Source organism: Boleophthalmus pectinirostris, unplaced genomic scaffold, assembly GCF_026225935.1.
Source record: "Boleophthalmus pectinirostris isolate CB_2022bp ecotype Guang Dong unplaced genomic scaffold, ASM2622593v1 HiC_scaffold_1, whole genome shotgun sequence".
In the NCBI taxonomy this organism is placed as follows: domain Eukaryota; kingdom Metazoa; phylum Chordata; class Actinopteri; order Gobiiformes; family Gobiidae; genus Boleophthalmus; species Boleophthalmus pectinirostris.
Genome location: NW_026570970.1, coordinates 33,537,030 through 33,681,208, shown reverse-complemented (window position 1 = coordinate 33,681,208; position 144,179 = coordinate 33,537,030). Strand labels below are relative to the sequence as shown.

General features: G+C 41.3%; 3 protein-coding genes across 3 annotated transcripts in view; 2 read left to right on the top strand and 1 right to left on the bottom strand.

Annotated features, from left to right (window-relative positions):
* The window catches only part of LOC110170667 (NACHT, LRR and PYD domains-containing protein 3-like), an 18,219-nt gene extending 11,656 nt beyond the window's left edge, over window positions 1-6,563 (top strand). The window contains 4 exon segments of the mRNA XM_055151184.1: window positions 2,681-2,848; window positions 5,363-5,533; window positions 5,756-5,802; window positions 5,890-6,563. Of these exon segments, the coding sequence (XP_055007159.1) occupies window positions 2,681-2,848; window positions 5,363-5,533; window positions 5,756-5,802; window positions 5,890-6,428 (925 nt within the window). The 3' untranslated portion in view covers window positions 6,429-6,563.
* A 679-nt stretch (window positions 6,564-7,242) lies between these two features.
* On the bottom strand, window positions 7,243-18,528 carry lacc1 (laccase (multicopper oxidoreductase) domain containing 1). Its single transcript, XM_055150387.1, has 5 exons — window positions 17,920-18,528; window positions 12,500-12,678; window positions 10,131-10,296; window positions 8,650-8,875; window positions 7,243-8,158 (listed from the first exon to the last, which is right to left on the bottom strand). The coding sequence occupies exons 1-5, from the start codon at window positions 18,413-18,415 to the stop codon at window positions 7,948-7,950; spliced, it is 1,278 nt and encodes a 425-aa protein (XP_055006362.1). The 5' UTR covers window positions 18,416-18,528; the 3' UTR covers window positions 7,243-7,947.
* Window positions 18,529-66,469: 47,941 nt separating this feature from the next.
* On the top strand, window positions 66,470-143,783 carry enox1 (ecto-NOX disulfide-thiol exchanger 1). Its single transcript, XM_055151130.1, has 14 exons — window positions 66,470-66,557; window positions 102,383-102,562; window positions 109,796-109,960; window positions 110,805-111,011; window positions 112,086-112,319; window positions 117,302-117,514; window positions 119,282-119,388; window positions 125,381-125,498; window positions 125,721-125,953; window positions 127,938-128,015; window positions 134,057-134,113; window positions 136,283-136,382; window positions 142,067-142,152; window positions 143,652-143,783. Exons 1-14 carry the CDS (start codon window positions 66,470-66,472, stop codon window positions 143,781-143,783), a joined length of 1,998 nt encoding a protein of 665 aa, XP_055007105.1.
* Window positions 143,784-144,179: the final 396 nt, after the last annotated feature.

Genomic DNA, 144,179 nt, shown 5'->3' with positions numbered 1-144,179 from the left:
GATTTAGTTGTATGGGTACAGGAGTGCTGTAGGCCTAGATGTTTTCACAACTTGTTGCTCTGATGATCTGGCTTCAGTGCAGAGGAGTTGCATCATGTGGAATCAGCCCGAAATGTTACTTCAGAGGGAATCAGCTCACCTTTTGTATTTCCAACTAATTGTAACACAGTAATAGGCTTGTGTATATGCAGAGCAAGATTATTAGAAGAGAAGAAGTGATCTCAAGAGAGACAGGACAACAGCATGATTAAGAGAAAAGGTTTAAGCTAACAGACAGAAAAAACAAGAAGACTGAAGAAACCAAAATGAATCTCTCTCGGTACTCAGCCAACGAGGTTAATTTTTGTCTGTTTTTATTTCCTACTATTTAATGTAATTGTCAATTGTCTATTTTTATTATTATTATTTTATTATATAACGGTGATCACAATTATGAGTTAATCTGGTTATTTTTTTTATTATTTCAACATTTCATCTTGTCTCATTCTCGTGGACCCTGTCTCCTGTCTCATGTTGTGAAAATTCTGTGTTGTCCCACCCCTAGTCAGAAGGTGTTAAAATAAAGATCAGATTAGAGTAATAGAGCTTCAGACAGAGCAGTGCCTCTAGTTAGCTTTACTCCAAGGAATGTTGATGATGATATGTGACTGACAGTCTGCAGATAACCTGTTGTATTTTGAACAATTTATCCTGGAGACAGAAAGATGCCCCTCATATTTGAACAGTTAGATCACAAGTTATATCAGTGGTACTGACAATAATAATGGAAAAGGCAATCATTTTAAGATAATAAATTAGATGCTATGTGACTAAAGTTACTTCTCAGCTTTCCATCAGACCCTACTGGTCCTCTCACAGTACAAATTCCATGAAAATACATTTCTTAAAGATTTAATAAATAACAATTCATGAGATTTTTCTCGTGAAATTATCCCTCAGTGATCCAGGTATGTTTCATAGCAAAAGAAAATTCAGTTGTGTTAACAACACAGACTGGGTAAGGATTACAGCTTGTACAGATCCCTCTCTCTTGCTGCCATGATGGCCCCGCTTCATAGCATAACATCAGGTTAAGATCACAGTTTTACTCAAGATGTTTGACCTCATTATTTTCTCAAAACATTTTCATTCATTAATTGCAGGCAACTAACCTTAAGTAATTTTAAGTTTTAGGAGCACTAGATTTGGGAATGGGAACAACCAGTACCTCTTTCCATATTTGTGGAACGTGCTGTTGAAGAGGCTCAATGGTTTTGTACAAGTTATAAGCAACTGGGCACAGATAATATCAGGGCCCTGGCTCTTTTTAACGTTTGACCCCTTCAGAGCCTTTTTTACCACTCTTAACGGTGTATTAAAGTAGTCCTGTCCATCTTTGATTCAACTTCCCTGAATTTCATGATTGAAATCACATGTCTCAAAGCATGTTGTTTCATACAGTATATAAGTTGACAATGATAGGAGAAACCAGTGAGCCCATGGAACAGGCGTGGATTTGCCTGTAGAACTTTCCTCTGAATTTTCTCTGGTATTTAAACAAATTTCCAGCAGCTGGCAGATTTGGTTGTGTGAAAGTTTAGTTCTCTCTTCTAACTTAGTATCCTGCAGTAGTCTCCTTCTTGCTGCCTCCACTGCTACTGATGTAGGGATACAAGTGAAAAGAGAGGTCATATCAAAGGAAACCACCCAGACACCCAAACAATTTCTCTAACATCTAACCGTATCCCCACGATGGACTACATCACAACAGCAGAAACCACCATTAGGAACATAAAGCTCAAAAAGACAGAAGCTGTCCAAAGAAATTTGTTTAAATACCACCTATTTTCAGTTCAGAGAAAATTTGTACAAGCAAATCCACAGCTGTTCCATGGGCTCACCGGTCTCTCCAATCATTGCTACTCCATTCAGTGTAGTGAAGACTACAGTGAGTGCTACACTGGAGAAACAAAACAGCCACTTCCCAGGAGGATGTACCAACACAGATGAGAGAGCAATAGTGGACCTCAGTCTGCGGTACACCTCCATCTAAAAGCCTCGGGCCAGTCCTTTGAGGATAGTGAGGTACAAATCTGAGCCAGAGAAAAGAACTGGTTTGAGAGTGGAGTTAAAGAAACTTATTTTTGTTAGGAAAGACAGTCCATCCTTGAACAGAAATGGAGGCCTCAGACATCATCTGTCTCCCATTTAAAACTCCTTCCTCAGATCTAAAACAAAACAAATGAAACAGCAGGGATAGCCAGGTCAGGCCTAGAGATGTGAAAGTACCATTATGGGCCTGAATGATTATGTTAATAAGACCCCATACTCAGTGCAAGTTCAATAGACTTAACAAACAGAAACTGTAAACAAGTGCCCAGAAGTGCTACCCACTCACCACAGTGGACACAGCAGACGGCACAGCAAATTAAGTGAAACTCATGAACCAGTGGTTTAAATCACGTGCATAGGTGGGGGAACCTCACCAATGCGACTAGTCCAACCACCAGGAGGCACCCAGTGATGTAGTCACAAAAAACAAGAAAACACAAAAAGACTCATCATTCCATGGAGAGCAGTAGTCTATGGTTTGTTAAGATAATACTATGTGTAAAGGTAAAAATGAAATACGTAATAGGCTCATAAGTAAAATACTGAATAAACAGTGTCTAGATGTTTAAGATGCTTGTCTTTGTTACAGGGTGGGTTTTTGTAACCTGTCCAAAGACAGCTGTGGTGCTCTCTCCACTCTCCTCAGCTCCTCCAGTCTGACACATCTGGATCTCAGTGACAATCACCTCCAGGACTCAGGAGTAGAACAGTTGTGTTCAGGACTAAAGAGCGCCACCTGCAGACTGAAGACACTCAGGTCAGACTTTTTCCATGACTGACTCCCATCTGTGTTATGTCCTAAAAAATGTTAAAGATGGGTATTATGCAAAATTAACTTTTTGGAGCATTCCATTATTTCTATAATTTGTATCAATTCTTACCAACAGCATGCCTGAACTGTGCTTTTGTGTGTGTGTGTGTGTGTGTGTGTATCATCCGTGCATTTTGGAGTACTTAGCGATCTCCCCCAGGTCCTATTCAGTATAATCCTGTAATGTGCTCAGCCCACATGTAACACTAGCAATACCTTTTGAGTAATAAATTGCTATAATTTATGTATAACATGATACAGGATCGGAAAAAGAAACATTGCTAAATAAAACAAGACAAAATTATGGTGCCACCAAAAAAGTGTTATCGACACATATATACAATATTTACCATTTCCAGTGCACTTGAGTCATAGTTAGAGAGAGCTGACACATCAACTGTGGTAAAAGAGTTCATGAAGGGTGGCGTTAGAATCCACATCCAGTTCTGGGGGCGGGGCCTAAATTATTAGGCAAGTTGCAATTATGAGGATAAATTTTATAATTGCACAACTACAGTTCTCTCAGTCAATCCAAAATGTAAGTAAACCAAACCTGAAAGTATAAGTAAGTAAAAGTGACATTCTGCTTTTCTTAGCAGAAAATCTATGTGTGCAGAATTATTACGCAACAAAATGAAAAATGGACATTTTCCATTCTCACTTATTTATTTTCATCTTTCAGAATATTAAACAACTCAAAATGTTCAAATAAACATATCTGGTATTAATATAAAAAATCAGTGACCAATATAGCCACCCTTCTTCTCAATAATGGTTAAGCACCTTCCATTCATGGAGTCTGTCAGTTTCTTGATCTGCTTGTGCAGTAGCACCACAGCCTCCCAGACATTGTTCAGAGGTGTACTGTTTTCCTTCAGTGTAAATTCCCTGTTTAAGAAGAGCCCACAAGTTCACAGTAGTGTTTAGGTCAGGTGAGGAAGGGGGCCTTGTCATTATTTTTTCATCTTTGAGGCACGCAGTGGAGGATTTCGATGCATGAGATGGAGCATTGTCCTGTATAAAAGTCATGGTCCTCTTGAAAGATGCAGACTTTTTTCCGTACCACTGCTTGAGGAAAGTGTTTTTTAAAAACTGGCAGTAGGTTTGGGAGTTAATTTCGAGTCCATCTTCAACCCGAAAAGGTCCAACAAGCTCATCTTTAACCAGATGGTTCTGTGATTACATCCCAATATCTTTGCAATATCAAAAGTGCTGACTTTTTACAATTTTTAACTTTTCAGAGTCAGTTAAATTTCCATTTTGGCCCATTTTGCCTGAGGAAAAAAAGCTGTTTAATAATTCTGCACACCTTCATATAGGGTGTTGATCTCCTTAGGCCACACCTTCCCTCATTAGACAGATACACATCACCTAATATGCTTAAATCCCATACAAATTCAAGTTTACACACCTTAGAGTAGGAGAATAGGCTATAGAAATAGAAATACTGTAACTCCATAAAATGAAAAGAAATGTGACTTTTCATGATACCTTTGTGAATGACTCGTCCAAATGAATAATCAGTGGGAAGGTTGTTGCATTTTGTTTTGTTTTACTGTCAGTTTGAGTAAAGTTTTTCTCTCGTGTCTCATGCTGATTTCTCCCATAGAATTTCATCCATTGTAAAGTTGTATTCATTTGTATTATTATTATTATGTTTATGAATTAGCATGCAACATAAAAACAAATGTGCAAATCAGTACAAAGTGTGTCGCATAGTCAACCTGTGACAACTGTATTACTTTCTTGGTCAGTTCTTTCATTTATTGAATACCAATATCAGATTGCATCCAGCACAATTTAGCATTCACTTCTCTGAGTGAATGAGCCCTGTGTTGTGCCAACTCTTCTGCATAGGAAGTTCATTTCATCATTCACCAGATGGCACTATAGAACACACCAACACAAGCTGTTTCCAAATGTAAGGTTACTTGTGTCTTGCCTTGCTTCAAAAGTCAGGTCCTTCCAATCCAGGGCCAGTATCATGTCACAGCTCAGACAGCTAATGGCTCCAGAGGCACTGAGCAGAATATCAGGATTTGTGATATATATGTTACAAACACATCTGCCCATCACTAGCAGTGAGCATTACATCTGTGAAACTAAACCACCATTATAACAAAGAAAATATCAACACAAAATACATTTACATTTGGGTTCACATTCCATTGTTCACCTTCATCATAAAGCCACAGATCATTCATTTGTGACAGTGAGGTCTGGATTTTAACCAGGTGGAAAGGTTCCTTTGAAAGTGGGGTGAGAAAAGCTATTGTGTCTAGATGACTACTTCTAAAACCTTTTGTACCTCTTTAAGATATGGCTACTGCTAGAAGGTTTGAATCCATCATTTATGTCAAAATGAAAGCCACCTCTGCAATAGGTTAACTACCTATACCAGAAGATAATGAGTTTTGTTGATAGAGAATTGTCTTAAATAACAAATGCATGTGTCTTTAGCCTGTCTGGATGTCTGGTAACAGAAAGGGGCGGGGCTGCTCTGGCCTCAGCTCTCGGCTCCTCCCACTCTCGTCTGGCAGAGTTAGACCTGAGCTACAACCATCCAGGACCGTCAAAGCAGCTGCTGACTCAACTACGATTAGACACCCACTTTCCCCTGGAAACTCTAAGGTGAGGACCTCACAAACCACAAAAACAATACATAATTTAATTATTTTTCTGATAGTGTGCTTCACTTTCATTCAATGTGTGTAATATTGATATGGCAGTAAATACACAGTGAAAACCAGAGTGACTGTGAAACATAAAGGTTTAGATGCATGTCATTTTCCATGATGGCAAACTTGATCTTGCGTTTGACTCATTCTTCAACTGTGCTTCATTGTACTGTAGGCTGAATCCCTCTGGTGCCCAGTGGTTAACTCCTGGTCTGAGAAAGTGTGAGTTAATAGTGACATTTAATTAGACACCACTGAAATGTATGGTAATGACATCACTTCCTTATTTATCCTTGTTTCCTTCTACAGACTTGTGTGACCTGAGTCTGGATGTGAACACCGCTCACAGAGCTCTGCACCTGTCTAAGGACCAGAGAACAGTGACACATGTGGAGGAGGAGCTGCACTATCCAGATCACCAAAAACGCTTCGACTCCAGGCCCCAGGTCCTTAGCTACACTGAGCTGACTCAACGGAGCTACTGGGAGGTACTGTGGGAGGGCTGTGAAGAGGACCAGCCTGGATGGGTGGATATTTCTGTCTGTTACAAAACTCTGAAACGAAAAGGAAAAGGTAAAGAGTGTCTGTTTGGACTAAACCATGAGTCCTGGACTCTACGTGTGTTCAAGGGACAGTACGTTTTCTGCCACAATGGGAGAGAGTTTTTTGTAACCTCTTCATCCTCACATTGTGTGGCTGTGTACCTGGACCCAAAGGCTGGATTTCTGGCCTTCTATGAAGTCTCCCCTGATGGTTCTCCACACATTCTGCACTGTTTGAACGCCACCTTCACAGAGACTCTTGTGGCTGGGTTTGGGTCCTACCACAGTTCACTCAGCCTCATCTGAAGCTTGCTCCGCAAATTCAACATCTACAACACAACTACAGACACATAACAAGAAGTATTGTACATATTTATTTTAACCATTTCTCCTTTGGACATTGGAGAGATGGGGAACAAAACATTGAAACAAAAATTTGTAAATGGCACTGTAAATCTTAATCCTAAATTATCATCTGTTAGAACATAATATATTTATAATTTAATAATGAAACCTACAGAGCTGTGCTGTGTTTCTGCAAAATTATATAAATGAATAAATACTACAAAAAATACATTATCAGTTGTATACATTTTTATTGCATATAGAATGTTACCAGAGACATAACTGCAGATATAGAAGTGTGAAGTGTATGAAACATCCTTCTTGCATTATGGTTAGTAAATGTGATATGTTCAAATAAAAAAAAAAGCACTTTGTCCTAAAAGGTGTTGACAAATCATGATGAGTCAGAGTATCTCCCAAACTATAGCCAATGTGGTGTACTTTGCACTGGTCTGCATCTATCAGAGGAGCTTTAGACTGGTATAGTCCTTCGACTTGGTTTTGTCTTAATTCAGATCCAGTTTAGTCCTGATGTTTAGACTGGATTTAGTCCTTCTATAGACCTGGCTTAGTCCAGAGACAAGTGATGCATGTGGACAGTGTTATTCTGAGTGTGGCTCTTCTTATAGCTGAGCCTCTGTAGTTATAATGTTGTGGCCACACCAGCTTGTCAAAGTCTGATCCTGTCAGATCTCAGAAGCTCAGCAGTGCTGGGTCTGGTTAGTACTTGGATGTGAGACCACTGGGAAAATCAGGTGCCACAGGGGGGCGCCAGTCGTAAAAAACTGTTGTTGTGTCCTTAGGCAAGACACTTCACCCTCATTGCCTAGTATGAAAGTGGTCTGTGATGGTGGTGCTCGGTGGTGGTCGGAGGGGCCGATGGTGCAGATTGGCAGCCTAGCTTCTGTCAGTCTGCCCCAGGGCAGCTGTGGCTACAGTAATAGTTTACCATCACTGGGTGTGGAGTGAATGAATAATGCTCTGTAAAGTGTCTAAAAACGCTATATAAAACTGATGCATTATTATTAATGAGCATAAAAAGGTATTAAATGTTAAATGAGTTAAATGTAAAACATTACACAGTTTTAACGAGAGGGTATGTAGAATTTTTATTTAGACTTTCATGACCCATCTTTGTCCCCAGATACATACATATTCAAACCAACTAATGCTCTTAATGATAACAATTGTAATGCTGATGTACTCCATAGACCAAGTTCTGACATTGTGTCCTTAGGCAACACTCCACCCCCACATTGCCTATGTCTAGTATAAATGTAGTGTGCACACGTGTGAGGGGCTGATGGTGCCAACAGCCTCAGTTTTGTCCTCACAATAACAACTTTACCACCACCGAGTGTGGAGTGAATAATGCACTGTAAAACACTTTCAGTGTCTTTAGCTTTGAGTTAAAGCCGCCACACTGTGGCACCAGGGGGCGCTGTTTTTAAAGGGTTTTAGACCTCCTCTCCCTGGTTGATCACACCAAAGCAGCTGCCTCAGTTTTAGTCTCTAGTTCGGACTCTCTGATCCACATGAAGCCGACTTGAGTCCCAAAGTTTATTCCATCTCGAACATGGGAGAAGTATTTCTGAGGGTTACAGGAAGTGCAGGGCGTCACCAGAGGTCTGTCACAAACTGTGTCATCATGGATGTGCTCAGGCAGGACCCCCCCATTCTGCAGCAGCACCCTGCAACACACACGTACACTTTAATACACGGGTACACTTTAATACACACCTGCACTTTAATATATGGTATAAGTTGCCATTTTGAGGATGGCGAGCATTCAAAAGATAAAATATTCAGTTCAGATTTCTCAATTTCTGTGGTAACGCCTTTAACTGTTCATCACTCATGGGTAAACTGACTTCACATGACCATAGTTTAAACTGAGCTGGAGGACAGGTGAATAATAATTCTATTGTGAACTTTGCTGTTCTGTCAAAATGCAGACATGTTGTCCTTTATGGTTATCGCTCCCTGCAGTGCTCTTCATGCTCCTACCACACGCAACATGTTTTAAAAAGCACTGTTTTTGGCAAAAAAAAAAAAAAAAAGAAGCATTTTCAAACCAACAAAAGTGAACATCTGTTGTTTTAAATATGTAATAACTCAAAACAATCATGATAAAAGTTTTGGACCGTAGGTTGCATTGCGTATAGTAGGACTGGGTCAGTACCTGTTTGCGAGGCGTATGTTGACGTGTGGGCGGGCAGACTCAGGATCAGGGACACAGTCTGTGTGGATCTTGGTAAAGTCTGAGACCTGTTTCTGGTCCATAGTGTAACAGCAGACTCCCACAGAGGGACCCAGGGCCACACAGATGTCCTGAATGTTGCTCCCAAACTCACGCACCATAGAGTTCACTGTCTCCATGGCAGCTCCCATCAGCGTACCCCTCCAACCTGCACAAACACAGAAGTGACATCATCATTACGTAAAGCTGAGGTACCCAACTTTTGTTTATTATATGTGATATATCTGATATGTACATTGTAAAAACAGATCTTTATAGAGGAGAGGGATGGGTCATGCCATAAAATCTCACAGTTCCTCTGTGCATTTGTCTGAAAATTCATGCATGTGAATGCTATGGCCATACCTGCTTGTCACTGCTTGATTTTGTCAGATCTGGAAAGCTTAAGTCCTGGTTAGTGCTTGGATCAGAGATACGAGGTGCTGCTAGACTAGTGGATACTATTGTTGTGTCCTTAAGCAAGACAATTCACCCACCTTGCCTAGTATAAATGTGGTGTATGAGTGTTGGTGTAAATCGCAGGGGTTAATGGCACAGATTGGCAACCTTGCTTCCATCAGTCTGCCCCAGGGCTATTGTGGAAATAAATGTGGAGTAAAAATCAATTGCCTTTAAGTTAAAAGCTGCATCGTCTGCAATTCTACGTGTGTTTTACATGAGGAGGCTGTGTGTATGAAGCTCAAAATAACAGTTCAAAACTAGCATCTTCCTCGGTGCATGAGATGTGTCTTGGAGGATTTCAGCAGATTTCAGGCTCTCTCGGGGGGAAGGGCTAGTTGTGTCAGGTATGAGTGGATGTCCGGGTACTGAAGTTTGAGACATTTCTTTCGGTCATTTACGCACTCACCTGCATTTAACGTATATAGGTTATTAAGACGTATCCCCCTCACTAATGTTCAATTAGCATCATAACTTACAGTTTGAGAGAGCTGACAATATTACTAGCAAGTGTTGCAACTTCATGTTAACCCTAGATCCAAGTGTAACCGCAGAGACAGCAGTGTTTTCTGCACTCAGGCTGCGCGCATCTGCTGTGTTGTCAAACCATAGACCATCTATATGAATGGAAAATGTGTCAAACAAATAATCTGTCCATATGTTAGCCGCAGGGTTCAAAGTGTGAGGAAAAAAAGTAGTGGCTTATAGTCCAGAAATTATGGTAGTTAAGACCTTTGAGTTTGAAAATCAGATAACCCAGGTTAATGTGAGTTTTTAAAAGAAAGGAAAACAGCTGTTATAGTCTCAGAATGGACAAATTGGCAAATGCAGTTTATAATGCAGTAATGTATAGATAGAAATGAGTAATCCACACATCCAAAAGAAAATGCTAAGATTATCCTGTGTCCAGCCTCACAGTTTTAAAGCCCTGCAGCAGTATAATGAGCCATATTGATCTGTGATACCTGCGTGAGTGGCTCCTATGACCCTGTGCACCGGGTCACAGAACAGCAGGGGGATACAGTCTGCGCCCGGAGCAGCCAGGACCACTCCAGTCCGGTCTGTCACTATCCCGTCGTAAACATCCGGCTCGGGTTTTCCAAGCACCCACACGTCACTGCCATGGTTCACCTGCAAAGATCACATTCACAGAAATACATGTTACACTTATAATCGTGTGTGGTCAATAAAGGTTTGTAGTTTTGATTCATTTAAAGATAGAACTAAAATACCCTATGTGTTATTACTCGCTAATACATGTTTAGATCACCACACTATCTTTTATTGTTTGGAAAATGCTACACTTGCCGAAAACAACATATTAACATGTTTTATATGTTTAGTTTTTGATTTTGATTTTGACTCTCCCTTACCCTTTACTCCCCCTACAGAGCACTATCACAATCAATGTGCATCCCGCTAATGAAACTACTGCACATCGCATCAGGTTTGTCGAGTTGTTGTGTACAGTTTTATATCCTGCTTTTTGTATATTTATGGAGAATTATCGTGTGGGAGCATGACTGATGTAGGTTGAATCCAGGGTATCCTCAGGTTTGACTACGCCAAATTTAAGATTTTTTAAGACCTTTTAAGACCACTTAAATAAAAATTAAGACCAACATCATACCCATTAAGTGGGCGAAAAACTCCAGATCCAATTCTAATAATGACCAAACAGCTACTACATCTAGAATCTAAGAGCCACTGTGGATTAAACCTACACTTCCCCATGATCCATCCAACGTCATTCTCCATTGTACTGATTATTTACTCATTGCTGCCGGCGCCAGAAACCAAAGTATTGTTTACGCATACTCCAAATTAGACGCTCATTCACGTTACATGATTTTACGTAGTTTTTTTCCTCCGTCCATTTAACATTGCACTGCAGGCCAGTTGAGTATACAAAGAACAGGCTAATGAAATTTAAGACCTTTGTGAAAAAAATAAGACTTGGACAACATAATAATAAGACTTTTTAAGGCCCACGCCTACCCTGGAATCTTAAGCAGGGTTAGAATAGGACCGAGGAGAGATCTCTAAATTACTCAAACATGCATGGATCTAAAACCTCTTGTAGCATGTTTTTGATGAGGGAACAACATTACAACACAAGCTCAAAGAAGTCAGTTTAGCATAATAATTTAGCTTTGCCCAAATGTTCCACAGTACGGCAAAACACTTATCTATTTTCACTGAGACCAGCAGGAGGCGCCAACAGGCCTCATTACAAGTGCAAGATGAGGAGAGGCGATGCACTCACAGTAAGAAAGCATTATTATCAATGCTTTGAGCAATTCAACAAATACCATATTTTTTGGACTATAAGTTGCACTTCTTTCATGGTTTGGGAGTTTCCTGTGATTTATACTGCGATGTGACTTATATATTAAATGTTCACACTGGGAGGGCGGTGGGAGGGTGCTTTAGACTTGTGTGTCAGTATCTAGTACTACTATTATGCCTGTACCTCTGTCACTTTGCATTCTACTGCGCATGCCTCCTGTAGAGGCTGCAAATAATGAAATATTCAGCCAAAAAATGGTAATTGAGCAGCAGAAAAAAAGTTTAGAGTGAGTGAGAAACTTGTGAGGGGCTGGCAGAAAGTGGAGAACACAGCTTCACGACAACCAGGAGGGTGCACCATATAACTTTCCTGGAAGTCACTGGATGGATGGACAAAGTCTGGACTTCAGTGACACCGAAACCATCCTGTCAGGATTCAGAAAGGCCGGAATAATTCTAACTGGAATTGATGCTGAGTCTGATGACAGCTACACAGAAGAGGAAGCAGCGCTCTGTTTACCTCATGGATCTATGGTTTATCTCCGAAGGTCGCGCAGAAGTGACACCGAGGATGAACAATTCAATAGATTTAGTGATTTGGAGTGAGATTGTGAGTTTGGTAAACTTATGTTCTGTTGTTTATGCTATAATTATCTCAATAACTCTTAATATGTTACGTTAACATATTAACGTCTATTCAGTCTGTTGTTCTCTGTTCTGTTGTTATTATTAGAACTTGACTTTCCACATGAAATGTCGGTTGTTTTTTCTTCTTCACTGCATATTTTTTGGCTGGTGCAACTTATACTCCGGAGCGACTTATTGTCCAGAAAATACAGACGTTTAATGTCATACTATTGAACATTCCAGTAATGAAAAGTCTGATCTCCCTGTCTGTTTGGTTCATCTTCCTGTTATATGCAACATTTTGAGGAATTTTCACATTCAAAAAGCTATAATATGTAGCTTTAAACTGTTTATCACTATTGCAGTGGTCCTTCTTTCTCATCATTCTGAAAGTCACGCATAGGGCCGCGTACAGTACCTTGGGAAAGTGCATCGTTTTGTGGTCAAATCCAACGACCAGACCCAGTCTCCTGCGGTTCTCGTCCACCACAGCGCGCGGGTCTCTCCTCTTACTGCTACAGAACAGATTCAGAGAGGAGACAGTGGAGATGTAGGAAACCCCACCACAACGCGAGCTGAAGCCGTGCCCGAAGCAATCTGAAAGGAGGAACCAGGACAAACATGCGTCATTATAGCTCTTTATTTAGGAGTAACTATGTATACCTATGTAAAACAGACTTGGTGGTGTTAATCTGTGGTAGACTCATGAAAGAGAGGCTGCAAATCTGTGCCACTGGCCTCTCCGACCACCACTATCAACTCGCTAGGGATGATCTCCAAACCTCTCGATCTCATGGTCTGATATTTATTGCAATATTTTGTAGAGGTTAACACAATTGTGAATATGCCACTTTTTCCTTTTAAAATGCAGTGACAAGACTTTGGTTCTGTCACAATTCAAAGAATTCATGTAGTCTGTTCTAAAAAAGCAAAGCTTCATGGTCTGTAGTTCCCTTTTTTTCCTGCACCAAAACTATTAATATAAGTAAAGAGACTTGATATATTGTGATGGCCCACGATATTAATGACACTTTTGGCGATTATTATTACAGGATATTTCAGTTATTGTTACATCCCTGTTACATAAACAAAAAGTCTATCTCAGTTCAAGATGCTTGATTATGGAAAAAATCATTACCACGATTAGTTTGTTCAATATTCAAATCACAATTATTCAAATATTATTTTTTAGTTACACAATGCATTTATTCAGCATTTCTCTCTTAAAAAACCCCAAAACAAAACACTTTGTTATTGATAATTAACACAAAACTTTCAAATTGAAAATAAATATAGGCTACAAATATGAACCTTAGAACAGTTTTGCGATGTATAAATCATAAAATGAATAAAATCTACTTTGAACATGATATAAGGCAGAAAAACATAAATGTATCTAAAATAAACTATATATCCATCTGTTCTACAATCTCTATATTTAAAAAATAAAATAAATATACTTATGTATATAAAAAATATCCTGGATTATATGAGTTTGGAGATTGTTTGACACACATCGAAACTGTGATCAAAATTCAATTACAGTTTTTCTTCATTGGTTTGGCTCATTTCTTGAAACAGAAATGACATTCTCAAAACAACATGGAGAAATCTCCAAACCACCTTACAGTCGTTCACAACAGAATGACATTTCTCATTGATTTCATCAAATTGCAAATGTCTTAGTGCATGTCTTAAGTGTCTCAGTGCATCTTTGCACATGGTTCTGTAGAAGTCACCTACAGTTAACACAATGAACCCATGTTTAGCACAGTTTCCAAATAAATCAATCTTGCTGATCTAAACTGATGAGTTCATTTTCAGTCTAATGGTTGTGCTCTCCAAACATGTCAGCATGATTTCATTGTCTGAGTCATCATATGCACAACAGTCTGTTCAGTTGTCAGAATTAGTGAGGAACATGATACCACGAACACCATATATGGAATATTTGATAAATTCATGACAGTAATTGTCAGTGCTGCTCTTACTGTGAAATTATTATTATTTTTTTCAGTTTTATCCATAATTGTATTGTGTTAGTTAGACCTCTGCTTCTGTGACAAAACATCTAAGCATTTTGAGCTGCAGTGCTGACACAAGGCCAAAGGGACGATGCATTTTGGGGACAATGACTCTTTATATGAGTAAGGAGTTTAGTTTTGACACATGGATAAACTGTTTTGGCACAGATCTGAGTTTTTGCAGGTGATCCATAGTGTTGTGCTGAACCATCCAGGTTATTTTGAGAAAAGCACTAAGTGAATGCAAAAGAGCCAAAACAATTGAGAAGGATCTTTGCAATTTTGATGGTCCTGACTCTTTATATGGGAAAGGAATCTGTTTTGAAGCATGTGTGAACAGTTTTGGGAAAGATCTGAGCTTTTGCTGGTGAGCTGTAATGTTGTACAGAACTAATAGACTGTTTGGCCAAATGATCTTATAGTTTTAAGAATGTCATTTCTGTTTCAAGAAATGAGCCAAACCAATGGAGAAAAACTGTAATTGCACAACCTTAATATCAGTCTATGTAACGCTATCATATTAACTCTTACTTTTAATTTATTCAATTTAATTATACAGCTTTTTATTTGTCCTCCTGAGGAATTAGGTTTGCAGTAGGGATCGGGAATTGCCACAAGATCGTGCACACAGAACGATAAATGATCTTGTGAGATTTTTTCCCCCTGAATTTAAGTTTTACCTCAGACAAAAATGAGTTAAGAGCTGGTGACAACAATCTGAGAAGCTGTAGTTCCAAGAAGCAGTACTACAATGACCATTAAAGTATTACATAAAATAAATAAGAGTAGTGAAGCCAGGATTGTGAAATGGTTGCACTACTTATTTACTGCAAATGATGTCAAAATCTCATCTTGTCTCATTCTTGTGGTGGTGTCTCATCTTGTGAAAATTGTGTCTCGTCCCACCGCAGCAGTTTCACAAACCTCTGTGAGTTTGGTAAAAAGCTCGGGCTACATCCAGGTCAGATCTCAGCCAATTTTGAAGAACGATATATTGACTGTGATTATACCATGATAAATTATAATATTAAAATTAATTTATAACACTTTCACAATGACCTTAAAACAGGATAATCACAGTAGACTCTTTTCTAAGTGAATCATCATACATAAACAGTACAATGAAACACTAAAGTAGTTAGTTCTAGTATCTACAATGTGTCATGTAAGTGATTTATTGGACCATCTACATCACATAGGCCTAATACTAGAATACTACTACTACAACAAAAAAAAACACTCTCCACTAGTATGAACAAAAGGTACATGTGAGAAATATTGAGCCTAAAAAATACTGTTCATGTAGTTGTTTTATATCGAACGATTAGTCAATATTGGGGGTGTAACAATAACCGAAATACTGTGATATCGTATCATCAAAGTTCTTACAATAATATCATGGACCATCAAAATATATCGAATTACAAGTCTCTTCACTTAAATTAAGAGTTATCATGCAGCAATAGCTAAAAAAGACTACATAGACCATGATCCTTTGCTCCATTTCAGTGACTACATGAAGAAATAACAGTTATAAGCATTTTTAAATCTTAGTTCTTTGGTTTAAGCCTTGTCAAGACATTTTAAGAGGAAAAGTAAAAATAATTTTTTTAAAAAAATTATCGCAATAAATATCGTACCATGAGATGTATGTCGTGAAAATATCGTACCAAAAGATCTGGATATAGTTACATCTCTAATCGTGAGCTTTCCCACGACATCGCAATAAATATCATATCATGAGGTTCATACCGTGACAATATCGTATCGTGAGACTTGGGTATCGTTACACTCCTAGTCAATTATGGTGACAGGCCAAGTAAGGTCTGTGCTGCTCCCAGTAAGAGTGCATTTTTTTTCAAGGTTTAGCAATAAAACAACTGTAATTGAATAAACGCACAATGGATACATTTAAAGCCATACTGTGGAATATTCCAGAAAGCAATAGTATCCTCACAGACATGCAGGAGCTCTCAGACCAGAAAAATGACATAGAACACCTATAATCAACTTTGCGTTCAATATATGAATTTATTTTTTATTTTTTACATTTATCAGGGGACATTTTCTTTGTACCAGTGGAAAATTTGTGGTTATTTATTTTATAGAAGATTGAGAACTTCACACATTCATTACTTGAGACGAGTGCGTTGGAGGAGAGGAAGCAGCCCAAGAACATAAAGAAAAATCCTGCACACTGTTTTACTTGTGAAATGTGAAATTTATTAGGATAGACAAGTCAAACTCAGGCCCGGGGGCCAAATTTGGCCTGTGATATAATTATATTTGGCCTGCAAGATCATAACAAATATGTATTAGACTACAGATAGACTATAGAGACATTATTTATTTAAAACTGTGTTATTATTTTATATTATGCATGTTCTGGATTCAGTGTTTAAGCAAAACTATTATTAAACATTTATTTTAATAAGAAAAGGTTTAACATTGCATATCTCGAAAGAAAAGAAAACATGCAAATGTTGTTGAAATTTTTCAGTAAATATTTAGTTTGGCCCACAACTTCGTCCCAGTTTTTGATTTTGGCCTCTGTCAATTTGAGTTTGACACTCCTTGTATTAGGACATACAGTGCAACATTTCAGCACTAGGCCTTGATCAGGCAAAAAAGGCCTAGTGCCGAAACATTGCACTGTATGTCCTAATAAATCTCACATTTTGCAAGTAAGACAGTGTGCGGGATTTTTCTCTGCGGATATTTATTTGAGCAATAATCAGATTTGAGCTGTAGACGGTTGAAATATGAACTTCTTTAGTTACAAAATGACTACTTAAGTGTTTAATTCTGCTAATTATTTACTGCAATTATGAAGTATCCAAGTAAGTAACTTTTATCTTAATGTACTAATGCCAAAGTTAAGGCGGGTGAATACTACTAATGCGCACATAGAAAATACATTGTTGCGTTGACAGTGACATTCTCGTGACCCTCCCGTATATGGCTCGGCTTACATACGAAACGCTCGGCTGACCACAAGATCCTCCTTCATACACACACTGATCCGCAATAAAAACTCTAAACACACATACTTCAGGGCCCGTCCTTCCTGCAAAGTCCGTAGCTACACTGTCACTTTGTCTAAGACTCAATAAACTCTTCTGACTTTACATTTCAGGAACATGGTCCTGTTTGACTTTGTTTTTACAGTACTGTACATTTAAAATACTTTTTGGGGATAATTCAGTTTTACGGATTCATTTCAATATAATAGTTACTTCAAAATGTGTTATCGTGACTAGGGGTGTGCAAAAATACCGATACATCGTCATAAATTTGCTGATACAGTATCGTTATTGTGGGTTGCTGTATTGATATCGGTTCTTTTTTTCTTGCATTGCGTAACTTTTCCGGTGGAGGGTCTGTCAAATGCTTTTCCCCATGGAGATGTTATTGCTTTGTCTGAAATGTTTCACAGTATGGCATTAAACTTTTCTACCTGTTTTTCAAGGTATTTTCTGAGCCATAAAACCGCCTGTAATTGAATAAATGTAAAGTCAAGCTGTTTAATGTCATACTGTGGAATATTCCAAGCAGAACAATGACGTATCCATAGAAACAAGCAGGTGACGACCCGTACTAAAAACTTACATAATGCACGTTCAAGCAATTTTTTGTGACGGCAATATAGTATCACCGCTTATTTAGTGGAAGGAAACTTACAATATATCAATCATCGCAAGTATCGCCGTATTGTGATAATATCGTATATTGAGTATCGCATCGGATCGTGAGGGACCCTGTGATTCCATGCTTAAATGAACCTTTAAATTACAATATAAAAATCGAAACCAACCTGGTATTAGCGTGGACTTGCTGACCGTAATCTCGCCTTTTAACGCAGGAAGCCGCCGTACGAACTCCTCCACGTCTTTGCGCACCTTTTCTCCAGGTGAGTCCAAGGGGGCGTGGCTCGGACACTCTGCGCAGGTGCATTTATCTGACGCTATAAGGTCAAACTCAAAGCTGTACACCGCCGTAAACAGCCGCTCTCTGTACAAATCTATCATCTGTTTTCCATTTGGAGACGTGACGACTTTTATCACGCTGACATCGAGTTCGTCCAGGATTTGTTTGAAGCGATATAAGCCACTGGCAGTGCTGACATCCTCCAGAATGTTTACGCTTTTAGATGTCGCCTTTAGCTTTTCAATTACGCAGTTGTTGGCTTCGTTTTGCGTCGCGTAAAGCAAAAAAACGTGATAATCTCTGACCAGCCTCTCCAAATGTGACGCTCCGACGCACGCACTGCAGCCCCCGTTTGCAAAATCGATCAACAGAGCTTCGTGCATTTTGAAAAACGTAAAAATACGTGTTTGCAGCGGGTTTTCGCGCTCCTCCGGCTCGATGCTCCTCTCTTATCAGCGAGCAGAAACATGTTGAGCTGCTGAAATGACTGTAAACCGGTGCTACTTCCTGGAGTTCTGGCACGTGTGGTTTGACTCCGCCCCTTTCGGAAACTCCGATCTGCAAAGTGGAATTTCTCATGTTTGTTTTTTTGTGCTGAGTGCTAGAAGTTTAATGACAAAGGAAACGGCTTTCAAACTCAGACTCATTTGCGTGTGTTTCCTGCAGGATTAGCCAAGATGCAAAACGCTGAATGTGTGAAAACCTCCGCAAGTGCGACGCTGAGGTCAACGGCTCCTCTGCTCCGGAGCCGAGTCCAGATTCTGAGATCTGTCCGCAGCAATAAGAGCCTCATGCAGGCTGCGGCTCATGCAGTCTGCGGCTCATGCAGTCTAGGGCTCATACAGTCTGTGGCTCATGCAGACTGTGGCTCATACAGTCTGTGGCTCATGCAGACTGTGGCTCATACAGACTGTGGCTCATGCAGTCTGTCGCTCATGCAGTCTGTGGCTCATGTAGTCTGTGGCTCATGCAGTCTGTCGCTCATGCAGTCTGTGGCTCATGCAAACTGTGGCTCATGTAGTCTGTGGCTCATGCAGTCTAGGGCTCATGCAGACTGTGGCTCATGTAGTCTGTGGCTCATGCAAACTGTGGCTCATGTAGTCTGTGGCTCATGCAGTCTAGGGCTCATGCAGACTGTGGCTCATGTAGACTGTGGATCATGCAGACTGTGGCTCATGCAGGCTGTGGCTCATGTAGGCTGTGGCTCATGCAGACTGTGGCTCATACAGTCTGTGGTTCATGTAGACTGGATCATGCAGACTGTGGCTCATGTAGTCTGGCTCATGCAGACTGTGGCTCATGCAGTCTGTGGCTCATGCAGTCTGTGGCTCATGTAGACTGTGGATCATGCAGACTGTGGCTCATGCAGGCTGTGGCTCATGCAGACTGTGGCTCATGCAGTCTGTGGCTCATGTAGACTGTGGATCATGCAGACTGTGGCTCATGCAGACTGTGGCTCATTCAGTCTGTGGCTCATGCAGTCTGTGGCTCATGTAGTCTGGATCATGCAGACTGTGGCTCATGTAGTCTGTGGCTCATGCAGTCTGTGGCTCATACAGTCTGTGGCTCATACAGTCTGTGGCTCATGCAGTCTGTGGCTCATGCAGACTGTGGCTCATGTAGTCTGTGGCTCATGCAGTCTGTGGCTCATACAGTCTGTGGCTCATACAGTTTGTGGCTCATACAGTCTGTGGCTCATGTACGGTCTGGCTCATACAGTCTGTGGCTCATGTAGTCTGTGGCTCATGCATCTACTACTACTACTACTACTACTCAAGAAACTAGTACTGTTATTACTTCTTAAGATACTACTACTATTAGGCCTACTACTCAAACTACAACAACAACTACTACTACTACTACTCAAACTACTCCTACTACTACCTACTACTCAATCTACTACTACTTACTACTCAATCTACTCCTACTACTACCTACTACTCAACTACTACTACTACTACTACTACTACTACTACTACTACTACTCCTCAAGATACTGTTACTGTTATTACTTCTTAAAATACCACTACTACTACTAGGCCTGCTACTCAAACAACAGCTACTACTACTGCTTAAGCTACTGCTGCTACTACTACCACTAACACTACTATTATTACTACTACTACTACTACTACTACTACCCAAGCTACTGCTGCTACTACCACTAACACTACTATTACTACTACTACTACTACTACTACTACTACTACTACTACTACTACTACCCAAGCTACTGCTCACTTTGTTATCAAATGATTATCATGAGATAGTGGTTAATTTGTACTTACAGTAAAAAAGTCAGTGGTTCAATTCAAATCACATGTTACTTAAATAAAAGTACAGAAATAAAAGAAAAAACAAAACAAATAAAAGTAAAAATATTGCATGAAAACATATACTTAACTTAACTATATATACGTACTTAAAATATACTCAGTAAAAGTATTAAACAATTTTTATTGAAAGAACCTGTTTTAAAATGTCCTCAACAGTTCTCTTTTACCTTTAGTTCAGTAGAGATGAGCAAACAGTGGAGCACTTCCTGTATTACCACATGACATCACAAGTTGAAACAGAGTGTTTTCTGTTTGAGAGAAGAGCTCAGCCTAAATATGTAGGGTTTGTGTGTTTAACATGTGTGTTTCTTCTTTTTGCATCTATACCTTCAATAAGTTACTTCAGGTTTAGTCTCCTATTCTTCCCATCTCTATACTGTGTAAAAGGTCCTATAGGATCTTACACAAAATGGACTCTTGTGAGCTTTATGTCACGTTATAATGTTGTTACCTCCTCATAAACAGACCTGGAGTTGTGTTAATCCTAGTTTATTAAAGAGTAAAAAATATTTCGGATAGATTTTGAAATGTAATAAACGTTCAGATGTAGTGATTTTGATACACATTTTTTTCTAAATTTTAGAATAGAAACAACTGAGCTGATATTATTATTTTGTTTTTATTTGTTTATTTGTTGTTATATATTAATATCAGCCTTTTCAGCAGCTCTCAAACCACAATGAAATATACTTTTACTTTTCAGTCCTTTTCAAAAATGTAGTGGAGTAGAAAGTACAGATATCTGCTGTCAAATGTAGTGAAGTAAAAGTAAAAAAGTAAAAATCCAGATGCCTAAAAATGTTACTTTAGTATAGTACTTGAAGAAGAAGGAGCAATATATAATAAAATTCATTTAGGCATCTCATTAAAGATAATGGGTTTGAAGAATGAGGAAACTCAAATGCTGAAGTGTCTCACCTGGACAGAACTGGAAACTCCTGTGGTGTTGTAATAAAACAATAAAACAAAAAAAACCCTCTTTAAACCTGTGTCATAAACAAACCGCAGCGGACATTTCGGCAAACTATTTTTCAAGGAGTACAATTTAAAGGGCCCATGTTACACTATTTCCTTTTTGTTTCTTTCACATGTTTCACATACAAACCCTGCAGATTTAGGCTGATTTCTTCTCTCAAACAGAAAACACTCTGTTCCAACTTGTGATGTCATGTGGTAATACAGGAAGTGCTCAGATGTGTTGTTAAATTCCATACACCTTCACTAGAACCATTTAGATGATTTCAGACCTGGAAATGCACATCTCTACAGAACTAAAGGTAAAAGGAGCTGTTCACTTGAAAACTATCACTTCATGACATCACAAGGTGGAAGAGAACATTTTGAGCACTGGAGATGTGGACAGACTAATAAACTGGGTTTAACATAACCCCAGGTCTGTTTTTGAGGAGATAACAACATTATAACATGACTTAAAGCCAATTTTGTGTAAGATCCTATAGGACATTTTACACAATATAGAGATGGGAAGAATAGGAGACTAAACCTGAAGTAATTTATTGAAAGTATAGATGCAAAAAGAAGAAACACACATGTTAAACACACAAACTCTGCATATTTAAGATGAGCTCTTGTCTCAAACAGAAAACACTCTGTTTCAACTTGTGACATCATGTGGTAATATGGGAAGTGCTCCACTGTTTGCTCATTTCTACTGAACTAAAGGTAAAAGGTAAAAGGTAACTGTTAACTTACACAGTACATGACATAACAAGGTGGAGCAGAGCATATTGAGCTTTATAACTTTATAACTTTATAACATAGCTAAAAGCTCACATGGGTTCAACAGATTTGTATTTTTTTGCTATGAGATTTGAACCCTCAACTTTGGTAACAAGCAAGAAGGAATAGGCTATATGTTTACATAAAGAAAGAAAATGATTAATGTTATGAGTAGGAGTAGCCTATAAACTCCTGCTCGAAAATGTAGTGAAGTAAAAATACTAATTAAAAAACTAAAATAAAATATTACTCCACTCCATCCACTGACTACTCCATAAAAATCCTTTTTTGATTTTGGTTTTAATGTAATTGCATGAAATGTCCAGCAGATGACGCCCCACACCACATTCCCCAAGTGTTTGCATTAACCTGTGTCAGGTGTCACTGTCCTCTCTGTCATCTGTCACTCCTCGTGATGTCACTGTCCTCCTCGTGATGTCACTGTCCTCCTCATGTCATGTCACTGTCATGTCACTGTCCTCCTCGTCATGTCACTGTCCTCCTCGTCATGTCACTGTCATGTCACTGTCCTCCTCGTGATGTCACTGTCCTCCTCGTCATGTCACTGTCCTCCTCGTGATGTCACTGTCCTCCTCGTCATGTCACTGTCTGTCATGTCATGTCACTGTCCTCCATGTCAGTGATGTCACTGTCCTCCTGTCATGTCACTGTCCTCCTGTCATGTCACTGTCCTCTCATGATGTCACTGTCCTCTCGTCATGTCACTGTCCTCCTCTGATGTCATGTGATGTCACTGTCCTCCTCATGTCACTGTCATGTCACTGTCCTCCTCGTGATGTCATGATGTCACTGTCCTCCTCTCTGTCATGTCATCTCATGTCACTGTCCTCCTCTGTGTCATGTCACATGTCACTGTCCTCCTCGTCATGTCACTGTCCTCTCTCGTGATGTCACTGTCCTCCTCGTGATGTCACTGTCCTCCTCGTCATGTCACTGTCCTCCTCGTCATGTCACTGTCCTCCTCGTGATGTCACTGTCCTCCTCGTCATGTCACTGTCCTCCTCGTCATGTCACTGTCCTCCTCGTCATGTCACTGTCCTCCTCGTCATGTCACTGCAGCCTGCACGAACCTCATGTCAAGGTCACACTATTGGAGCTTTTGCACTGTTGTTCTCCCATACTGCCATGGGTGGCGTAGGGCCTATTGTGATTGTTCAACAGTGCAAAGCACACGCAAACAGAGCATGAAGCGCTCTCACCTTTCCAAACACACTGGCACTCATGTCAGTGACTGGTGCCCGCTGACATGGCATGGTGGCATTGCCTGTGGTAATTGTAGCTGTTCACTCCAAAACATAGGAGGCACTTGACATCGTGCACAAAGTCACTTAATATCTTGTAAAGCGTTCATCACAGAGGCTCAGTTTTAAAATACAAAGTACACTGCATGTGTGGGAAGGTTTATGTTCAATATCAAACCTCTGTTTTTGAAATTGCACTTTCCACAATTCTTCAAAGATTCCCTCAAATTTGAAAATGAGAATTTTGAGTAAATTCAAGCCCCCAGAAATCTGTGATAAACCAAAAGCACATGTGTAAAAGTCCAGATTCTACAAGTACATTTGCCAAATTTTAACCCTTGAAAATTTGAAGGACCGACCTTAAATATTTTTTTAGATACAGCAGTCTGAAAGTGGCTCCTCGGAAAACTCTGCTCAAAACAGATCGGGGGAGTTGACAAAATATTTTTTAATGACAAAACTGTAAGGAGTTGGGAGTTAAAATTTGGAACTTTTGCTATTGGAAAGTGTGTGAACCTGAAGGGAGTTTTTTTTTTTTTTTTTTTTTTTTTTAGCAAACCACGATCCGTGCTGTGTGGATGTAAACAGACACACGTGAGGAACTACTCTTGCCTTTTTACTTTTAAAGAATGCCTTAAACTGGATTAACAGCGCTGTTTTGTGGCCTGGATGTCAGTATTTGCGGAGGACAATTTCTATGGATAAAATGGATTAGGTGCTGCACTTTAAATGTACCACTTTACGAGAGGTGAGGAATAAAGCCTTCTGATTATTTTCGCTATTTCCTGAGTTTCTATGTTACGTCTCTGTGTCCGTCACTCCTCTGCCACTGATGATTTGTTTTATCGGCTGTTACCATTTGGTTATGATTTGACAGAGCAGCTCAGAGTCACACAAACACCACACACACAAGGCTTCAAAATCACAAACCAAGACACAAACTCGGGTTACACCTCCCCGAAATCTGGCAAATTCTGCTGTAGTGTTTGGTAGGGGTGTGCAAAAATATCACAGTATCAATATATCGTATTGTTTAATGTGATGATACAGTATCGATATTGTGGGCTGCTGTATCGATATGTCGCCAAGAGAAAATTATTGTGTTACAGACAGTGTTGGGAATATTACTTTTAAAATGTATTTCCCTACAGATTACAGATTACATACACCAAAATGTAGTTTGTAACGTAATCCATTAAGTTACTTAAAGTGAGTAACGTAATCTGAATACTTTGTATTACTTGATTTGCTGTAGAGAAACAAAGACTAGAATATCTTCACATAAGATGTATTGGGTGCTTAAAGAAAATAAAAAGCCCAGACTTTACTTAACAATATTAAAAAATGTATTGATAGAAGACGAGAAGACACAGTCCACGCAGCATGATTTAGTCCTGTTAAATCCTGTTTGAGACATAGTCCTGGTTTAGTCCTGGTTTAATCTTGGTTTAGATGTGGTTTAGTCTTGGTTTAGTCCTTGTTTAGATCTGGTTTTAGTCCTGGTTTAGACCTGGTTTGGACCTGGTTTAGTCCTAGTTTTAGACCTGGTTTAGACCTGGTTTTAGTCCTGGTTTAGACCTGGTTTTAGACCTGATTTAGTGTCCAGCAATGAGTGGAATTACCGGAAAAAAAGAAAAAAAAAGGGACATAGCCCAAAATGTGAAAACAGGAAAATACCTCTGTGTAATCCATTTATTTCAACAAAGTAACTGTAATCTAATTACCGCTCACTTAAACAGTAACTGTAACCGAATACAGTTACTCATAATTTGTACTCTGATTACGTAACTCTGGTACATGTAATCTGTTACTCCCCAACACTGGTTACAGCTCTAGTTTTGTTGCTTGTTTAAAGGAAAGAAACTCACAGCCATGTTTTAGTCTTTTTTTTTTTTATTGAACCGTATCAAATAGATTTGAAAGATATCGTATCGAACTGAATGTGCACTGTATGCATGTATCGTATCGGCAAATTCTTAATGATACCCAGCCCTAGTGTGTGGCGGCTTTTAACCCACTTCTTTATACAGTCTATGCATAGAAGTTAATTCTGTACTGTGGAACATTCCAAGCAAAGCAATAAGATAAAAACGACACACCTTCTGGCAGAAAAGTTACATAGTGCACCGAGCCAAACCGACTTGTCAGATCTCAGAAGTTAAGCAGGTCTGGGCCTTAGTATTTGGATGGGAGATACCAGGTGCCACAGGGGGGCGCCAGTGACAAAAACTGCTGTTGTGTCTTGGACTAAACTAGGGTTACCTCAGGACTAAAACAGGACTAAAACAGGACTAAAACAGGACTAAAATAGGGCTGTATCAGGACTAAAACAACTTTGAACCAGGCTAAGACTAACCCAAGACTAACCTAGGACTAAACCAGGAATAAACCAGGACTAAACCAGGACTATATCAGGACTAAACCAGGACTATATCAGGACTAAACCAAGACTAAACCAGGACTATATCAGGACTAAACCAGGAATAAACCAGGACTAAACCAGGACTATATCAGGACTAAACCAGGACTATATCAGGACTAAACCAGGAATAAACCAGGACTAAACCAGGACTATATCAGGACTAAACCAGGAATAAACCAGGACTATATCAGGACTAAACCAGGACTATATCAGGACTAAACCAGGACTAAACCAGGACTATATCAGGACTAAACCAGGACTATATTAGGACTAAACCAGGACTATATCAGGACTAAACCAGGACTATATCAGACTAAACCAGGACTATATCAGGACTAAACCAGGACTATATCAGGACTAACGTAGGACTATATCAGGACTAAACCAGGACTAAACCAGGACTAAACCTGGACTAGGTGCCACAGGGGGGCGCCAGTGGCAAAAAATTTCGATGTGTCCTTAGGCAAGACACTTCACCCACATTGCCCAGGACTAAACCAGCACTAAACTAGGACTATATCAGGACTAAACCAGGACTATATCAGGACTAAACCAGGACTAAACCAGGACTATATCAGGACTAAACCAGGACTATATCAGGACTAAACCAGGACTAAACCAGACTATATCAGACTAAACCAGGACTAAACCAGGACTATATCAGGACTAAACCAGACTAACCAGGACTATATCAGGACAAACCAGGACTAAACAGGACTAAACAGGACTCAGGACTAACATCAGGACTAAACCAGACTAACAGGACTATATCAGGACTAAACCAGGACTATATCAGGACTAAACCAGGACTATATCAGGACTAAACCAGGACTAAACCAGGACTATATCAGACTAAACCAGGACTAAACCAGGACTATATCAGGACTAAACCAGGACTATATCAGGACTAACCAGGACTATATCAGGACTAAACCAGGACTAAACCAGGACTATATCAGGACTAAACCAGGACTAAACCAGGACTATATCAGGACTAAACCAGGACTATATCAGGACTAAACCAGGACTAAACCAGGACTATATCAGGACTAAACCAGGACTATATCAGGACTAAACCAGGACTATATGAGGAGTAACGTAGGACTATATCAGGACTAAACCAGGACTAAACCAGGACTAAACCAGGACTAAACCTGGACTAGGTGCCACAGGGGGGCGCCAGTGGCAAAAAATTTTGATGTGTCCTTAGGCAAGACACTTCACCCAGGACTATATCAGGACTAAACCAGGACTAAACCACAGGACTAAACTCAGGACTATACTAAACCAGGACTAAACCAGGACTATATCAGGACTAAACCAGGACTAAACCAGGACTATATCAGGACTAAACCAGGACTAAACCAGGACTATATCAGGACTAACCTAGGACTAAACCAGGACTAAACCAGGACTAACCTAGGACTAAACCAGGACTATATCAGGACTAACCTTGAAGTAAACTAGGGCTATCTCACGACTATATCAGGACTAAACCTGGACTAGGTGCCACAGGGGGGCGCCAGTGGCAAAAAATGTTGATGTGTCCTTAGGCAAGACACTTCACCCACATTGCCCAATAAGAAAGTCGCATGTGCATGAGCGTTGTTGCTGCTCGAAGAGGTCGATGGTGCAGATTGGCAGCCTCGTTTCCGTCAGTCTGTCCCAGGGCAGCTGTGGCTACTATAGTATCTTACCACCACTGTGTAGAGAATAAACAATGAACTGTAAAGTGTCTTTGAGTGTCTTGAAAGGCGGTGTAGAAATGCAATGGTTTATTAATTAATGAATAACCTTTCATTTTCATCACCATAAATAACAACACATTTCGAATAACCTCATGGCTGTATTATCATTCTGAAAACACACATCCATATTACAACAAACGGTTTATAGTGTTTATCTTTGCTTCTAGCTGAATGCAGTGTTGGGAAGGTTACTTTTAAAATGTAATGCATGAATGTACCAACCACATCCTGAAAATTCTTCAAATTGTCTGTTGAGCCCAAATCTCCATGAACAGACTTTTGTTTACTGTAGAGAAGCAAAGACTAGAATATCTTAACATAAGATATTTTGTCTGTTTAAAGACAATAAAAACCCCAGTCCTTCCTTAACCATATTCAAAATATTATTGACAGAGAAATGATTTTTATATGAGATCACTGCTGCCTTAAATTATGTCCACGTACTGTTAGGTGTCATATTGTTTAGTCCTGGTTTAGTCCTAGTTTAGACCTGGTTTTAGTCCTAGTTTAGTCCTTGTTTAGTCCTGGTTTAGTCCTAGTTTAGACCTGGTTTTAGTCCTAGTTTAGTCCTGATTTAGTCCTGGTTTAGTCCTTGTTTAGACCTGGTTTAGTCCTGGTTTTAGTCCTGGTTTATTCCTGGTTTTAGACCTGGTTTAGTCCTAGTTTAGACCTGGTTTTACTCCTGGTTTAGTCCTGGTTTTAGTCCTGATTTAGTCCTGGTTTTAGTTCTAGTTTAGACCTGGTTTAGACCTGGTTTAGTCCTAGTTTAGACCTGGTTTAGACCTGGTTTAGTCCTAGTTTAGACCTGGTTTAGACCTAGTTTAGTCCTAGTTTAGACCTGGTTTAGACCTGGTTTAGTCCTGGTTTTAGTCCTGGTTTTAGTCCTGGTTTAGTCCTAGTTTAGTCCTAGTTTAGACCTGGTTTAGACCTGGTTTAGTCCTAGTTTAGTCCTGGTTTTAGTCCTGGTTTAGTCCTGGTTTAGTACTGGTTTAGACCTGGTTTAGACCTGGTTTAGTCCTGGTTTTAGTCCTGGTTTTAGTTCTGGTTTAGTCCTAGTTTAGTCCTAGTTTAGACCTGGTTTAGACCTGGTTTAGTCCTAGTTTAGACCTAGTTTAGACCTGGTTTTAGTCCTGGTTTAGTCCTGGTTTAGTCCTGGTTTAGTCCTGGTTTAGACCTGGTTTAGTCCTAGTTTAGTCCTGGTTTAGACCTGGTTTAGTCCTGATTTAGTCCTGGTTTAGTCCTTGTTTAGACCTGGTTTAGACCTGGTTTAGTCCTGGTTTTAGTTCTGGTTTAGCCCAAAATGTGAAAACAGGAACATGCCGCCGTGTAATCCATTTATTTCAACAAAGTAACTGTAATCCAATTACCTCTCATTGAAACAGTAACTGTAACTGAATAAGAGTTACTCATAATTTGTACTCTGATTACGTAACTCCGGTACATGTAATCCTTTACATCCCAACACTGGCTGAATGTATTTTGGCATCTCATCTTTTATGAATCCCATGAAGTCATTCATTTGATTTTATCCAGAGTCATTGTTGAAGTTGAAATCCAAAAGTCTAACCTCCTCTTCTCTCCTTCCATCAGAAACCCGCGTCCCAAACCCCGCTGCTCACGCGCCTTTTGTGCTTTTTAATCACATCATCCACGTTACACTTTCCTCCTCGTGAACGCGCATTATAGCCTCGCTGTCGGTTGCGCGCTTCTCTCTGTGTCTCTCTCGCTTCCTTCCTTTCTCAACCCCCCTTTTTCTCTCTCTGTCTCTTCTTTCCCCTCTCCCTCTCTCCTTAATCTCTCTACTTCTCCATCCATTTGTCTCTCGCTTCCTTCCTCTCTCTCAGTATCCAACCTTTTCTCACACGCTGTCTCTCTCTTCTCTCTCGCTTCCTTCCTCTCCATCCATCTCTCTCTCTCTCTCTTCCCCCCCTCCTCCTTCCTCCCTCCTCCCTCTCTCTTTCTCCGGAGGCAGCATCGGCTCGTCGCGCCACTTCCATCGCCACCTCCGCCACCAGAAGCGCCCGAAGCCTGCGCACCGCTCCCTCTCTCCAACTCGGATTTACGCACGGGAATATACATTTTTATCTCTCTTTTTTAACGAATTTCCAACGCGACAACTTGGACGTAAACGCGGGTAAGACCATTTTTTATCCACTGCCTACACGTTCGCATCCATTGGCACGCCGCTGTCCGCTGTTTCCTACTCCAATTTGTCTCTCCAAAATGATTATCCTTCTTTTTTTTGCACGTTTTAATCGCTAAAATGTTCGTATTTTCACGCGTAAACTTACACGCGAGTCGCCAAACTGCGAAATTCCAAGTGGACGTTGCGATTTTGGCGTGAGAAATTGTCAGGTTTTGTTCAACAGTTTCCAAAAGCGGAGTCGTAATGAGACTTGACGTGTTTTCCGTGATGTGGCGTGGAAGTGTAGCGTGTCCGTAATGTCGGGACGGACGAGAGGGAGATGGGGAGATCGGGAGAAAGTGGTTGGGGGTTTCGTTTTGTCGCTTTTGTCGGTTGTCTGGTGGAAAGAGGGAGACGGAGGGATGGAGGGATGGAGAGGGAGAGGGGAAGGGTTGTTTTTGAGCGAGGGATGGAGCGATAGAGGAGAGCACGTCCTTGTGAAGTGATGCGCAACGACCCTTCAGCACCATGGACAGTCGCCGCTGCTGTCTTTTTTGGTTTCCTGTTTCCTCTTTTGGAATGGAATTGGATTTAACTGGGTCTAGATGCACACTGGCAGTTATGGTTTTATATCTTTTTATTATATGCCTAATAATAACAAAAGAACAAGGACTAAACCTGGACTATATCAGGACTAAGACTAAACCAAACCAGGACTAAACCGGGACTAAACCAGAGGACCAAGCACTTAACTGAATATGTTTCATTTACAAATAAAAGTGTCCAAGGACTAAACCAGAACTAAACCAGGACTAAACCAATTTTGGATTAGCCCAGGCCTAACCTAGGACTAAACCAGGACTAAACCAGGGCTATATCAGGACTAAGACTAAACCAAATCAGGACTAAACCGGGACTAAACCAGAGGACCAAGCACTTAACTGAATATGTTTCATTTACAAATAAAAGTGTCCAAGGACTAAACCAGGACTAAACCAGAACTAAACCAGGACTAAACCAACTTTGGATTAGCCCAGGCCTAACCTAGGACTAAACCAGGACTAAACCAGGGCTATATCAGGACTAACCCTGGATTAAACCAGGACTATATCGGTACTAAACCAGGGCTATATCAGGACTAAACCGGGACTATATCGGGACTAAACCAGGACTAACGCAGGGCTGTATCAGGACTAAAACAACTTCGGACTAGCCCAGGACTAACCCAGGACTAAACCAGGGCTATTTTAGGATAAACCAGGGCTATATCAGGACTAAACCAGGACTCAACAAGGACTATATCAGGACTAAACCAGGACTATATCAGGACTAAATAAGGACTATATCAGGACTAAATATCATGACTAAACCAGGGCTATATCAGGACTAAATAAGGACTATATCAGGACTAAACCAGGACTATATCAGGACTAAACCAGGACTATATCAGGACTAAATAAGGACTATATCAGGACTAAATATCAGGACTAAACCAGGACTATATCAGGACTAAATAAGGACTATATCAGGACTAAATATCATGACTAAACCAGGGCTATATCAGGACTAAATAAGGACTATATCAGGACTAAACCAGGACTATATCAGGACTAAACCAGGACTATATCAGGACTAAATAAGGACTATATCAGGACTAAATATCAGGACTAAACCAGGACTATATCAGGACTAAATAAGGACTATATCAGGATTAAAACAATTTTGGACTAACCCAGGACTAACCTAGGACTAAACTCGGGCTATATCAGGACTAACCCAGGACTATAACTGGACTAAACCAGGACTATATCAGGACTAAACCAGGACTATATCAGGACTAAATAAGGACTATATCAGGACTAAACCAGGACTATATCAGGACTAAACCAGGGCTATATCAGGACTAAACCAGGACTATATCAGGACTAAATAAGGACTATATCAGGACTAAATAAGGACTATATCAGGACTAAATAAGGACTATATCAGGACTAAACCAGGACTATATCAGGACTAAATAAGGACTAAATAAGGACTATATCAGGACTAAATAAGGACTATATCAGGACTAAACCAGGACTATATCAGGACTAAACCAGGACTAAACCAGGACTATATCAGGACTAAACCAGGACTATATCAGGACTAAACCAGGACTATATCAGGATTAAAACAATTTTGGACTAACCCAGGGCTAACCTAGGACTAAACTCGGGCTATATCAGGACTAACCCAGGACTATATCTGGACTAAACCAGGACTATATCAGGACTAAACCAGGACTATATCAGGACTAAATAAGGACTATATCAGGACTAAACCAGGACTATATCAGGACTAAACCAGGGCTATATCAGGACTAAACCAGGACTATATCAGGACTAAATAAGGACTATATCAGGACTAAATAAGGACTATATCAGGACTAAATAAGGACTATATCAGGACTAAACCAGGACTATATCAGGACTAAACCAGGACTAAACCAGGACTATATCAGGACTAAACCAGGACTATATCAGGACTAAACCAGGACTATATCAGGATTAAAACAATTTTGGACTAACCCAGGACTAACCTAGGACTAAACTCGGGCTATATCAGGACTAACCCAGGACTATATCTGGACTAAACCAGGGCGATGTAAGGACTAAACCAGAACTACACCAGGTCTATATCAGGACTTAACCAGGACTAAAAACAAACCACAGAATGCGGTCCAGCCCTAAAGCAGAACTAATCTGAACCAAAACTCATGTTAAAATCAGATATTATAGGGTCCATCGATAGGACCAAAACCAGGACTAAACCAGGACTAAATTGACCAAGCACTTAACCCAGTGTAGGTTTTAAAAAGGAATTAAAGAGCATCCAGGGACTAAACTAGAACCACCCAGACTAAACCAGGACTGTCTGTCAGAAAAACATAAAGGACTAAGAACTAAACCTGGTCTAAATCTAAACCATGCAAACAACTGATTTATATTTGAGCTGATATTTAGGCCTGATTTTTATTTTCTTTTTTTTCCAAATTATGTAATTATGTAAACCACAAACCTTTAAGAAAGCTGAGCAGTTTTCTCTGTGCATTTAAGTGTTCAAATAAAGCTTTGTTTGTATTGTTTATGCAGCAAATTGACCAAAAGTTAGGTAATACGTTAAGTAGTAAATATTAATTTTATTATCTATCATTGTTGCTGCAGAAAAATGAATTTTATTCTGCTTTACAGGATAAAAAGTTCAAATATTGGCATGATATATAGGCTGGCTGTTCATCTGTAAACAGGACTATACTAGACTAAATGTGGCCTATACTAGGACTAAACCTGGACTGTACTAGGACTAAACTTGGACTATACTAAGACTAAACCTGGACTATACTCAAATTAAATCTGGACTAAACCTGGACTAAACCTAGAGTATACTAAGACGAAACCTGGACTAAACCTGGACTATTCTAAGACTAAACCTGGACTATAGTAGGACTAAACCTGGACTATATTAGGACTAAACCTGGACTGTACTAGGACTAAACTTGGACTATATTAAGACTAAACCTGGACTAAACCTAGAGTATACTAAGACTAAACCTGGACTAAACCTGGACTATTCTAAGACTAAACCTGGACTATAGTAGGCCTAAACCTGGACTGTACTAAGACTACTAAACCTGGACTATACTCAAATTAAATCTGGACTAAAAATCTGGACTAAACCTGGACTAAACCTAGAGTATACTAAGACTAAACCTGGACTAAACCTAGAGTATACTAAGACGAAACCTAGCCTAAAACCTGGACTAAACCTGGACTAAACCTGGACTAAACCTGGGCTATTTTAATACTAAACCTGGACTAAGCCTAGAGTATACTAAGACGAAACCTGGACTAAACCTGGACTAAACCTGGACTAAACCTGGACTATTCTAGGATTAAACCTGGACTAAACCTGGACTATTCTAGGATTAAACCTGGACTAAACCTGGACTATTCTTGGACTAAACCTGGAACACAGATCTGGACAAATTGCAGAAAACAGAAACAATGATTCAACTAGTTTAACAACAATACACTGCTCCATAAATACAACATTTTTAATTGTGAAACATGTAAAGAAATGAGAAGTGCAGTGCAGATTCTGAGGATGAAAAAGTATTTGTGATCAGGAGGTCGTGTCCAGTGTGTGGTGATGTATATACACAGCATGTACGGAATCGTGAAAGAGAAATGTGAGATAAAGTGAAAGAGAGAGATGTGGGATAAAGTGATGAAGAGTGTGAGGATGGAGCCGGAGCACAATCACATGTGAGAGTTTCTGACTCTGATCTATGACACAAACAAGAACACACAGCAACACCGCCATGGAAACAAGAACCCACTGTGACTACTGCTACTGACGAAGAGAGAGAGAGAGAGGAGAGGAAGGAGAGGGGGAGGAAAGAGAGGAGAGAGGACAGAGGGATTAAGCAGGAAGGTGTGGAGAGAGAAGTCAGAGAGAGGAGAGGGGGAGGGGAAAGAGAGAGAAGAGATGGAGTGAAGACAGGGGAGGGGGAGAGAGAAGAGAGAGGGAGGGAATACGGGGATGAGAGGAGGGGGAGGGAGAGAGAAGAGAGAGAGTGAAGAGTTTGAAGGTGGAGAGAGATAAGAGAGAAGAAGAGAGAGGGAGAGAAAAGAGGGATAAGAGGGAGGGAAAGGGGAGAAGAGAGCAAGAGAGAGAGGAGAGATAGAGAGTGAGGGAGTAAAGAGAGGGGAGGGGGAGAGAGAGGAGAGAGGACTAAGGGACTGAGCAAAGAGGTGTGGAGAGAGAAGGGAGAAAGGAGGGACGAGAGGGAGGGGGAGGGGAGGAGAGAGGGGAGAGGGGGATGGGAGGGAGAGGGAGTGAAGAAAGGGGAGGGAGAGAGAGAGGGAGGGAAAAGAAGGATGAGGGGGAGGGAGAGGGAAGAAATAGAGAGGAGGGCTAGAGAGTGAGGGAGTGAAGAGAGGGAGAGAAAAGAGAAGAGAGAGAGAATAGAGGGAGTGAAGAGCGGGGAGGGGGGAGGACAGAGAGAGAGAGGGAGTAAAGCGTGGAGAGTTGAGAGTTGAGGGAGTGAAGAGAGGGACGGAGGCAGAGGGAGATGGAAGGATGAGAAAGAGGGAAGAGGGAGACCTGGGGGGAGAAGGGAAGGAGAAAGAGATGGAAAAAGACGGAGTGGACGGTGATGGAGGGAAGAGAGAAATAGAGACAGAGAGGGAAGAGAGGGAAGATAGAGAGAAAAGACAGAAAGACAGGAGAGTGGGGTTGGGAGAGGGGATAGAGAGAGGTAGAGATGAAGAGAAAGAGTAGAAGAAGATGGATGGAAGAGAAAGTGAAGAGGGAGGAAAGGACAGGAGAACAACAGAAGGGAGACAATAATAGACGGACAGAAGGAGGGGACTGATAAAACTAGAGGGAAGAGAGAAAGACCCAATTCTCTCTGGAAGTTTCAGTAGTGGAGAGGACGAGTGTGTGACAGAGTGTGACAGGAGTCGGGCTAACCACTCTGCCACAGTAGTTAATAGGAGTAGTGCTGTAGTAGTGTTCATTATGATCGCAGTACATTCACTGTGTACTTTGTGTAATGTACACAGGCTGTTACCTTCAGTTACACCACTGCAGCGGAACCTGATACACAGCAGCTCCGTCATGTCTGTGCCAGAGCGCCGTCACCTCACTCACTTTTCAAACTCCAGATCGATACTCGATACTCGATACCGATACCGTGATGATAATAAAAAACACAAACTGGACTATTGTGAGCTTTAGCTGTGTTATGATGTTGTTTCTTCATCAAAAACACACCCGGATTTGTGTTCCCCTCGAGTCTCCCTTTATTATTATCAGTCTGTTTACATCTCCAAAGCTCAAAATGCTCTGATCCACCTCGTGATGTCATGAAGTGGTAGTTTTCAAGTTCACAGCTCCTTTTTTTCCCCCTTGTTTTTGTTCAGTAGAGATCGACAATTCCAGGTGTGAATCATCCAAATGTTTCTATTGAAGGTGTACAGTATGGAGGAGCACCACCACATGACATCACAAGGTGGAACAGAGTGTTTTCGGGTTGAGAGAAGAGCTCAGTTTAAATATGCAGGGTTTGTGTGTTTAACATGTGTGAATGAAGCAAAATGCAACTCCAGGTCTGTTTGCGATGAGGAAATTACATTAGGACAGAGATCAGACAATTGGCATGAGGCAATTTAAAGCGGCATTAGGGAACTTTTCTGGAGGAGGGTCTGCCACACGCTTGACCTTATCAAACGCCATGGAGACCAGCAGACGTCAGCATCAGAAGGCCAAAGTTAAAGGTTAGATCTGCCGGAAAGTGTTTTTGAGTAAATGCGAGGTAGATCGGTTCAATACCCTCGTTCAGAAAAGTTCCACAGTGTCCCTTTAAGATGTTCATTGAGTAAATCTTGCTATGTTTAACTGTATAGACCGATATATGGGTTCTATTCACGCTTACGTCACTAAACAGGAAGACGTTTGGAAAATTGCAGTTGACGACTGAGAAAATGGCCCAGTTTTCTTCATCTAGATGTCATTGTATTCGTTCTTTTTTCCTTTTATAAATTGCCTATTCATTTGTGTATTATAATTTGTCTAACTTGATAAAAAAAAATAAAAAGCTGTTGTTGTAGCATTCTGTTATGTTCGTGAGATCAACAGTTACTACCAGCTGTCTGTAAGTGACATCGATGACTTGATTAGAGTCCTGTCCCCCGTGGAAAGCTTTGGCAGGTTGTGAAGATGTTGCTGCTGAATCCAGGGTTTTATCACATGCCCAGTGTCGGGAACTACACAGGAAGTCTTCATCCGCATGTTTCCAAACGTCTTCCGGTAACCGTGAATAGAGCCTATTGGTTGGTCGATATTTGCTCTTTTTTGCGTATCACCTATCGGCCATTGATATTTTATTTGACAAGCTGTCTAACTATGCATGAAAAATAAATATATGTATAAATCTTTGTTTGAAAATTTTAGTTCAAAGTGGTGCTATAAAAATACAGGATGTTCCAAAAATGTAACATAATTTTAAAAGCAGTTATCTTGACTACTACTATGTCTAGCCCAATGACACTGAAAAGTTTAGGTGTTGAACATCATATGTTTATTATGGGACTATGTTTGTCAGGTGGTGAAGTTTTTCCAATTTTGCATTGAAGTCACTCTGCACAGTCTTGGGTGAGTGTGTGCGAGCAGATTCCAAGATGCAAAATAAAAAAATCACTGTTTTCAAGCTCAACCTGAAACAGAACAAAAATAAAACATTAAATATAAAATCTTGATCAGTTTCTATTAGGGGTGTAACATGTACATGTATTCCTGCTGAACCATTTTGGTACAGGACATTCAGTTCTGTGCAGGACTGTGCATGAGTGAATTCATGTAATTTGTGTGTGTTTACATTCCACCGCTACATGTGCACCTATACGGAGACTGGACTCTTTAATATTCACGAGGGAACTCGTCCGTGATTGGCGTGGCCACAGCGCTTTATAGTTAGAGTGGCCGCCTTGACAACAATTGCCCCCTGCCTGGACTACGTCCCTCCAAACCACATGAATCCTCGCAAAACTACGGTTGCCTCACCACTGTCCTCATCTTCACCTTAGGCCGGCACAGAATCCCTGCCCCCTTCCTGTGACCTCTGTCCCTAGTGAAGGGGTGTTTTCAGCCACTGGAGACAATGTAACTGTCAGCAGACAATGTGGAGTTGGATGTTTTTTGGTGTTTTTTGTGTCCAAAAATATGAAAATTGAGTAAAAGTTCATGCTGGAACTGTTATTGCTGCTCTTTAAAAGTTTTGTTTACTGTTTATGAGGAATTTATTTTTTATAACATTTCATACATTTGTTGCTTATTTGAGAATATTTTATTTAACGTATTAATATTACCACGCAGCACTTTACATTTATTTTATTTTCCCGTTTCTATCATATTAAAACTAATTGTTGGTTTGATAAAAACACAAAATAAACAACAAGCAAATGGTTTTGCATCTTGTTCCTATACTGTACCAAAAATGAACTGAACCATGACCTCAAAACCGAGGTACATACCAAACCGTGATTTCTGTGTATCATTACACCTCTAGTTTCTATACATTCTGTGAAAATTTGAGGTTATTTCAACAAGAATTACTGAAATTATTGAGCTTTGAAATGACGTCAAATGTTTTTGGATTCACTTTGTAGTAAGAGAATTTTGTGGATAAGTTTGTACTAAATTTAATTTTGATGATTTGGAAAAAATCGTCTCAAAAATATCGGCAGAGCTCATTGGCTACAGGTTCCTCTGGATTGTAAACACTAGGTATCGGTATCGACACTGGCCATGGGAAAATGCATATGACTTGATCTCTATCGCTCACGCTACACCTCAGTGTCAATCTGTAAAATAAAAACCAAAAAATGAATCGAAGTGATATTTTGGCTGTGGCCCTGTCATGGCGGCGTGTGGCAGAATGAGGCTGTTAGTGCGCGTTAGCTTCATAATGTGATTACACACCTCTGCTGTATGTGGCTGAATCCACACAAATGCTAATCGACCCCACGCGGCCGCATTCAAAGCCGCTAATTACTGTTGCATTCTGGGATACGGCGGGGACATCGGGCTCCACTCCATCTCAGCAATTATTCACTAAACACTGATGTGGGGGTATAGAGGACGAGACCGAGACCGGGGCTAAACCAGGACTGAACCAGGACTAAACTGAACCAAACTAAACCAGGACTAAACTGAACCATGACAAAAGCTGGAAAAAAACCCGGTCTAAACTGGGACTAAACCAGGACTAAAACATGACTAAATCAGGACTAAACTGAGACTAAACCAGGACTAAACCAAAACTAAACCAGGACTAAACTGAAACGGGACTAAAGCAGGAGCAAACCAGGGCTAAACTGGAACTAAACTAGGACTAAAACAAGACTTAATCAGAACTAAACCAGGACTAAACAGCACTTAAACCACGTCTAAACCAGAAACTAAACCAGGACTAAACAACACTAAACTAGACTAAACCAAAACTGAACTAAACCAGGACTAAACCAACTAAACAGGACTAAAAACTAAACCAGGACTAAAAACAACTAAACCAGGACAAACCAGAACTAAACAGGACTAATTAAAAACTAAACAGAAAAACTAGAACTAAACCAGGACTAAACCAGGACTAAACCAGGACTAAACCAGAACTAAACCAGGACTAATTCAACACTTAAACTAGAACTAAACCAGGAATAAACTAGAACTAAACCAGGACTAAACCAGGACTTAAACCAGGACTAAACCAGAACTAAACCAGGACTAAAACCAGAACTAAACCAGGACTAAACCAAAACTAAACCACGATTAAACAAGGGTCAAGTCATGTATAAACCAGGACTAAACTGGGGCAAAACCAGGACTAAACCAGGACTAAATCAAGACTACATCAGGACTAAGCCAGGACAAAACAAAGGCCAAGCCATGTATAAACCAGGACTAAACTGGGACTAAATCAAATCTAAACCAGGACTAAACAAGAGCCAAATCATGTATAAACCAAAACTAAATTGGGTCTAAACCAGGACTAAACCAGAAATAAACCCGGACTAAAACCAGACTACATCAGAACTAAACCAGGACTAAACAAGGGCCAAGCCACGTATAAACCATGGCTAAACTGGGACTAAACCAGAACTAAACCCGAACTAAAACCAGACTACATCAGGACTAAACCAGAACTAAACCAGGACTAAAACAAGACTAAACCAGGACTAAATGAAGTCTAAACCAGGGCTAAACAGAGACTAAACCAGGACTAAACCAAACCAGCATGAAAGCAGGACCAAACTTGGACCAAACCAGGACTAAAATACTTGCATTCGAATTCAACCAGGACAGAACATTACGTATCCCAGACCAGGTGTAAAAATAGGACTAAATCAGAATGAAACCAGGATTTAAGAGGAACAAAAGAGCAACCATTCTGAACTACCAACGAAATAAAACCAAGCCTAAACCAACTAAACTAGGGTTAAACCTGGACAAAATCCAAACTATCTAAACCAGAACTGAACCAGGACTAAAGTAGAGCTAAACCAGGTCTTACCAAGGACTAAACCCGGTCTAACCCCGGGCTGTTGCGGTGTATAATGGCGTCTCTGCGCTGGAGACAGTATTGATCCGGTCTGTGGCCCTGGCCGGCGCATCTCCAGTCTGTTTTTTTTCCAATGAGGACGAGAAAACCAGCCTCGTACTCGCAGTGACGTTTAATTATCCAAGCTATTTGCAATGTTTACGGTTTTACAAACGGAAGGAAAGCTAAAGAGCGAGCCGGTCCAACAGAATACGCACGGAGATGATTTTAAAAGGGAAATATGTGGAAAACCGAGGACTGTGATGGTGGAAGGACATCAAAGGGTCTTATCTGTGCCGTGGAGACTGCAGAGGAGAGAGAGAAGAGAGGAGAGGAGGAGAGGAGAGGAGAGGAGGGGGGATGGAAGGAGAGATAGAAAGCAGAAGCAAATCCGAGAGAGAGGAGAGGGGATACGATCATTTTTGGGGAGCGATACCGATACAAATATACGTAAGGAGCTTTGGACATGCCGATAACTGATAGAACGGTCGATTTATTGAGCGACGTGAGGTCCTGTAAGGAGAGACGGAGAGACAAACAGATGGATGGAGAGACAGGAGAGAAGGAGAGAGAGAAAGGGGGGGAGGAGAGAGAGGGACAGAAGATGGGAGCAAAAAAGAGGGAGAGAGAGAGAGAGGGAAGAGAAAGGTGTCTGTCTGAAAGGACAAGGTCACCTCCACAGTTTAGGACAAATCAGGGACTAAACCAGGACTGGACCAGGACTGAACCAGGACTAAGACTGGACCAGTACTAAATCAGGACTGGACCAGGACTAAACCCCAAGACTGGAGCAGGACTAAACCAGGAGTACACCAACACTGGAGCAGCACTACGCCAAGACTGGAGCAGGACTAAACCAAGATTGGGCCAGGACTAAATCAAGACTGGACCAGGACTGGATCAGGACATGGATCAGGACTAAACCAGGACTAAACCAGTACTAAAACAGGACTAAACCAGACTAAACCAGGACTAAATCAAGACTGGAGCAGGACTAAACCAGGAGTACACCAACACTGGAGCAGCACTACGCCAAGACTGGAGCAGGACTAAATCAAGACTGGACCAGGACTAAACCAAGATTGGGCCAGGACTAAATCAAGACTGGACCAGGACTGGATCAGGACATGGATCAGGACTAAACCAGGACTAAACCAGTACTAAAACAGGACTAAACCATGACTAAACTAGGACTAAATCAAGACTGGACCAGGACTAAACCAAGATTGGGCCAGGACTAAATCAAGACTGGATCAGGACTGGATCAGGACATGGATCAGGACTAAACCAGGACTAAACCAGTACTAAAACAGGACTAAAACATGACTAAACTAGGACTAAACCGAGATTGGACCAGGACCAAACCAATACTAAACCAAAACTGGACAAGGACTAAATCAGGACTGGACCAGGACTAAATCAGGACTGGACCAGGACGGACTAAACCAAGACTGGAGCAGGACTAAATCAGGACCGGAGCAGTACGGACTAAACCAGGACTAAACCAAGATTGGACCAGTATCAGGACTGGACCAGGACTAAACCAGGACTAAACCAAGACTGAGGCGGGACTAAATCAGGACTGAACTAAGACTGAACCAGGACTAAACCCCAAGGCTGGACCAGGTCTTAATCAGGAATGGACCAAGACTGGACAAGTACTAAATCAAGACTGGACCAGGACTTGTTCAGGACATGGATCAGGACTATATCAAGACTAGATCAAGACTGAGCCAGGACTAGACCAGGACTAGACCAGGACTGGATCAGCACTAGACCAGGACTAGACCAGGACTGGATCAGGACTGGATCAGGACTAGACCAGGACTGGATCAGCAATAGACCAGGACTGGATCAGCACTAGACCAGGACTAGACCAGGACTGGATCAGGACATGGATCAGGACTATGTCAAGACTAGATCAAGACTGAGCCAGGACTAGACCAGGACTAGACCAGGACGGGATCAGCACTAGACCAGGACTAGACCAGGACTGGATCAGGACTGGATCAGGACTGGATCAGGACTGGACCAGGACTAGACCAGGACTGACCAGGACTGGATCAGGACTGGATCAGGACTGGATCAGGACTAGACCAGGACTGGATCAGCAATAGACCAGGACTGGATCAGGACTAAGACATCCTAGACCAGGACTCTATGTTTCTCCACAGAGCTTTGTCTATGAAGTACAGAGCTATGTGTGTTTATCTTAAACATCATGATTGCATAAACTATACAGGATTATTTCTTTTTTTTGTTGTTGCAGTTTTAGATCTTCACTGTACTGTAGTTCAGTCTTACACAGAATTTACACCAGGAGCATCAGCAGCACGGAACATCGGCAGACCTGCATACACGTGTACTTTTAAAAACTTCAATTTACACCAGAGGAAGCAGAGCTGCTCCTACGACGCCAACCCAGATAATATATTCACTGTTGATCGGATGAATTGTTTTAAGTCACAAAACAAACGTTGACAACAAGAGAAATGATGCTTTGTAGTGATAACAAGCCTTATATCTTCAGTGCTCACATTAATTAAACTACTCAACATTTCACTTTGTTCGTCTGGACCACGCGCCTTTTCCTTCAGAAGTTGTTCTTGTAAAGTTACTGTCTGATGTCGTTAAGTGGTTTATATTTATCATTCGCGGCTGTAAACTTTCCATAGTCCATCATGAGTCATTCCCCGAGCTCCTGGATGCGACGCAGTGTTTATACGACTGTAGAGCAAGTTTTCGGAAGTTTATTTTGACACCATGAGCCTATTTCCTGTCTTTCCCCTGATAAAAAGCCTGGAGAAAAATTAGAACTCCAACCTAATTTGAGCGGCGCGTAGTGTCAAAACTGCCGTTGGATGTGCGTATGACACTGCTGGTGTAGATTGTCCGGCCGGTTAAAATGGAAAGCCAAACCTGCGTGTGTGCTGTGCTGCTGCGCTTACATGCTGTTACTGCTTTGGTGTAAATTGGGGATTATTCACCCTATTCCGCCCCGTCCATTTTTGTCTCTAAACGCTCCTGAACACTAAACACTTCCCATTCATGTAAATGGAGAATTTGGGAAAAGTTTTGCATCTTAAATATGATTCGTGTAAAATGTTCACCCCTGCAGTGATTCCCTGGAGGCTTTAAAACAGCTTTATCATCGTAAAGACTGGCAGCCCCATGTAAAATAATACAGCCCCAATGACACCTTCCGCAATAAGGTGGAAAAAACCCAGTCTAAACCAGGTCTAGGAACTGCTCTAAACCAGGCCCTCCTCAGTCCTGATCAAAGAGACAGTGAAGAATGAGAACAGAGGATTCACCAAAAACTTAACCAGGATTAAAGTCGGTCTAAACCCAGTCTAAACCAGGTCCTCCACGTTGCAGCAGATGGACAGTGAGGGATGAGAGCGGAGAAACTAGGCCTAAACCCGGTCTAAACTTGGACTACATCAGGTTCTTTTCAGTTGGGACAGAGACAGTGAGGGATGAGAGCAGAGGACGGGGCAGACGCTCTGGACAGGTGAGACAGATGACTACAGGCTCCAGCGCCGCAGACAATAGAAGAACAAGCTGCAGCTGCCAAAGCCAATGTTACTGCAGGGACACTGTAACCCCACCCGTTTGTGCTGTCGTCATGAACAAATCTAACCCCACCCGTTTGTGCTGTCCTCATGAACAAATCTAACCCCACCCGCCCGTGTTGTCCTCATGAACAAATCTAACACCACCTGCCTGTGCTGTCCTCATGAACAAATCTAACCCCACCCACCTGTGCTGTCCCCATGAACGCATTTAACCCACAGACCGTATAAAAAAGTGGACTAAGTTGTGACGTCGCCCATAGCGTCCAGTCAAATGAAGCTCATCGAGGCATGCCTAACAGTTACAGAGCTGAATATGGATCCATAAGTTTAATGTTTCAGTGTGGACCACGAGTATCATAGCAACCAAAGAGCCAATCCGGAGTGAGATTGTTGAAAGCGCCTGATTTAATTGTTAATAATCTTGATTTATAGGTAAAACACCAGAAACTTGTAGAGCAGGATAATACGAACATTTTAAGACCAAAATGTCGAGGCTCACTGCAGCAGTAACAGAGAGAGGAGACCGTGTTTCAATGGAAAGTCAATTGGAGCCACAGTCGATGGAGCAGAAGTGCCCCCATGCTCACTTCCTCTTTGGAACGTGGCATTACCTATTACCTATATTCATTTATATATACAGTCTAAGTTTATTTGGGGATATTTTGATATAAATAAGTATATTTATTTTATTTTTTAAATCTAGAAATTGTAAAACTGCCGAATATGTAATTTATTTTGGATATATTTATGTTTTTCAGATCTGGTTTAGTCCTGGTTCAGACCTGGTTTGGTCCTGGTTTAGTCCTGGTTGGTCATGGTTTAGTCTTGGTTCAGATCCGTTTCAGACCTGGTTTAGTCCTGGTTCAGTCCTGGTTTAGACCTGGTTTAGTCCTGGTTTAGTCTTGGTTCAGCCCTGGTTTAGTCCTGGATTAGATCTGGTTTAGTCCTCCTTTAGACCTAGTTCAGTTCTGGTGTAGACCTGGTTTAGTCCTGGTTTATTCCTGGTTAGGTCCTGGTTTAGTCCTGGTTCAGACCTGGTTTAGTCTTGGTTCAGACCTGGTTTAGTCCTGGTTTAGTCCTTGGTTCAGACCTGGTTTAGTTCTGGTCTAGTCTCAAAATGACCAAATAAACTACTGTTACTATATTTAATAAACAGATGGTTTAATGTCACACTTTGGAACATTCTAGACAAAGACTGAAATACATCTATGGTCATGTACACAGTGAAAACAGCTTTAACCATGCAATGAAATGCTTCGCTTGTTTCCCTTGACAATAATTAGTGCAGTTACATCACCATGGAGACAAGCTCAAGGTAAAAAGTGACACAGTGCCCCTTTAAGTCAAAAAGTAGAATTCAGATCATCTCGGTCTATACACTATTTATTTCCACAGATATTTTGTCAGCGGTTCGTTTAAGGCCACGTCTTCTCTCCTGACTCGGAGTGTAGTCTGCTGGTGCGTTCACTGCCAGGAAAAATAAAAACGGAAAAGTCTAAACCGCAAATGCTGTGTGAAAGTGAAAAGTGCAGAGCTGGTTCTGAGCTCTCTCTGTGACGCCTTAACCACAGTGACTTCAGACCGGGTTTGTTGGACTCAGTCTGCTGCTCTAGTCCTGGTTTAGTAGAATATAGAGTATCAAAAAGCAGTTACTGATCGATGCTAAAACAAGTATCGAAACTACTATACTCGTTTGAGCAGGTATCGATACTAAAAGAGGACAGAGCAGAATCTTTCCTGAATCACTTTTAGAATGATGTTGACATGGACCAACATGGAACCTACCTGGACCTGGTTTAGTTCTGGTTTAGTTCTTGTTTAGTCCTGGTTTAGTCTTCGTTCCAACCTGGTTTACTTCTTGTTTAGTGCTGGTTCTGTCCTGGTTTAGTTCTGGTGTAGTCCTTGTTTGAATAGGTTTACTAATAGTCCTGGATTCTTCTTGGTTCAAACCTGGTTTAGTCCTGTTCAGATCTAGTTTAGTCCTGGTTAAGACCATGATTTAGTCCTGGTTTAGACTTGGTTTAGTCCAGTTAAAGTTCCTTTTTAGTCCTGGTTCAGATCTGGTTCAGACCTGGTTTAGTCCTGTTCAGACCTGGTTTAGACCTGGTTTAGTCCTGGTTTAGACCTGGTTTAGTCCTGGTTTAGTCCTGGTTTAGACCTGGTTTAGTCTTGGTTCAGACCTGATTTTGTCCTGGTTCAGACCTGGTTCTTGTCCTGGATAAAATCTGTATTAGTCTTGTCTTAGACCTGATTTAGGTCTGATTTAGACCTGGTTTAACCCTGGTTTAGCCCAGGTTTGGGTTAATCCTGTTTTAGTCCTAGTTTTGTCCTGGTTCAAACCTAGTTTAGTCCTGTTCAGACCTGGTTTAGACCTTGATTTAGTCCTGATTTCGTAGTGTCGTTTAATCCAGTTTTAGTCCTTTTGTGTCCTGGTTCAATCCTTGTTCAGACCTGGTTCAGACCTGGTTTAGTCCTGTTCAGACCTGGTTTAGTCCTGGTTTAGACCTTGATTTAGTCCTGGTTTCAATCTGATTTTGTGCTGGTTCAGACCTGGCTCAGACCTGGTTCTAGTCCTTGATAAAACCTGGTTTTGTCCTGCTTTAGACCTGGTTTAGTTCTATTTTAGTCCTGGTTTGGACAGCTGAATATTCTCCTTCTTCCTCTGTTTGAGTTCTGTGGTTGTGTTGATTCAGTTGTTGACTCAGCAAATATTTTGCATTTTGCTGATGTTTAAATCCAGAAAAGTGTGTCGTTCTATTTCACTGTGCAGATCCAAGTCAACCCACCGAGCCTGGCTTTTCTATACTCTATACTTTTCTATAAATATTAAAACCATACAGACATTATCTATCTTTTATTTCAAGGACACTGTTTTGCATGATCTTACTTCTTACTTCTACAGTTTTTATAATAGTTTGATCAATACTTTATGCTTTGGTAAACAAACAAAGAACAGAGCACACATTTATTGAATATTTCCTTCCTGAGCAAGTTTCATAATTGTAATCATTGTCCCTGAGTTCAGATGGGTATGATTGACAGGTGGACTGGCCAATCAGGGACACACGTTGATCTGAAAACCAAAATCAAAACAAACATGGTTTATGAGGAAAAAAGAATACTACAGGAGACTGAAAAACATAACAGACTTCTACAGATGTCTGATTTTGTTTGTAAATGACAAATGGCCAATGAGCTCCTCCGTTTCAAATGCATCACTGAAATAAACACATCTGATTGGACGATCATGTCTGGTTCTGGTGCTGGGTGTAAAGGAGGATGAAACTGTAGCTCTTGCACTGCGAATTTCTCTGATATGACCAAGATTTTAAAACTTATATCAGGTTATTCCTCTTGTTTTCAGATTTATTACCAATTTACTAGTTCTGAGATGCTTCGTTCTAGTCTAGTCTAGTCTAGGTCCTTTACTTTTAAGAGAACTTGTCAAGAAAAATTATCTTGCTGCATGGACAGATAGTTTCACTACTTTTAAGTCATTTTCTGATTTAAGTGTTTATATCTTAAATTTTGGCCAAGCTTTTTTGCAGTGTGTGGACTGTTTCTGATCTGCAGTGGTCAGTATTTTACAGAAGAGCTTTAGACCTGGTTTAGTCCTGGGTTAGACCTAATTTAGTTCTGGGTTAGACCTGGTTTAGTTCTGGGTTAGAGCTGATTTAGTCCTGGATTAGACCTGGTTTAATTACGAGTTGGATCTTGTTAGGTCCTGGATAAAACCTGGTTTAGTCCTGGGTTAGGCCTAATTTAGTTCTGGGTTAGAACTTGTTTAGTGCTGGATTACACCTTGTTTAATCCTGGTTTAGATCTGATTTAGTCCTGGATTAGGCCTGGTCTAATTCTGAGTTACAACTTGTTTTGGTCCTAGGTTTAGACCTGTTTTAGACCTGGACAAGACCTGGTTTAGTGTTGGGTAAAATCTGATTTAGTTCTGGGTTAGACTTTGTTTTAGTCCTGGGTTAGACCTGGATTAGACCTGGTTTAGACCTGGAAGAGACCTGGTTAAGTGCTGGATTAGATCTTGTTTAATCCTGGTTTAGATCTGATTTAGTCCTGCATTAGACCTGGTTTAGTTTTGGGTTAGATCTTGTTTTGGCCCTAATTTTAAGACTGGTTTAGCTCTGGGTTAGACCTAATTTAGTTCTGGATTAGATCTGGTTTTGTCCTTGATTAAACCTGGTTCAGTCCTTTCATTAGAACTTGTTTAGTGCTGGATTAGACCTTCTTCAATCCTGGTCATGTATTAGACCTGTTTAGTCCTGGGTTAGACCTAATTTAGTTCTGGATTAGATCTGATTTATTCCTGGATTAGACTTGGTTTAGTCCTGGGTTTGATCTTGTTTTGGTCCTAGATTTAGACTTGGTTTAGACCTGGATGAGACCAACTTTAGTCCTGGGTAAGATCTGATTTAGTTCTGGGCTAGACCTGGTTCCTTCGTTAGAACTGGTTTTGTCCTGAATTAGACCTGGTTTAGTTTTGACTTAAATCTTGTTTTGGTCCTAGTTTTAGACCTGGACGAGACTTGGTTTAGTTTTGGGTAAAATCTGATTTAGTTCTGGGTTAGATCTGGTTTAGTCCTGAATTAGACCTGGTTTAGTTCTGGGTTTGATCTTGTTTTGGTCCTAGGTTTAGACTTGAACAAGACCTGGTTTAGTCTTGGGTAAAACCTGATTTAGTTCTTGGTTAGTTCTGGTTTAGTCCTGTATTAGACCTGGTTTAATCCTTTGTTAGAACTTGTTTAGTCATGTATTAGACCTTTTTTAATCCTGGTTTAGCGCAGATCTTGCAGGTGGTCCATTTGGTCAGTATTTATCCAAATATAATCACAACCCCAGATGTTTTTGCTGAGCTCTTTTCACTCTCGTCTCTGTCAAACCCAGACAGAGACTCTTGAGGGGCGCCCCACCCATCTCTCGGTGTCCTCACTCACAAAAACTGCAGAAAATGTCCAAAACAGCTGAGAGGAGCGCAGGGTTTTCCAGAGAATCGCTCCGTGTCATGTGCAAAGTGTAACTCAGTATTTATGATTACATTTGAGTCTATGTGAGCGGATTTTCCATCGACTGTTCCAAGAGCACACACCCAGGTTCACTGTGGTCACAAAAACATTAACCTGAAGAGAAGTATATAGGTAGTGTTGGATGTAAAGAAGAAGAAGAAAAATGGACTTGTATAGTTTTGTACCAGGCTCCCACGGTATAAGGTTTTCTCTTCTTTATTATCTTAAAGTTTGTAGTTTGATTTAAGATTGTTTGAGTTTTCTCTTGGATTTATTGCCTGACTACAGTCCCTTCTACATTCATTGTTTGAATCATTCTGTATTAGACCTGGTTTAGTCCTTCGTTAGAACTTATTTAGTGATGGATTAGACCTTGTTTAATCCTGATTTAGATCTGATTTAGTCCTGGATTAGACCTGGGTTAGTTCTGGGTTAGATCTTGTTATCCCTGGATAAAACCTGGTTTAGTCCCCGGTTAGACTGAATTTAGTTTTGGATTAGATCTGGTTTAGTCTTGGTTTAGACCTAATTTAGTTCTTTGTTAGAACTCGTTTAGTGCTGGATTAGACTTTATTTAATTCTGGGTTAGACCTAATTTAGCTCTGGTTTAAATTTGGTTTAGCCCTGGATTAGATCTGGTTTAGTCCTTCGTTAGACCTCATTTAGTGCTGGATTAATCCTAGTTTGGATGTGATTTAGTCCTGGATTAGACCTGGTTTGTAAGAAGTGGATTTAGGCTATGTTTATATGATGACAGTCTGAACATAAGACGCAAAATTGGTATTGCGTCTTCACATTTTATTCTGCGTTTAGACGAGCAGAAATCTGCGTGCATACAGTGATGCAAAAGTGTGTAGAATTCGATTGGATATGCATGCTGTCTGACTCGTCTGCGATAAACTGGTGCATCTAGAATTTGACAGAGGTGATTGCAGATCCTTCTCTGGTCTCTAACAGTATCTCTGCATATTCTATACACTTGCTGGGAGCCTCCTGTAAATTTATTAGAGCTGCCAAAGCAGCTTGAAGGTCCAATGCATGGAAATGATCCGACATGTTTGTTTCTGTGTATGTATGGGATGTAACTGTCAACTTTTCTACTCTGGAGGATGGTTTCAGATTTTTGCATTTTTAAGCCCCAAAAACGCCATCACCGTCTAAATAAAAGGCACTTCCAATAAAATATTTTGTAATTTTTACCCACAAGCGTTCTCATATAAACAGACCCTAAGGCCCTATGTTCCCACATTTTCTTTATCATCAATTTGCATCAGATTTTATCCCCATTTCTCCCAATTTGTTTGTCAATTACACCCGACCTGTTCTCCAGCAGCAGCTGACTACAGATGTGATGTAGAGGTCATGGTGCAAAGGACCCGAGCTCTGAATCATCCCTCTAAATGTGGTATAAAAATAAAAATAATTTGACTTGGAGTTTAATTTTTAGAAAAATCTTAGACGAACATGAGCTGGGAACATAGAGCTAGAGCTGGGAACATAGAGAACATAGAGCTGTGGAACATAGAGCTGAGAGAACATAGAGCTGAGAGAACATAGAGCTGTGAGAACATAGAGCTGAGAGAACATAGAGAACATAGAGCTGTGGGAACATAGAGCTGAGAGAACATAGAGCTGTGGGAACATAGAGCTGTGAGAACATAGAGCTGTGGGAACATAGAGCTGTGGGAACATAGAGCTGTGGGAACATAGAGCTGTGGGAACATAGAGCTGTGGGAACATAGAGCTGAGAGAACATAGAGCTGTGGGAACATAGAGCTGACCCCTGAAGAACAGACTGATATGCTGCACAGATCAATCTGACGTGAGCCAGGTTCTGCCTCCAGCCACTAAACCTGCAATTCCATTTTGCTAATCGAATCCCCTCTCCACCCTCCCTCCTCATCCCTCCTTCCCTCTCTTTCCCTTTGTTCAGCTCTCTTCTCTTTTCTCTCTCTTCACTGTCTCCTTTACCGTCTCCATCTCTTATGTCTCTCTACCCCTTGCCCCCATCTATCTCTCTTTCTGTCTCCTCTCGTCTCCTCTTTTCCATGTCTCATTTTCTCACTCTATCTCTTCTACCTCTCTTCCCCTCCCCCTCTCTCTCTCTCTCTCTCTCTCTTTCTTTCTCTCCTGCGTCCACCGCTCGGGCTAACTCCTCTAATGCATGCATATCTGTGCAGTGATACCGGCTCCGACTGTCAAACTGGTTTAAATTTTAATGACAAACGCCTCGGAGAAAATATCACTTATTTCATTGTGAACTCTTGGTTGCACAGCGCGCACATCCATAATCCTCTTTATTTCCAAAGGGAATGCACAAGTGTTCTTTGTTCATTTGAAAAAAACGTGTCCGACCGAGCGTTTGGTAATCACAGATGTCTCATAGAAAATAATGTGAGAGTGCAGTGTGTGGATACCTGCGCCGTTTTTATAGGATTTTATTTGACAATGAGCTTGTTCTCTTCTCAATACAGTCACGGTCTCGTAGAGATCTAAACCAGGACTACACCAGGTCTGAGTCAGGTCTGAACCAGGACCAAACCCAATCTAAACCATGTGTAAATCAAGACTAAACCAAGACTAAACCAAGACTAAACCAGGACTAAACCAGGACTAAACCAAGACTAAACCAGGACTAAACCAAGACTAAACCAGGACGAAACCAAGACTAAACCAGGACGAAACCAGGATGAAACCAAGACTAAAACCAGGACTAAACCAAGACTAAACCAGGACTAAACCAAGATTAAACCAGGACTTAATAAAGATTAAATCAAAACTAAACTGGGACTAAACCCAATTCATGACAGAACCACAACCAAACAAGGACTAAACCAGGACTAAACCAAGACTTAACAGGGATTAAATCAAAACTAAACCAGGACTAAACCCAATTCATGACTAAACCCCAACCAACCAAGGACTAAACCAAGACTAAACCAAAACCTAACAAAGACCAAATCCGGACTAAACCCAATTCATATCTGAACCACAACCAAACCAGGAATAAACTAATAAATACTAAACCAAGACCAAACCAAGACTTAACAAGGATTAAATCAGGAATAAACCAGGACTAAACCCAATTCATGACAGAACCACAACCAAACCAGAACTAAAAGATTAAACTAATACTAAACCAAGACTAAACCAAGATCTAACAAGGACCAAATCAGGACTAAACCAGGACTAAACCCAATTTATAACTGAACCACAACCAAACCAGAACTAAAAGACTAAACTAAGACTAAACCAAGACTTAACGAGGATTAAATCAGGACTAAACCAGGACTAAACCAGGACTGAACCAAAACCAAACCATGACTAAACCAAGTCAAATTAAGATCTTAAACTGATTCAAGCAGGGCTAAACCAGGACTAAAAGGGAGGACTAACACAATACTAAATTATTAAACCATTACTATATCTATCTGTCTTTCTGTACAGTTTCATATCACATAGATCTAAACAGGACTAAATCAGGATTTAACCCAGTCTAAACCAAGCCCAAACCAGACCTTAAACAGATCCAACCAGTACATAAACCAGGACTAAACCCAGTCTAATCTAGTTCTATGAGCTCCATGTTACCTTTTCTGTCTCTCTGTACAGTGTCACGTTAGTATAAATTAGGAGTAAAATAAGTCTAAATCAGGATTAAACCGGTTCTAAAGCAGGCCTTAACAAGCCTGTGACTTGTGTCTGTGTGATATGTGTAGGGGAACAGTGAATATGTTGTAATTGGACACGAGATGTGAACACGTCGATAGAAGAGAGTACGATAGGTTTTCATTGGACGTTTGATGAATGAGCTGCTCTTGTTTAATGTAGTGAGGCCTGTGTGATCAAAGCAAGATCAGCTCCTGCTCCGGCACTGTAATACCTGGAATATATAAATGTACGCATCATAATACTCAACTAGAATCTGTCTGCTGGTTTAGTCTGGTTTAGCAGCAGGTTTGTCTGGTCTACCTGGTTTAGTTCTGATTTGTTCATAGACAGGTTTCTAGGGATTTTAGACATTGGTGGGTGTGTGGTATTATCATAGACTGCATGAAAACAGGACTAAAAGAGTGTGACATCACCAGTGTTGGGAAGGTTACTTTTAAAATGTATTCCCCTACAGATTACAGATTACATACCCCAAAATGTAGTTTGTAACATAATCCATTAAATTACTTAAAGATGTAATCTGAATACTTTGGATTACTTGATATTGTCATGCTTTTTAAAACTACATGAATGTAGCGACCACATCCTGTAAATTCTTGTTTGTTCTCTTCAAATTGTCTGAACCCAGTCCCCAATTGTTTGCTGTAGAGGAGCAAAGACTAGGAAATCTTAATTTAAGATGTTTTGTCTGCTAAAGACTTTCCTTAACCAGATTAAAAAAATATATTATTGACAGAGAAATAATTTTTATATGAGATCACTGCTGCCTTAAATTATGTCCACCTACTGTTAGGTGTCATATTGTTTAATCCTGGTTTAGTCCTGGTTTTAGTCCTGGTTTAGTCCTGGTTTTAGACCTGGTTTAGTCCTGGTTTAGTTCTAGTTTAGACCTGGTTTAGACCTGGTTTAGACCTGGTTTTAGTCCTGGTTTTAGTTTAGTTTTAGTCCTGGTTTAGTCCTGGTTTTAGTTTTAGACCTGGTTTAGTCTGGTTTTAGTCCTGGTTTTAGTCCTGGTTTAGTTTTAGACCTGGTTTAGACCTGGTTTTTACCTGGTTTAGACCTGGTTTTAGTCCTGGTTTCTGTTTCCTGGTTTAGACCTGGTTTAGACCTGGTTTTAGTCTGGTTTAGACCTGGTTTAGTCTGGTTTAGTCTGGTTTTAGTCTGGTTTTAGTCGTGGTTTTAGTCTGGTTTAGTCTGGTTTTAGTCCTGGTTTAGTCCTGGTTTTAGTCCTGGTTTAGTCCTGGTTTAGACCTGGTTTAGTCTGGTTTAGTCTGGTTTTAGTCTGGTTTTAGTCTGGTTTTAGTCCTGGTTTAGTCCTGGTTTAGTCCTGGTTTTAGTCCTGGTTTTAGTCCTGGTTTTGACCTGGTTTAGACCTGGTTTAGACCTGGTTTAGTCCTGGTTTTAGTTCTGGTTTTAGTCCTGGTTTAGCCCAAAATGTGAAAACAGGAAAATACCGCCATGTAATCCATTTATTTCAACAAAGTAACTGTAATCCAATTACCTCTCATTGAAACAGTAACTGTAACTGAATACAGTTACTCATAATTTGTACTCTGATTACGTAACTCGGGTACACGTAATCTGTTACTCCCCAACACTGGACATCACCCACAGCGTACAGCTCCAATCAAGTGAAGTTCATGAGGCTAGCAGTTATACCTCCAGGATCATGTAGAGCGAGTTAAGACGAACATTTTAAGACCAAAATGACGAGGGTCACAGCAGCAGGTACAGAGAGAGGGACCACAGTTTTACAATGTGAAGTCAATTGGAGCCAGAGGTGATGGAGCTGGAAGTGGCCCATGCTCACCTCCTATTTAGAAAGCGGCAGCCAGCGGATTAGCTATGTCCATGTATATATACAGTCTATAATATCTTCTGAATTTCATTACACTGGATAATGACAATACAGACTTTCTCTTCTAGGTTTAATGCTCAGAGAAAGCTTAAAATGTTCTGTTTTGTTCACTCACTCCACACTTATGAGGAGAAACCACAGCTGCCCTGGGTCAGACAACACACACACACCACATTTATACTAGGCAATGTGGGTGAAATGTTTTGCTGAATGACACAATAACAGTTTTCACCAGAGCCAGTGTGGTGTCTCTCTGTTGCACCTGTATCCCAGTGGTCACTCATCCTCATCCAAGTTCTAACCGCACCCATGCTGCTCATCTTCAGGCTCAGATGAGATCAGACTTTGAATCAGGCTTTTTGTGTAGTAAACTTTTGAGTCTGAAAGCACCATGGATCTGTGGAAAAGACTGTGTCAGAGGCCAAAAAGACCCTCACATTTGTAGTATTATTGAAGAAAACAACCTTTTCCTTTTCGTGTTCGTTAGTTTCTGCTTAGATATTAAAATAAAATACACTTGAAACAGAAATAAAGTCCAGATAATTTACTTATTGAAATATTAGAAAGCCATACTTGTAGAAGGAGTCTGTGCTGACATTCCCATGCACTGACTCAATGTTTACGCCTATGCAATGACTTTTATACACAAACTATAGTGGGAGGACACCGTGGTTTAGACTTAGCGCCTCTTCGTTGGCGCACAGGTCAGCCAGGCCTCTTGGCACGTCGCACAGTCCAATCAGACTCCATCCGGGGTGTTATCTGGCTACCAAGTCATGACATCGTCCCTATCAGTAGTTCTTGTCCTATTTAGTTAGTTTGCTATAAGATAAATTGGAATATCCTGCATTGGTCTTGACATTTATCTGTGAGTCTCAGCTGTGATCAGAGCCCTTATCTTCAAATGACCTCGACACACTAATGAACTATAGAAGTGATTATACAAAATAGCTAAGCCTAGTTATTTATCCTAACACTATCATGATTGAATATGTCAGTATTTGTGTTTGTATTTGTATTTGTGATCATCTTGTGCTGGTCACTCACTATGCGCCCTCTGTTTTCTCTCTTCACAGACTCGACCCTTTTGGATTATTTCTTCTCCTCAGTGGAAACTCCTTGACCCATTTTCACAGGTAGGATTTCAGCTGATGTCATTCTGTTCTGTGGTGAAGAATACTGGTCCAAAACTGTTCTGGGTCAGACTGAAATCAGGCAACCAAAAAATCTTGTACCTGAATTCTGTAAAAACTGGACTGATGTACTGAAACGTTGGTTTAAGTTAAGGTTTAATATTTTGACATTAAAAACATACTCAGAGAAGTGTTTTGTTTTGTCTCAGTTCCATGTTTGAGTACTGTATTTTCCACACTATGAGGCGCTCTGGATTATAAGGCGCACTGTCATTAAATGGTCTATTTTCGAACTTTTTTCACAGATAAATCGCATCGGACTTTAAAGGAAACACAACAGTTGGATGGGTCAGTGGGACTTTGTTTGTGGCGTTCACGGTGACTCTGGGCTTTGTTCAGTTGTGGCGTGTAGGGAGGGTGTTGTCTGGGACCACTGGATTGTCGGCGTGTTTGCAGTTATGTCTAGAAGTGGCACATTGCGCTCGCTTTTTCGATTCGTTCTTCCGTTCCGTTCCGTTTCTCGTCGGCGTGGAGTGGTGAGTGTGGTTGTGGGTGTTTTTCGCTGTGCGGTCGCTGTCTGCTCCGTGTGTGTTTGCATGCGCTGCGGGTGGTGCGTTTTTTTAGTTTACTGAAGTCGTGCTGGGACACCCGAGTAGATTCGTGTATAGGCGAGTTTCATTGTTGACAAAAGTGCGCGTTGCATGCTGGGAATTATTTTGGTCGGCGGCAAGAAACACTAATTCAACATGACGGACGGAGCGAGAAAGCACGTAAAGGGTATTGATCCCGGTTATTTATCCACTCTAACGGCAGAGGACCCAAGACCATTTGACCAGAAATTGGTCATAAGCATCGACACCAAATCACCCTTTTCAACCCCTACAAAAGGTGGACCAAACCAAATTTCTGGTCAGAATCGCCAACTACCTGGACAAATATTCACTTTGGCGATATCCACAATGACTTGGTGGAAACTCCTGGGCCATTCACAGCAGAAAAGATGAAAACCTCCAAGAGTCTCGATGCGTTGTTGAACTTGTTGGAGTTCACGGGTTTGTTAGGATCTTCTATGTTTGCTCTGCGAATGTTTGAAAGCCATTTAATTCACCGTTAGCAGTTCTTTTCACTCGGAATACGAAAAAGACATTTTCCTTCTTCCGTGCTTCTATTTGTGCATCCAATAATGCAGCAGGAATTTACCATTATCAGGGATAAATGCGCGAGGTTTCGCACTGTGTTTGACCGCTATCGTGTTTCTTGCCTCCGACCAAAATATTTCCCAGCATGCAACGCGGGCTTTTAATAACAATGACGTCATCTGAAACCTGCCTATAGGGCGCTCTGGATTGTGGATTGTGTCGTTTTTTGATGGGGTTCGAGGCTTATGAGTGTGCCTATAGTGCAGAAAATACGGTAATGAGTTCCCGCAGCTTAATAATAAAGAATATAAGAGGTTGAAGACGTGCTGGACTAGAGGAAGCTTTGACCTTTACGTTTGAGCCGTGCGTCAGCAGTGCTCCAGATCTCTCCTGTTTTTCTCTAATGATGTATCAGTTTTGTGGGTTTGGTCGTCACTTAAATCAGACCTGTTCTGCAAAACGGACTTTTCAGAGCTTCAAGAGGTGTCGTAGAACTATTTGTCTTCTTTTAGTCATGTGATGTGTGATGGTTTAGGTTCTGGAGCAAACTGGGTCCATTGTGATGCACTTAAGGTGAGGAGCGAGGCCTGACCTAGTTTAATACAGATGGAGAAATCAGAGGAGTGTTATCTTCTATTCAAAGGTTTCAGAGGGATGTAAAACTGAACTCAATCTTCTGTTCCTTAAATGGTCAAAAGTCCTCAAAATGGCGTCTATAACAGGACAAAACAAACCCAGGATTAAGGCAGCCCAGCAGACCCTCGGTGGTTTTGCATTCAGCTCTCTCTCCCTTTTCAGTCCTTGTGCTTTTCTTTCTTCATCTACCCCCCCTCCTTTCTCTCTGTCTATCCTCCCTCTCTCCCTCTCTCTCTCTCTCTCTCTCTCTCTCGCTCTCTCATAGTCAGTGGTTTCCCCGTTCCCTCGTTCGACCCGTCTTTCTTCTGTCAGTTTCCATCTCCTCTTCTGTCCGTCCTCATCAAGCCCGAGGAAAACCCGGATCCTGTTATTCTAAACTGGGGCAACCGATGTAAAAATCTTCCTCTCTCCCTCCATCTCTCCCTTCATCTCTCCCTCCATCTATCCCTCTCTTCCCCATCTCTCACTCCATTTCTCTTTCCATTCCTCTCTCTCTCTCCATCTCTCCCTCCCTCTTCTCTCTCTTCATCCATCTCTCCCTCTCTCCCCCATCTCTCCCCCCATTTTTCCCTCTATCTCTCTCTCCTTCCCTCTCTCCCTCCCTCTCTCCTGCCATCTTTCCCTCCATCTCTCCCTCTATCTCTCTCCTCCATCTCTCCCTCCATCTCACCTTTCATCTCATCTTCCATCTCTCCCTCCAGCTTTCCTTCCATCTTTCCCTCCATCTCTCGTTCCCTCTCTCCTTCCATCTCTCCCTCCATCTCTCTCCATCTCACCTTCCATCTCTCGCTACATCTCTCCCTCCATCTATCTCTCTCTCTTTCCATCTTTCCCTCGATCTATCCTTCCATCTTTCCCTCCATCTCTCTCTGCCCCCATCTCTCCCTCCATTTCTCCCTCTATTTCCATCTCTCTCTTTCGTCTCTCCCACCATCTCTCCCTCCCTCTATCTCTCTCTTTCCATCTCTCCCTCCCTCTCTCCTTCCCTCTCTAATTCTACCTTTCCCTCCATCTCTCCCTCCATCTCTCCCTCTATCTCGCTCTCTCTCTCCTCTGTTCTCTAGGTGTCTTGCCTAAGGACACAACAGCGATCTGAAGCCAGGATCTGCAAAATGGATGAAGTGCACAAAGTCGTGTGTGTTTCCAGGTTTTATGCTTCTTGGAAACATTACACCGACTTACACACACTCACTCTCTCCCACTAAAACTGAACTACACCAGACTAAAACTAAACTAAACCAGACTAAAACTAAACTAAACCAGACTAAACCTAAACTAAACCAGACTAAAACAAAACTAAACCAGACTAAAACTAAACTAAACCAGACTAAAACAGACTCAACTAGATTAAACCAGGACTTTAAAACAAACCACATCTAGACCAGAATTAAACCAGATCCAAACCAGGACTTACTTATTTCCTCTCACAAGAAAGCCCCTTCACAGTCCAGGAATCGAACCCACAACCTCCTACGCTACACCCCGCTTAACATTTCTACATATTCGTCGATTCAGTCCGTCTTGTCTTCTCCCCTCCCCCTCTCCTCTCTTCCTTTCGTCTTCTTGCGTGCTGGTGTTGGGGTGTCATTAGCGGTGATTGATTCTGGGTCTGGTGTGAACATGGCGCGTGGTAAAGGTGGGATGGAGGAACACGGGGCCAGAGCGCCGCGTCTCTCCTCCCCCCGAAACCTGCGTCTGCGAGCGGCGGCCATGATGGATCCACTACAAACAGCACGCGCATAAACAAACCATTAGCTTTGTTTGTGGAGACAAAGAAGAACATGAGGGATGGACCAGAGCGGGCAACAGTCTACTGGCACTGCTGAATAACACTGAGCAGGTGTAAAGGACTGAGACAGGCTCAAAGAGGCTGAACCAGGGCCGTACCAGGCTGAACCAGGGCCGTACCAGGCTGAACCAGGCTGAACCAGGCTGAACCAGGCTGAACCAGGCTGAACCAGGCTGAGACAGGACTAAACAACGACTAAATTAGGACTGAATCAGAACTTAACCAGGACTGGAATGAAATAGGACTATAGCAGAACTAAACAGACTGTCCAGACTAAACCAGGCCAAAACCATTTTCCCTTTTTTTTTTTTTTTTTAATTTAATTTACTTTTTTTTTGTTTTGTTTGTGCAAGGTACAACAAAACAACACCAAAGATATGTACATGACTTGGTGCTCAAACAGAATAGGATGGTGATTAATAAACTTAGTGTCCTACCTTGATTGTTTTACATAATCATGTGACACTTACATACATACATACATACATACATACATACATACATACATACATGCATACATACATACATACATACATACATACATACATGCATGCATGTATGTACATATACACATATATATACATCTAAAATATCCAGTACATATATTCAATATATATACACATCCATACATGCACACACACATGTATTTTCATTTATGGTCGTACAAACTAATAATAATGTTAACCAGGACTAAATAAGGTCTACGTAAACCAGGACTAAACCTAACCTGGCTCATGCCAGATTGATAAGTGTATCACTCTGAATTCTTCACATTGTCCATCTGGAATGACTCGCACTGAAAGTGTTCAGAAAAAGGAGGGACTTGCAGCAGAATGCCTCGAGCTGATTGGGTGAACCACCCTGAAGTGCCCACCCACCAGTTTCTTTTCAGCCAGTCACAGCAAACCTGTCAAAATGACATATCCAACTGGGCCAGGGAAAACCAAAACAAGTGTCATGCTGAAGACGGAACATGTCTATAAGACAGCATCACTGTCTGCTGTTGCCGTTTTGCTCCATGTTGTCTGAAACCCCTCCCCTGCCACAGAAGCTCTGTGTTTGGGCCGATCACACTGCTCAGGTACACTACAACAGGAACACTTCAAGATGAATTCTTGAGAGGTTGTGAACTCACAAATATCAAAAAACCAAGACTAAACTGGGACTAAACCAGAACTAAACCAGAACTAAACCAGGACTAAACCAGGACTAAACCCAGTGCGAACCCATGACTGACAAAGAAGTCCTTATTTTTTCTCTTCCACATTAGCTGCATGAACTCAGATCTTCACATTTACTCTTTATCTGAAACCATCTTAAGTAATTCCTCTGCTCATTTGCATAAGAAATGGACTGACTTCTCCCAAAGCTAATGACGGAACTGAAAGAGATAAAACTCAGCGCAGACCGAGACAGGTAAAAAGTGAAAAACATTAAGAGAAACCGTTTTAAAAGGGTTAGCGCTCCTGATGTTGTGAAGCTAACACCGCTAACACCGCTAAACGCTGCCATTAAAAAGCTTTGTTCTGTGTTTTATTCAAACCTCAGCTCAGTCCATTAGATTTCATTAGCATTTCATAAAGGAATGGAAATCAGGCTAGTGCTATTATGTCTTTATTGAAATTCTTTTTAAAATGAAGTTTGCATGTTCTGTCTGTGTCTACTTGGGCCTCATTGCTTTTCTGTATTAGCTTAAAATGTGCACAAACATCAAGCTGGGTAAGAATTAGGTTTAGTTTGGGTTTAGTCCTGGTTTAATCCTTATTTATTTGTTTGTGTCATCGTCGGCTGTGACAAGGACCATCCGAACTGACCAGTGAAGTGAGGAAGGAGGAAGGAAAGGAGACAGTATGCTTCCTTTCATCGCTCCTAACCAGCCGTGAGGAGCAATGAGGCGTCCCATAATTCACCACAGTAATGTCACTCATGTACAGTCACTTTATTCATGGTTTACTCTTGGTTTAGACCTGGTTTAGTCCTGGTTTAGTCCTGGTTTAGTATTGGTTTAGTCCTGGTTTACCTGGTTTAGACCTGGTTTAGACCTGGGTTAGTCCTGGTTTAGACCTGGTTTAGACCTGGTTTAGTCCTGGTTTAGTCCTGGTTTAGTATTGGTTTAGACCTGGTTTAGACCTGGGTTAGTATTGGTTTAGTCCTGGTTTAGTCCTGGTTTAGACCTGATTTACACCTGGATTAGTATTGGTTCGGTCCTGGTTTAATCTTGGGTTACTATTGGTTTAGTCCTGGTTTATTATTGGTTTAGCCCTGGGTTAGTCCTGGTTTATTATTGGTTTAGTCCTAGGTTAGTATTGGTCTAGTCCTGGTTTAGTCCTGGTTTAGTCTTGCTTTAGTCCTGGTTTAGTTCTGGTTTAGTCCTGGTTTAGTCCTGGTTTAGTTCTGGTTTAGTCCTGCTTTAGTCCTGCTTTAGTCCTGGTTTTTCCTGGTTTAGTTCTGGTTTAATCCTGGTTTAGTCCTGGTTTAGTTCTGGTTTAGTCCTGGTTTAGTCCTGCTTTAATCCTGGTTTTTCCTGGTTTAGTTCTGGTTTAGTCCTGGTTTAGTTCTGGTTTAGTTCTGGTTTAGTCCTGCTTTAGTCCTGGTTTTGTCCTGGTTTTGTCCTGGTTTTGTCCTGGTTTTGTCCTGGTTTAGTCCTGCTTTAGTCCTGGTTTTGTCCTGGTTTTGTCCTGGTTTTGTCCTGGTTTTGTCCTGGTTTTGTCCTGGTTTAGTCCTGCTTTAGTGCGTCTCTCAGGTCAGTGTCTGTCTGAGGATGTCTTTCAGTATTTGTCTTCTATTTGACCTTATTTGGGTGTCTCATCTGTTTCCATAGCAACAAACCAATCCATGAAATCAACAGTGTGACCTCAGTCTCATCACAGTCCGGTACGAGGAGGAAAAAAACTACCGGCACTTTTAAGATCACCAGGAAAGTGAAGAGTGAAGAGTGTTTAGAGCCCAGCGGAGAGAGGAGCCGCCAGGACAGACCATATGGTACGAGAGAGAGACAGAGAGAGAGAGAGATGGAGGGAGGGAGAACGAGGGAGGAGATAGAGAGACTGGAGTGGGGAAAGGAGAGAGAGAGAGAGAGAGGAAGGAGAAAGAGAGAGGGAGACTGGAGTGGGGAAACCGGAGAGGGGGGGAGAGAGAGAGGAGAAAGAGAGAGAGACTGAAGTGGGGAAATGAGAGAGAGAGAGAGGAGAAAGAGGGAGAGAGAGACCGGCGTGAGGAGAGAGAGAGAGACTGGAGTGGGGAAAGGAGAGAGAGAGAAAGAGAGCGAGGGAGGAGAAAGAGAGAGAGACTGGAGCGGTGAGAGGAGAGAGAGGGAAGGGCGATGGCGAGACAGGGGCAGAAAGAAAGTTGAAGGGTGAGAGAGGAGGGAGCGAGAGAGAAGAGGGGAGAGGTAGAGACAGGAAAAACATGGGGAGAGAGAGAGTGGGTGGGGGAGAGAGGGAAGGGAGTGGATGAGAAAGAGGATGGGTGAGAGAGGGAGAGAGAGAGAGGAGGGGGCAGTGATGAAGAGGAGAGCAAGGAGAGCAGAAGGAGGTTATCGGGTGAGAAGAGAGAGAGAGAGAACAAGAGGGAAAGGTGGGTGATGATAGAAAGAAAGAGGGGGGGGAGAGAGGAGCGAAAGAGGAGTTAAAACAAGAAGATAGGAAAGGAGAGAGGAGACGAGGAAACAAAGAAAAGGAAAGTAGAGAGAAATAGAGGGAGAGGACAGATGGGGACATATGGCTCAGACAGAGTCACACAGCAGGACTGTAGAAGTGTATTTTTACTCACTGCATTCTGCGATTTTTACTATTTTCAGAGGCCAGAGCGGATTAAAACTAACAACAACTAGCATGTTAACTTTCACGTCCTGATTAAATTATGGAATTAAATGGTGTTAGGAAAAATAATGTTAAGTTATTCCTGAATAAGCTGTGGAAATTATATATTTCAACAAAATTTAAAACTAAAATTTATTGATGTTAATTTGGGATGCCGATCCGATTTTGCTGGATTGGGTATTGGTATTGATGTTCAGTCGATATCCTGGTTGGATCTTTCATTTGATGTAATAAGACGTTGGTTTAGAACGTGTCAGAATATTTGAACTTTTATTCATACAAAGCAGTTCAGTCGGGATTTTCAAAATAAATAACGATCGCATAACACAACTGGATCCATTTTGTAATCAATTACCAGTTTTTTTTTGTTGTTTTTTTGAGGGAAAAGGCAATGTCTGTACCCTGGTTAATATTGGGTATCAGTAGATTAAAGTCAAAGTATCAGTATTGGATTAGTGCACCCCTAATGTTATGGTCCTGTCACACTTTAACCAGATTTTCCCTAAAAAGCTGGCTTATGCTGAATTATCAATGTTTTTTTGGGGTTTTTTTCTCAGTTTTGAGCGTATATATAGCGTATTCATAACAAGTTGGACGTACAGTATACATAACTTATTGGTAACTTGTATAGAAAGTTTTGATAACTTTTAACTTAGAACGATTAATGCTTATCGTGTTGTAGCGTCCAAACATTTGTCTAACGACAGTCTAACTTATGCATAACGCCGACGAACACGTGTTGTCGCCTATAAAAAGGCTGCCACTCAACGATTCATACCTGCACTAGACATCGCAGTAGCAACATTAAGTTCCACCATCAGTCTGATACATCACATGTACACAAATTTGCCAGTAACGTCTCCTGAATCTCACGGTACATATTGTGTTCTAACACTCACATGCTCCTTCTCTGTTAATATGCTACTTTTTCTTCTTAAAATGCCTTGACAAGACTTAATCTAAACAACTAAGACTTAAAAGTGCTTAGAACTGTTATTTCTTCATATAGTCTGTACTGAAATGGAGCAAAGGATCATGGTCTATGTAGTTCCCTCTGTCTTTTTTTTAGCTATTGCTGCACCATAACTCTTAATTTAAACAAAGAGACTTGTAATTCAATATATTGTGATGGTCCACGATATTATTGTGAGAACTTTGACGATACGATATCACGATTTTTCAGTTATTGTTACATCCCTAGTATTTGGACTTATGGGTAATTTACAGTTAACGTGTGTCAACGATCGCAGAACTTGTTTACAACTTATAGCCCACGTATGCAGGATGTAGAAGCACACACTGTACGTCAAGAAATTTTCAGCATGCTCAGCATTTTTCGATGACCTTGCCATACGTCTACATATGTCAGCGTGTTTCAGCGTGCTCATAACTTATACAAAACTTACCTATAAATTATCTGATGTATGCCTGTGTTTTTGCCAAATTTTTCATACGTCAGCCTAGGCTGGATAAATCGTTAAAAGCTGTGACAGCTCCTTTAATTATGTTTTAATGAAAAGTCTAGGTAATCTGTAGTATAGGAAAAGTCTCCATTTCCCAGCAGAATCATGTCCTTTTGTCTGTCCCTGGGCTATTTGCGATGTTTTATTGTGAAGGTTGATCTTTTTTTAGTTTTATTGTGAAGGTGCCTGTGTCCCTCTGCTCAGTGCGACGCTGTAAATCAGACTAGACTTTTACGGCCTCCATTTTAGATCCAGGAGCGCAGAGACAAAGAGAGGCTGCAGAGAGACTGTAGAGAGGCTCAGGCTGGAGGATTGTGTGCATTGTCTGCGCTTTAGATTGTTCCCGACATCTGCTCTGTTGGGCTCATGGCGAGTATTTAAATGCATAGATTTTATGTGTCTTCACTGTACCGCATTTTCAAACAGTGAAGCGAAGCCAACGCTCTCCTCTCCGAACCAACCCGGCAATCCTTTTGCAATCCGGAGGTGTTGCAAAATTCAATCACAATACTAAAATTGCAAACTCAAAATAAGAAATAAGCTCACTGCTGATTTCAGTACCACAAACCCTAAAAAGAGAGAGGCATTTTAGGTTTAAACCAACTGGATTTCAGCACTGAACCTGGCAACCCAAATGAGAGAGTCATGTGAGGCTCATTCTGCTTTCTGATTAGATAATTGTCTTGAGAACCGAAACACTACAAATAACTTGGCCATCATGTCCAGTGTTTTTGTAATTAAGGATAAATCAGCTTTAGAGTTGTTACCAGTAGAAGCGATATATTGATGTATTTGAACATGTTTGCCTCGTATCTGTGGACACAGATATACTGTAGGTCAAGTTTATGGAATTTTAAAATAAAAATCTTACATACACTTCTTTTAAAGATCCAATATTACTCAAAATTTACTTTACCTCCTCAAAAACAGACCTAGAGTTGTATTTTGTTTCATTCATACATGTTTGAGTAATCCTTTATTATTAGTCTGTCTACATCTCCAAAGCTCAAAATGCTCTGTTCCACCTTGTGATGTCATGTAGTTATAGTTTTCAAGTTAACAGCTCCTTTTACTCAGTGTTGTAGCTGTTCATATTTTGAGCGAACATGAACAGAACGCACTGTACTCCTGCCTTATGAATGAACTGTGAGCGTGTTCATTCTGGTGTCCGTGAACGGCATGTGCTTCTATTTAACTTCTTTCAGTAAGGTGCCAGATTCCTTCAGTGTTCCAGGTGAAAACCCGGCTAATCATATCATAAAGAGCCCTTAATATTTAACAGAAAAACATTCAATCTGGCAACAACACTGGCCACCAGTGTGGCATCGCTGCATGCGTCATAAAAACAAGACAAAACAAAAAAGCAGAGGCAACTGTAGCAGCAGCAAAAAGGATTCATCATATGAACATTATGATTCATCATATGAACTATGAATGAACTTGTTCATTTGGAAATTTGTGAACTGAACTTTGAACTAGTTCATGTAGAAAGTGGGCTTTCCCAACACAAGTTTTACCATCCATCCGTTTTCTTCCGCTTACCTGTGGCCAGGTTGTGGGGTCAGTAGTCTAAGCAGGGACTCCCAGACTTCCTTAACCCTGGACACTTCTTCCAGCTCCTCCTGGGGGACCCCAAGGTGTTCCCTGGCCAGCTGAGAGACAGAGTCCCTCCAGCGTGTCCTGGGTCTTCCTCAGGGTCTCCTACCAGAGGGACAAACACAAAAACCTCCTGAGGGAGAACAGATGCCCTCAAATGCTCCTCTCAACACCAAGGAGCAGCGACTCTACTCCGAGCTCCTCCCGTGTGACTGAACTCCTCACCCTATCCCTAAGGGAGCGTCCAGCCACCCTGTGGAGGAAACTCATTTGCTTGTATCTGTGATCTTGTCCTCTCAGTCATTACCCAAAGCTCATGATCATAGATGAGGGGAGGAACACAGATTGACCGGTAAATCGAGAGCTTTGCCTTTCGACTCAGGCCCCTCTTCACCACAACTGATCGATACAGTGCTGACGCTGCACCGATCCGCCTGTCAATCTCACGCTCCATCCTCCCCTCACTCATGAACCTTTTTACCTTTACCTTTTTAGCATGGATGAAATTGTCCAAATGATTCTAGTGAAGGTGTATGGAGTTTAAAAACACAATGGAACACTTCCTATGTTACTGCATGACATCTCAAAGTGGAACAGAGTGTTTTTCTGTTTTAGAGAAAAACTCAGCCTAAATCTACAGGTTTGTGTGTTAAACTTGTGTGAAAGAAACAAAACACAACTGCAGGTTTGTTTGCGATGAAGACACATCATTAGAACACAGATCAGAACATCGTGTAATCTGGACCCTTTAACTCTACAACATTTTTGTTTCACTTTCTGACAGCCCCCCACCCCCACCACCACCCCCCACCTCCACCTGGGAGCATCAAGGTCATACCGTTTACTTTCTATAGTCCCTCCCTCCCCCTCTCCTTCTTCCTTCTCTCTTCCTCTCTCTCTAGTTCTCCCTCTCCCTCCCTCTCTCCGTGATGGATGCTGCGCTGCCGTTTCCGTGGCGATGCGACCATGAGTTACCGCGGTGATTACGGCCGCAGACGGATGCTCGGGGCCCACTTTATCACGGCGAGGGGAGAGGCAGAAAAAGGCAGCGGAGGTAAAGAAAAGGCGAAAGAGAAATCAGAAAAACGGAATTGGAGTCGAGAGCGCGGGGAGGCGGCTGCTGTGGCACATCACAACACAATCGTTAGAGCAGAGAGAGGGAGGAGGAGAGAGGGAGGAGGGAGAGAGGGAAAGAGAGGGAGGGAGAGGGAGGGAGGAGGAAAAGGAGAGAGAGGGAGAGAGGAGGAGGAGGAGATGTAGAGGAGAGAGAGGGTGGGAGGGGAGAGAGAGGGAGAGGAGAGAGCAAGAAAGAGGGAGGAGGGAGAGAGGTGGAAAGAGAGGAGGAGGGGAGAGGAGGGAGGAAGGGAGAGAGAGTGGAGAAGAGGACGAGAGGGAGAGGGGGGGATGGTTGGTGTGGCACAACACAATTGTTAGAGGAGAGAGGGAGAGGGAGAGAGAAGAGGGGAGGTAGAGGAGAAAGGGAAAGGAGGGGGAGAGCGTGAGGAGGGAGAGAGAGGGAGAAAGGAGGGACAGTAGAGGAGAGATGGAGAGAGAGAGAGAAGAGGAGAGGTAGAGGAGACAGAGGGAGGAGGGAGAGAGAGATGGAGAAGAGAAAGGGAGGAGGAAGAGAGGAGGGAGAGAAAGAGGGAGGGAGGGAGGGAGGGAGGGAGGAGAGAGAGGGAGAGAGAACTGGAGGTAGAGGAAAGAGAAAGAGAGAGAGAAGAGAGAAATAGGAAAGGAGAGGAAGAGAGTGACAGAGTGAGGGAGAGAGAGGGAAAGAGGAAAGGAGGGGAGGTAGAGGAGAGGTAGAGAGAGAGAGGAGAGAGAGAGGAGACAGAGGGAGGAGAAGAGAGGCGGGAGAGAAAGAGAAAGAGGGGAGAGGGAAAGAGGAGGAGAGAGAGAGGTAGAGGAGAGAAAGAAAGGAGGGAAGGTAGAGGAGAGAGAGGAGAGAGAAAGAGAAGAAAGAGGGGAGAGGGAAGGCTAGAGATACTAGAGAGAGAGGTGAGGGAGGAGAGGGGATGAGAGAGGGAGATGAAATGAGGAGAGAGAGCAGAGAGAGGAGGGGCTGCTGTGCACATCGCAACACAATCGTTACAGAAGGAGAGAGAGAGAGAGGGATGGAGAGAGTGAGTGTGCAGACTGGTCGTTATGAGACAGTTCTCCCTGTGATTTCATGATGTTTTCACAGGAAACAGCCTTAAGTCCATGTTTGTTTTTTCAACGAGTGACTGGACCAGTGTTTCTCAACTGTGGTGCACGTCCCTCTGGTAATTCATAGCGCCCTCTGCAGTTTAAATTAAAGTATTTGTTTGAATTTGACAAATGAATGCTAAGGATTATGAAGGACGTCAGCTTGGTCTCCACGTCCTAATTTACGCCTTGAGTCAGAACCAAACATGAGCATCCGATCAGATTTGTCTATTTCAGTGACTCATGTGAAAGAAGGAGCTCATTGGTTGCCTATTATTTTGTAAAAAAAAAAAAAAACAAAAAAAAAACAATAATAACATGTCTCAGCTCAGAGTTCAGTGCTTCTCTCATTGATTCTGCAGAAACCTGTGATGTTCCCAGGAATATTTTTTCTTTTTTCCCCATAAGCAGCCATATCTGTTTTGATGGACGGACTATGCACATCCCTGATTGGCTAATCCGCCTGTCAATCACACCCATCTGAAAACAGGGAGATTCACCTTCACGTCTTTGTACAGTGGAGCCCAGGCAAACAATGTGGGGTTTGGATTTTTAAAGAACTTGATATTGTTGTATCTCTGCCATGTTTGAAAGCTCAGAATGAATCATCTGAATGTTTTTTTCTCTCTCTTCTAACCAACCACCCCAGACTGAGCCCTGATCAGTGGAGTCTGACACATCAGTTTGTGTTATTGTCATTCATCACTTACTGTATATGTTGTCAGTGTAGGCTCTATTCACACTTACTAGAAGGAAAATGTTGGAAACATGTGAATGAAGAATTCCGATGTAGTTACCGACACTGCTGCCCTATACAGACAGAATGCCATAACATCATGTTTCAAAAATGAGTTCATGTCATTTTGGGGGTATTTGAGACCTTCTTTATCATTCGAATAAATATTAGGGGTGTAACAGCACACACAAAAATCATAGTTCGGTACAGACCTCGGTTTTGAGGTCACGGTTCAGTTCAGTTTTTGGTACAGTATGGGAACAAAATGCAAAACCATATGCTTGTTGTGTATTTTTGTGTTTATTAAACCAACCAATTTGTTTTAACACAATACAAACGAGAAAATAAAATAAATGCAACATTCTTTTCAAACTTTTCAAAAAGTAAACCGCAGCACTAACAGTTCCAGCAAGAACTTTTACTCAATCTTCATATTTTTGCCCAGAAAAAACAACTTGTCCACAGTGTCTGCAGTAAGTGCAGATCTGCTACACTTACATTGTCCCCAGAGATTGAAAATACACTTTCACTAGGGATAGACATGGCGGGTATGGGAGGGGGCAGAGATTCTGTGCCGGCTTAAGGTTTTGCGAGGATTCACGTGGTTTGGAGGGACAGAGTCAAAGCAGGGGGCAATTGTTGTCAAGGTGGCCACCCTAACTATAAAGCGCTGTGGGAAACACTGCCACCCCAATCATGGACGAGTTCCCTCATGAATATTAAAGAGCCGAGTCTTCCGTGTAGCTGCAGATGTAGTGGCAGAAACACACACAAATTGTGCAAAATCACTGGTGCACAACCCTGCACCAAACTGAACAGCTGTACCAAAACAGTTCGGCACAAATACATGTACCGTTACACCCCTAATAAATATTGTGAAAAATATTGAGCTCACAACTGACCCTTGATCCTTGTTTGTCAGTTCCTGTTCTCTGCCTTTGTATGATGAGCCAAAAATAAGGAGTTGTGCAAAGACAAAAGGCAGAAACAGTGTATGTTTTGTTTGTGATTTAGTTCATAAATATATTTTATTTTCAAATCCAGTCCTTGGCACATAATCTTAACACATTACATAAATATACCATTGTATTCAGTTGTATTCAGTATTATAGTTCAATTATCTTTAATGTGAAAGTATTGTGTGTATTTATTCATACTGTACACACTATACTGCAAGGTCACTTGTTCTCTTTAACTGTGTTTAAAGTGTCACCGCACGATCCTGATCAGCACTAAACAGGAAATCCAAAGCTCTTCTATATCAACTCCACGATGACTCGACCTTGGTGAAGTGTTCTTCTAATGGATGCAAGTCTGGGGAAAATCAAGCAAATAATGATCATGTCAGTTTCTGCCTTTTGTCTTTGCACGACTTCTTATTTTTGACTCATGATACAAAGGCAGATACAGGAACTGACAAATAAGGGTCAAAGTCAATTTTGAGCTCAATGTTTTTCACATACAAATATTTATTCATTATAGTAACTAGTTGTCAAATTTTGGAAGTTCTACCTATTATACTGTTGTCAGGACAAAACAGAAACTTTGAAGTAGTTTTTCTCAGATTTACACTGTGACGAGTTAAGGTCTTTTGCCTTTGTACGGCAGAAAACCATGGATTCAGCAGCAGCTTTTTATGAAGTCAGACAAAGTATAATACACAAATGAATATACAGTTTGTAAAAGGAAAAAAGAAGAAATACAATGACATCTAGATGAAGAAAACAGGGCCATTTTCTCAGCTTTCCCCAATTTTCTCAGGGTTCCTATCACCAACAGAGCCCAGTGGAAGTCGTCATCCGCATGTTTCCAAACGTCTTCCGGTTTTGTGGCGTAAGCGTGAATAGAACCTGTTTTCAGACCCTATAGTCGTACCCTCCCGTGTGATTCATGTGTAACGCTCTCTAATGTTATTTATAGTCTGGTGTTGACCTTGCGCGCGCTGCAGGACCAGATAGTGCGAATCAAACCTGAATAATTTAAACCACAGCTCCGACCTTCAGATGCCCTCCCGTCCAATCAGAGACGCGAGGAGACACATGTACCAGATGCCCTCCCGTCCAATCAGAGCGCGGAGCTGTGAGGAGATAACAGTACCGTCAGCTCCATCAGTCACTGGTGTCTGTTGCGTGAAGCAAAAACTAAACAAGGACAGAAAGAGAATGGGTCAGATCTGGTTTTTCTATGTCAGTTACAAAAATACATTTAGTAGTAGCAGTTTTTTATTCAGTCATTTTGCAGCACCACAAAACAAAACATAGACTACAACCCCATGGATCATGACCGAAAGGGTTTAAGCTGAAGTAAAAAGTACTAATAACGCCTAACTTTATTAAACAATGACAGAATTACAATCAAGAAAGCAGTGTATGAACAGCAAGATTACATTTACATTTTCACTTACAACTTACTGTATATATAAGAGACAAAATATAAATTAAAACAAACAAAATGTAATGCATAATTCATTCATTCCAGAGTTCTATATCTTTCAAAACATAATGCTTTACATGTGTACAATCCCTCAGTCGTCCAGGTAGAATCCACGGCAAAAGGAGAAATTCAATTTGTCAACTGGACAAAAGTTTATTTGGTCGAGTACATTGTGCAGCTCATCCAAGCTGCTTCTTCAGTTCAGGTCAGACGCTGGTGGACACTTCCTTATAGCTGTCTGAAGGGAGGAGCTAACTACAATGAAACTACTCTGAAACTAACACACCTACTTCAAAGAAAAATAGTGTCTGAGACATCCATTTGAACAGAAATGGAGACACCATCTGTCTCCTATTTACAACTCCATCTTCAAACCTAAATCAAAACAATAGAGATAACAAAGTCAGGTCCAGAGGTGTGAAAGCTCCATTATGGGCCTGAATGATTATATATATATATATATTCAGACCCCAAACTCAGTGCAAGTTCAATATGCCTAGCTAAATAACAGAAACTGTAAACAAGCAGTAGTAATGTGTTCGTTTCAGAGGAGATTCAATGTAGTTAGCTCGTCCCATCAGGCAGATAAAAGGAAGTGTCCACCAGCAGTCTGATGCTGCAGTGTTTCTGCAGTGTTTCTTCCAGTGTGGTCCATGTTTAGTATCCCCATGTCATGTATGATGTGTTTGTAAATGTGAAGAAATACAAAAGACAAATAAAGGCATTCATTCATTAAGGAAACACAGGATTAAACGTACCCATTTCTGAGGAAACTTAAAAGTGATTACAAGTTACAGGTCAGATCTGTAGAAAGGTGTCTATGCTGACAATGATAATACATTAGGGTTGTAATGGTGCATGTATTCATACCAAACTGTTTCAGTACGGGAGTGAGTTTGCCCAATTTGTGTGTGTTTACATTCCACCACTACATGTGCAGCTACACACGGCTCGGCTCTTTAATATTCATAAGGGAACTCATCAGTGATTGGGGTGACAGTGTTTCCCACAGCTCTTTATAGTTATGGTGGCCACCTTGACAATGTCCCATGTGAATCTACTGTCACTGTGTCGCAGTTTTCACTTTCACCTTTCGTCTGCATGGAATTTTCCCGTTTGTATGTTAAAACAAATTGTTGGTTTAATAAACACACAAATAAAGAACAAGCAAATGGTTTTACATTTTGTTCCCATACTGTGCCGAAAATGAACCAAACCATACATACTAACATACCGGACCTTGATGTCTGTGTACCGTTACACCTCTAGAATACATGTTTTAAAATATGTTTGAGCAATCACGTAAGATGGATATTTTTTATTGCTTACGATGGGACATTCCAGGCAGCGCAATAACATCTCCATGGAGACAGTTAGATGGTGGACAACTGGAGATTAGCAATTGCATGGCTGAAATCATCCAAATGAGTCTAGTGAATATGTATGGAGTTTAAAAACACAGTGGAGCACATCCTGACATCAGAAGGTGGAACAGGGTATATTCATTTTGAGAGAAGAACTCCTAAATCTGCAGGACTTGTGTCTGTTTGTGATGAGGAGACAGTAGAACATAGATCAGTGTAGATACAGTGCAGATACAGGCCCTTTAATAAAACTCCACAGTGAATAAATTGAAATAGTCAGAATGTTGATGTGTATCTGAGGTGCGCTCTCTCTCTCTCTCTCTCCTGACACTGACTCGTGTTCGCTTGTTATTGTCACACTCACAACGCGTAATCCTCTCTTCTTTTATAAGCATTTTCTCTTCTTCTCCTCCTCTCGACGGCGTTCTTCTTCTTTGATCAGACTCACAATGAGACGAGGCCTGTTGTGGTTTCGACACCTCCAGAGCTGCAGGTGAGAGTTCTGCTCCACTGCTCCTCCTCACAACCAAAAGAGAGAAAGAAACATATCGCTTTATCTGATGGGAGCTCTCATTCTCTTTCTTTCTTTCTTTCTTTCTTTCTTTCTTTCTCTATGTCTCTGTACTCTTTCTTTTCTTTTTCTTGAGCTTTCACTCTCCTCTTTCTCTTTCTCACCTCTCTCTCTCTCTGTCCCCTCTCTTCTCTCTTTCTTCTTGCTCTTTCACTCTCCTCTTCTCCTCTCACTCGGTCTTTCTCTTGTTTCGTCCTCTCTCTTCTTCACCCTCTCTCTCCCTCTTGTCTCTATCTTTCCCTCCCTTTACTCCCTCTTTCATCTCTCCTCTTTCTTTCTCTCCCCCTCTCTCTCTTGTCTCTATCTTCCACCCTCTCTTTAGTCTTTGTTGCTTCCCTCTCTCCTCTCTTCACCCCTCCCCTTTTCTCTTTCTCTCTCTTTCTCTTATCTTTATCTTCTACCCTCCCTCCCTCCCTTTACTCCTTTTGCTTCCCTCTCTCCTCTCTCTTCCTCCCCCTTTCTTTCTTTCTTTCTTTCTTTCTCTCTCCCTCTCTCTCTCGTCTCTATCTTCCACCCTCTCTTTACTCCTTGTTGCTTTTGCTTCCCTCTCTCTTCTCTCTCCCTCTCTTTCTCTCTCCCTGTATGTGTGCACCTCTCTCTCTCTCTCTCTCTCTCTCTCTCTCTCTCTCCCGCTCTCCTGTCTGTCCCTGTATGTGTGAACCTGTCTCGCCCCCCTTCTTTCTCTCCCCTGTCTCTCTCTCCCTATCTCTCCTTGTATGTGCCACCTCTCTCACCCCCACCTCTCTCTCTCTCTCTAACTCTCTCTGTCTCTCTCTCTCTTTCACTCTCTCTCTCTCTCTATCTCTCCTTGTATGTGTCACCTCTCTCTCTCTTCCCTCTTTCGCTCTCTCTCTTTCTCTCTCTCCCTATCTCTCCTTGTATGTGTGCTCTCTCACCCCTCTTCTCTCTCTCTCCTATCTCTCCCTTTATCTCTAGACCTCTCTCTTCTCTCTCTCTGTCTCTCTCTCTCCTGTCTGTCCCTGTATGCGTGAACCTTTCTCATCCCCCCTTCTTTCTCTCCCCTGTCTCTCTCTCCCTATCCCTCCTTGTATGTGTCACCTCTCTCTCTCTCTCTCTCTTTCTCTCTCCCTGTATGTGTGCACCCCTCTCTCTCTCTCTCTCTCTCTCTCTTTCTCTCTCGCTCTCCTGTCTGTCCCTGTATATGTGAACCTCTCTTGCCCCCCTTCTCTCACCATACCCCCACCTCTCTCTTCCCTCCCTCTCTCTCTCTCTCTCTCCCTATCTCTCCTTGTGTGTGTGCTCTCTCACCCCTCTTCTCTCTCTCTCCTATCTCTCCCTTTATCTCTAGACCTCTCTCTCCTCTCTTTCTCTCCCTCTCCTGTCTGTCCCTGTATGCGTCACCTCTCTTACCCCCACCTCTCTCTCTCTCTCTCTCTCTCCTATCTCTCCTGTATGTGTCACCTCTCTTACCCCCACCTCTCTCTCTCTCTCTCTCTCTCTCCTGTCTGTCCCTGTGTCTCTCTACCTCTCTCGCCCTCCCCGCCCCCACAGCATCTGGCAGATAATTGGTGTGAATCAAATGGGAAATAAGCCTCTTTGCTGCTCTGCCTTTTCACCACCTCAGGCCTGGCTCCAGTCACACACACACACACACACACACACACACACACACGCACACCCGCACACACACACACACGTATAGACTGTCCCTGCTGGAGATTGCGCTGCTATTAAATAATGTTTAACCAAATACATTTTTAGATCACCATGTTACCTTTTATTGTTTTGAAAACGTTATATTATTTCACACGTTCTGAGTCCCTCCTCCCTTTGCTCCTCACGCTAAATCACACCCCATTCAGAGCGCGATCGCAACACAATCAGCGTGCATCCCGGTACTGCAAACTGAAACTACTGCACGTCGCATTTGTGAAATTGTAGTATACAGTTTCGTATTTATTTATATATATTTATTTTTTTGTTAAATAGTCAAAGCACTGTTATTAATGTTTTTGTTTTGTTTTGTTTTGTCTTTTTTAATGAAAGGACAAAATTAGTATTAGAACATGTTGGAAAGCTCTAAAAATCAATTTGGCATTATACCTTCTCTAAATTCTCTATTTCTCTCACCCCTCCCCCTCTCCCCCCCTGTATCTCTTTACCTCCCTCTCATCTCTCCCTCTCGTTTTATTTCACTGAGAAACTCGACAGCGCACCACAAACTGATTAAATGTGCTGTTTTTCTTTGTGTTGCAGAGATAGAGGTTTATGTTGTTTTGTTTTTTTCAGACAGAGGAGGGAGGGAGGAGATAAGAGTCGTCTGTGAGCTCCTCTGACACAAACATTTGAAACCCGCAAAAAAACACAAACCCTATCATCTGTTTCTTTTCTCATCTCGGTGCTGGCGAAGTTTTTCTCTCTCAAACGCACCAAATGAAAAGAATGAAATAATTGTGTGTATTTGTGTACATTGCTGCATACTGCGTGTCTGACTGGGATTTCTCATTTGGAATTGGTGCACTGTTCTGTTTCTTTCCTCTATCTCTCTCTATCTCTCTCCCTGTCTCTATCTTCCCCTCTCTGTCTCTCTCTCTCTATCAGTATCTCTCCCTCTCTTTCTCCTCCCTCTCTTTCTCTCCCTGTCTCTATCTTCCCCTCTATGTCTCTCTCTCCACTAGTATCTACCTTTATCTCCCCTCACCCCCATCTCTGTCCTCCCCTCTCTGTCTCTCTCTCTCCCTGTCCCTCACTCTCTCTCTCCCTGCCTCTGTCTCTTTCTCTCTCTCCTTGTCTCTCTCTCTCCCTGTCTCTATCTTCCCCCTCTCTCTCCATGTCCCTCTCTCCCCCTCTCTCTCTCCCTTCACTCTCTCTTTCTCTCCCTGTCTCTGTCTCACTCTCTCTATCCCCGTCTCTCTCCCTCCCTCTCTCCTCCTTCTCTCTCGTTCTCTGTCCGTCTCTGTCTCACTATCTCTCTCTTTCTCTGTCCCCCTCTCACTCTCACTCTCTCTCCCTGTCTCTTCTCTGTCTCTGTCTCACTCTCTCTTGCACTGTCTCTCACTCTGTGTCTCTCCTCCGCTCTCTCCCTCTCTGTCTGTCTCACTCTCTCTCTCCCTTCACTCTCTCTTTTGCTCCCTATCTTCTCCCTCTCTCTCTCTCTCTCTCTGTCTCTCTGTCTCTCTGTCTCACTCTCTCTTGCACTGTCTCTTGCTTTCTGTCTCTCTCCCTGTCTCCCTCCCTCTTTCCCCCCTCTCTCTTTCTCTCTCGCTCTCTCTCTCTCTTTCCTCTCTCTCCCTGTCTCTGTCTCTCTCTCTCTCTCCCTCTCCCCTCCCTCTCCCTCGCTCTCTCCCTCTCTCTGTATCTGTTTCTCTCTCCCCTCCCTCTCTCCTCACCTTCTCTCTCTCTCCCTGCCTCTGTCTCACTCCCTCTTTCTCTCTCTGTCTCTATCTTCCCCTCTCTCTCTCCCTGTCCCTCCCTCTCTCTCTCTCTATCCTCACTCTCTTTCTCTCCCTGTGTCTGTCTCGCTCTCTCTCTCCCCTCCCCCCTCTTTCTCTCTCCCTGTCTCACGTTCTCTTGCACTGTCTCTCATTCTGTGTCTCTCTTCCTCTCTCTCTCCCTCTCTCTCCCCTCACTCTCTCTTTCTCTTCCTGTCTGTCTCACTCTCTATATCCCTGTCTCTCTCCCTCCCTCTCTCCTCCCTCTCTCTCTCTCTCTCGCTCTTTCTCTCTCCTTCTCTGTCCCTCTCTCTCTCCCCCTCCCTCTCTCTCTCTTTCCCTGTCTTTCTTAAAATTATACAAAAAATTCCAGCACGTAAAATTCAGAATAAAAATAATTCAAACATTTTTTTTACAGAGTTCACCAATCCAAAGTGAGAAATTCAACGGCATTTCAAATTCCAAATCTAACAGAACAAATAACCTTCCATAGAAAACACCAGAAACATTCCTCCTGCATTCATCACGACGCTTATATGAAGACGGTGAAAGAGGAAAATCACCTGGTACACGGAGGCATATGGTAATTCAGGAGGGGTTTTCAAATCAAGCTCACGCTCCAGATCGCAGACACAAGGGGGCGGGCTCTAATTATGCAGGAAGAGAACAGACGGTGACGCTCCGGCCCAGCGCACCTGTCAATCAAACCGTTTAGCCTCCATCAGACACGACATCGCCACGGTTACAGTACACTACAAGAACAGCGCTGTCGTCGTTAGCAACAACTTAAAGGGCCCGTGCGACGCTGTTTACTGATCACACACAGACCTGGAGTTGTGTTTTGTTTCATGCACATGTTTAACACACAAACCCTGCGCATTTAGGCTGAGTTTTTTTCTCTCAAACTGAAAACACTCTGTTCCAACTTGTGATGTCACGTGGTAATACAGGAAGTGCTCCACTGTGTTTTTAATCTCCGCGCACCTTCACTAGAATCATTTGGTCGATTTCAGCCCCAGAACTGCACATCTCTACTGAACAAAAGGTAAAAGGAGATACTTACTTGAAACCTACAGCTTCATGACATCACAAAGTGGACCAGAGCATTTACAGCAGACATGTCAAACTCAGGGACTAAATGTAGCCCATGATATAATTATATTTGGCCTGTGAGATCATATGAAATATGTATCAGAGCTGCCCGCAGGCTACAGATATACTATAGACATTATTTATTTAAAATGTTGTTATTATTTTATATTTTGCTTGTTCTGGATTCAATATTTAAGCAAAACTATTATTAAACATTTCTTTTAATAAGAAAAGGTTTAACATTACATATCTCAAGAGAAGAGAAAACATGCAGATGTTGTTGAAATTTTTCAGTAAATATTTAGTTTGGCCCACAACTTAATCCCAGTTTTTAATTTTGGCCTCTGTGAGTTTGAGTTTGACATCCCTGTATTACAACTTTGGAGATGATTAGACAGACTAATAATAAAGGATTATTCAAATATGTGTGAATGAAACAAAACACAACTCTAGATCTGTTTTTGGTGATGTAACATCATTATAACATGCAGCCTGAAGTGACCTAAATCCGATTTTTCGCCCCTATGTGACCTGTATCTGATCTTTTAATGACAGTCCACACAGATCCAGTTTGTTCAAATGTGACCCAGTCCACTTGGATATGTGCTCCTAAAACCGATACATATCTGATCTTTTGACATGTGACTTCAGTCTGAGCGGCCAGGTCACATTTATCCCACCTACACGTCACAAATGTACACAAACGTTCTTCTCGTTACATGAAAATTGTGTATGAACTCTGTGTCAGTGAAGCACATATCAATCCCACCACTCTCGGCTGTGACTCTGCACCCACATGTTCCTTTTCTACAGACGTTGCTGCCACTGCCCCACAAAACACCATGGCCAGAAACCTTGCCCTTCTCCTTCCCAATCTCCTCCTTAAAACAAATAATCTGTACATGTTCTGGCTCCGGTACAACAGCAACTTTAAAATCTCCAGGTGATCATTGCTCGTGTCTATGTTTAGGTGACTTCCGTAAACACTGAACATACTCGCTGCGTGTGAAGTCATTGTGTCCTCCAGTTCACATGCGGGACACTTTTGGGGCGTTTAAAGTTCACACTGAAGATCACATACAAGTCGCATTTAATTGGAAATGTGAACGACCTCGCAAAAAATCCAAATTGAACATTAAACCCTGCAGACTGAACGTAGCCTTAGAGGTGCATTCTGGCAGAGGATCCATCAAAATCTTTTCTTCATGGAGATGTTATTGCTTTGTCTGGAATGTTTCACTGTATGGCACATGATGGCATTAAACCTTTCTATGTTCATGGAGACCAAACCAGACCAAGTTACAGGTCACATCTGTGGAGAGGGGACCCCGCTCACAGTCAGAATGTCTGTTTCTCTAGGTATTTTTCAGCATTACAGTAGCTATGTCCATTTCTATATACAGTTTATGATAGAGAGACTAGAGGAGGAGAAAGAGAGCAGTGTTTAAACAGTTCTCTCTCTCTCTCTCTCTCCATCTCCATCTGTTCTCTGTGGATCTGGCTGCTCTCACTTCAGAGACTGAGTCCAGCATAAAGTCCAGGTTTAGATCTGGTTTAGTTCTGGTTTTGTCCTGGTTTTGATTGGTCCTGATTTAGATCTGTTTTAGTAATGATCTGTTTTAGTGCGAGTTTAATCCTGGTTTAGTTAATCTGTTTAAAATCTTTTTTTTTTTTTTTTTTTTGTTTTTATCTAGTTTATTCCTGGCTTAGATCTGGTTCAGTCCTGGGTTTGATCTGGTTTAATACTGGTTTAGTCCTATTTTAGTCCTGGTTTAGGCAAGGCAAGGCAAGTTTATTTGTATAGCACAATTCGTACGCAAAGTAATTCAAAGTGCTTTACAGAATAAGAAATACATTAAAATCATAATAAAAACAAATCAAAACATAAATAATCATAAAGATTAAAATTAAAAAAGAGAGACATAAATTAGAGAGAAGAGTGAGGAATGAAAACCTTTCAGTTATTTGCACAGTTAAACAGAAATGTTTTGAGTCTGGATTTAAACAGCGTCACAGAAGAGTCTGTCTCACATGTTCAGACTGTTCCAGGTTTTAGCTGCATGAACCTGAAACTGCGGACTCCCCTTGTTTAGTCCTGATTTTGTTTTGGTCCTGGTTTAGATCTGTTTTAGATCTAGTTTAGTGCGAGTTTAGGTCTGGTTTAGTCCTGGTTTAGTCTTAGTTTAGTCCTGGTTTTGATCTGGTTTAATACTGGTTTAGTCCTTTTTAGTCCAGGTTTAGATTCAGTTTAGTCCTGGTTTAGGTCTGCTTTACTGTTAGTTTACTCCTGGTTTAGTCCTGATTTTGATTTGGTCCTGGTTTAGATCTCTTTTAGTCCTGGTTTAGTCCTGATTTTGATTTAGTCTTGGTTTAGGTCTGGTTTAATCCTGTTTTTTAATTTAGTCCTCCTGTTTTATATCTAAGTTTAGTCCTGGGTTAGATCTGGTTTAGTCCTGATTCAGGTTTTGACCTTTTTAGAACTGCTTTGTCCAAGTTTAGTTGTTCACGGCTCTATTTTTATTTAGTTTTTTTCATTTTGGCTTCATTATCCAGAGCACCCACATACGGCTTGTTATGTGAACATAATGAAACTGATACTTGTTTTTTCTTTTTTTAGTCCTCGTTTAGTCTTGGTTTAGTCTTGGTTTAGTCTTGGTTTAGTCTTGGCTTGGTCTTGGTTTAGTCCCAGTATGTGCCGCTGAATTTGCAGTACAGATAGTTTGTCTCTGTCTCCTCCACATTAAGCACACTGTAATCTGATCTGATCATTTGATATAAGATTGAGTTTCATGTGATTCTTTTAGGACTCACTCAGGCCTTTTGAACTAATGGCACCTGAATACCCAATCATGTATCACTATTCCAAATTCTCTCTGCGCATTACTCATGGTTTTGTCTTCTTGTTCGTCTCTCCTCTCTCTCTGTCTCTCCTCTTTCTCTCTCCTTCTCTCCCTCTCTCCTCTCTCTTCTCTCTCCTCTCCTGTCTGTCTCTCTCTCGTGTGCCGTCCTAAGTGGATTAAAAGGATTGAAACAGTAGCAGGAGCAGTGTTAATGGATTCTATTAGAATTGGAGCATTTCTGGTGAATAGTTTGAGTTCTAAAAGCAGCTCTGGTGTAACAGAGCTCAGGAGGTACACACACTCTGCACATGTACAGAGGACACACTACCGTCCACAAGGTTTAAACACACTATATTATGTGTTATTTGTATTGTTATTAAGGATGTAATGGTACACCAAAGTCACAGTTTGGTATGTACCTCTGTTTTGAGGTCACTCTTTGGTTCATTTTCAGTACAGTTTGGGAACAAGATGCAAAACCATTTACTTGTTGTTTATGTGTTTTTATTAAACCAACAGTTTGTTTTAACATTATACAAATGGGAAAATAAAATAAATGCAAAGGGCTGCTTCGTAATACTAATAAGTTAAGTAAAATATTCTCAAAAAACAACAAATGTATGAAATATTCTAAAAAAAAAAAAAACTTTTCAAAAAGTAAAGTGCAGCACTAACACTTTCTTGTCCACATTGTCTGCAGTAAGTGCAGATCTACTGCAGTTACAGCACTGTACTGGCGAAAGGCGAGAGTGAGGACCGGGGGGCAGCGACTGTAGTTTTGTGAGGATTTACGTGGTTCAGAGTGACGTAGTCAAGACGGGGGGCAATTCTTGTTAAGGCAGCTGCCTTAACTATAAGGCGCTGCAGGAAACACTGTCATCCCAACCAGAGACGAGTTCCCTCGTGAATATTAAAGTCGAGTCGAGTCTTCTGTGTAGCTGCACATATAGTGGCAGAATGTAAACACACACAAATTGCGCAAATTCACTTGTGCACAGCCCTGCACCAAACCCAAAATGCCGTACCAAAACAATTTGGCATGTATCGTTATACCCCTATCTGTTATCAGCCTTTACATTCAAATCAACTTTTATTAAGAACAAAGAATACTTGGTTCACAGTTTCTGAAAGAAAAAAATCATTCAGGTTCTTTGGCCTGGTTCATGTCTTTTTTGGGTTTGGTTCAGGTCTGGTCTCTAGTTTGGTTCAGGTCTGGTTTAGATCTGGATTAGGTCTAGTTCAGATCTGGTTCAGGTTTGGTCTCAGGTCTGTTTTCTGGTCTGGTTCTCTGGTCATGGTGTGTATTTTGGTTTAGTTCAAGTCTGGCCTCTCTGGTTCTGGTCTCTGGTTCTGGTCTCTGGCGTGTTTTCTGGTCTGGTCTGTGGTCTCAGGTCTGGTCCTGATGTGTTTTCTGGTCTGGTCTTTGGTCTGTGGTCCTGGTGTGTTTTCTGGTCTGGTTCAGGTCTGGTCCTGGTCTGGTCTCATGTCTGGTTCTGGTCTGGTTCAGGTCTGGTCCTGGTCTGGTCTCATGTCTGGTTCTGGTCTGGTCTCAGGTCTGGTTCTGGTCTGGTTCAGGTCTGGTCCTGGTCTGGTCTCATGTCTGGTTCTGGTCTGGTCCTGGTCTGGTCTCTGATCTGGTCTCAGGTCTGGTCCTGGTCTGTTCTCAGGTCTGGTCCTGGTCTGGTCTCAGGTCTGGTCCTGGTCTGTTCTCAGGTCTGGTCTCTGGTCTGGTCTCTGGTCTGGTCTCTGGTCTGGTCTCTGGTCTGGTCTCAGGTCTGGTCTGGTCTGGTCTCAGGTCTGGTCCTGGTCTGGTCTCAGGTCTGGTCCTGGTCTGGTCTCAGGTCTGGATCCTGGTCTCAGGTCTGGTCTCAGGTCTGGTCTCAGGTCTGATCCTGGTCTCAGGTCTGGTCTCAGGTCTGGTCTGTGGTCGTGGTGTGTTTTCGTGGCTGTAGTGAGTGTGTGTGTGGGATCGGGGTTTAATGGAGCCGCTCTAAAGCTTCATTAGGACTCATTTGCTCCACTGCTCTGACTGACAGAGGTCACCACCCCGTCTCACTACTGACGGATGGAGGGACGACGAATAATAGAAGGGAGAGAGAGGGAGGGAAGAGAGCAGAAATGAAAGTAAGAGAGAGAGGGACAGAGGACGGAGAAAAGAGAGGGAGAAGGGGAAAGGTGGGAAAGAGATATTGAAATTATAACAGCTAGAGAGAGCAACAAAGAGAAAGAAGGGGGAGAGAAAGGGAAAGAAAGAGACAGAGAAACAGAGGGGAAGAGAGAAAGAGAGACAAAGAGAGAAAGAGAGACAGACAGAGAGAGAGAGAGAAGCAGAGACAGTGAAAGAGAGACAGAGAGAGAGAGACAGACAGAGAAAAAGAGAGCGAGACAGACAGAGCGAAAGCAAGAAAGAGAGAGAGAAAGAGACAGAGTGAACGAGAGAAAGAGACAGAGAGAAAGTGAGAAAGAGACAGAGAGAAAGAGAGAGCAAGACAGAGGGAGAATGACAGAGAAACAGAGAGACATATAAAGATAGATGGAGACAGAGGTTAAGAGACAAAGGGAGAAAGAGAGAGAGAGATACAGAGAGAGAAAGAAACAGAGACAAAGAGAGCGAGAGAGAAAAAGAGACAGACAGAGAGAGACAGAGTTAAGAGACAGAGAAAGCGAGAGAGAGATACATAGAGAGAAAGAGAGACAGGGAAAGGGAGGCAGAGAGAGAAAAAGAGACACAGAGAGAGCAAGAGAGACAGAGAGAAAGCGAGAAAGAGACAGAGAGACAGAGAGAGCAAGACAGAGGGAGAAAGACAGGAAGACAGAGAAAGAGAGAGACATATAAAGATAGATGGAGACAAAGGTTAAGAGACAGAGGGAGAAAGAGAGAGAGAAAGAGATACAGAGAGAGAGAAATAAAGAGAGACAGAGAGATAGACAGACAGAGACAAAGAGAGAGATAGAGAGAGACAGAGGTTATGAGACAGATAGAGGAAGCAAGAGAGAGAGAAAGAGACAGAGAAAGAGAAACAGACAGACAGAGAGAGAGAGAAATGATGGAGTGCATTTACGTGAAGAACAAAAGGCTTGCATTTATTAGTGAGAATATGAAGGTAATAAGAGCAGCTGGAGTTATGAATAATGCTACTGTATGTGTGTGTGTGTGTGTGTGTGTGTGTGTGTGTGTGTGTGTGTGTACTATTTTATATATTCTGCCCTGGAGACATCAGACACGACTGTATTTGTGTTTTATTTCTTGAAGACATGAAGATTTTTCTATCATGTCAGGCAGAGCGGCGTGAAGAGGAGAGGAGAGGAGAGGGTCAGAGGATGTGTGATGTGACTCGGGTCATTGAGGTGTACGCTCACGTGGACGACGTGTGAACAGAGTCTGAGGCTCATGTGAAAGTCTGGACGCCCAGCACACTGTGGCCTTTATATGAACCTGCTCTGTGTGTGTGGTGTGTGTGTGTGCGTGTGTGTGTGTGTGTGTGTGTGTGTGAGGGATGGAGAGAGGGAGAGAGAGAGTGAAAGACTTAACCATCACTAAACCAGTACAAAACGAGGACTAAACCACGATTAAAGCAGGACTAAACCAAGACTAAACTAGGACTTGAACAGGACTAAACCAGGAGTAAACTAGGACTAGAGCAGGACTAGAAGAGGACTAACACAGGACCAGACTAAGACTAGACCAGGACTAAACTAAGACTAAAACAAGCCTAAACCAGGCCTAAACCAGGACTAAACCAATACTAAAACACAACTAAACCAAGACTAAAATAGGACTAATCCAAGACTAAAAAAGAACTAAACCAAGACTGAAACAGGACTAAACCAGGACTAGAACAGGACTAAATTAGGACCAGACTAAAACTAAACTAGGACTAAACCAAGGCCAAACCAAGACTAAACCAGGACTAAACCAAGACTAAAACAGAACTAAACCAAGACTAAAACAGGACTAATCCAAGACTAAAAAAGAACTAAACCAAGACTGAAACAGGACTAAACCAAAACTAAACAGGACCAAATCAGACTAAACCATGACTAACAGGACTAAAACGACTAAAACAGGACTAAATGACTAAAAAGGGCTAAATCAGGATGAAATCAGGACTAAACCAAAACTAAACCAAAACCAAACCAAGACTAAAACAGGACGAAAACAGGACTAGACTGAAACTAAACCAGGACTAAAAGAGGACCAAACCAAAACTGAAACAGGACTAAACTAGAACTAGAACAGGACTAAATTAGGACCAGACTAAAACTAAACTAGGACTAAACCAAGGCCAAACCAAGACTAAACCAGGACTAAACCAAGACTAAAACAGAACTAAACCAAGACTAAAACAGGACTAATCCAAGACTAAAAAAGAACTAAACCAAGACTGAAACAGAACTAAACCAAAACTAAAACAGGACCAAATCAGAACTAAACCATGACTAAAACAGGACTAAACCACGACTAAAACAGGACTAAACCATGACTAAAACAGGGCTAAATCAGGATGAAATCAGGACTAAACCAAAACTAAACCAAAACCAAACCAAGACTAAAACAGGACGAAAACAGGACTAGACTGAAACTAAACCAGGACTAAAAGAGGACCAAACCAAAACTGAAACAGGACTAAACTAGAACTAGAACAGGACTAAATTAGGACCAGACTAAAACTAAACTAGGACTAAACCAAGGCCAAACCAAGACTGAAACAGGACTAAACCAGGACTAGAACAGGACTAAATTAGGACCAGACTAAAACTAAACTAGGACTAAACCAAGGCCAAACCAAGACTAAACCAGGACTAAACCAAAACTAAAACAGAACTAAACCATGAGTAAAACAGGACTAATCCAAGACTAAAACAGGACTAAACCAAGACTTAAACAGGCCAAAAGCAGGACTAAAGCAAGACTAAAACAAGACTAAACCACGGATAAACCAGGACAAGAGAAAAAGAGAGGGTGAACAGAGAAAGAGAGGGAAGTAGAGAGAGAAGAATCTATTTTTATAATACAGACAGACAGAGTGGCTGCTTTCACACACTGACAAATGCTGAAATGACCTGCTGTTTTAAAGGCACCAGGACGGGATGTATTCCCTGGATGCTTTAATCTGTATGAAGCCGAAGTCACATGTCTAGCAAAATAAAAATAACGAGGCTCACAACAGCAGTTACAGAAAAATATACAGAGATCTCCATTTATATACAGTTTTATTATTATTATTTTTTTATTCATGATTTGGTTCTGTTACTAAATTACATACTCAACTGTGACTCCTCAATTTGTCTTATTCGAATAAACAAAAGCTAAAATCATTTCTGCTGTTAGGCCCAAGTCTAATGAGCAGTATTACAAGGAAGGGCATCTGATGTAAATAACATGACCAAATACTTGTATGTAAACGTTAACTATTGGACTGTTAATTAGAAACACAGTGTGGGTGCTTTCACAGTCCGTGTTTTTGCCTGACGACTGCCTCTGTGTGTTTCAGCCGTCAGTGTGCAGAGGAGGTGAGCTGCTGAACTGAAGCAGAAAATCTCCTCTCTCTGCACACCGCAGCTCTCCCGGCGATTAAAGCCACACTGCGGGTTTTATCTCAGCCTGAAGGGACCGAGGCAGAGTAGAGAGAGCTTACAAATTGGCACGCTTACACTTACAGGCTGGCAGGTAGATGCAGTAAAACTGGAACTAAACCTGGAACGAAACCAAGACTAAACCAAGACTAAACCAGGACCAAACTAAGAGTAAACCAGGACTAAAACCAAGACCAAGCCAGGCTTAAACCAGGACTAAACCAGGGTTAAACCAAGACTAGAACAGGACTAAACCAGAACCAAGCCAGGCCTTAATCAGGACTACAACAGGACCAATCCAGAACTAAACCAAGATTAAACCAGGATTAAACCAGGACCAAACTAAAACTAAATCAGGACTAAACCAGGACCAAACCGGAACTAAACCAAACTAAAGGACCAAACTAAAACTAATCCAGGACTAAACCAAGAGTAGAACAGGACTAAACAAAGACCAAGCCAGGCCTAAATCAGGACTAGAACAAGACTAAACCAGAACCAAACCAAGATTAAATCAGGACCAATCCAGAACTAAACCAAACTAAAGGACCAAACTAAAACTAATCCAGGACTAAACCAGAACCAGACCAGGACTAAAACAGGCTTAAATCAGGACTGGAACGGGACTAAACAAGGAACAAACTAAAACAGGACAGAACCAAACCAAGACTAAATCAGGAATAAACCAGGACCAAACCAGAACTAAACCAGGACCAAACTAAAATTAAACCAGGACTAAACCAGGTGAACTTAACTGACATGAAACTATAACAAATCCTTACCACAAATAGTATAGACAATCCTGAAAAGCTTTTTGCTCTTTAACAGTAATGCTCATAATCTCAGAGGCTGTGTGCAGTGTTGTGTGGTGCAGCTGGTTTGTGTCTCACACTTTGTGCATAAATAAAAGAGTGTTTTTTATTCTAGTGCTGGTGGCTCGTGTGCATAATGCTGCGGTGACAGTGTGATGTATGTATGTGGCAGCAGCTCTGTTCTCTGTGACTGATAAGAGCATCTCTGAGTGTTTCTCAAGGTTCTATTTGTCTCCAGTCTTATTCTCGGTTAGATTTATGGCACTATTTAAAATCAGGTCATTTCAGACTCATCAGAAGCACATTCTGAAACGACATGTCTCCAGTACAGGTTAGAGGAACCCTGGGCTCAGACGGCACGTACCACAGCTGTGGACCGGTAGACACAGGAATACAAACAAATACTAAACCAGGACTAAACCAGGACTAAACCAGGACTAAACCAGGACTAAACCAGAGCTAAATCAGGACTAAAACAGGGCTAAACTAGGACAAAAACACAACTAAACCAGGACCGGACTGAAAATAAACCAGGACTAAAAGAGGACCAAACAGTAACTAAAACAGGACTAAACCTGGACTAAACCAAGAATAAAACAGGACTAAACCGGGACTAAAACAGGACTAACCCAGGACTAGAACAAGACTAAACCAGGACTAGAATAGGACTAAACAGGGACCAGGCTAAAACTAAACCAGGGCTAAACCAGTACTAGAACAGGACGAAACCAGGACTAGACTAAAACTAAATCACCACTAAACCAAGACCAAATCAAGATGAGTATTCAAGATGAATACGTCTTGGTCTTGTGCAGCTCCAAAGTCTGTAACACAAAAGCAGAACAGTGCTCTGAGTGTAAGTGTCACACCAAAATACACCTGTCCCACACACGAGTGGAGTAAAGTGTGAGGGAGCTGTTAGTCCTGGTTGTTAGGGATGTAACAATATACCAAAATATCGTGATATCGTATAATCAAAAGTCTCACAATAATACCGTGGGCTGCCACAATATATCAAATTACAAAATCCTTTGCTTAAATGCATTTTTTATAGCACCAATAGCCAATAAACATCAGGAACTACATATCCCATGATTCATTTCAGCACAAACAACATGAAGAAATATGTTTTTACTTGAATTCTTGGGATTATGACAGTAATAAGTCACAAAAAAAAATCTTATCAGGGTATTTTAAAAGCAAAAAAGTGTATTTCTACCTATCTATAATTATATCACCAGTTCCAAAATATCACAATAAATTTCGTACCGTGAGATGCATATCGTGATAATATCGTACCGAGAGATATGGATATTGTTACATTATTCCTGAGTTTAAAGATATATAAGCTATGTCACTTTTCTAGTCGGGGACACCTGTCTTGTAGCCAGGCGGTTTCACTTCATGGAAACCGTCTGACCACACAGCATTAGGATTCATTCGCTCAATGTCAAGCGGATACTTTTTATCATTTAACTAATCACTGCTATTTGGTCGTGACGTTTGTAATGCGCCGCTAACAGGGCTATGGTATATTATGCTTTTCCAAATCCTGTAGGAAGAAGGGCAATAACGTCTTTCCCCTTGATGAAATTCACCAAACATTCTCTTTGTTCCGGCTTTAAATCCTCGATCTCGGGAATTGTTGACAACATAGAATATGTGGCTCTTTGTTGATTGGCTGGTGCCTGGACTTGCACTTCTGGGCTTTTGCAAATCGTCTAGTGTATTTTGATTCCAGATCTACTTGCTGGAGAGAAATGAAAGGAACTAGGTGGCGCCAGTCTGGCTACCTGTCTTCCATACAATGCCATTAAGCTTTATTCTGTCACATTAGATTATCTGGTGTTTTTATTGTGTGTGTTTCGCACTCACACTTCACAATATGAAGCTTCTGGGTTTGACTCGTCTCAGAGTTTGCATGCTCTCCTTGAGTCTGTGAGGAGAGTTAACAGTTTTGCCACATATATAGATTTTATCTGGTAGTTCATCTATTGCCTGATTGCATTTATATTTGTGTGCACTTCCTGATGGCGGACTGTAACTATCACAGTGTGTGTTGTGCCCTGCTGCTGTGTTCACACATTGGACACAGACACATGACTCTATAATCAGAGAGACAGAGTTTGTGTTCAGGCGGTTCTCTCATCCCCAAACAGCTGCAGGCTCCAAAACACACACCCACATACACACACACACACATAATTATGAATGAATAGCAGTGTCCAGTAGACCCAGTAATACAGAGAAACACACTGAGCATGTTTTCAGTTGAATTTCCCGCTGTTCTGAGCTCTACATTTTCATCAGTGTAAAGATACGTTGTCATTAGTAGTTCTATTGGTGGATGTTGTCATTAGTACTATTACTGCAAGTACTTGTTCTGCTCTGTCCTTAAACGTGCGGCCTTTGCTCTCGGTGCAGTTGGCTGTATGCTAATGCTAAAGCTAAAGCAAAAGGGCACGGATGCGGCGGCGCGGATGATGCAGCGATGTCAAGTGAGCTGCTGAATTATAAACAGGACACACAGTCGGAGCTGAATGTTTCATGTGCGTGAAACTGAGCAGAAACACACACAGAGGCCAGGGGATTTCGAGTCAAGAAGATGGGAGGAGGGGAGAGGAGGAGGAGGAACGAGAGGAAGAGAGAGATGAAGAAGATCAGGTGGGAGACGAAGAGGAAGTTAGAGGAAGGAGAGGAGTGAGTGATGGAGGTAGAGGCGGAGGACAAACACAGACAAAAGCGCGAAGATGTGGTCCACTGTTTTGCTTTTTGTGGTTTTCAGTCGTTACAAAAAAGTGGAAGGTGCGATATGGAAGCAGAAAGCAGTTTCCCCTCCAGCAGAAAAACCCAGAATGATGTTTGAAAGTGCCTTTTATCTGCTTTGTCTGATTGGGTAAAACTGCAACAGCTGAAACAGGGATGGTAAGAATTAAAATTAGCTTAAAATATCGCCCTAACACTCCATAAAACACACCCAAAACCGAAGAACTATTAAAACCACAACTATACACATAAAAACTCTAAAACCATGCACCAAGTAAACTCTAAAACCCATAAGCCAATAAAATAGCTATTCCACTAACCCTGTATAATATATTACACTTGGTCCTTCCCGGAACGTTAAGTGGGGGAGGTCGATCGTTTCCAGGGGACTCTTTTGGGACCTGGACAGAAGAAAAAGGAGGTAACTACAAAGCAAAACACCACACCATTCATTAAATTGCAATAAAACTACACTAACACCACATCATCACTGACAACATTTCAAAACAGATATATTTCACCATAGATATTGCACCACTACTCAATTTAAAAGTAATAATGTAATATGTGCATATATGTTTAAAGCAGGGGTGCTCACCAAGGCGGTGTGGGTAGATCGTAGTGTCGTACTACTCGAGACTGGCCTCGAGACCATTTTTTTAAGGTTTTGGTCTCTTCTCGGACCCGACCGCGTTTGGACTCGGTCTTGTCTCAGTCTTGTCTTGGACTCGAGGTCTGATACTCGACGAGTGCGATCATATGTCATTACTGCCGGTTCTGATGGCAATAAAATTGTGCGGGAGTGCGGGGTGTCTCTCTGCAACCTGTGCACTCGTCTGGAGCCCACGAACACTGTGCGTCCGCTGTCACTACACGTTCACAACAGCATGTCTACTTGCGTACCAGTGTGTTTAAACTTTTTTTTTAAATCCTACCTGCTTTGCGCTGCTCCTCACCAAGTATAGAGCACACAGGCTCCCTCCTCAGTGCGTGCTGATTAGAAGAGCAAGACGAAACACAAAGCAAAAACTAATCTAAATGTATGTTACAGTGTTGGCACTAGGGATGGGCATGATTTGTCGATTACTTGATAACTGATCATTAGAATTTCATCGATTGAGTTAATTTAAATCGACAAACCAAATGTAGGTTGCTGTGCGTAGTGTGACCAAACAGGGGTCCGTACATGTAGCTCTCTGCACTCAGAAGGAGCAAGCAAACACAAACAGTCGGTCAGTCTGCAATGTGTCGAAGCGCAAATGCGTATTTAATGATGACTTGTACAAGAAATTTCACATTTTCCGTCCGGTCAGGACAAGTGGGAGTGCATGTGCACAGTGTATAAAGCAGGCACATATGTTTCGGTGTCCAGTGGGAAAAAGCTTTGCCAGTTGAAAGTAGCGCAATGTCGATGACGAGTCCCCACCTCCCTCCCCCTGTACGGTGTCCTGGTTTTGACAAACACAAATATAAATAAATAATAAACACTAACCTGTATTCCACTGAGTCGTGTCTTTTAATCTGACAGAAGTTGACCGCATCAGTGACACAAGAGCTGTTTTTTTTATCTTCGCTTTATGCAAATTAGAGATGCGGTTTTAAGTTTGTTTCTGTGAGAGTTGAACAAAACTGAATTAAACACATTATAATGTCAAATGGATTGATGTGGCTCTAGAGTCGTTACGGTTTATATGTCGTAATGTTGAATTTATTTATGCAGATTAGTAGTGCAGATAGTAATAATAATGATGATCATTTTAATATAAAAACATTAATGATTAATCGATAATTGATCGTTCATTCTTCCGACAATCGATAAAGAAAATTTCATTGAATGCCCGTCCCTAGTTGGCACAAAGCAGGCCTACAGCACAGAGCAGACCTACCATGACATGTGGCTGAAGTTTGCCTAATAAAAGTGCACAAATGCATCTGTATTTGTCACGATGTATGTTTGTAAAATGTGCAGAGGCTGATAAATCCCACTGCAAAACCAGGAAGAGAATGTAACTCCAGATAAGAACTTGAAAAAACAGGTTTAAAAATCCTACTCACTTTCTTCACTTTTTTCACAGTTTTGTTTAAAGTGCCAACTGAAGTTTTCTTAAAGAAGTGGTTCTCAAACTGTGGGCGAGGGTTGAAAAAAGGGGCACAGACTGTTTAAAAGCAGTACAGTTTGGTTGGCTGATTTTAAGATTAAATTAACTCGACTCCGATAAAATGTGGATAGATCTATGAAAACGTATTCATGTGAATCAGCCTTTTCCCACATGAAGATCATTAAGTCTGTGTACCGTTCCACCATTACTGATCATTTTATAAGTAGCTCACATGCTGAAAAGGTGTGGGCACCTGTGGTTTAAAGTGCTGTGTGCTATAAATGTGCTGTGGTTTAAAGTGTCTCAGTGAACGGTAAAGGTGCTGAGTGTAGTTATTGGTAAGAAACCGGCCTGTTACAAGGACAACAGAAAGAAAGAACATTTTATGGAGAGAGAAATTTTGGAGCAGATTTACTTAAACACACACACACACAAAAACGACCGCTGTTTTTAGTGGAAAAAACAAGATGATTCAAGGTTTGCAGAAATCTCCAGACACTGCAGTCGTTTTGAATAGAAAGAAGCTCCTTAATGCTTTTGTGCTGCTCCTGTGTGACGCTACATTACATCCACAAACAGGAGGATTATGGGTAATACGCTCGTCTCCACACACAGACTCAACCCAGGTCTGATCGGAGCATGAGCCTGAGGGGATGTGGGTTTTCTATAAAGACTGCGATATACACCATTACACTTAGGATTACTACTACTTCTACTAGTACTACTACTACCTCATCTGCAGCGTGTCATCAAGAGCGCTGTATACTCAACACTAGAAATGCGCCGGTGCACAAATGCGGCAAAAATAATACTGTATTGATCGTGTTGGGGGTGTTCCGCATGTATGTCTATGGTGGAATATTGAGTTCACACTCAAAAAAGTTGGTCTGAAAAAATGCAAAATGGATGACTACTACTACTACTACTACTATTACTATTACTGCTACTACCACTACTACTACTACTACTGCTACTATCATCAAGATCAAGATTGTGGCTGAGATTTTTTTAAGAGCACAACTCATCTTTCCTGTCGTATTTCCATCCAAGTCAATTCTTTCTGGCCAGATTGTGTTCAAACAAAGATCAGGTTAAAGTCTAATAGAGTTTTAGACAGAGCAGTGCCTTCAGTTAGCATCACACTGCCAGGGAATGTTGATGACAAGTATCAATATGAAGACTTTCAGAGAGGACATATGTATAATGTACCGATATATTTGGTATATATATTACAAGTTAATTTATGAACTTGTGAATTACTACTACTACTACTGCTACCACTATTACTGCTACTACTACTATCTCTACTACTGCTACTGCTACTACTACTACTACTGCTACTATTACTGCTACTACTATCTCTACCACTACTGCTACTACCACGACTACTACTACTGCTACTACTGCTACTACTACTATCTCTACCACTACTGCTACTGCTACCAGTACCACGACTACTACTACTGCTACCACTATTACTGCTACTACTACTATCTCTACCACTACTGCTACTGCTACCACTACCATGACTACTACTACTGCTACTACTACTAATACAAATACTACTGCTCCTACTAACACTACCATGACTACTACTACTGCTACTACTACTAATACAAATACTACTGCTCCTACTAACACTACCATGACTACTACTACTGCTACTACTACTAATACAAATACTACTGCTCCTACTAACACTACCATGACTACTACTACTGCTACCACGACTTCTACTACTACTGCTACTACTGCAACTACTATCACTACCACTACCACTACTACTACTACTGCTGCTACTATCATGACCACTAATACTACTACTGCCTCACTGCCATTACCACTGCTACTACTACTACTACTACTACTACTACTACTACTACTACTACTACTACTACTACTACTACTACTACTACTGCTACTATCACTACTGCTAGTACTACTATGACTGCTACTACTACCACTACTGCTACCACCGCTACTACTATCATTCCTACTACTACTATCACTACTACCACTATTACTACCACAGCTACTCCTGCTGCTACCACCAATACCACTACCATTGCTACCACTACTTTTACTACTACTACCACTACTATTACCTCTATTATCACTATTACCCCTACTACCACTATTACTACCACTGCTACCACTACTATTACTACTATTACCACTACTATTACCTCTATCACCACTACTCCTACCACCACTACGGCTGCAATTACCTCTATTACTACTATTAACACTACTACCACTACTTCTACCACAACTACTACTACTGCTACCACTGCTACCACTACTATTACTACTAGTACCACTACTATCGCTACTATTACTACTATTACCACCATTACTACTACCACAACTCCTCCTCCTCCTTGAATATTTTTTGGCAGCATGTCAGGTTGAATCCAGTGGACAGCGCTTGTGTGTTGGTTTTGATTGAATTTTAATAAAAACAGGACGTGTCTTGGTTCAGGATGATTTGCTCATGTCAGAAGTGAGCAGAGCCGAGAAGTGCAGTGTCACGGGCGGAATATTAAACAGCAAGAAAATACTCCTCCTTTTATTCAACTCCACTCTGTCGCCTCAGAAAAATCACGCCATCGTTATTACACATTCATATATAGGCAAGAGGGTTATAGTGTCTTGCTCGAGGACACAACAACTTAGAATTTGAACTTTATTGATCCACAAGGTAAATTATTTGGACATAGTAGCTCACACATCACATTATATTACAATAACAGAACAAAAAAATATAACTGGTAATAATAAATTCTAAGTAAGTAGCAAAAATATCATGAGACTGGTGTCAAGTAAAGCATAAATATATAAAAGTATATGTAGAAGTCAAAATAAAACAAATAAATATATAAGAGTATGCAATACCTATTCAAAAATGTACTTAAAGAGTAAAATTTTGAAGTATTTTGTGTAGATTTTGAGACTTAATAAAGCTTTAAATGTAGTGATTTTGATACAGATTTGTGCGTAATTTTGTTGAACAGGAACAGCTGAATTATTTTTATTTGTGTATTTTTTCTTTTCAGCAGGTCTCACACTCACAAAAAACGATTCAGTTTTCAGTGCGGTTTAAAAATGTAGTGAAAGAGTAGAAAGCGCAGATACCTACTCTTAAATGTAGTGAAGTGAAGAGAAAGGCTATGTTCAGACTGCAGGGTTTAATGCTTAATTCAGATTTTTTATTATTTTTTTTTATTAAATGCGACTTGGGAACTTTAATTGGATGGCACGATAACGTCACAGTGCTGTTCAGTGTTTCCAGAAGTCGCCTAAACATGGACGCAGCATTGAGCACCTGGAGATTTTAAAGTTTCTGTCGTACCAGAGTTAGAACATGTACAACTTTTTGTTTTAAGGAGGAGATTGAGAAGGAGAAGGACGAGGTTTTTGGCCGTGGCTTTTTGTGGGACAGTTGCAGCAACGTCCGTAGAAAGGAACGTGTGGGTGCGGAGTCATAGCCAAGAGTGGTGGGATTGCTATGTGCTTCACTGCTTCACTGACACGGATTTCAAACACAATTTTTGTTTGACGAGAAGAACATTTGTGTACATTTGTGATGTGTAAGTGGGATGAAATGTGACCTGGCTGTTCAGACTAAAGTTCGCATGTCAAAAGATCGGATATGTATGTATGTTTTAGGAGCACATATAGTGGTCTGGGTCACATTTGAAAAAATCAGATCTGTGTCATTCAGACTGTCATTAAAAGATCAGATACAGGTCACATAGGGGCGAAGTAATCGGATTTGGGTCACTTCAGGCTGCAGTCTGAACGTAGCCTAAAATGTACTTAAGTAAAGTACAGAGACCTAAAAATTATACTTAATGTAAGTACAGTACTTTACTACTTTGTTACATTCCATCACTGCAGCTTTTACAACTTTTAACCCTGGCTGTGGTTACATACACATTCAAACTCTGATTACTGTATTTTCCGCACTATAGGTGAGTTTCAGCTGACGTCATTGTTATTAAAAGCCCGCGTTGCATGCTGGGAAATATTTTGGTCGGAGGCAAGAAACACGGATAGCGGTCAAACACAGTGCGTAACCTCGCTTATCCCCGATAATGGTAAATTCCTGTTGCATTATTGGATGACAAATAGAAGCACGGAAGAAGGAAAATGTCTTTTTCATATTCTGAGTGAAAAGAACCACTAACGGTGAATTAAATGGCTTTCAAACATTCACAGAGCAAACGTAGAAGATCCTAACAAACCGTGGACTCCAACAAGTTCAACAACACATCGAGACTCTTGGAGGTTTTCATCTTTTCTGCTGTGAATGGCCCAGGAGTTTCCACCAAGTCATTGTGGATATCGCCGAAGTGAATATTTGTCCAGGTAGTTGGGCGATTCTGACCAGAAATTTGGTTTGGTCCACCTTTTGTCGGGGTTGAAAAGGGTGATTTGGCCTCCATCGATTTTTATGACCAATTTCTGGTCAAATGGTCTTGGGTCCTCTGCCGTTAGAGTGGATAAATAACCGGGATCAATACCCTTTACGTCATGTTGAATTAGTGTGTATTGCCGCCGACCAAAATAATTCCCAGCATGCAACGCGCGCTTTTGTCAACAATGAAACTCCCCTATAGAGCGCTCTGGATTATATGTCATTGAATGGTCTATTTTCAAACTTTTTCACATATGCACCTCATCGGATTATAAGGTGCATTAAACGAAACACAGCAGTTGGATGGGTCAGTTGGACTTTGTTTGGTGCGTTCACGGTGACTCTGGGCTTTGTTCAGTTGTGGCGTGTAGGGAGGGTGCTGTCTGGGACCGCTGGATTGTCGGCGTGTTCACAGTGACTCAGTTGTTCAGTTGTGTCTAGAAGTGGCACATTGCACTCGCTTTTTTGGTTCATTCCTCCGTTCCGTTCCTCGTCGGCGTGGAGTGATGAGTGTGTCTGTGGGTGTTTTTTGCTGTGCGGTCCCTGTCTGCTCCGTGTGTGTTTGCGTGCACTGTGGGTGGTGTGACTTTGTAGTTTAGTGAAGTCGTGCTGGGACACCCGAGTGGATTCGTGTATAGGGTGCTCTGGATTGCTCAGTCGTTTTTTGATGGGGTTGGAGGCTTTAGCAATAGCATGCAAACAATAAAACAATGTAACTTCCTTATGATTATGGTCTCCCTGTTTACATCCGAGTTTGTGGTCTGCGTGTCATTGTAAACATCTTAAAGGTCCAGAAATTAGTTTATAATCAGGTTTTGGTTTGCATGCATCCATTTTAGCCATTACTTCTACTCTCAAAGGAAGTTACCAAAAAGCATGTAACCTTTCTATTACCGTTAAATATCAAAGACTGTTCATTAATTAAGTATAAGATTTAACTTGACTTTTACACTAATGATGGGACTTTCGACTCCTGTAGGGGATCTCAATCTTTAGGAGTGGTTCCTTTCAGAGAGTTGTTCAAAAGACTGGCTTTTACCATTTATTTATGTGACAGAAGCCGATGTGAGAATGCATTTCAATAGCAAAATCTTAGTCACAAACAGAAAGGACCATCTGTTTAAAATGGTTCATGAGAGTGGGAGTGTGTTTACCCTTTAAAATTTGGCAAAATCGAAATAAAACAGTGCACTACAATAATAATAATTCAAAAACATGATGTCATATTAGAAAGGAAAAGATGCAGTTCTTTCTTCTTTCTTAGGGCAAGACATATTTTGGTCAAATACATGGAAAAAATCTCGTCAAGGTCTTGTAATGGTACTGTCCCCTTCTTGTTTGTGTGCAGTGAAGTACTGAAGCTCATTGCTGGGGTCTGTGTGATTCATATTTGATGCACAGAATCAAAGTGGAGCTGTCGACATTAAATCTTTGGAGGAATCCAGTTTGTAATCACTTAAACATTTATACATGAATTTTTAATTTTCAAAAACACAGCTCAAAACATGACTAAACGTGTGTTGGTTCTAATTAGGCCTGCACAAGTATCGATATCACAATAATGCAACCTAATTTTAAAATTATGTTTAATAAAGATGATTCTAATAAAGATTTTCTTTATCAAGTCAAAAATTTGTCTTGTTTTAGTGCTGGTTTTATCTCTATTTTTATTTTGACCGGGTTTCATGAGTAAACCTTTAAACAAAATTGATTCCTATGAGCTTTAAAGCCATGAATGTTACCTCATCAAAAACATATTGTTCCTGGAGTTGTTTTGTTTCACTCACACGTGTTTGAGTAACTCTTTGTTATTAGTCTGTCTACACTGTCTACGCCACACACTACGGGAGAATTTGCCCAATTTAGGTTGCGAGGGTCACAAACTCAACAACGCAACATACAAACTCAGGTAAAAACTCAAAAATAATGAGGCAACTTTACAACCTCTCATAAAGTTGTAAAATCTCAGCAGCACCTCATCCCTATTATCCCTATTAAATTTGTCCTCTGTAAATAATTAAGCCCAGTCCACAAAACAGCGTTGTTTTGAAGTTTGAAGTGTTCTTTAAAAGAAATAAAAGGTGAGCGTAGTTCCGCAGATCAGGGTGTAGCGATCGAGCTTCCTGTTTACTTTAAAAATCATGGATCGGAAGTCTTGCACTACATTTCACAGATAATAACACAGTTTTGACTTGTATCTAAAATAGAAGTGCAGTGCTCTGATCTTTGAACATTTAAGAATCTCAAAGTGAGTCATTTTACTTGAAACAGGAAACAGCTGACGCGGGTTTTGTAGCCTGTGGTCTGAAGCCATATCCCTGTGACAGTGGAGTCCCTGTCACTGTCATTTTAAATGACTTTCAATAAAGTGATGCAAAATATATATGTTGTATGGACATTTTTATTATTTTTCTAAAAGCCAAAAAAAAAAAGTGAAACATTGTTTGTCGATCGGCCACGCTGTAAAGCACAGGCAGCGGGGAATTAGCAAGTTTTGAGCAACAAAAATGGATAAATGTGGAGTTATAAGAGTAAAACTTACCAATGCTGGCAGGCAGCTTGAACTGACCTCCCCCAGCTTATATTGTTTCCGGTGTGGGAACTTTGAAAAGTGGAGAGTTTGCAGGGGTGTAAAATGTATATTTTTATATTCTGAGAGAAATGGTGGAGATTTATAGAATTGGATGTTTATGTTATATTGATATGTGTGTGTATTATATGTGGATGTTTATTTTAAGGTGTGAATTATGTCTCATTGTAAAATGGATAGGACTAATTGGTCACCTGAATTGTTGGTAGTGATCAGTGGGAGGCTGTGGACCCTTTTAAAAGTGGGACTAATTTTGTTGTCTGATGATGTTGTTTGCTCAGTGTTATTGGAATAAAGCTGCCAAGAAAGCTGTAAAGAAACCATCCTGGGCTGTGTTCCTACACTGATGCCTCCAAAACCGCTCGGCCACCCACAATCCCACTGCAGTCTTGGCAATTGAAGATTTAAAATCTCGTAGAATTCTCCTTGTGTATGTGGTGTGCACTTTTTGTCGCATGTTTAAAAATCCTTTAAGACTGAAAAATCCTGTAGTGTAACTTGAGTAACAGAGCTTCTAACAGAGCAGTGCTTTCAGTTAGCATCACACCCCCAGAGAATGTTCATGACATCAGCTGCAGAGGATCAGTATTTGGCAGGCTCTTGCCTTAATTGTCCCGTATCTGTTACAGACACACATACCCCATCTCTCCTCAGCCTTGTCTTTGGGACTTGTCCAGTGTCAGATTGTGTGAGTCACAGTCTGATGTTTCTCCTGCAGATCTTAAAGTGACACTTACAAATGAAGCACAGCTCGGGGGCGGGACCGTCACAATGATTGGCACATCTGACAACCCTGCGTGATTAGATTCAGGCTCAGATGAGATGGTTTTAATTTGAATCGATGCAGCGTAACCATGGGCCTTCTCACCCTCCCCGTCTCCTCCTCTTCACAATACTAAAATGGTTGTACTTTCTTTTATATTGTGCGGTCTTATATCTGTGTACTCCCTCAGTGGTCCAGGTAGGTTTCACAGTCCATCCATGCAGCTCAAGATCATTCTAAAGCGACTGAGGCAAGGTTCATTTCTGTCCTGTGAATGGGACGTTTTTAGTATTGATACTTCAGTGGTTACATATTTGACCCTCCAACAAGCACTGGTTTAGAGCTTTAAAAATGTTGTCTCGTATCGATAGTTGGGAGCTGATGTTATGAAAATTCCCTGGGTGTGTAATGCTAACTGTAGGTATTGCTCCATCTGAAGCTCTGTTACTCAAATTAGACTTTAATCTGATCTTTAATCTTTCACTTCTAAGGCAGGATTGCATAGTTGGTGTAAATATGCTCTACACCTGCTGAAAATGCGAAAACCTTTACACAGAAAATGCGTTATAACTTTGGCATAGAATCTGATAGAACCAAGATTCCAAGTGTATTTTGTACAGGTCCAGAAGCCCTACTTGCACAACAAAAATGGCATTGATATCTCTTGTAGTTTCCCCACAATTTCACTTTTTATGTTTAGGCAAAATGCATTGAAAGCGCGTCAAAAGTCATGGGGCTGTCCTGGCCACAGCAGTGTGTTCTACTGTGAGCTCACCCCTGAAATCATCTCATTCTGACATGAGAAGCCCCCACACAGTGTAGTTTGAACTTTCTTTCACTTCTAAGTCAGCTGAAAATGCATTTGCAGCAATAAAAAATGAAAACGTGTATAACTTTGGCATAGAACGTATTTATGAGCAGGCAAAGTGACGTCTGATATTATTGATAAGAAACATTGCGTAGCTTTAATTGTGAACTTCCTACATTATTGGACCTATATAATTTTTGGACCAGTACACTGGAAAAAAAACAATATCTAGGCAAGTTAAATTGACGTAAATTAAGAACGTTTAACTTTGTTTGAGTCGATTTAACTGTCCAGGTAAAATGATCTACCAATGGAACAAGTGTGTTTTTCTTAATTTAAGCAACATTCAATTTTGTTTCTTATTTTACGTGCAAAAAGTTGTTTTTCTTTCATATTTTCAAATACTTAAAGTCTTGTCAAGTGAAATTTACATTTTCTTAATTCAAGTCAACTTAACTTAACCAAATTTTGTATTTTACAGTGTATAATCTTCTGTTTTATCTTATTTCTAATGTGACCAGAATTTCAAAATCAAAAACTATTACACCCTGTTTTGTGGTTGATAATAATAATATTGTGAAACAAGTGTGTAATTAAGGAAAACTGTTCTGCACTCAGTCTATTTATGACAAACATGTGAGTCAGTTTAGTCATATTTTCTGTGTTTTGGTCATTTTTAAGCAGCTTTTTTGTATTTTACCTAAACAGATGATCCTTCATGCTTCTTTTTACTGTTAGCAGGTATCAAATTGGTTAAAAATAGGGACACTGGGGACATTTCTTGTATAAAACTAGGACAAATCACTGGTTTTGTATAAACCTGCTGGGACTGGTGACACAGGGCGCAAAACTTGGACTCTCACCCAACTTATTTCTAATATTGTAAATAAAAGGACATTTCTCTCCCCTTCTCTCTGCAGGTGCACAGTGAGCCGGTCTTGCTGGAGTGTGAAAAAGATTCTGATGTGAGGACAGCAAAAGGACATCTGCTATGGCTAGTGGTACGTACACTGAAAATACCACTCAAATGTGTGCTACTATGAGCATATCTGCTAGTAGGTTTTTCACATTGTGAGTTTGTGCATTTTTGTTTAGCAGTGAAAACACTCACAGATGAATAAAACACAAGACAGATATGTTTCATGTCATACATTCCATCAAATAATGTTACATAGTGTACCTTGAAATGTTTCCCTCTTATAATGCTATTTCCCCATTAAAACCTGCTCCCTTTGCCCCAGTTTGATGTTATCTGGCAAACCAGCTCATCTGATTGAAAACAATAAATGTAGTGAAGAATGTTACAGCTTCCTCTTCCTTCTACAGTTTCCTTTTTTTTTTTTTTTTAGCAATGGCACGTCTCACGTTAAAAAGTTTGCATTTGTTTAAAGTTAACAAAGTTATAAGTATGGATCAGTGTTTATGTGGCAGTATGCCTCTGTGTCTGCTGGTAGCCTATCGCGGGTGTCCTGAACCTTTAAAAGGGAGGGTCCCTCGCCGCTCAAGCCCTTGTTCACCTCTGACATCACTCGTTGTCTAGGAGCAGTACAAGCAGCCTGAGTGCCGGATTAAGCTTTAATATTGCCTAAAAATCACCTTTCTCTGGCCTAAAGACTGGTGATTCTCCCCTCCTACACTTCTTTTTCCCCTTCTACCCTTCCTGCTGCTGTGGGTACTGGACCTGTTTTGGTGCAGCAGATTTAACATGTTAAATACTGTTCTTAGTCAACTGTATTATGTATCTATTTGTGAGAGAGTGAATGTAAAAAAAAAACTTTTATGAATTAAAATAAAAAAAACAGAGTTACTAAATAAAATTATATATTTTCCCAGTTCATAGCTCTGTCACGTCACACTTACCTGTTCCCTTCGGGGTGGCGTTGCTGGATAACATTTATGGTCTGTAGGTGGAGCTAGTGAACAAAATTGGAGCCCACTTCTGCTTTTACGACCTTCTACTCCTGTGTGAGACAAGTTTAGAAGCTAACTAAGGTCAATGATGTTCATTATGTCTTCTTATATACTTTAACTTCTTAGGTTCTCTTTAAAGACAATGCAGTAAAGTGTATTTACCTTGTTGACATGTTTCGGCTGCTAGCTGCAAGCCATCTTCAGAACTGTCACCGGTGTTGGTGGTGCTAGCTAAGGTAACGTTAATGATGACCAACAGTTAGTGAGGATTATATTACAACATTATGTACATGTTTGATATAACTTGTGTTTAAATACACTTTTGAAAGCTTATTGTCTCTTGCTTGATGACTAAGGAACAAAAACAAATCTATAAATCTATGTTGAACTTTCTGGTTGGAGAAGTGACATCATCACTTAACAGCTCCATAGTTTTTCACCTGTGTCCACCTGCTTTTCTCCTCAGCGTACCTGCTGTCCTACTGGTGAATTTTCTCTGTAAAAATGGGTTTTAGTTGTCCTTAATGTCTCCCCCTCTCTCCCCTCCGCTGCAGACACAGTGGGCAGTGTGGTTCCGGAGCAGCCCCCTCTCTCCCTCCCCTCCATCCCAGGATCGGAGCCTGGAGCCTGGGCCACTGCCATGAACAACCTGGGCATCGTCCCCATGGGGCTCAGCACACAGCAGCTCATCTCAGGTAATGGAGGCTCTGTTGTTGTGCCTTTGGGGAAGACATTTCAGCTGTCTTCCTTATGGTGTGAGTGATTTGTGGCATTTGGAGAGGCCCACGGCTGATTGACAGCGATGTATTATCAATATTATTCATACAAGTTACATTGCTAGTTTAGTTTGCTGATCAAATACGTGTTCATTAAAGGCGGAATAACTTTTCCCTGTTTGTGTCCATAGATGTTATTGCTTTATTTCTTTAGGCCAGTTTACAGGTCAGATCTGTGGAGGAGCAAGCCAGCTCACAGTGGGAATTTATATTTATCTCTGTGTGTGTTTAAGCAATTGAAAACATTTCATATTAAATACATGTATTATTAAGGATAGTGTCATGCTGTTGAAAATTCCAAGCAAAAGAATCAGGTAGTGAAACCCCCACCAGAAAAGCTACATAGTGCACCTTTATTTATAGCTGTTTTGTTGTGGATTCAGGACTGAGCTCTGCGTGATTATGTGAAATCGAATGTGATTTGTTTTGATATAAAAAAAACATTTCAGATTTATAGGGTTGGTTGAGTTCCCTGAGCGCTGAGTGAAATCCCAGCTGGTGCATGTTTGAGTTCTTTTTCAGAGCTGGACTTACAGTTAATCTGCTCGTAGGGACTTTCTCACATCTGTATTTCATTGTGATTCAACGTTTGGAGCCTCAAACCCCTAAAGAGCCGTGCATATCCTCACATGAACCCTCAGCTGACCATTTTAACTATATTATGATTTACCATCCTGACTCTTGGTCCAATAAGCTCTTTTATTTATAACCATTATGTCAGTACTTTTACATTTTTACAGTGACATAAACACAAGCACTTTTCTCCAGGTTACCAACTGTTCCTAAAATATAAATCTGTAACTTTTCTTTTATTTTGCATGAGACTACTGATCTCACAGTGAATAAGCTCTATATGGAGAACAGAGCTGGTTTAAAGCCTGCAGAGAATCATTGCAGTGTGGCTGTGATTACACGAACAGTGAATATTTTACATAAATCAACCTGCAGATTTTGGCTGCAAAACTCTTCTCAAATATGTTGTTTACATGTCAGATAAACAATGGTTAAACAAAGCATCTGTCTCTGATATCTCCCTGTAACATGATGTCAGTAACACATTTTAAATAGAAATGTGTATTTCTGTTTTCTCTAATAACTGATCTAATCTTCATTCTCCTGTATTCAAGACATTGCTTCAATCTATGCCCATTTTCACCTCCACTGGTACACACCCACTGCTCTTAACCCTTCCAGACCGATGGTATCATATACAATACCGTCTCTGTTTAACATAATCAGTCCGTTTTAGATAACCATGCATAACTTTCCTACCATAAATAAAGAAACTTACTTTTTTATATATATATATATATATTATTATATATATATATATATATATATATATATATATATATATATATATATCTGGCATTATCCTACGTCACATGCACGATGCTCTGAGCGTCTGTGTTCATAATCACTGAAAAAGCCAGTCCAAATGAAAGGTTTATTTCACTCAAAATGTACAAATCCAAATGTAACATAGACCATGGAAATGCAGGAAGTGATGTGGCTCTGTGTCCTGGACCTGCCAACACCTGTCACCTTTTTTATTTTAAGGCAATAAGAATATTTTTTTGTTTACTTACAGACTTGATATTTTACACTTTTGTACCTAAGGCCCTAAATTAAACATTTTTTTATGTCCAAAAAGTTGTTTATACATGTTTACTGTGTGTTTTGTATGCAATAGTGGGAATTTTATTTTCCTTTTTTGTTTGTTTGTTTTGTTTTGTTTTTATTATTTGTATTTCTGGTCTTATAGCTTTTCTTACAGCCATACAACACAACTACAGCTGCAGAATGTAAAATAACAGGTTGTACTGAAAAAAGTATGTATAACACTTCATTAGGGGGTGAAATTGAGAGTTTTAATGGCAAAATTAAGAAAAAAAATCTAGGCGAGGAAAAATGTACTAAAATTAGGTGTGGAAGGGTTATATTATAAGTTATATTTTCTTAATCAGTGATACACATAGGATTTAACAGCGTCACATTGTTATTTTGGACATTTTGATGTCACGGTGACGCCGGCTCCCACTAGGCACAGCAGTTTTCTAACCCATCAAACTTTATTTATAGTGCTCTTTACAATACTCACATTGACCAAAGTGCTTCACATTAAGCTCAACAGAATAAAAAAAACATGCAAAACATTAAACAATGAAATAAAACTAATTTCACAAATTGTTAAAATTAGGAGTGTTCCAAAATATTGAAATATCGATATATCGTATTGTTTAATTTGATGATACAGTATCGATATCATGGGCTGCTGTATGCTGTAGGTATATTTTACTAAATTATTTTGTGTGAGAGCTACAATTGTGTTGACATTCTCACTGTTTTGATGAGTAATATGGTTGTTTTTCATATTAATGTTGCACAAACTTAGAGGATTTAATAGACTTTTAGTATCACACCCATGATTTAGCCTGTTTTTCACTGAACTGTATCGAATTGATTTGAAATATATCATTGAATCGTACTGAATTGAAAGTATACTATATTGAAAAATGGATTGTATCGAGGCATATGTATCGAGGTATGTATCGTATTGGCAACTTCTTAATGATAGCCAGCCCTAGATAAAGTCCAGTTTGAATAGATGAGTTTTGAGCCTTGATTTAAAGCGGAAGCCAGCCCCAGTTTCAAATCATTTTAGATCAATATTGCAGTAAAATGTGCTAATGATAACATAATGATCCATGTGTGTTACAGATTATAACTATTTAGCAAACACAAGCATAATAGGTCTTCTGTAGTAATATAAAGATTCTGCAGCAAAAAGCTTTCTTCTTTCTTCTCCTATTTTATTTGGAAAAAGCTAGTTCCTGCTGTTCTGCCCTTGTGCTACGCCTCCCTCTGTTTTGTGCATTTGCTCCAAATCAGGTTAAAGTGAATGAAATGGAGTTTGAAGGAGCCGTCAGAGCGCAGTGCCACTAATGGTCCTGTGATTACTGTGGAGCAGAGCTGATGTACGGTCCTCCTGATGCAGTCTGAGACCTGGGCCCCGGCTGCTCCCTGCCTTTAAACCACAACACAGTCCTCAGTGTTTAAACAGAGAGACCAGAGCAGGTGAGGGCAGGACACGGAGGGGGGGTGGGAAGGAGAGGGGAGCAGAAAGAAATTCACCTGTCAAAACTAAAATTGTCAAAAGCATTAAAATCAGATACTAATCAATACTGAAACTATATAAAGAGATCATTGATCCAGAGGGAAATTCAAGTTTTGCATACAGCACTGCCCTTTTCTTTCACCTTTGTGTCTCAGTTAAAGGTCTGAGTGCAGTTTAACATGAGGACTGGTCAGGTCGGGTCAGCAGATCTGTGTCAGGGCAGTTTGAGGAGAAGAAGACATGTCCTCCTTTGGGTCCTGCAGCGTCACAGCGGTCTCCAGGAGGCGCCAAGTGAACACAACAGAAAAGGCGTCAGTCTCACTTTACTCTGTTGTTTTGGTTGGTTATGAAATGGTTCATTCCCTCCAACTATTTCCTTTGAAGGTCTTCTGCCAGATATGGTCTGAAAAGCCTGTAGTATCTAAAATCAAGTCTTCAAACCTTTTTGACAGTGTTTGTTAATGTGTGTATTGTGTCACTGTGGTAACTACTGAGCATTCCACCACAGAGATACATGGCAAAAGGAAATATTAAATTTTTCAACTGGACAAAAGTTTATTTGGTGGAATACATTTCACAGCTCATCAAAGCTGCTTAGTTTTGAGGATGGAGTTGTAAATATGAGATAGATGGATGTCTGAGTCCTTCATTTCTGTTTAAAAATGGATTGTCTTTCCTAAAAAAAAAATAGCCTCTTTAACTCCCATCTCAAACCAGTTCTTTTCTCTGGCTAAGATTTGTACCTCATTATTCTCAAAGGAGTGGCCCGTGGCTTTTAGATGGAGGTGTACAGCAGACTGAGGTCCACTATTGCTCTCTCGTCTGTGTTGGCATATCCTCCTGTGAAGTAGTTTCATTTGAACAGAAATGGAGGACTCAGTTAACAAATTGAATTTCTCGTTTTGCCTTTTGCCATGGATTCTATCCGGACGACTGAAGGATTTTATACACATATAGAGATACATGTTGAACACCCCCAGTGCAAAGTTAACAGCTACCTTTTACCTTTTGTTTAGCAGAGGTTGTCGATTCATGAGCTGAAATGATCCAAATGATACTACTGAAGGTTTATGGAGTTTAAAAACACAATGAAGCACTTCCTGTATTATCACAATGTGGAACAGGGTTTTCCATTTTGAGAGAAAATATGCAGGATTTGTGTGTTAAAAATGTGAATGAAACAAAACACAACTCCGGGTCTGTTTGCAATGAGGAAACAACATTATAACAAAACAGAAAAGAGTGTAGTATGAGCTTTTCAAAATTGCATTTGTTACTCAGCCCTTTCACATATTATATTGCTGTTTTCCTTCTATGCTTGAAGTGAACATAACTGTGTAAAAATGCTGTAGTAAAACAGACTTGAGTGTTATTTTGTAGTACTAGTATATTTCCTAGTTGGCTCAGGTGGAGGCAGTAAAAGCTTGTGTCTAAAGAAAACCCCAGCACAAACCTCATTCATCACTGAGACTGTGAGCAGCCCAGAGCGAGGCCCGGTCCCTCTCTGCTCCGGCTCCGCTCCTCAGGGCCACAGGAACTCGTTAAAACGGTGTCACAGATATCAGCGCGTTTAAAAATACACACCCACGCATTCATCACTATCACACAGACCAACAAATACTGCTATTACTACTACTACTGCTATCAGGACACTCACAAACACACTGCAGATATCTGAGCACTTAAAAACACACAGGAATCACTATCACAGGTTAGAATCTGCAAATCTTCAATATGAGCTGTACTACTGTGGTTATCACTACTGCTATCAGGGTGATTAAAGAGCCCATATTACACTATTTATGGTCTATGTTATAATGTTGTTTATCCATCAGAAACATATCTGTAATTCTGCTTTGTTTCATTCACACATACAGGAAGTGCTTCACTGTGTTTTTAAACTCCATACACTAGAATAATGTGGATAATTTCAGATCTGGAACTGCCAATCTCTACTGAACTAAAGGTAAAAGGAGCTGGAACTTAAGACTATTACTACATGACATCACAATGTGGAACAGAGCATTCTGAGGTAATTATAACGCAGGGTTACATCAGACATGTGTGAATGAAACAAAACACAACTCCAGGTCTGTTTTTGAGGAGGTAACAACATTATAACATGACTTAAAGTTTACGAGAATCAGTTTTGTGTAATATAGCAGATAGTTAAGGAATTACCTCTGTGTAAGTAAGTTTGTTTTTATTTATATAGCGCTTTTCAAAGACATATGTCACAAAGACGCTTTACAGAGCATTATTAATTCACTCCACACTCGCTGGTGGTAAATTACTATTGTAGCCACAGCTGCCCTGTGAAACTGACTCTGAAAGTGTCTGAGGGATGCAGCAATCCTGAAATAGTAAAGATATTGGAGTGTGATCACAGAACCATCAGCTGCCGGAACATGAAGCTGCCAGGAACTCATTATCTCCCATCGCTATCATATTCCAGAACTGCAACCTACCTGGAGAGCCTGGAAGTTCAAGGTGTTCAGTGCTCAGACACATGGCCAAGGTAAATTAGGCTGAAACCTGACTACCACTGAACAAGAAACATAAGTCGAACGTCAATACTGGGCCAAGAACTATCTGAAGATTTTTCAAAGGTTTTATGGACTGATGAGTGTCTCTTGACGGACCAGATGGTTGGGCCCGTGGCTGGATCAGTAAAGTGCACAGAGCCCCACTTCGACTCAGATGCCAGCAAGGTAGAGGTGAGGTACGGGTATGGGCTTGTTGGACCTTTTTATTTTGAAGATGGACTCAAAATGAACTCCAAAACCTACTGCCAGTTTTTAGAAGACACTTTCCTCAAGCAGTGGCACCGGAAAAACTCTGCATCTTTCAAGAAGACCATGATTTTTATGCAGGACAATTCTCCATCTTCACTGGACCTTAAAGTAAAAACTTACTCTGGATTTACGTTGAAGGAAAACAGTCCACCTCTCTGAACTGTGTTTGGGAGGTTGTGATTGATCATCAACAGATCAAAAAACTAAAACTTTTGTCGTACGTCGAAAGATCCTGTAGTGTGTGGCAGCCTTAAGAAAGCCAAAATTTCACTTTTACTTTCTTAAATATTCAGGTTTGAGGTTTATTAACATTTTGGATTGACCCCGAGCACGGTAATTATAAAATGAATCCTCATAAATACAACATGCCTAATAATTACGCACACGGTGTATAGCAGACACAAGCACAGTAGGTGTTTTTAAATGATTTGCTTGGTAATGAGCAGTGAGCTAAACCTCTAGCTAGGTTGTGTTGCGGAATTTACCTCAGACAACCTCAGACCTGCACGGTGATAGTGTAATTTTACTCGCATTTCTGAGGAAACGTCTGGACTCTGAAATGACCGTAAACCCCTCATTTCCTCTGGCTCTGAGTTCAGCTGCTTCTGCCAGAATAAACACGCACAGACGCAAGGAGGATGATTTGAAAATGTATTCTCTCAGGTCAAAATCTGGATGTGATTAGAATAAAGTTTGGGTCATTGCAAAAGCTAGATTTAAGTCAGTCAGTAACATCTGCAAGATCTAAACACAAAACAAATGTGCTGAATGTGTTTGGCTGACCTATTACACACCCCAGAATCAACAATAGATAACATGCATTGTGGTCAGGATTACATCAAAATTGTCTAAGATTTAAACTCAAAACAAATCTGTTGAAAGTGTTTTGGGGGCCTGTTATACAACCCAGAACAGACAATGGATAACATGTATTGTGTTCAAGATTATATCCAAATTGTCTGCATCATGTAACATCGCTGGTGGCTGCTTGTCTCCATGGTTTTATACTTTTATGATACATTGAAAAATATTGTCTGTCTATCAGTGGAGTTGCCTCTCTACAGATCTGACCTGTAACTTGGCCTGGTGGCGCGACCTTCATAGAGTTTTGATGGTGATGAACATGGATGGTTGTTTTCTTATTGTAGAAGATGCAGAGATTCTTCAGTTAGGTCCGTTAGTGTGTTTTCTAATCCGTCCCAGCCTTTCCCCTGATGTTGTCTTGCTTTGTGATTTCAGAGCCGTTGTGTCTGCAGCGCTTCGATCCCGCCATGGGCCTCCTGACGCCCCTGAACCCTCTCATGGGTCTGGGTCTGGTCCATAGTCCTGGTCCTGGTCCAGATGTGCCTGTGGTCAAAGAGATCATCCACTGCAAGAGCTGCACCCTGTTCCCCCAGAACCCCAGTGAGTACACACGCATGCACGCACACACATACAGACACACACACACAATTACACCTGCAGTTTTATGTCATACATTAGACCCCCAGGCTTTACTTATCAAAAACAACTTTAGAGCCTGGTTCAATCTTATAGTGATTATAGTGAGTGGCTGGAATGACAAATGTGTACTTCAGGATTTCTTTTGGCATCACGCAACTTTTTCTTAACTGAATTTATTTTTCAAAACAAATCCTAAGAAGAGTCAGGAGAACTTGTAAGCTCTAAAATGTGACTGTTTTAGAATATTATTATTCTGATAATGCAACCAAACATGTTGATTCCTACATGATTGTAAGTTTTATATTTTCTTAAATTATTTCTTATAAAAATATAATGTGATCCAATAACATTTATGAGGAGTTTTGTAGATCATGTAGTCTACTTGGTCCAACAGACTTTACAAACCCTAGTGAACCTGTCCAGCCCCAGTGCACTCCTTATGGTTCACACTGCGCTGGACTCAACACCCCTGCACCCCCATCACCCCTCATGACCAGAGCGTTCAGACTATAGACGGGCTCCATCTGACTTCCTAGTTCACGCTCTCCCTCGTGCTCTAACATGTTTCACACCCACAGTGGTCATATGTGGAAGTTCAGAGAGCGTTTTTTGTGTTTGTATCTAATTTTGGTGAATTAGACGCAGCTCTCATTTAGGAACTCATTTGGCTCCTTCAGAGCGTGTTGTGAACTTGGTGCAGATCTTGGAAGTTGGAAGTGACAAACATATTTTAAGAAAACATTCATAACTGGAGCCCAATGTCCGTGATATATACAGTGAATGATCATTTCCTGTCCTCTTCTAGACCTGCCCCCTCCGTCGACTCGGGAGCGCCCCCCAGGCTGCAGGACAGTGTTTGTGGGCGGCTTACCGGAGAACGCCACAGAGGAAGTGATCAGGGAAGTGTTCGACCAGTGTGGAGAGATCATGGCCATTCGCAAGAGCAAGAAGAACTTCTGCCACATCCGCTTCACTGAGGAGTTCATGGTGGACAAGGCCCTCTACCTCTCAGGTCTGAGGATGGGTTTAGTCAGTACAGTTACCCCAAAAGGACTAAACCAGGACTAGAGCATGAGTAAAATAGAACTATAATAGGGCTAAAACAGGGCTAAACCAGGACTACACCAGGTCTAAAACAGAGCTAAACCAGGGCTAAACCAGGACTAAACCAGGACTAAACCAGGACTAAACCAGGATTAAACCAGGACTAAACCAGGACTAGACCAGGACTTGAACAGGGGTAAAATAGAACTATAGTAGGGTTAAAATAAGACTACACCAGGACTAAAGCAGCAAGGACTATACGAGGACTAAACCAGGACTAGACCAGGACTAAACCAGGATTAGAACAGGGGTAAAATAGAACTACAATAGGGTTAAAATAGGACTACACCAGGACTAAAGCAGTAAGGACTATACCGGGACTAAAACAGGACTAAACAGGACTATAATAGGGCTAATCAGGACTAAACCAGGACTAAAACAGGGCTAAACCAGGACTAAAGTAGGACTAAACCAGGACTAGAGCAGGGGTAAAATAGAACTATAATAAGGTTAAAACAGGGCTAAACCAGGGATAAAGCAGGATTAAACCAGAACTATACCAGGACTAAACCAGGACTAGAGCACAGGTAAAATAGAACTATAATAAAGTTAAAACAGGACCAAACCAGGACTAAACCAGCAAGGACTAAACCGGGACTAAAACAGGACTTACAGGACTATAAGAGGGTCAAATCGGGACTAAACCAGGACTAAAACAGGACTAAAACAGGATTAAAACAGGACTAAAACAGGACTAAAACAGGATTAAAACAGGACTAAAACAATACTGAACCACGTCTAAAACGGGATAAAAACCCATAGGTAACTAAATAAATAAATACTGACCCATTAAATCCAATTTGTACTTTTTCTTGAGTTTACAGACAATCTAAAAAACTCAGGGGTCAGGGTCTATTCATTGTGTCACCATGGATAACTGATGAACATTCCCCCATAGACATGCATGACTCCCACCCTCCCAGATTCAACATAGTTTTTGTTTTTTCTCTAGTTCTCACTCTGTTTCACTCTCTTATTCCAGGTTACCGTATGCGCATCGGCTCGAGCACAGATAAGAAGGACTCTGGGAAGATCCACGTGGACTTTGCCCAGGCAAGAGATGACCTGTACGAGTGGGAGTGTAAGCAGAGACTGTGGGCACGAGAGGAGAGGCACAGACAGAGGGTCCAAGAGCAGCTCCTCAGACCCCCGTCACCTCCTCCCATAGTGCACTACTCTGAACATGAGGCCAGTGTGCTCGCAGAGAGGCTCAAAGGTGAGGAGGAAATAAAATTATCTCATGTGTTTTTTTTAAGGTCTCATATTACGCAAAATTGACTCTTGTGAGCTTTAAACCGGGTTATAATGTTGTTACCTTCTCAAAAACATATCTGCAGTCAGGAGCATAGCATTAGCAAACCTACACAATAACTATGTCAATCATTTGTGCTTCGTTTGTGTTGTTTTGTGCTGTGAAATGTTTAGTTTGTGCCATTATGGTTTTTAAGATATTAGCTATGTTTTATTTTTGGCAGATGGTGTCATCCAGCCCCGCAAAATGTTAAATAGCCTCAAAATATTTGTTTGTGCTGTGATAATTTTCATTTGTGCGAGTATATTTCTAAAATAATTAATTATTATTTATGACGTTCCTTTCCGCTCAGCTGACGGCAGCGGTTTTAACAAAACTCCACAAAACTAGTGGAGATAAATAATCTCAGGTTGTGAAAAAGTCTGTATTATTATATGAAATATGAATTCAAAGCAAGTATCAAAAGCAAGTTACTAAAGACTGATACAGACTTTCCCACATCCTGAGATCGTTTCTCTTCACTAGTTTTATGGAGTTTTATTAAAGCTGCTGCCTTCAGCTGAAATGATGTCATATCAACATCAATTAAAATTTTCACAGCACAAATAAAATACAAACATTTTGTATAATTTTCTGCCTGTTCTGAAGCTGGATGACGTCCTCGGGCCAAAAATAAAACTGTTATAATATCTAAAGAATCATGATTGCACAAATGGTTTAAATTGTTTTGCAGCACAAAATGATTTACACCATTTGGGGCCATTTTAGAGGATTTTGAAACTTCCTGGGGGCTGGCTGACCCCAATTTGACATACAAAAGAATTGTTAATATCTCCAAAACTAAAGCAGCACAAACAAAACTTTTTGCAGCACAAAACAGCACAAATGAAGCATTAACGATTGACATAGTTTTTGTGTATATATATATATACAGTATTTTCTGGACTCTACACAGGTCCGAGGCGCCACACAAGCTATAACCTAGTGGACCTGTACAGTGCAAGTTTTGGCTACTACAAATATCGTTTAGTATGTGATTTTCGATACTTTTGACAGCTCTAGTATGATTTAAGATTTAAAATGTATTGATCCTTTGCTCCATTGCAGTGCAGACTACATGAAGAAATAACTGTTCTAAGCACTTTTAAATATATCATCGTATCATATTCAGTTTTGGAAGCCTCCACAAAATATCGCAATAAATATCAAACCATGAGATGCATATCGAGCGGTCTGGATATTGTTACATCTGCGTCTGTGTTAATCCGTGTCCAAGAATAACTCCAGTCTCAGGTGCATTCACAGTGACCTCCCAAATCTCTGTGTTTTTAATCAGCCAAAATCACTGCCTTCTACCAAATCTGCTTTAAAGGTCAAAGGTCACAGCGCTCCTGGATTGACGGGGTGCGTAATCCAACAGTGCACCGCCCGCTGACAAACCTGAGCAATTATTGATGTCTTTTTGTACACTATAAACAGATTAGCACTGCAGAGGTGAAACACAGGGGTGGAATACAGTTTAAAGGGCCCGTGTTACGCTGTTCTCTGATCTATGTTCTAATGTGTCCTCATCACAAACAGACCTGGAGTTGTGTTTTTGTTTCATTCACACATAACACACAAACCCTGCATTTTTAGGCTGAGTTCTTTCCTTAAACAGAAAGCACTCATGTGATGTCATGAGGTAATATAGTAAGTGCTCCACTGTGTTTTTAAACTCCATACACCTTTACTAGAATCATTTAGATCATTTCATTGTGGAGTTTACATGTTTTGCTTGTGTCTGGATGGTTTCCTCTGAGTACTTTGGTTTTCCCCATCAACTCAAAACATGTACAACAGGTGAAATTCTCCAGCTAAATTAATCCTGATCAAAACTAGCTCAAGATCTGGAGATGGGTCCCATACTCTTCGGTAAATTTTTGGTACATTATGGGAACAAAGTGCAAATCATTTGCTTGTTGTTTGTTGGTAATACTAATAAATTAGATAAAATATTTTCAAATAAGCAACAAATGTATGAAATATTCTAACAAATTAATTCCTTGTATACAGTAAACAATTTTTTTCAAAAAGTAAACAGCACTCAGCACTAACAGTTCCAGCATGAAGTTTTACTCATCTTCATATTTCTGGACAGAAAAATCTACTTGTCCACATTGTTTGCAGTAAGCGCAGATCTACTGGCAGTTACAATGTTCACAGCAGTGGAAAATACACTTTCGCTAGGGACAGAGGTCACGGGTATGAGGGGGGTATGGGGGGTGGCAGAGATTGTGCCGGAGAAAGGCGAGAGTGAGGGCCGCGGTGTGACGACCGTAGTTTTGCGAGGATTCATGTGGTTCGGAGGGACACTGCCGGGGGACAATTGTTGTCCAGGCGTCCGCCCTAACTATAAATCGCTGCAGAAACACTGCCACCCCAATCACGGACAAGTTCCCTCGTGAATATTAATGAGCCGAGTCTTCCGTACTGCACATGTGACGGAATTAACACACAATTCCGTGAACACACAGCCCTGCACCGAACTGAACTTCCCATACCGAAACGGTTTGGTGCAAGTACATGTACTGTTACACCCCTTATATATATAATTATACTTCATTGATCACCAACGTACTGCACTTCTCAGTGGCCTTTGTGTCTCAGTACAGTTTAACAAGAGGACTGGTCAGGTAGGGTCATCAGGTCTGTGTCGAGGCAGGTTGAAGAGAGGAACAGCTCTCTGGACAAAAGTGTCTCTTTTGTTTTGCATTGTGTTGTTTTTGCTTGTCCAATGAGCAAGGAAGAGTCAAAGTCTGTCTAGACTGTATAAAGAAGTGGACAAAGGGAGTGTGATGTTGCCCATAGTGTTTGGCTCCAGTCAAATGAAGCTCACTGAGGCTGGAAATTATAGGAGCGAATTTGGAGCCAGGTCCATATTAGGAATAAGAATTTATTTACCTACAAAACAGTGAATAAAAACTCCAGGACCACGTAGAGCAAGTTAATATGAACATTTTAAGACCAAAAGGACAAGGTTCACTGCAGCAGCAACAGAGAGGTGACACATTTTAAATGTAAAGTCAATTGGAACCAGAGTCAATAGAGTCGGAAGCGCCACCATGGTCATTTCCTATTTGGAACATGACGACTTGTGGGTTAGCTATGTCCATTTATATACAGTCTATGAGGAAACCCAATTAGACACAGGGAGAACATGCAAACTCCGCACAGAAAGACCCTCCATCGTTCTAGAATTCACTGTCATGCCTGCTATGTTCTACAGTATATTCCAATTACCCATTAAAATGTACTGCTTCCCTTTTTCTACAGATTTTTTTTTTGTTCTTTAGTTTTCACCCTAAAAACCAACAGTCTCTCCTCGTCTCCTCTCTCCTCTATCATTCAGTGTGCGCAGTCTTTTCATTCAAACCAGCCGCTGTATATTTGATCTGTCTCGGCGTCTCCATGGACCTAATGCTCTCTCAGTCATTTGAATAATAATTGTAGTTTGGCTGAATTAGAAAGCGTTTAGAGGGCTCAGTACGACGTTATACCAGCATAAAGAGTCTATTCAGAGCTATGGTAGATTACACATATACTGTAATGTGTTCAGTACAATAGGCCAGGCATACAGGATAATGGGCTGCAGTGTGGAGAGGTGAGAAAGGGTTTGCCAAGGTTATTTAGAGGAAATAAAGCCGGTTTATCGAACTATTTATAGTATTAGTGAGAGAAGGAGGGGCTCGCATCAAAGCATTGGAGTCACGGTAAGATTTAAAGCAACGAGTGAGATGCTATTTGCCAGGAGGATCTAAATTAGGTCTAAATCACAACTAAACCAAGTCTAAACTAGATCTAAATTAGGTCTGAACCAGGCCTAAACCAGGTATAAACAATGACTAAACCAGAACTAAACCAGGTCTAAAGCACAACTAAAGGTCTAAACTAGATCTAACCAGGACTAAATCAGGCACATCTAAACCAGGTCTAAAGCAGGACAAAACTAGGTCTAAACCAGGTCTAAAACAGGACAAAACTAGGTCTAAACCAGGTCTAAAACAGGACAAAACTAGGTCTAAATTATGACTAAACCAGGTCTACACCAGGACTAAACCAGGCACAACTAAACCAGGTCTAAACCAGGTTTAAACCAAGTCAAAACCAGGTCTAAACTAGGTCTAAACCAGGACAAAACTAGGTCTAAACCAGGTCTAAACCAGGACTGAACCAGGACTAAACCAGGTCTAAACCAGGTCTAAACTAGGTCTAAACCAGGTCTAAACCAGGACAAAACTAGGTTTAAACCAGGTCAAAACCGGGACAAAACTATGTTGAACCAAGTCAAAACCAGGTCTAAACCAGGTCTAAACCAGGTCTACACCAGGACTAAACCAGGCACAACTAAACCAGGTCAAAACCAGGTTTAAACCAGGTCGAAACTAGGTCTAAACCAGGTCTAAACCAGGTCTAAACCAGGTCTAAACCAGGACTGAACCAGGACTATACCAGGTCTGAATCAGGTCTAAACTAGGTCTAAACCAAGTCTAAACCAGGTCTAAGCCAGGACTGAACCAGGACTAAACCAGGTCTAAACCAGGCTAAACCAGGACTAAACCAGGTCTAAACCAGGTAGGTCTAAACCAGGTCTAAACCAGGTCTAAACCAGGTCTAAACTAAACCAGGTCTAAACCAGGTCTAAACCAGGACTAGGAACCAGGACTAAACCAGGTCTAAACCTAAACCAGGTCTAAACCAGGTCTAAACCAGGAAAAAACTGAACCAGGACTAAACTAGGACTAAACCAGGACTAAACTATGCCCTCATACTGACCTCTGCAGATGAGGAACACAGGTCTTGAAGATGCTCTGAACTCAAATCCTGAATTTTTTGTTTAACGGTTGCCAGATAAAACTCCCATTCTATCTATTATCTCACTTTACTCTTGTGTGTTTGTTTCTCAGATGATCATAAATTCAGCGATGCCACGGCGGTTCTGTACACATGGATCGAGCGCGGCGAAGTGAACCGAAGAAACGCCAACCACTTCTACTCCATGATCCAGTCCACCAACAGCCACGTGAGGCAGCTCATCACCGACAAGGCCCAGAGCGAAGAGGAGCTGGAGCGGGCAAAAGAGACCTTCAAGAACGCTCTGCTCTCCATCCTCAACCAGTGTATGTGTTTTAGTCGACCCGTAGATTCCTCAGTTCTTCATCTGCGAGGAAAGGAGAAGAAAAGGGTTATTTCTATCTATTTATCTTCTCCGTAGTAGTGATGAAAACTGAGAAATGGAGCTACTAACAAAACTCAGATTAAAGTCTAATCTGAGCTCTTCAGACAGAGAAGTGCCCCCAGATAGCAACACACAGTACTCCCAGGTATACAGATGACATAAAAGTTATCCAAAGGGCAATGTGAATAAAAATATTTCTTGTTGTAGCTTGGACTCTCGTAGCCCTTCTCCTCCTCTTCCTCTCTTCCTCCGTCCGGGCCGTTTAGTTGTCGGGGATCTGCGTCTCCATGACAACGCTTTCCCATCATCCTCGGCTGCAGCTCCGGCTTCATTATTATCAGACTGTGAGGTGGTGTCAAGGGGAGGTCAGACTGACAGAATGGAAGGACTGCAGCAAGAACATGTCTGAAAACTAGGACTATATCAGGACTAGACCAGGTCTAAAAACTAGGACTAAATCAGGACTAGACCAGGTCTAAAAACTAAGACTAAATCAGAACTAGACCATGTCTAAAAACTAGGACTAAATCAGGATTAGACCAGGTCTGAACTAGGACAAAATCAAGATTAGACCAGGTCTAAAAACTAGGACTAAATCAGATTAGACCAGGTCTAAACTGGGACAAAATCAAGATTAGACCAGGTCTAAAAACTAGGACTAAATCAGGACTAGACCATGTCTAAAAAACTAGGACTAAATCAGGATTAGACCAGGTTTGAACTAGGACAAAATCAATATTAGTCCAGGTCTAAAAACTAGGCCTAAATCAAGATTAGACCAGGTCTAAAAACTAGGACTAAATCAGGATTAGACCAGGTCTAAAAACTAGGACTAAATCAGGAATTAGACCAGGTCTAAACTAGGACTAAATCAGGATTAGACCAATTCAAAACTCGGACTAAATCGGGATTAGAGTAGATCTAAATTATAGGACAAAATCAGGATTCGAGCAGGTCTAAACCAATAAATCAGGACTAAACTAGAATAAACTAGGATTTACTAAAATTACCCAAAGTCTAACCCAGGAATAAACTAGGACTACCCAAGGACTAGAACCAAACCAAAGATTAAAATCAAACTAAATTAGGACTAATCTAGAACTAAACCAGGATTAATCCAGGACTAAATTAGGACTAACACGGTACTAAACTAGGATTAAACGAGGGCTAAACCAAGTCTGAACCAAGTCTGAACCAAGTTTAAACGAGGACACAACTTGGATTTACCCTGGACTAAACCCTGTGTAAACTAGGACTGTTCAATGACTAAAGGTGTAAATTAAGAATACAGAGTGACCAGAGTAATCCAGGACTAAACCAGGTCGAAATTTAGACTAAACCAGGGCTAAACTAGACCTCATACATTAGAGGTGTCAGCTGCATTACTTTCTGTTTCACAAGTGTTAATGGAACAAGAATCTGTTAATGAACATCTGTCCAGTACAAATCACACACAGCCTTTTGTTAGTTTTTTTTTTTTTTTTTTAATAACTGAAATAATGGAGCTCACATCTGTCTGTCTGTAATTATTTGATTTTTTCATTGCATAAGATTGCGCCTAGAGCTCCGTCCACAGAGCACCAAAAAACATAACACAGTATCATAGTACGAGTCTAAACTGCAGGGTCACTGGTGGTTTACGTAACAGGATGTGTAAATCAGTCCATTGTTTGAGTTTTGGTTGAATTCCTGTTCTCTCTTTCTGTAGTTGAGCAGATCTGCGGCGTGTTTTCGGCTGCCTCGAAACAAAAGGCCTGGGACCACTTCACCAAAGCTCAGCGCAAGAACATCGAGATCTGGAGGAAGCAGTGTGAGGTGAGCACTGCACAGTCTCAGATTATGGACAGGCCTCATGTGAAAGCTCTGAATCTCCACAATCTTGACCATTATGTCCAACGGTTTTGTAATAAAATAATAAAAAATAGTATGAGATTTGACGAACATATAGTACCTTTATTTTCTAATGCTGCCCCCCCTCTCTCACTCTTTCACTCTCTACCTATCTACTGTATCTCTCCCCCTCCCCGTCTCTTTTTCGCTCTTTCTCCCTCCCCCTCTCTCTATCCTCTCCTTCTCTCTCCCTTGACATCTCTCTGTCCCTCCCACTCTCTCTCTCTCTCCCTCTGTCCTTCTTTCTCTCTCTTTCTCTCTTCCCTCGCCATCTTTCTGTCCCTCCCTTTCTCTCTCTCTCTCTCTGTCTCTCTGTCTCTCTCTCTCTCTCTCTCTCTGTCTGTCTCTCTTTCTCTGTCTCTCTCCTGTGTCTGTCTCTGTCTCTCGCTCTCTCTGTCTGTCTCTGTCTCTTTGTCTTCTCTCTGTCGTTCTCTTTCTAACTGTCTCTCTGTCCCTCTCTCTTCCTCTCTCTGTCTGTCTCTCTGTCTCTTTGTCTGTCTCTTTGTCTCTCTACCTCTCTCCCTCTCTCTCTGTCTCTCTCTCTCTCTCTCTCTCTCTCTGTCTATCTATCTATCTCTCTGTTCCTGTGTCCCTCTCTTCCTCTCTCTGTCTCTCTCTCTGCCTCTCTCTCTGTCTCTCTCTTTGTTTGTCTCTCTGTCTCTCTCCCTCTCTCTGTCTGTCTCTCTCTCTCTCTCTCCCTCTCTCTGTCTCTCTCTCTGTCTGTCTCTTTGTCTCTGTCTCTCTCTCTCTCTCTCTCTCCATCTCTCTGTTTCTGTGTCCCTCTCTTCTCTCTCTCTGTGTCCTTCTCTGTGTCAGATATAGGATGAGTTGGACAGGTGTGTGTGATCTGTGTCTCTGTCCCTCTGTCTCTCTGTTTCTCTGTCCCTCTGTGTTGGCTGAGTTGTTGGACAGGTGTGTGATCCGTGTCTCTGTCCTCTCTCTCTGTCTCTCTGTCCTTCTCTGTGTCAGATATAGGATGGTTGGACAGGTGTGTGATCCGTGTCTCTGTCCTCTCTCTCTGTCTCTCTGTCCTTCTCTGTGTCAGATATAGGATGAGTTGTTGGACAGGTGTGTGATCCGTGTCTCTGTACGTCTTCTCTTGAGCAGAGAGCGCTGCACTTCCTGAAAACCGCTGCCATGGAAACTATGATTTCCAGGGTTCACTTTTAATAATTAAACACGAGTCGTATCCAGCCGACAAACAGGGGAATACAGCGTGTGTGCTACGAAATCTATCTGTCAGGAAAAAAGAGAGAGAAAGAGAGAGGGGGAATACAGTGTGTGTTAGGATATCTGTCAAGAAAGAAGAGAGGAGAGAGAAAGAAAAAGAGGAGAGAGGCAGAGAGAGAGAGGAGAGGGGGAATACAGTGTGTGTTAGGATATCTGTCAGGAAAGAAGCAAGGGGAGCGAGAAAGAGAGGAGAGAGGGAGGAGAAAGGGGAGAAAGGAGAGAGGAGAGGGAGGAAAGAGGGGAGGGAGGAGAGAAGAGAGGGAGGAAAGAGGGGAGAGAGAGAGGAGAAAGGGGAGGAAGCAGAGAGGAGAGAGGGAATGCAGTGTGTGTTATATCGGTCAGGAAAGAAGAAAGGAGAGAGAGAAAGAGATGAGAGAGGCAGGGAAAGAGAGGAGAGAGAGGAGAGGGGGAATACAGTGTGTGTTAGGATGTCTGTCAGGAAAGAAGAGAGGAGAGAGAAAGAGAGGAGAGAGGGAGGAGAAAGGTAGAAAGGAGAGAGGAGAGGGAGGAGAGACAGAGGAGAAAGGGAGGAAAGAGAGGAGAGGGAGGAAAGAGGGGAGAGAGAGAAGAGAAAGGGGAGGAAGGAGAGAGGAGAGTGAGCAGAGAGGGGAGAGAGAGGAGAGAAAGGAGAGGAGAAAGGGATGAGAGAGGTGAGAGAGAGAGGAGAGGGAGGAGAGCGAGGAGAGCAAGGAGAGAGAGGAAAGAGAGAAGAGGGGAGAGGGAGGAGAGAAGGAGGGAGAGAGAAGGAATGTGTTATGATATGATGATATCTGTCAGAATAGTGAGAGCGGGGGAGAGAGAGGAGAGAGGGAGGAAAGAGAGGAGAGAGAAAGAGGGAGGAGAGACAGGGAGGGAGAGGGGAAAGAGAGGGGTACAGTGTGCGTTCAGATATCTGTCAGAAGTGTGAGAGGGAATGAGGGGAGAGAGAGGGAGGAGAGAGAGGGGGAAGGAGGGAGAGAGAGAGGGAATACAGCGTGTGTTATGATTTGATAACTGCCAGAATAGTGGGAGTGAAAGAGATGGAGGAAGATGGAGAGAGGAGAGAGAGGGAACAGTGTATTCTGTGATACCTGTCAGAAATGTGAAAACTGGATGAAAAAGAGAGGGAGAGAAGGAGAAAAGGGAGAGAAAAGGTAGGAGGGAGTGTTACGATATATGTGTCACATACATCGTATAAGGATATGGAGTAAGACAGTGCAACGTCACTCGTAACGGAGACAAGAAGTAAAAAAGAAAAAGAGAAACAAGGAATAATGTCAAAATCAAATACTCCAAGGACTAGGGCTGTTGACTAGTTAAGAAGTTGCAGATACGATACATACCTCGATACATAGGCCACGATATGTTACATATCTCGATACATAGGCCACGATATGTTACATATCTCGATACATAGGCCACGATACGATACGTATCTTGATACACAGGCCATGATACGATACATAGGCCACGATACTATAGATAGCTTGATACAGCGAGCATTCAATTTGATACGATATATTTCGAATCGATTCGATACAGTTCGATAAAAAATAAAGGCTAAATCATGACTGTGAAACTAAAAGTCTTTGCTCTTGCAAATGAATATGAAACACACCATTTTAATACAAAATAATTTAGTAAAATATATCGCCAAGAGTATTTTTTGGTGTATCGATACAGCAGCCCACGATATCGATACTATATCATCACATTAAACAATACGATATATCGATATTTCAGTATTTTTGCACACCCCTACCAAGGACACAGAGATGAACACTTCGATCTCTTTTCTTTTTTTAATCTCAGAGCTGTCACTGTTTTAGGATTTTCTTCTGGTTTTGTCCTGGTTTGAGGTGTTTGGTCCAGGTTTAGTCCAGGTCTAGTCCAGGTCTAGTCCAGCTTTAGTCCAGGTTTAGTCCAGTTTTGGTGTGTCGTGTGTGATTAGAGTCTGAGTCCGGCTCAGCTCAGTTTGAGTTAAAGCCGTGTGTGTGCTCAGTGTCACTGTGGTAAGTCTGTCTCTATGGAAACTGCATTCATCAAATCACTTCTCCTCCTCTCTCTCTCCATCTCTCACTCTCTCTCTCTCCTCCTATCCTCCTCCTCTCTCTCTCTCCTTCATCATTTTATCCTTTTTTTCTCTCCTTCTCTCTCTCCTTTCTCTCTCCTTCTCTCTTCCTCCCACTCTCTCCTTCATCATTGCATCGTTTTTCGCTTTCTCTCTTATCTTACACTACCCTCTGTCCCTCTCTTTTCTCCATCTTTACCACTGCTCTTCTCTCTCTCGCCTGTCAATCCGCTACTTACTCTTTCTCCCTCCCACTCTGTTTCTCTCTCCTTCTCTTCTCCTCCTTTCTGCTTCCTCTCCTACTCCCTCCACTACCTTCTCTCTCTTTCTCTCACGCTCTCTTTTATCTCTCTCCATCATTTCATCATCCTTTCTCTCTTTTTCTCTATTTTACAATACCCTCTCTCTCTCTCTCTCTCTCTCTCTCTCTTCACTATCTTTATCACTTCTCCCTCCTTTTCTCCTCCTCCCCACTTTCCCTCTCATCATTTCATCCCTTTTCCCTTTCTCTCTTCGCTCTGTCCCGTCCTCTCTCTCCTCTGTCTTCATCACCACTATCCTCTCTCCCTCCCTCTCTGCTCTCTCTCTGTCTCTCCCTCTCTCTCTCTCTCTCTTCTTCTTCTCTCCTACTCCCTTCTCTCTCTCTCCTTTCATCATTTCATTATTTTTCTCTTTCTCTCTTATCTTACTCTACCCTCTGTCCCTCGCTCTCTGTTCTCCATCTTTACCATCTCTCTCCTCTCTCCTATCACTCTACTACCTACTACTCTCACTCTTTCTCTTTCCCTCCCTCTCTCTTTTCTCTCCATTATTTCATCATTTTCTCTTTCTTGCTTATCTTACACTACCCCTTGTCCCTCCCTCTTTCTTTCCCATCTTTCTCTCTCCTTCTCTCCTCCTTTCTCTCTCCTTTCACCATATCATCATTTCCTCCTTTTCTCTTTCTCTCTTACACCTTTTGTCCCTCCCTCACCATTTCTCTTCCTCTCTCGTCTCCGTTCTCTCCGTCTCTCCTGTCGTTCTTTAGTAAAGCACAGATCTGATGAGAGTTCTAATAAAGTGCTGTACATATTCAGACGTTCACACACAGAAAAACTCTGAGCCATTAGTGACTGAAGACTCTCTCTCTTTCACACTTTATTCTTACATTAACCAAATCAGTAAACGTGAAGAGTGTCTAAGTATCCACTGGCAACAAACCAAACCTCAACGTGATCATAGCAACTAACTATTCTACTGGAACAAGAAGGTAGTACCAGTCAAGTCTGTGGAGAAGCAAGCCCACTTACAGTCTGAAGGTTTAATGTATTTTTGAGCTCTAAACACACTTGGACAGAGAGGTGAGAGAAAAGGTAAGAGAGTGTTATGACATATACTGTAGGTGTCACATAGAGTATATAAAGAAGTGGAGTAAGAGAGTGCAGCGTTGTTCACAGTGTTCAGCTCCAGTCAAATCAGGACAAACAGAACAAAACAGTTTTTACCCAACAACCATTATTTCACTAAAGGTGCTACCAGAGCCTAGTTTTGACGTTTTACATGTATGAAAGTTGATGTGTCTGACTGGGATATGTGTGGCTGTGTGAGGTTTTATGCACTTTTTTAAACGTCCACAGTGACTCTATTCATGGACGCTTTTTATCTTTTATTTATCGCTGCCTTTGCTCACCGGTGCGGCTCGGTGAAGCGTCAGCAGTGATGCGCTCGTTGTATCGAGCCGTTGTGGTGAAGAGGGAGCTGAGGCGAAAGGTAAAGCTCTCGATTTACCGCTCAATCTACAGTCCTCCCCTCACCTATGGTCATGAGCTTTGTGCAGTGACTGAAAGAACAACATCACAGACACAAGCAGCCAAAATGAGTTTCCTCCACGAGGTGGCTGGGCGCTCCCTGAGAGATAGGGTGAGGAGCTCGGTCACACGAGAAGAGCTCGGATTCAAGAGGAGCAGTCTCCCTCGGGTGGTGTTCTGGGCATGTTCCACCTGGAGGAGGCCCCAGGGAAGATCCAGGACAAGCTGGAGGGACTATGTCTCTCAGCTGCCCAAAGAACACCTTGGGGTCCCCCTGAAGGAGCTGGAAGAAATGTCCAGGGTCAAGGAAGTCTGGGAGTCCCTGCTTAGACTGCTGCCTCTGCAACCCAGCCCCGGATAAGCGGAAGAAAATGGATGGATGGACCTTTGCTCATGGAGCCCTATGAAGAGTATAATACCAAGGATCGTGACATTGCCCAGTATGGCACAACCAGGGCCCCACCCTGGAGCCAGGCCTGGGGTTGGGGGTCAAAAGCGTGCGCCTGATGGCTGGGCCTTTGGTCTGTGGGTGCAAAGAGGACTAGGTGGCAGTCGTGGTCAGAGGCCTCAACAACCTAGTCCACGAGCACGAGGGGACTACCTTTCACTGGACGAGGACTGTGCGTAATTTTGTTGTATCTGTTACGGTGACAAATAAAGATATTCTTCTATATTCTAAATGAAGCTCTTTGGAGCCAAGTTCTATATTAGCAACAGGAATTTATTTATGGACACAATAGCAAAATAAAAAAACAGGATCATGGTGTGGGTTAATATGAAAATTTTTAGACCAAAAATGTCTGAAATATTACTCAGTGGGACTTTAATGTTAGGTGATGTTGTGTTTCAGGAGTTGAGGAACGCCCACAGTGAGGAGGTGATGGGGATCAGAAGAGAAGAAGAGATGGAGATGTCTGACGAAGAAGACAATGAACATCTGTGTAAAAGGATCTGCACGGAGCAAAACGGTACAGGAATCTAACCCTCAACCTCTGCTATACCAACTCTTGTGTGAGCTATGTGGCAATCTAACAGTCGGAGGTTGAGTCTGTTGTCCCTGAACCAGTCTGGGTGAAATGGGAATTATTAGTCTCAGAAATAACTTAACTTAAGTGAAATACATTTGGGCATTTTCAAGATTTAAACCCCCTGATGGATGCACTGACCTTTGACCTTTCTGTTTGTTCCAGGCGTGCAGAGCCAGGCCTCTCTGCGTGAGGAGAACGACTCCCTCCGGTGGCAGCTCGATGCATACAGGAACGAGGTGGACCTGCTGAGGAGAGAGAGCAGAGCCAGAGGACCCGAGGAGGACCAGGGACTCAACCAGGGACTCAACCAAGGACTAGGACTAAACCAGGGACTGAACCAGAACCCAGAAGCTCAGATACAGCAGCTGCAGCAAAGCATGCACCAAATGCAGCAGGTAACAATAATGAGTAGTACCTTCAGTTTTTTTCACAAGTTCTTCTATACTTAGTCTTTATTTGGCTGTTATAGAGTTGTGCTTTGTGAGTGAAAACAATAAAGATCTAGAAGAAAACAGTAAAGACAAACAGCTTTTTTTTTAAGTACATTCTAGTGTTAAAATGGCTGTTATTTGTTGTATATTGTATATATAAAACAATTCTTTTGTATATTGTTGGCAGTTATCACAAATGTCTACCCTTTTTATCACAATATTATTGTTGTTTGTCCCATCCCTAGTCTTTATTGGTACTGGATTTTCTTTACTACTTTACCATTTACCCACAGAGTAGAGCTGTGCGATATGAAGCAAAAATCTCGATATATTTACGATATATATTTCAATATGTGTACAGGAAAAATAACCCCCCCAAAAATGATTGCAAAACCAAATATGACAAATTCCACAAGGTCTTTTTTATTGAAGTGCAAAGAGGTCGGTTGTTCACATAGGAACAAAGTGCTTCTGTGACATTTACAAAAAAAAATTATATACTTTATAATAAAATAATAAATTTAACTATAAAATTAAGGAAGACATAGTACATATTTCCTCAACTCCAAAACTCAACTCAAGCTCATCTGTGCATTATAATCTCTGTTAACCAAACAATAACCAGAACTATGAAGCTCAGGATGTTCCTTATTTTAATAGATCCGTGTTCCTCACCAGAGGTAAGGAGCTCTGAGGTTTCCCACAATCCACTGCACAGATCAAACCCAATGTTTCCAAACACTGTTGTACAAGTTTTACACTGCAGCAGATTATTCATTAAAATAAATTTCTGCATAAATAAACTTTACATGACTAAACTTTACAACATATAAACCATAACCACTATAGAGCCACATCAGCCATTTGAGATTATGATGTGTTTAATGCAGCTTTGATACATTTGTTTATGTTTTACAAAAACAAAAGTTAAAACCACATGGCTCATTTACATAAATGGTAAACACTGAAAAAACAGGTCGCTCCTTGTGCACTGATGTGTCAGCTTCTGTCAGACTAAAGGACATGACTCAGTGGAATATAAGTGTTCTCTCTGTGACAGAGGATGCTGATGCCTGTCTGTAAATGGTGGAAAAGGTTTGTTGTGCTGGAAGCTTTGGTTGACACCAGTTTTTGGCATTCACTGCAGTAGTGAGTAGTGAATGAGAAAACATACGAGGGGAGGGGTAACAAAAGCAAGGAGGCGGGGGTGAGCACTGAGAAGGCAAACAAGCAAAGTGGCAAAATAAGAATTCAATATAAGCCTTACAATGGATATATACGATATGTCAGAATCCAGTTTGTGTTTAAAAATATCTTGATATATTTAAAATATAAAGATATCGCCCTTAACACAGAGTACATTTTATTTGCACTAGTCCTTGTTTAGTTGATGCTGTTTATTTGTTTAAAAGCGTGTCTCTCTCCCCATATCACTTTAGTTTCTGAATATCCGCTCTCTTTTTCTCCACAGGCTCAGAGTTCAGCCTGATTTGACTCTTGTCTGTTTCTATTAGAAGTGACAGGAGTGATGGAACAAGCCACCAACAGAAACTCTCTCTCTTCCTCTCTCCTCTCACTCTCCACCCCTCTCACTCTTTCTCTCCACCTCTCTTTATCTCTTACTATTTTTTTCTTTCCCTCTTCTATCTCTCTATTCTCTGCTTCTCTCCTCTTACTCACTCTCTACCCCTCTCCATCTCTTTCTCTTTTTCCTTCTCTTGCTCTGTCTTTGCTCCCTTTCTCACCTCCCCTTTCACTCTCTCTCTCCACTTCTCTTCGACTTGAATTTCAGATCTAACCCAGTAACCCAATAATCTTTAAAACTAAAGTTAAAGATGCACCATGTGACTTTCCTGAAACAATCACATCTCCATGGAGACGAGCAGGTGTCCAGAGAAGTTCCACAGTCGTCCGTTTGAATGATGTTCCTGTGTGTTTTGTTTTGCAGCAGTTGTTGAGTCTCCAGGAGCAGCTGAGGAGCCGAGAAGACGAACTGGAGACGGCGAGAGAAGAACAGAGAGTCCTGGAGAGAGAGGTGACTAAACCAGGACTAAACCAGGACTAAACCAGGACTAAAACAGGACTAAACAGGAAACAGGACTAAATCAGGACTAAAACAGGACTAAACCAGGACTAAAACAGGACTAAAACCAGGACTAAACAGGACTAAACCAGGACTAAACAGGACTATAAACCAGGACTAAAACCAGGACTAAAACAGGACTAAACCAGGACTAAAACAGGACTAAAACAGGACTAAAACAGGACTAAAACAGGACTAAAACAGGACTAAAACCAGGACTAAAAACAGGACTAAACCAGGACTAAAACAGGACTAAACAGGACTAAACCAGGACTAAAACAGGACTAAACCAGGACTAAACCAGGACTAAAACAGGACTAAACCAGGACTAAAACAGGACTAAAACAGGACTAAACCAGGACTAAAACAGGACTAAAAACAGGACTAAACAGGACTAAAACAGACTAAAACAGGACTAAAACAGGAACCAGGACTAAACAGGACTAAAACCAGGACTAAAACAGGACTAAAACAGGACTAAAACAGGACTAAAACCAGGACTAAACAGGACTAAAACAGGACTAAAACAGGACTAAACAGGACTAAACCAGGACTAAACCAGGACTAAAACAGGACTAAAACAGGACTAAATCAGGACTAAACCAGGACTAAAACAGGACTAAACAGGACTAAACAGGACTAAACCAGGACTAAAACAGGACTAAAACAAGGACTAAACCAGGACTAAAACAGGACTAAAACAGGACTAAAACAGGACTAAAACCAGGACTAAACCAGGACTAAACAGGACTAAAACAGGACTAAATCAGGACTAAACCAGGACTAAAACAGGAACTAAAACCAGGACTAAACAGACTAAAACCAGGACTAAACCAGGACTAAACAGGACTAAACCAGGAACTAAAACAGGACTAAACCAGGACTAAACAGGACTAAACCAGGACTAAAACAGGACTAAACAGGACTAAACCAGGACTAAAACAGGACTAAAACAGGACTAAAACCAGGACTAAAACAGGACTAAACCAGGAACTAAACAGGACTAAAACAGGACAAAAATCAGGACTAAAACAGGACTAAACCAGGACTAAAAACAGGACTAAAACAGACTGACTAAACAGGACTAAACAGGACTAAAACAGGACTAAAACAGGACTAAACCAGGACTAAAACAGGACTAAAACAGACTAAAACAGGACTAAACCAGGACTAAAACAGGACTAAACAGGACTAAAAAACAGGACTAAAACAGGACTAAAAACAGGACTAAACAGGACTAAAACAGGACTAAAACAAGACTAAAACAGGACTAAACCAGGAATAAACTAGGACTAAAACAGGACAAAATCAGGACTAATACAGGACTAAAACAGGACTAAAACAGGACTAAAACAGGACTAAACCAGGACTAAAACAGGACTAAACCAGGACTAAACCAGGACTAAACCAGGACTAAAACAGGACTAAACCAGGACTAAAACAGGACTAAAACTGGACTAAAACAGGACTAAACCAGGAATAAACTAGGACTAAAACAGGACAAAATCAGGACTAATACAGGACTAAAACAGGACTAAAACAGGACTGAACCAGGACTAAACCAGGACTGAACCAAGTTTGAACCAGGACTGAACCATTACTTAAACAGGACTAAAACAGGACTGAACTAAGTCTAAACCAGGACTAAAACAGGGCAAAACCAGGACTAAAACAGGACTAAATCAGAACTAATACAGGACTAAATCAGGACTAAAACTGGACTAAAACAGGACTAAACCAGGAATAAACTAGGACTAAAACAGGACAAAACCAGGACTAATACAGGACTAAAACAGGACTGAACCAGGACTGAACTAAGTTTGAACCAGGACTGAACCATTACTAAAACAGGACCAAACCAGGACTGAACCAAGTCTAAACCAGGACTAAAACAGGACTAAGCCAGGGCAAAACCAGGACTAAACCAGGCCTGAACTAAGTCTAAACCAAGACTAAACCGGGACTAAACCATTACTAAAACAGGTATAAACCATGACTGAACTAAGTCTAAACCAGGCATGTCCAAACTATGGCCCGGGGGCCAAATGCGGCCCTCAGATATTTTTTTCTTGGCCCTCAGGCTTCCAGGTGAATTGGCCCAAATTGCCTTGATCAATGAAAAGTAAACTTTTACTGCAAGTTTTTTGAAAATCTACCTTGATAAAGCCAATTTTCAATATTTAGTGTGTGGTTTTAAGGATCTTAGCATGAATAAAGACTGATGGTTCATTCTAACATGTTTAAACATGCACATATTTCAGTTATTCGCTGTACTGAGCTCTAGTCTACGGCCCACTGCTTCATTTGTGTTTAGATATGTGGCCCTTGATGAAAAAAGTTTGGACACCCCTGGTCTAAACCAAGACTAAACCAGGATTAAACCAGGACTAAACCAGGACTGAACGAGGACTAGACCATGACTAAACAAGGAGTAAAGCAGGACTAATCTAGGACTAAATCAGGACTATCAGGAAGACTGGAGCAGAAAGAAAGGCATCTGTAAACAGAATGTGAATGTAGTGACCACAGTAAGTGCTCTGGCAGCGAGGAAAAGCCACTCACAGTTCATAACTGACAGACATAATGCAGTATTCATCATGATTGACTTGTGTGAATATGTCTCCAATTCTACTGTTTTCAAAACTCTTCAGTGTGTGAGCTATGAACAAAACAAAACAATACTCTAGACCAATGGAGAAGAGGAGGGGGAGAGGGCCAGAAGAGAAGAGGATTGGAGAGGAGAAAGTTAGAGGAACAGAGGAGGAGGTCAGATGGAGCAAAAGAGAAAGTCAAACGGAGCAGGGAAGAAGGTCAAACGGGGCAAAGGAGGTCAGATGGAGAGGAGGAGGTTATATGGAGCAGAGGAGAGGGTCAGATGGAGCAGAGGAGGGTGTCAGAAGAAGCAGAGGAGAGAAGAGGAGGAGGTCATATGGAGCAGAGGAGGAGGTCATATGGAGCAGAGGAGGAGGTCAGAAGAAGCAGAGGAGACAAGAGGAGGAGGTCATATGGAGCAGAAGAGGTGGTCAGATGGAGCAGAGGAGAAGGTCACATGGAGCAAAAGAGAAAGTCAAACGGAGCAGAGAAGAAGGTCAAACGGGGCGGAGGAGGTCGGATGGAGAGGAGGAGATTATATGGAGCAGAGGAGAAGGTCAGAGGAACAGAGAAGGGTGTCAGAAGAAGCAGAGGAGAGAAGAAGAGAAAGTCATATGGAGCAGAGGAGAAGGTCAGAGGAACAGAGAAGAGGGTCAGAGGAGGAGAGGAGAAGGTCAGAGGAGCAGAGGAGGGTGTCAGAAGAAGCAGAGGAGAGAAGAAGAGAAAGTCATATGGAGCAGAGGAGGAGGTCAGATGGAGCAGAGGAGAAGGTCACATGGAGCAGAGGAGGAGGTCAGACAGGATAGAGGAGGTCAGATGGAGAGGAGGAGGTCAGATGGAGCAGAGGAGGAGGTCATATGGAGAGGAGGCTCATATGGCGCAGAGGAGAATGTCAGGCGGAGCAGAGGAGGAGATCAGATGAGGCAGAGGAGGAGGGAGGTGATGTTGTGAGTGTAGCACTAATAGCAGCAGAGGCTCATGTTACAGATCTATGCAGCAGCTGTAGACCTCATCAGACTAAGAGACTACACGGATAAACAAGGCCAAACAATATCCAGGTATTAGACTGAGCCATTAAGTGCAATAGACTAAACCAGGTAAGAGCAAACCAGGACAGCAGGCTTGGAACACAATCAGAGCTAAAAAAAAACCAAAAGTATCGACTCAGAACCAAACCAGGATGAAACCATGATTGCACCAGAACTAAACCAGGTATTTTAAGTTAGACGTAACCAGAGCTAACCTAGGATTAAACCAGCGTTTTACTCCAAGTGACTAGTAAAAAATGATTCTAAACTAGGACTCAACCAGAACTAAATCAAGGTTTGAACCAGAACTAAACCAGGACTAGACCAGGATTAAACCAGGACTGAACCAGGATTAAACTAGAGCTAAACTAGGACTAAACTAGGACTGACTAAACCAGAACTAAATTACGACTAAACCAGAACTAAACCAGGACTAAATCAAGGTTTGAAACAGAGATAAACTAGGACTAAACCAGGATTAAAGCAGGACTGGATCAGGATTAAACCAGAGCTAAACCAGCACTAAACCAGGATTAAACAAGGACTAAACAAGGACAAAACTAGGACTAAACAAGGACTAAACCAGGACTGAACTGCTACTAAACTGGGACTAAACCAGGACTAAATCAAGGTTTGAACCAGAACTAAACCAGGACAAAACCAGGACTGAACCAGGACTAAATTAGGACTAAACCAGAACTAAACCAGGACTAAACCAGGACTAAATCTAGATTTGAACCAGAACTAAACCAGGACTAAACCAGGACTGAACCAGAACTAAACCAGGATTGAACCAGGACTAAACCAGGACTAAATTAGGATTAAATCAGAACTAAACCAGGACTAAATCAAGGTTTGAACCAGAACTAAACCAGGATAAAACCAGGACTAAACCAGAACTAAACCAGGACTAAATCTAGATTTGAACCAGAACTAAACTAGGACTAAACCAGGACTAAACCAGAACTAAACCAGGACTGAACCAGGACTGACCTGCCACTAAATCAGGATTAAATCAGGACTAAATTAGGACTAAACCATAACTAAATTAGGACTAAACCAGATCTAAACCAGGACTAAATCAAGGTTTGAACCAGAACTAAACCAAGAGAAAACCAGGATTAAAGCAGGACTGAAACAGGATTAAACCAGGACTAAACCAGGAATGAACTAGGACAGAACCATGACAGACCCAGGACAGAACCAGGTCTAAACCAGGTCTAGAGCAGAGAGCAGACACACACAGTGGTCAGTATGAAGCAGCTACAGTGTGTTTTTTGATGGGCTCGGTGAGGCGGTAAATGGGTCACTGGTCTTGAATGGCACAGCTGCATTAGAACACAACAGAGCTTTCAGTTCACGGATAAAGGTTTATACTGGAACATTTTCAAAGAACAGACATCTCCCTCTGCTCCTTTGCTGTGGAATAAACAGGACTAAACAAGGACCAGAGCAAGACTACAAAAGGACCAACCCCGGACTGAAAAAATGTCTGTGAAATAAGACTGAACAAGACTAAACCAGGACTATGCAGGACTAAACCAAAAGGACTAAACCAGGACTAAATTGGTTCTGTGAAATTCCTAAACCAAGTTTATAATATCAAAATCAGGACTAAACCACAACTACAATTCAAGAGCACTAAATCAGGACTAAAATAAACCACTGCTACAAAAACCAAAAAAAAAAAGAGCTAAACCAGGACTATACGAGGACTAGACCATGACTAAACCAGGACTAGACAAGGACTAAACTAGAACTAAACCAGGACTAGACAAGCACTAAACGAGAACTAAACCAGGACTAGACAAGGACTAAACCAGAACTAAACCAGATCTAAACCAAGGCTAAATCAGTAGTAAATCAGGACTAAACCAGGACTAAACCAAGGCTGTACCAGGACTAAACAGGACTAAACCAGGTACTAAACCAGGACTAGACAAAGATTAAACCAGGACTAAACCAGGTCTAAAAGACTAAACCAAAACCAAAGGACAAAATCAGGACTAAACCAGAACTAAACCAGGACTAAACCAAGGCTAAACCAGGACTGAAACAGGACTAAACCAGGTCTAAACAAGGATTAAACCAGATCTAAACCAAGCCTAAACTAGAACTGAACCAGGACTAAACAGGTCCAAACCAGGACTAAACCAGGACTAGACAAGGATGCAGGTGTTAAATAGACTTCTATTCTCTTTGTGATCAGCTGCTGAATAACAATATGAAGTTTAAACCAGGTCTAAACCAGGACTACACCAAGTCTAAAGCAGGTCTAAATAAGATCTAAACCAGGACTTAAAGACTTATAGACCTCAGTATTTTTGTGTTAAATAAACCTCTGTTCTCTCTCTTCTCTCCCAGCTGCTAAACAACAGTGTGGAGACTGTGGAAAGCACCAGTTCTGAACTACAGGACGAGGTACAGTTCACTCCACTGCACTGACACAACTGTGACAATATAAGACAACAAATCCTTACAACATACACCACAAACTTTACTATTTCTATTCTATTGTATATTTCAAAATTAATAAAATTGTCTTCATAATTCAGAAGAACAGAATGGCAGCCACACCTCTGTCTATCTCAATTCAAAACATATCTAAGATAATATGAGCATATATGGAGGATTAACAGGCATTTAACATTGTAAAGGTTCTATACTTTATTGAAAAGCATGTCTGAATAATTTAGCGATCTCTCCCAGGCCCAATTCAGACCTTCCTTATGGTTAGCTGTAAGATTCTGTAAGATAATTGGCCTCCCACATGACAATTCTCCATAAATATACAAAAACATAATACAAAACGACACACTACAACAGGGGTCACCAAACTTTTTTCTCTGGGGGCCACATTATGGCTCCTGACTGTGACGGGGGCCAGGGTCGGGTCAGTCGTATAACAGAATTGTTTGACCATGACGACGCAGATTATGTTCTTTAAAAACCGATACGCTTTCTTTACATATCAGACAAACGGCACGGTCCTTACACTGAACAAAAAATAATCGGTCATCCCCTGTTCTTTGAAAACTTGACACTCTCTGTGAAGTTTTTGTACATTAACACAAGTCATTTTGTTGTTCTTTACTGCACTACAGAACTCTGCACAGGTGTTGACTCTCGCTGTTTGAACTTGAGTTTGTCACGTGACGAAAATTCTGCAGCAAATGTAAATACGGCATATAATTATTTAAATATAAATACAAATACTTCATATAAATATCCTTTTTTAATTGAAAAAATGAACAAAATACAAGATGCACACGTGTTATTATTTGACAAAAAGTAGTTAGGCCATGACAACTTTTGAGGATTGCCTCATAGGGCCAGTTCAAGTAGTGAAGGGCCAGTCAAAGGGGCGTGGCGGGCCGGGAGTTGTCCCGCGGGCCATAGTTTGATGACCCCTGCACTACAACTTGACAAACCCGATACGATGTGCAGTAGCTTCATTACCAGAGCCAGTGTTGGGGAGTAACGGATTACATGCACCACAGTTACGTAATCAGAATGCTAATTATGAGTAACTGTATTCAGTTACAGTTACTGTTTCAGTGAGTGGTAATTGGATTACAGTTACTTTGTTGAAATAAATGGATTACATGGAGGTATTTTCCTTTCACATTTTGGGCTAAATCCTTTTTTTTTTTTTTTTTTTTTTTTTTTCCTTCAGTATTACCAGTCCTTCCTGGACACTAAACCAGGTCTAACCCAGGTCTAAAACCAGGTCTAAAACCAGGACTAAAACCAGGACTAAAACCAGGACTAAATCAAGACTAAAACCACGATTAAACCAGGACTAAAACCAATACTTAACCAGGATTAAAACCAGGACTAAAACAGAACTAAAACAGGACTAAAACCAGGACTGAAACCAGGACTTAACCAGGATTAAAACCAGGACTAAACAGGACTAAAACAGAACTAAACCAGGACTAAAACCAGGACTGAAACCAGGACTTAACCAGGATTAAAACCAGGACTAAAACAGAACTAAACCAGAACTAAAACCAGGACTAAAACAGAACTAAACCAGGACTAAAACCAGGACTAAACCATGCTGTGCGGACCGTGTCTCCTCCTCCTCTTCTCTCAATAATACTTTTTAATTTGGTTAAGTAAAGTCTGGGCTTTTTATTTTTTTTTAGCAGACAAAACATCTTATGTTACGGTATTCTAGTCTTTGCTTCTCTACAGCAAATCAAGTAATCCAAAGTATTCAGATTACATTACTCACTTTAAGTAATTTAATGGATTCCGTTACAAACTACATTTTGGGGTATGTAATCTGTAATCTGTAGGGAAATACATTTTAAAAGTCACCTTCCCAACACTGACCAGAGCACAGGTCAACTGTAACGTGATAGCGCGTGAAGGGAGAGCGACTTTTGATTCAGAGCGTCAAAAATGAAACTGAAACTTATAAAACATGTTAAGCTTTTCCAGCGAATTGAGTCTTTTCAAAACAATAAAAGGTAACATGGTGATCAAATCGAATGTTGTGTTAGCAGTTAAAATGCCATAGAAGTGGGGTATTAACATCCTCCTCAGCTCCTGTCATGTGTACTGTCATGTTTTGGCCCATAGGTGGTGAGCGGCTGTGTCCCGTGCGTGTCCCCGAGTCGAGAGCGCAGAGGAGAGGGGAGGAGAGGAGGCATCGTGTCCGAGAGAGAGGCCCTGCTCCTGGGTAAGTCTGCTTTCGTCTGCTCCCTCCTCCAGACTCTGCAGACTTCAGTGTAAGAGCCTGTATCTCTGAGCTGGTCTAAAGTGTCACATCCGTCTCTTTTAGTGACTCTCACAAACTCACATGAAAAAATAGCCACGCTCTTCTGTGTGTGAGCTCCTCTGTCACTGCTGTGTAACTCCAGCTGACCAAAACACAAACAGACATTTACAGTATTTTTATTTTATATTCCAGTATAAACAGCATTTCCCTTTATTAACCAGTTCTCATTAACAAACGACCTGGTCAATACAGTCAATACACAGTGTTGGGAAGGTGACTTTTAAAATGTTTTCCCCTACAGATTACAGATTACATACCTCAAAATGTAGTTTGTAATGTAATCCATTAAATTATTTAAAGTGAGTAACGTAATCTGAATACTTTGGATTACTTGGTTTGCTGTAGAGAAGCAAAGACGAGGAAATCATAACATAAGATGTTTTGTCTGCTAAAAGAAAATAAAAAGCCCAGACTTTATTTAACTAAATAAAAAATAGTATTGATAGAAGAAGTTTAGTCTTGTTAAATCCTTTTTGAGACATAGTTTAGACCTGGTTTAGTCCTGGTTTAGTCCTGGTTTAGACTTGGTTTAGTCCTGGTTTAGACTTGGTTTTAGACCTGGTTTAGACCTGGTTTAGTCCTGGTTTAGTCCTGGTTTAGACCTGGTTTAGACCTGGTTTAGACCTGGTTTAGACCTGGTTTTAGTTTACCTGGTTTAGACCTGGTTTTAGACCTGGTTTAGACCTGGTTTAGACCTGGTTTAGACCTGGTTTAGACCTGGTTTAGACCTGGTTTTAGACCTGGTTTTAGACCTGGTTTAGACCTGGTTTTAGACCTGGTTTAGACCTGGTTTAGACCTAGGTTAGATCTAGTTTAGTCCTGGTTTAGACCTGGTTTTAGACCTGGTTTTAGACCTGGTTTAGTGTCCAGCAATGAGTGGAATTACCAAAAAAAAAAAAAAAAAGGGATATAGTCCAAAATGTGTAATCCATTTATTTCAACAAAGTAACTGTAATCTAATTACAACTCACTTCAACAGTAACTGTAATTGAATACAGTTACTCATAATTTGTACTCTGATTACGTAACTCTGGTACATGTAATCTGTTACTCCCCAACACTGTCAATGCATTAAAAATATACAAATGTAACATCATATCACACATTAGACTGTTTACAATAGAAGAGCTTTTAAAACAGGAGCTCTCATCACATACTACATCTCTTAAGGAGGATTTAAATGGATTCAGTAAATGTCTGTTATTAAAACAAATGGAGACATCACTTACTCATGGTGCATTGGTTTGGTGGATGACTGGTTAGCACTTTGAGCTCACAGCAAGAAGGTTCTGGGTTCAACTCACAGGTTGGTCAGGCCTTTACATCTTTTCTGTGTGGAATTTGCATCTTCTGCCTGTGTCTGGAGATGGGTCCCACTGCTCCTGATAGGTTTAACCCAGAGACACTGATGAACAGTACAAATGCAGGTCTAACCCAGAGAGACTGAACCATAGGTCAAATGCAGGCTCACCCAGAGACACTGAAGGTTGGGTCAGATGCAGGTTTAACACAGAGACACTGGAAGAAGGGTCTAACCAAGAGACACTGACAGATGAGTTAAATGTAGGTTTAACCCAGAAACACTGGAAGATGGGTCAAATCTAGGTTTAACTCAGAGACAGTGAAGAATGGGTTTAATCAATAAAACACTGAAAGATGGGTTAAATACAGGGTTACCCAGAGACACTGAAGAGTGGGTCAAATGCAGGTTTAACCCAGAGACACTGAAGGATGGGTCAAGTGTAGGTTTAACCCAGAGACACTGAAGGATGGGTCAAGTGTAGGTTTAACCCAGAGACACTGAAGGAATGGGTCAAATGTAGGTTTAACCAAGAGACACTGGAGGTTGAGTCAAATACAGGTTTAACCCACAGACACTGAGGGGTGGGTCAAATGTAAGTTTAATCAATGAAACACTGAATGATGGGTCAAATGCAAGCTTAACCCAGGGACACTGAAGAATGGGTCAAATGCAGGTCTTACCCAGAGACACTGGATGATGAGTCAAATGCAGGTTTAACCCAGAGACACTGAAGAATGGGTCAAATGCAGGTTTAATCAATAAAACACTGAAGGATAGGCCAAAAAACAGGGTTACTCAGAGACACTAAAGGATAGGTCAAATGCAGGTTTAACACAGAGACATTGAGGAATAGTTGAAATGCACGTCTAACCCAGAGACACCGAAGAATGGGTCAAATGCAGAGGATGAATTATAAGACGATTTCAAACTTGTCCTCTACATTCGACTCCCCCTTTTCTCACTTGTGGGTTACACTCGTGAGGAGCAGTGTGGGGCACGTGCAGACCCACAGAGCCCACAGCCTGAGTGGAACAGGACCCCGCTGCTGTGAGGTGAAGGTGCCACACTCAGGCTTTGTGTTGAAATGAGTGGAAGGAAAATGTAATTAAATGAAAGTCTGTTGGTTGAATGCAGGACTAAAGGCTGCTCTGTCGCCTTGTCTAACCTTACGCACTCCCATCTGTCTTCTATTGTCTCCCCTCTCTCTCTCTCTCTCTCTCTCTCTCTCTCTCTCTCTCTCTCTCTCTCTCTCTCTCTCTCTCTCTCTCTCTCCTCTTTCTCTCTCACTCTCTCTCTCTCTCTCTCTCTCTCTCTCTCTCTCTCTCTCTCTCTCTCTCTCTCTCTCTCTCTCTCTCCCTCCTCTATTATCTCTCCACTCCACCCTCTCTCTCTCTCTCTTTCTGTTGTTCTCTGTCTGTCTGTCTCCCTCTTCCTCTTGTATCTCCCCCTCTCTCTTTCTCCTTCTCTCTCTTATCACTTCTCCATTCTTGCTTCTCTTCTTCTACTTACTCTAACACACCTCTCCACCCCCCCTCTCTCTCTCTCTCTCTCTCTCTCTCTCTCTCTCCTCTCTTTCTCCCCCCACTTGCTCTCCTTTCTCTCTCCTCTCTCTCTTTTCCTCTCTTTCTCCCTTGTCTCACTCTCCTTTCTCTTTCCTCTCTCTCTCTGCACCTCTTCTCTCTCTCCCTCCTCTTTCTCCACTGTCTCCCTCTTCTTGCTTTCCTTTCTCTCTCTCTATCCCTCCTCTCTCTCCCGTGTTTCGCTCTCCTTTCTCTCTGCTCTCTCTCTCCTTCTCTCCTTTCTCCCTCTCTCTCTTCCTCCTCTCTCTCTCCTCCTCTCTCTCCCTTGTTTCGCTCTCCTTTCTCCATCTCTTCCTCCCTCCTCTCGCTCTCCTTTCTCTCTCTCTCTGCCCTCGCCCCTCTCCCTCTTCTCTCTTTCTCTCCCTCTTTCTCTCTCTCTCTCTCTTCTTGCTCTGCTTTCTCTCTCCCCCCTCCCTCCCCTCTCTCTCCCTCTTTTCGCTCTCCTTTTTCTCTCCTCTCTCTCCCCTTCTCTCCTTTCCCCCCTTCTTTCTCCCCCTATCTCCCCTCCCTCTTCATCACCTCTCTTCCTCACCTCCCCCTCCTCTTTCTCTCCCTCCTCTGTGTGTCTCTCGTCTGTCCTGTGCCGTGTGCGTCTAAACCAAATGAAAATGGATGAATTGAATGGAGGGCTGGTTACACTTGGTTTTTCTGTGGGGCAGATTTAATTTCACGTTGTATTGATTTAAAGGCCCCTGGAGTCATTAGGAAATGAGATGAGAGGGGCCGCTTTGTCTCCGAGACGCTTCAACTTTTGCACCATCTCTCTACTAAATAAACATTTGGTGGATTTCACTATTTAACAGATATCGCACTATAGAAAATGAACTTAAAAGTGGTGCTGGAAAGTCAGAATTTTCAGGTGAAATTTGTTGTTTAACTGTCAGATTGCAGATTTGTTGAGGACGGTCGGTGTGTAGCACTGATGCTCCAGACGTGCAACACAAATTCCCTAATGGGCATTCCTCTAATGTGTAATCAACCAATCAGAAAGAATTTTGCACTCTTCCGCTTTTTCGCTTCTTCTTGGCAAAAGTCTACACTGTGTGTGGTCGAAGCAAAGCGGCAACATTTGTGTTTCACGAGAGGTATCTGACCCACACATTGACAGCTATGCTTCCCCTTCTTATCTGTGATTGATAAAAATGACATGAAAACAGTACTGCAATATGTTCATGTCCAAAATATATTGCATTGTACAGCATGCCCAAGTACATCGTTACATAAGTATTTATCATAAAGGCAGTTTTTTCATATCCAAATGATGCACTCACAGCAGTAGACCTACTGATGTGTTGAATGTACTGAAGGAAGTAGGAACTACAATATAGTTTTTTTTTGTTTGTTTGTTTTGTTTTGTTTTTGGAAGGGGACATAAGCTATTTTAAGAAGTAAAACAATGCACTGCACAACCCAACATTTTACTACGCAACGTTCAGTGGCGGCTTAGCATTTAAACTTGAAGTTCCTGGTTTTACTACTCGGTTCAGTCATAAACAATAATACATCTATATCTGGGCCCGGTCAAGCAGAAGTAAACAACAAGGCCAAAAATTCAAGTTAATGCATCTGATATAAAATGTATTGAACAGATACATATGTACTCTAGTTTATGAAACTGTTGACCTTTTTTCTGTACCATTTTTGGTTCTAAAGTTCCATACGTTTTAAACAGACCATGTATGAAACATGGAACAAAAATTATTTCCCAAATTTCAAAGACCTGCAAATCATGTAAATAAATGGATGTATTTCATCATATCTTGTGTTATTCCATCTTTGAACTGTTGATGAACATACATGATTTAAAAAAAAAAAATTATTTAAAATGATAAAAATTAGCTTGGAAGGACTGACATATTTTATAGAAATAGTTTCCTTTCATTTTGAAGTAATATTAAAGTATTCGGAAGAAAAAAACTGACAAATTATGTAAAATAATGCACCTTCTACTTGTTTGCACAATTTTCCCTCTGTTACTTTTCCCTCCGTTACTTTTCCCTCCGTTACCATGACCTTTCTTAATAAAAAATCTCATGACTCAAAAAGTAAGAGGTTTTTCAACCTAATCTTGTACCATATGGTAGAAAACTATATGAAGCAAATATTCAAACCAGTTTGTTAAGGATATGTAAGTGAGAACCAAGAGTTATCACTGTTTGGATTTATTGCCCAAAAAGTGTTGAATATTTTATTCCCTCTGTTAAGGACATGAGTTTTTAAATTTTTTGTCAACAACTTGACAGAATCTCACAGGTTTAACTTGACCCTGTTGGAGTGTAACTCTTTCCTACATTCTGATACTTTACTTATTTCAATAGTCCCTCTAGTTTCTGAATAAGAGACATTTGAATGTAAAAAATCTGCCCCTGTTTCCCTCCGTTACCACTTGACTGGACCCATCTACATCTGTACATGTCTACAGGTTCAGTGCTAATGTCAATGTATCAGTCTTACTTGACATACAGTATATGTTACACCAGATGTTGACAGCTCCTCGTGGAAGGAGAAGAAGAAAACGGGAGGTGTTCCTGTTTAGGGAACAAACACCTATTTATGTTCAGCAGACCGATGATATTGGATTTGTTGATGGTTTATGACTCATATTTCTGTAATTAATGCTCTAATTACTTCTCTAAACCTGGAAAGTTACACAGTATATCGTTTCGACTGTTCTGATTGGACGACGCTGCTCTCTTCTGCAGGTGTCATGTCCACCTTCCTCCATGTCCATCCGTTTGGAGCCAACCTGGAGTATCTGTGGTCCTACATGCAGAGACTGGACTCTAAGGTGAGGTTTGAATGAAGTCTTTTGTTTAGTCCGGGTTTAGTTCTGGTTTAGCCTCGTTTAGTCCTGATTTCATCTTAGTTTAGTCCTGGTCTAGTCCTGGTCTATTTCTGTTCTAGTCCTGTTTAGTCCTGGTGTGACTTTGGTGGTTCAGCCCTGGTCCAGCCCTGATCTAGTCCTAGGATAGTGCTTGTTTAGTTCTTGTTCAGTCCGTGGTTTAGTCCTGGATTAGTCCTGGTTTAGTCCTCATTTAACCCTGGTTCAGTCTTGGTTTTAGATCTCTCTCTTCCTGTCGTGGTTCATCTGTGGTGGTTTAGCCCTGGCCTAGCCCTGATCTAGTTCTAGGATAGTGCTTGTTTAGTCCTCGTTCAGTCCCTGGTTTAGTCCTGGTTTAGTCCTCTTTTATTCCTGGTTCACTCTTGGTCTTACCTCTCTCCCTGTAGTCCTGGTTTATGTCTGGTGGTTTAGCCCTGGTCTAGTCCTAGTATAGTACTTGTTTAGTCCCTGGTTTAGTCCTCATTTAGTCATGGTTTAGTCCAGGTTTATCTCTAGTTTAGTACTTGTTTAGTCGTGGTTTAGGGTTAGGGTGTTTAGTCCTCATTCAGTCCTTTGTTTAGTCTTGTTTTTTATCCTGGTTTAGTCCTGATCTAATCCTGGTTTAGTCCTAGTTTAGTTGTGGTCTAGCCCTCATTCAGTACCTGGTTTAGTCCCTGGTTTAGCCTTGGCCTTGATCTAGACCTTGTTTAGTACTGGCCTAGTCCTACTTTAGCCCTGGTTTAGTCCTTGTCTATTCCTGTTTTATTGGTTTAGCGCTGATCTAATTCAAGTTTAGTGCTTTAGTCTTTAGTCATTGTTCAGTCTCTGTTTTTGTCCTGGTCTCGTTCAGGTCTAGCCCTGGTCTCGCCCTGGTTTAGCCCTGGTTTAGTCCTGGTTTAGACCTGGTTTAGACCTGGTTTAGATCTGGGTTAGTCCCAGTTTAGGCTTGGGTTTGTCATGTATTCCTGGTTTAGCCTGGCAGTCCTGGTTTATTCCTGGTTTAGTCCTGGTTTAGCCCTGGTTTAGTCCTGTTTAGTCCTGGTTTATCCTGGTTTATTTAGCCCTGGTTTAGTCCTGGTTTAGTCCTGGTTTATTAGCCCTGGTTTATCCTGGTTTAGCCCTGGTTTATCCTGGTCCTGGTTTCCTGGTTTAGCCCTGGTCCTGGTTTACTGGTTAGTCCTGGTTTAGTCCTGGTTTATTCCTGGTTTAGTCCTGGTTCAGTCCTGGTTTAGCCCTGGTTTAGTCCTGGTCCTGGTTTAGTCCTGGTTTAGTCCTGGTTTACCCTGGTCCTGGTTTAGTCCTGGTTTATTCCTGGTTTAGTTTCCTGGTTTTCCTGGTTTATCCTGGTTTTCCTGGTTTAGCCCTGGTTTAGTCCTGGTTTAGCCCTGGTTTAGTCCTGGTTTAGTCCTGGTTTAGTCCTGGTTTAGTCCTGGTTTAGTCCTGATCTTGTCTCTCTCCTCTTCCAGGTGACGGGGGGAGAGTTGGAGCGCCTGATGCTGCGTCTTCCCTCCATGTTCAGGCAGGAGCTGAGCGGAGTCGGGGCCAATCTGGAGAAACGATGGAAGTTCTGCGGCTTCGATACGCTGGGGTCGCCATGACGACAAACTCACGCACACACCAAAACAAACTCAATATGAACTTATAATGAACTACAGACGGTGTGTGTGTGTTATATGAGAGACTGAGGATACTGCGGGAGTCAGAATTCTATCATGATCTTTGAATTTCTTTACAGGACGGTCCGAATCCTGCTTGTCTTCATGGAGATGTTAATGTTCCTTAATATGGCATTAAACTATATCTTGCATTTGTTTCAGTACAGCGGTCCCTCGTTTATCGCGGGGTTACGTTCTAAAAATAACCCACGATAGGTGAAATCCACGAAGAAGTCAACTTTATATTTTACAATGATTATATCTGTTTTAAAGCTGTAAAACCCCTCACTACCACACACTTTTACATACACATATTTCAGACAGGACAGGTGCAACCCT

What these genes read in the sequence shown, in the direction of transcription:
- lacc1 (XM_055150387.1), bottom strand. Translation starts at nt 18,415, where the DNA reads ATGCACGAAGCTCTGTTGATCGATTTTGCAAACGGGGGCTGCAGTGCG. An exon ending in CAAGTCCACGCTAATACCAG is followed by an intron (nt 12,679 to 17,919) that starts GTTGGTTTCGAT and finishes TCCTCCTTTCAG; the next exon opens with ATTGCTTCGGGCACGGCTTC. An exon ending in AAACGATGCACTTTCCCAAG is followed by an intron (nt 10,297 to 12,499) that starts GTACTGTACGCG and finishes TGATCTTTGCAG; the next exon opens with GTGAACCATGGCAGTGACGT.
- enox1 (XM_055151130.1), top strand. Translation starts at nt 66,470, where the DNA reads ATGAGTTACCGCGGTGATTACGGCCGCAGACGGATGCTCGGGGCCCAC. An exon ending in GATCTGCACGGAGCAAAACG is followed by an intron (nt 125,499 to 125,720) that starts GTACAGGAATCT and finishes TGTTTGTTCCAG; the next exon opens with GCGTGCAGAGCCAGGCCTCT. An exon ending in GTTCTGAACTACAGGACGAG is followed by an intron (nt 134,114 to 136,282) that starts GTACAGTTCACT and finishes TTTGGCCCATAG; the next exon opens with GTGGTGAGCGGCTGTGTCCC.